Source organism: Aquarana catesbeiana, linkage group LG04 (assembly GCF_042186555.1).
Source record: "Aquarana catesbeiana isolate 2022-GZ linkage group LG04, ASM4218655v1, whole genome shotgun sequence".
Taxonomy (NCBI): Eukaryota; Metazoa; Chordata; class Amphibia; order Anura; family Ranidae; genus Aquarana; species Aquarana catesbeiana.
Genome location: NC_133327.1, coordinates 652,281,484 through 652,425,662, shown reverse-complemented (window position 1 = coordinate 652,425,662; position 144,179 = coordinate 652,281,484). Strand labels below are relative to the sequence as shown.

Genomic DNA, 144,179 nt, shown 5'->3' with positions numbered 1-144,179 from the left:
CTGGTTGGCTCCCCTGCTGGCCAGTGGGCGTGCGCGCGCCCACAAACTAGAGTTTCCGAGCCGAAGTACAATGATGGCGATTCGTGGGAACGAGCCAACCGGCCGCTGCACAATGACGGCAGCTGGTCGGCAAGTAGTTAATGGACACACAGTTGTGCCATTAATTGGTAATGACACCCCATGCATTTACTAATGCAGCACCATGTGTTTCGGTGCAGCTCCATTTTGCAAAAGGGTCAGGGACTCCCTTTGCGTGTTTCTTGCATATAGGGCAGTCCATTAAATTGAATGGGCTGCCCTACACACAGCATGTTGGAACGCTGCAGAAAGTGCGCAATTCAGTTGCAGGACCGGGGTACCACCAGTGCAGAGCTTGCTCAGGAATGGCAGCAGGCAGTGTGAGTACATCTGCATACACAGTGAGGAGAAGACTTTTGGAGGATGGCCTGGTGTCAAAAAGGGCAGCAAAGACGCAACTTCTCTCCAGGAAAAACATCAGGGACAGAGTGATATTCTGCAAAAGGTACAGGGATTGGACTGCTAAGGACTGGGGGAAAGTTATTTTCTCTGATGAATCCCCTTTCCAATTGTTTGGGGCATCTGGAAAAAACCTTGTCCAGAGAAGAAAAGCTGAGCGCTACCATCAGTCCTTTGTCATGCCAACAGTAAAGCATCCTGAGACCATTCATGTGTGGGGTTGCTTCTCAGCCAAGGAAGTGGGCTCACTCACAATTTTGCCTAAGAACACATCCATGAATAAAAAATGGTACAAAAACATCCTCCGAGAGCAACTACTCCCAACCATTCAAGAACAGTTTGGTGAGGAACAATGCCATGATGGAGCACCTTGCCATAAGGCAAAAGTGATAACTAAGTGGCTTCGGGAACAAAACATTGAAATGTTGGTTCTATGGCCAGGAAACCCCCCAAACCTTAATCACATTGAGAACTTGTGATCAATCCTCAAGAGGAGGGTGAACAAAAAACCTCACAAATTCTGACAAACTCCAAGCATTGATTATGCAAGAATGGGCTGCTATCAGTCAGGATGTGGCCCAGAAGTTGATTGACAGCATGCCAGGGCGAATTGCAGAGGTCTTGAAAAAGAAGGGTGAACACTGCAGATTTTAACTTGCATAGACTTAATGTAATTGTCAGTAAAAACTTTTGACACTTATGAAATGCTTGTAATTATACTTCAGTATATCATAGTAACATCTGACAAAAAGATCTAAAAACACTGAAGCAGCAGATTTTGTGAAAAATAATATTTGTGTCATTCTCAAAATTTTTGGCCTTGGCTGTAGTTTTAAAGGCTAAATTATCTTTCTTTTGGAAAAAAATAGCAAATGCATTCATATCAATTACAAAAAAAGTGCATTTTTTATTGCATAGGAGCCTGGAAAATAGCGAAACCACAATCATGAGAACAATGCTCTGGCTCCTGCAGAATCTTTCTGCAGCCACTGGTCTGTACCAAGGTTAAAAGGGCTGAAGGAAGCAATTAACAGACAAGTGTGGTAAAGCCACTGGGGTGGCAGACGGGACTCGTAGCTTTTTCATTCACGGATTCATGTGATTGAATGACATGACTGTGTGTGTGGCTCCCCCTTTTTTCAAATTTGACAGAAGGCGATGGGCAAAAGCACCCCTGGCTTCTGTAAACATGTAAAGCACTGCGTAAATGGATGACGCTATATAAATACCAAAAATAAATAAGGTGGTGTTAGCGTTTAAAGTATCCCTAAACCAAAAAGGAATCTCATTAATTAGGACTTTAAATGGTAATTTTAGGCTCTTGCTGCCCACATAACACATATGGATGGCGACAAAGAAGGTGGGCTTTAAAGCGCACATGCCACACATATGTGTCTTTGGATGGCTGAGGTTTCTGTGCTGACAGTGTGCTCACTGCATGTTCCCAGCACAGTGGCTGAGCTGTCATAGGCAGCTCTTGCTCTCTAGTCATGACCAGGAGTCAGCAGGATGGGCTCCTAGGAAGCTCTTGCTCTCTAGTCATGACCAGGAGTCTGCAGGATAGGCTTCTAGGAAGCTCTTGCTCTCTAGTCATGAGCAGGAGCCAGAAGTATGAGCTCCTGGGAAGCTCTTGCTCTCTAGTAATGAGCAGGAGCCAGAAGTATGGGCTCCTAGGCAGCTCTTGCTCTCTAGTCATGAGCAGAAGCTGGATGGGATCCTAGGAAGCTCTTGCTCTCTAGTCATGACCAGGAGTCTGCAGGATAGGCTTCTAGGAAGCTCTTGCTCTCTAGTCATGAGCAGGAGCCAGAAGTATGGGCTCCTAGGAAGCTCTTGCTCTCTAGTCATGAGCAGGAGCCAGAAGGATGAGATCCTAGGAAGCTCTTGCTCTCTAGTAATGAGCAGGAGCCGGAAGTATGGGCTCCTAGGAAGCTCTTGCTCTCTAGTCATGACCTGGAGTCAGCGGGATAGGCTCCTAGGAAGCTCTCGCTCTTTAGTCATGAGCAGGAGCCAGAAGTATGGGCTCCTAGGAAGCTCTTGCTCTCTAGTCATGAGCAGGAGCCAGAAGGATGAGCTCCTAGGAAGCTCTTGCTCTCTAGTCATAAGCAAGAGCCGGAAGTATGGGATCCTAGGCAGCTCTTGCTCTCTAGTCATGAGCAGGAGCTGGATGGGCTCCTAGGCAGCTTTTGCTCTCTGGTCATAAGCAGCAGCCGGAAGTATGGGCTCCTAGGAAGCTCTTGCTTTCTAGTCATGAGCAGGAGCTGGCAGGATGGGCTCCTGATCAGTTGACTTCTGTGATAGCCAATCCCACCCCCGGGCATAAGACCTATTTAAAGAGATGTCAGAGCTGAGTGGGAAGGGATTAAGGAAGACCCTGTCCTATTATAGGAAACCCTTAGCATAGATCAGAATTATATACTGGCGGCATCCAAAGAAAAGTGCACATTCCTTCAGTTGTCTTCAGAGCTCCCCGGGAGCCCCAAAACACTCAGTATATTGAAATACAGACTTCAAGGGGTCTATTTATAAAGCATTAGTTGCACTAATATCAAAAACATTTGTTCAAGCTGAACTACATTTCATCATATAGTTTCAAATAGATTAACTCATGTACCATCAGCTCTATCTAGTGGCCAAAATGTGGTATATTTTTCTGAAAAAAAACCTAAATGAGAAAATATATCTGCATTTTGGCCACAAGGTGGAGCTTATCATACAAGAGTTAATCTATTTGAAAACATACAGTGAAATTTACATCAGTTTTCACTAATGTTTCTGATTTTTGTGCAACAAAGGTTTTATAAACAGACCCCCAGGTGTATCTATAGAGAAAATGTTTTTTATGGTATTGGGTAGAGCGAAGAAGGTTTAGACCATCTGTCACGTTTTTATTGCAGTCTGTATCTCCATGGGGGAAATTCACCACTCTAATCCTCATGGTGACTATTATCACTCAGAAATAAAGTAAGAGGAAATCCAAAATTTGAGATTTGTTCTCAGGTGAGGCGAGGGTTTATCTCCTAATTTGGACCCCTGTTTCAGGGACAGCTGTCTGAACAGGGAATTCTCACTTCTGTTGAATCCTGGGCAAAGGAAATGAAGGGAAATCTCTAAAACAGTAGACACACAGCAAAAAAAAATAATAATCAGAGGTTCTAACCCTTCCCTACTCTATAAAAAAAAAAAAAAGTTTGGCTATATATATATATATATATATATATATATATATATATATATATATATATACACACACACTTCCCTCCTCCTGCTCCTCTCTATTGGTCTGTGATAAGCACTCTCATTTACCAAGTAAAGAAGATGTTGGCACCGATGAGGGACATTGGGCAATTGAAGGGAGGTAAGTATGGCAGAGTTTAGGGCCACTTTACCGTCCTCAAGTACATTCTCCCTGCATACATCTATAGAAACACACGGGGTGAAATTTACTAAAAATGCAGAGTGCAAAATCTGGTGCAGCTCTACAAAGAAACCAATCAGCTTCCAGGTTTTTTTGTCAAAGCTTAATTGAACAAGCTGAAGTTAGAAGCTGATTGGGTACCATGCAGAGGTGCACCAGATTCTGAATGCTCCTTTTTTAGTAAAGTGTCCCCCCCCCCCCCCCCCCCCCCATTGTATCTCAGGATAAGCGATTTAGAAATGGTGACATTTTTCTGAATCTCTCTATTTTGCTCATTTAGCTGCTTGGATGAAATTTGCAAAAAAAAAAAAAAAAAATATTAGAGGCTTCTTCATACCAGGTGTGGCAAAGTGTGCAAAATCGTGCATTTTCCTGCACCGCACAAAAACATGCTGCCTTTTGCAGATGCAAACTTTTGCAATTAATTCTTATTGGCATTCCCACGCATCTAGAAAATGCGAGCGCATTCATGCCAGCCAAGATGCAGGGTACTGCAGTAACACATATTTGGTGTGGCGTGATTTTAAAAATTGTGCTGGCACCTTTTTATTTTCTTGAAATTAATAGGATGCCCTAAAATGTGACCCGCAAAAAAAACACACGCGCTAGGACGCACCTCCTGATGTTAATGAGAACTTAATCTTTATTTATTTATTTTGAGGGTGTATTTAGGGTGGTCTATTTCATTTAGGACCCATTCACACTATGGTGCCATATGCATTGGGCTGGTTCAAAAAAATTGAGTATGCACCATTTTTTGGCAGCGCATCGCAACGCATGCTCGTGTGTTCCCGCGCACTACATGGCAACACACATCCACTGGAAGGTGCTTTGGGGTGACATTCAGAATGAGTGTTACTGCATTGTGACAAAACATTTAATGTGCATTGAAGTGAAGCTCTCGTTACTCCAACGTCACAATTTGAACAGAGCCCAAATGAAATAAATACACCCTCTAAATCAGAATCACTAAATGGCAGCCCAGTCTGGACCGTCAGCCCGCCATTCTGCTGCGCTACTAAGCTGCAGTCATTGGTTGCTAGGACCGCCGGTGTCACAGCAACCTATGATGTCACATGTGTGAACACCTGATGTAAGGGGGACTCTGATGAGGACACCTGATATAAGGGAGTACTGTCATGGGGGCAAATGACCTAAGGGAGTACTCCAGTGTGGATTTTTGATTTTTGGGGGCACTTTGATGGGGACACCTAAAACAATGGTGCTCTCTTATGGGGACACCTGATCTAAGGACATACTTTGATGGGGACACCTTATGTAAGGGGGTACTCTGATAGAGATACCTTATGGAGGAGGGTACTCTGATGGGATACCTGATGTAAGGGGGTACTCTGTTGGGAAATCTGATGTAAGGGGGTACTCTGATGGGGATACCTTATGTAAGGGGGTTCTCTGATGGGAACAACTGATCTATGGGAGTACTCTGGGGATACCTTATGTAAGGGGGTACTCTGATTGGAATACCTGATGTGAGATAATTCTATTTACTTGAAACGTGGTTAGGATTGGCCAACGTTTTTGTTTTATTGAAGAGAGATTCAGACCTCGGCTGGAAGAAAGTTTTAGCGATCAGACCACCTTGAATTTTAATTCATTACAAAAAAAAAAAAAAGGATATCATCGTTTCATTTTTTCAAAATGAATGGCAGAAGATCGCACCAACACATTTAACACGCACGTAACCGCAACACTTTAATGTGAATGGGGTTTTTTTCTTCCTTTTTTGTATATTTAAAAGCCATTTGTGTTCTGTTGCAAATCCACCTAGTGAATGACCAGCGAAAGCAGGTGAGTCTATGGACAGGAAGATAGATAGATAGATAGATAGATAGATAGATAGATAGATAGATAGATAGATAGATAGATAGATAGATAGATAGATAGATAGATAGATAGATAGATAGATAGATAGATAGATAGATAGATAGATAGATAGATAGATAGATAGATAGATAGATAGATAGATAGATAGATAGATAGATAGATAGATAGATAGATAGATAGATAGATAGATTAGATAGATAGATTCTAAAGTTGTGTGTCTTATAGAGATAAAAGAGGAACAAAAAGGTTCAGTACACACAATCCTCCAATCCTGTTTAATTCCATGTCTGATTTTCTACTGAGGGTTAGGAGATGCAATCAAATCTGGTTGGTTGTTTTCTGTTCCATTAGTATATGGCGCAGCACAATAAAATGTCCAGAAGTATATATATAGGAGCACAGTGACATCTTCTGGCTGAATCCAATAAATAAAACACGGAACAGATCATGGAACGTAAAGTAATGTACACTTTCTGATGGCGTATATCGTGTTTAAAAGAGAATGTACAGCACAGATAAAACATGTTACATAATATCAGATTATACTTATTTAAATTGTATGTGAAGTCAAATTTTTTTTTTTTCTTTATGTAGTTTTGAGAATGTGGAAGTGGTAGATCCTCTATGAGGTTTTTATTGCTGTCTGTGCCCCCGCTCGGGGAATTCTGCCCCTCTGGTATATAAAGTGACGGGAAAGACAACCTTGTTGAGTTGTCACAGCAAAAGGTGGTGAGCATAGGTGTGCGCAGCCCATTGTATTGGGGTGTGCACCTCAAAGCTCCAACACATATGCCTTTGTGACATATTAACCGGCCTCTTCCCCTCTCGTCATCCTAAAACAATGGGGGGGAGCAGGTGAGCACACAGGGGGACCTGGGCAGCAGAAAGAAAAGGAACTGGGACAAGAGGGGTGGCATACATTGGTACCAATCCCCTGTATTTTCCTCCCGTGGCAGCTGAATATCGGCGAGAGGAAGAGGAGGAGAAGCCTACTTTCAGCTGCTGCAGAAGAAAATACAGATCGGTCCCTTAATTTCCACTCCAGCCGCCTATCCTGTTCAGGTTCTGGGGGTCGGCAAGTAACCATCGCGGCTTACCTGTCACCCGCCCACAATTGATGGGTTGCCAACTCCAGGATTAGGGTGTGCCCAGGCACACCTGGCACACCCCTTGCACACGCCTATGGAGGTGAGGGTGAATCTTCTAATGGGAAACCTGTTCTGCTGGCAGCTATTTAAAGCTACATTCACACTTTTGCGTTGTGGGAACGTGTGCAAAATCGCAGGTTTTCCTGCAACACACAGAAAGGCGCAGCCCTTCTACAAGACACACAGGGGTGCCAATAATTCTTAGTGGCATCTCCACACATCCTGCCTGTATATGAGTGTCATCATGTACGATGCAGGGCTAGTAACCCTACAGTGTATATGGAGGAGGCAGGAGTGCGACCATGGTGGGAGAACTTTAGAGAGAAGTTTTCGTGGAACACTGCTGGAGAGACCCTGTTGGAGCAAGGAATAAGGTAAGTATGACACCCTTTTCCTCTAGGCCAGTGGTCTCCAAACTGCAGCCCAGGAGCCAGATGTGGCCCTTTGCATGCCTTTATCTAGCCCTTGAGGCATTATTCTTGTCACTGACACCAACGATGGGACACTATTCCTTCCACTGACACCAAGGATGGGGCCCTATTCCTTCCACTGACACACCAATGATGGGGCACCATTACTCAGATTGATACCAACGATGGGGCCCTATTCCTTCCACTGACACCAACTATGGGGCATTGTTTACTCCCAAAGGTCACAGTGCGCCCCCCTAAAGTCTGAAGGACAGTAAACTGTCCCCTCCTCTAGGCCTAGGCAAACATTAGCATTTAACCCTTGCATCTGGGGGGGTTGCACCCACTGCAGGGACAGTTTTTTTTCTTGTGTTTCAACCACTTGCCGACACGCCAATATGCCCCGGTCTCCCAGAGATCGTGTCACGGAGCCACAGAATGGAGAAGTGCCTATGTAAACAAGGCATTTCCCCATTCTGCCTTGTGACATGACAGAGATCACTGCTCCCTGTCATCGGGAGCAGTGATCGCTGTCATGTGAGTTGAAGCCCATCCCCCCCCACAGTTAGAATCACTCCCTAGGACACATTTAACCCCTTGATCGCCCCCTAGTGTTTAACCCCTTCACTGCCAATGTCATTTACACAGTAATCAGTGCATTTTTATAGCACTAATCGCTGTATAAACAATGGTCCCAAAAAAGTGTCAAAAGTGTCCGATGTGTCCACCATAATGTCGCAGTCATGATAAAAATTGCAGATCGCTGCCATTACTAATAAAAAAAAAATAATAATAAAAATGCCATAAAACTATCCCCTATTTTGTAGACACTATAACTTTTGCACAAACCAATCAATATACTCTTATTGCGATTTTTTTTTACCAAAAATATGTAGAAGAATACATATCGGCCTAAACTGAGGAAAAAATTTGTTTTTTTTATATATTTTTGGGGGATATTTATTATAGCAAAAAGCAAAAAATATTGCTTTTTTTTTCAAAATTGTCGCCCTTTTTTTTTGTTTATAGCGCAAAAAATAAAAAGCGCAGAGGTGATCAAATACCACCAAAAGAAAACTCTATTTGTGGGAAAAAAAGGACGTCAATTTTGTTTGGGTGCAACGTTGCACCACCACGCAACTGTCAGTTAAAATGACGCAGTGCCGAATCGCAAAAAGTGCTCTGGTCAGGAAGGGGGTAAAATCTTTTGGGGCTGAAGCGGTTAAAGTACAACTCTGGGTTTAATTATCCGCCCCACTGCAAGGGTTAGTAGCCTGTTTAGTCCAGGGGAGAAACAGTTTCACTAACCTGATCCTCCGCTCCCCTGGAGGATGGCGCTCTCCCATGCTCCCCCATGCTCCAGCAGTGGACTGTCCATGGCGTCAATATGTCCAATGTGGAACCCCTGACAGAGGTCAAGTATAACCCTTCACTGTTTTATCTAAAACAAGGGTCTCCTCTCCAAACTTTACAAAGAGCCAGTTGACTGTCCTTTAGAATTTAGGGGGGCCGGACTGTGGCCACTGGGAGTACAAAATGTTGCAGCATCCCCCATTATTAATGTCAGTGGGAGAAATTGTGGCCCATCATTGGTGTCATTGGGAGGAATTGGGCCCCAGCATTGGTGCAATTGGGTCCCATTGTTGGTGTCATTGGAAGGAACTGTGCCCCATTGTTGGTCTCATTGGGAGGCATTGTTCCCCATCAACTGTGTCATTGGGAGGAACTGTGCCCCATCGTTTGTGTTATTAGGAGAAATTGTGCCCTTCATTGGGCGTTAGTGAATAAAATATTCCCCCAAGAGCTAGATAAAAGCAAGCAAAGGGCCACAGTTTGGAGACCACTGATCTAAAGCAAAAAAAAAAGTTTTCACCCTTAGTTTAGACATTATATAGTCAAACATTCATCACCTATTGGCAACCAGTCCCACCACAGCCTTTTATGTTTAGCCTCATTCTTTTTATGCAACATAAAGGAAAACCAAGTCTGCCTTGATTCACCATCTCTGTAAAAACTGGCTCCCGAGAGGTCGGTTACCAACAAATAAGTGTGACATATGTTATTTTATTTATCTATTATATTGTCATATGAGGTGGGCTCTGAAGAGTGTTACAGCAAACAACTTTTGTATATAATTTTAATATTTTCAGTATTTTGTTTATATAATTTTGTATTAGTTTGATAGCGCTGATTAATTTATCACCGTTATCCATTTGTCTACAGAGAAAATACAGTGAAGTAGTTTGCAGAGATTTAGGATAAAATTAAGGTTACAAATGATAGGCTCTGCTGCCATCTAGTGTTGTGATGAGATACCACAGTTCTTCAATCTGTGTCACAATAATATTATTTAGGTTATTTTCTCATAGATTATATATATATTTTTAGAGATTTTAACATTATGGCATAGAAAGTGGAGATGGAGAATTTATCCATGCTAGACACATGTCAGCTTCAACAAATATATAAGGTTCAATTCATAATTTGTTATATTTTACCTTATGTGGTCTCTACTTTTGCCCCTCTAACATACTTATGAAATCTATAAAAAAAAACAAAAAACTTTCCATTTTCATAACATTAATGTGTATAAATATAATCAGCACAATCACTTTCTACTCAATACATGTAAAACCCTGTAAAAAACCTAAATCATATGCCTGGTGATCCAGACTAGGATCGCTGCTACCACATTGAATATGTCTATAGAATTCATAAGGATATAGTGATTAGTATAAGTGCAGTGCAATCTAATATTTTTATAACAATATTACAATGCAAAAAAGATATATAAATCAATAAAAAGTCCCATAGATAGTGCTATTGTAAAAAAGAAATTAAAATAGTAAATTAAAATCAGTATAAAGTTCTTAAGAACGAGACTCCACCGCAGTGAATATCATTTGGGACAGTTCATATAACGTCTTCTTGTGTGTCCAGTGCCCACCACCTCCAGAAGCAGTGCCTGCTCACCTCACGTATCTGACCCCACTACAGAGTCATAATGGCCTTGGTGAACTCCCACTCTGGAAGGTACAGCACCAATCCTCATATCACAAAGATACGCTCCTTCCCCTTTCTCTTTACTCCTCAAGCATCAATGAGACATATTATAGGATAAAACTGAAAGATCACAGTGCTCTCTGCTATCAATCATTTATAAAAAAAAAAAGCATAAAGGGATAAAAAACACTCACAGAAATATATGAGAAACATGCATATATTCAGCTCACCCTGCTGACATGACAACAATGGCTAATGTATGACATTACGGGCTTCCGCTTCTCCCAAAAGTTACCTACTGAGGAAGTCCATTGGGTGGGCATAACGCGTTTGGGAGGAGCCAAAGCCTGTGATGTCATACATTATCCATTGTTGTCATGTCAACAATGCAGGCAGATCATGACCAGTGGGAGAAGCTAGCAGGGTGATTTACATAGGTTTTTAAAAATGTTACAGCACATCAGTACTTCTCTCAGGAGCCCTCAACAAGCAAAAGGCTGGCTCTTCGGGTGAGTTAGGCAAATATCAAAAGGACTTGATGGGTGGATCACAGTTTGAAGCAGTGGGCATTCCTATGCAGGCTGCATTTGCATGATTGTAGGCAACCCTGGGTAATGCCCATGTGTGAGTCTGAACCTCTATGATTGAAAGATCTAAACATTAATAAATTAAATGGGCATACCATAGAAAGTATTTTATTATTATTATACAGGATTTATATAGCGCCAACAGTTAGCGCATCGCTTTACAACATGAGGGCAGACAGTACAGTTACAATACAATTTGATACATGAGGAATCAGAGGGCCCTGCTCGTTAGAGCTTACAATCTAGGAGGGAGGGTCAAGTGATAAGAAAGGTAATAACTGTGGGGATGAGCTGATGGAGGAAATAAAGGTACAGTTGTTGGGTGGGGGCTTAGGATAGGCTTCTCTGAAAAAGGAGGGTTTTCAGGGATTGTCTAAAAGAAAACAGAGTAGGAGATAATTGGACAGATTGGGGTAGAGAGTTCCATAGGATGGGAGAGGCTCGGAGAAGTTCTGGAGGTGAGCATGGAGGAGGTGATGAGGGAGCTAGAGAGCAGGAGGTCTTGGGAGGAACGAAGAGAACGATTAGGTTGGTATTTTGAGACAAGGTTAAAGGTGTAGTTGGGGGCTTTATAAGTTTTTGTTAGTATTATGAATTTAATTTGTTGGTCTGAGTGGCAGCCAATGGAGGGATTGGCAGAGAGGAGTAGCAGACATGGAGCAGTTGTTAAGATGGGTGAGTCTGACAGCAGCATTCATGATGACCTTGGGGATATGAAGTGGGGATAGCCTATGTAAAGATAAGCCAATGAAAAGGGAATTGCAGTGGTTGAGAGCATATCTTTGAACAATACTAGATAGCTAGCCATGTAACCATCTCACCCAGGTCTACGCCTGGTGGCCTGATGGACTTATAGGAAAAAATGAGAAATAAGACTGAAGAAAGAGAGAAGGAAGAGATAGGAACTAAGAATAGGGGAGGAGAGAGGGCTGAAAAGAAGGGAGGGTCCTCGTGATGGGGAACAGAAGCACATTAAATCGAGAGAAGAGTAGTATCAAATCTAGAAGGTTTAATGTAATCAACCCAGGGCTGCCGAACCTGAAGGAATTTATCATAGGTGTCTGAAAGGATAGCAGTCAATTTTTCATTAACCATTATATCGTCCATACGATTTTTAACCGCCTCATAATTAAGTACAGGTGTCTTTCATGCCCTTGTTATAGTTAACTTGGTTGCAGTAGGTGCTGGTACTGTATATTCAATCTTTCAATTTCAGCATCCAGTGAAATCATATCAAAAGCATATTGAGTGGTTAAGGTCTTCATTAGTTCAACTGCATTGGGTGAGTATCTTCTCCCAAGAAGTCTTGAACGTAGGTGAAGGTTCTTTGATGGTTGGAAACAACTGGATTCTCAGACCCAGTGGACATGTGTCCTCTCTGATATGTTGTTTGAAATATTCTGTATGCCAATATAAATGTGACTTCTTTTTAAGGAGATTAAACATTTGATCTAGGAAAGTCTTAATCTCTTCATCTGATTTAACATTCTTGGTCAGGCAAGTCGCCTGAATATTGGACATATAGCCCTCCAAGCTGTGCCAAGAACATCCATATTGGAGGGTCTATTATAGGAAAGTCAGAAGAAAAACAATTTGTTTAAATATAGTACATAATATATTGGTTAAGTAAAAAAGAGGGGCTCCTCAACAAGAGGAAAAGAGTTTGTGGAAAAATGGGGAAGCAAAGGAATGGAAAGAACCTAGGTTAATTCCAGGTGCGTCCTAAACCACTGCCATAAGGAGGGAGAAACGGGTGTGTTATCCACCCCAGTGATGAAGATTATATAACCCATAATGTAGAGAGTAAGGTATATATAGAGTAACAAAGTACCATCATCCAAATCAATTGAAATAGACAGATTAAGGGACAAGTCCCCAACTGGTCCCTCAAGATAAAAAGGGAGTATGGACTATTGCGGTACAGATATAATTGATATAAATTCACATGAGTAAAAGCGATATAGAATTTTATTAATACAAAATCAATATAAAATCAAGCAAAGCATACATTATTGGATACACAAAAAATGAATGATGAACAATCAGTAAGTATCACCAGTATAATGGTCCCCAAGGGGGGAAGATCACATTGGGATGACTGTTCACAGATGACATGTCTCAACTACTTTTGCGGTCTCAATGCCCCTTCTTCAGTAGAAAATATGCAATAGGTTTTGACAGGTAATTAATATTCAATACAAAATAGACAAATGGATCAAAAATAGCCAATCCTTTGTTAGTCACATTTCTAGTGTCGGAGGTGGTACTGGTGGGGTTTGGAAAAATGGGGTGGGGTCAACTCATTCAAGCCATTTCTCTAGTGCGCCAGTGCACTGGTATTATGCTATCCAATTGGGTGTCCATTTAGGTGCAATTGTTGCCCTAACATATCATTTTTGATGTTCCGTCCATGTCCTTTCATTGTCCTTTATCATCCAGTCCCTCTATTATGCATTATGTGCTAATTGCAATAATTACTATGGCCTACTCCAGACTGTAGTCATTTATGTTCTATGTAGGTCTATTGGGGTCCTTGCCAGGTTCATGTGGTTATCAACCACAAATATTTTCATTAATTGCTATGCTTTTTCTTGCTTTTCTTGCTATAACTGTGTAATGTCATATATTTTTTGTTGCTTTTGAGTTGTATTACATATATTAAAATCTGTACTGCACTGTTCAATTATCATTGTCATGTAGTGCTCTGCTGTTTTCTGGCCTGCAGTTCTCCGTGCCACCGCCAGGTGTCACCTGTGTCATGTGCATGTTCCTTTTGCGGCAGCTAGGTGATCTCCCTGGTGAAGGGACGGTTTCTATACCCTGGGACCGCCCTGTCTGCATTTTCCAGCTTGGGCTTCCTGCCCTTTGTCCGGGTGAATAGGGAGCATGCATGCGCACGCCGTGCAGGAGACCAGACCGGGTGATGTCACACGCTGGTGCCAGCTGCCGTGTAATGGCGCCGCCCGTTTGTGCACTATTTAAGCAGCTTATCTGCTTTCTGGTGCTTCTGGACGTGGGTTCTGGGGCCCTGGCTGTGCTTTCCATATCCAAGTAAGTACCTTCCATATTCAAGCCCTCATCCTGTGCCTCTGAGTGGACCTAGGTGGCCCCATTTTTGATCATCTTCTGGCCGCATCTTGTCATCCTTTATAGGTCACCTCAGTGGGGGATCCCCCTCCTCAGCAGCTGGTTTTGACTACCATCTCTGATCACCTTCCCCAGCTTGGCAGCCAGTCCTTTGCGGGACTGGACCCTCAAGATTGAGTTCATTGCTTTCCCTGGCCCGGACCCTAACTATGTTTTACTATCTTTAAGGTTAATTTATTCATACATTTTTCCCCTTTTTTTCCTCTCTAGTTTGCCATCCCCTATCTCCCCCTTCCCCCTTTCTTTTCCCTCCCTCCCCCCCTTTTCCAAACCTCCCCTTTAACCCCCACTCCCCTCCTCTCCTTTTTTCCCCTTTCCTAATTACCTGTCAAAACCTATTGGCGATTTTCTCCTGAAGAAGCTTTGAGACCGCAAAACCAGTTGATCTATGTCATCTGTGAACAGTCATCCCAATGTGATCTTCCCCCCTTGGGGACCATTATACTGGTGATACTGGTGATACTTCCTGATTGTTCATCATGCATTTTTTATGTATCCAATAATGTATGTTTTGCTTTATTTTATATTGATTTTGTATTAATAAAATTCTATATCGCTTACAGAAGCAATTCTGTAATCGGATTACAAAGAAGAGCCTCGTAGGGATCCCTTTTGAGGTTAGTATGTAATATATTGCAGAGAAGGGAGTAGACTCTGACATAATCTGCACACCTTCGGACAAGTCCACCAAATGTGTGCCATAGTGCCCTCCTGAGAGCGCCCTCGGAAACACAAAGGAGATTAGCCTGGGATGAAACGAGCCAACCTAGCCAGTGTGTAGTACCACCTGTAAAGTACCTTGTAAGCATTTTCCAGAATAAGAATATTTTTTGACCATTTAGATAACGTTATGGTCATGACCTGCCAATCTTCCGGATCCAGCTGCCTCCCCAACTCCATTTCCCACTGGAGGACCATAGCGGTGTTTTTTTAGAGGAAATGATAGAGGCGTAAATTAAGGATATCAAGCCCGAGGTTTGGGGTTGAGCTCTACAGAAGCTTTCTAAGGGGGTCAAGGTGTAAGGGGTTGGCCTAGATTTTTTGAGCTGTTGGAGAAAGTGCTGAAGCTGTACGTAGCTATAGTGTTCCCATAGGGGGATCTCATAAGAGGAATGTAGAGCCTTAAATGACATTATCCTAGTGGATGTAAACAGAGAGTGAACGTCTACAAAACCATTTGCCATCCACCAGGAGAACTGCTGAGGGTTATCACACCACGGTGGGAACAATGGGCAATTAAGTATATGGAGTAAGGCAAGATGAGGAGAAATCAGACCCGCAGAGTATTTAATCGAATCCCATAGATGAAGAGAGTGAGCCAAGCACAGCCCGATCGTGGTAGGACGATGTATAGGGGGGAGCCAGGGCAAGGAGGAAACTGGTATTGGATTTGAATCCACTAAATCAATGGTGGCCCATAATGGCATTTGACATTTTTGGTGGAGATGAGATAATGGGGCTATATTCGTAGCTGTATAATAGGTTTGCAAATTGGGGACCGAGAGCCCACCATTGATCCTAGGGGCATATAATATTTGCCACGCGTCAGCGTTCTAAATAAGGAAGGGAAGTTGGCCTAGTAGAGTCTTGCATATGTTGGGGTAAGTCGGATCACCAGATAAGGTAAAGAGGACATCCAAAACGTGGATTTTGTAAAGTCAGTAGGTCCGATCGTGGAAGGTTAATTGACATGGCTTTCGATTTGGTAGGATTGACATATAGACCAGAGAAGGACACAAAAGTATCCAATAGGTAAAACAAGTTGGTTAAGGCTATTCTAGGGTTAGTTAGGGTCGGCCGCAAACAATGATATCTTATTGGAAGAGCCCGCTACCTTGACACCTGTTATGTCTGGATGAGAGGGAACCGCCTCCGCCGAAGGCTCCAACGACAAGATGAATAGAAGCGGAGAGAGTGGACAACCTTGTCGAGTTCCCCTCCTAATGGGAAAAACTTTGGCCTGGGGGGAATCATATAAGAATGAGGCTCCGAGGGCAGCATGGGGCGCGGCTTAACGATGGCGGAGTAAAGACGTCTCTTTAGGAGCTCTGCACGGATCGGAGTCCGGAACCTCTCATCAGACAGCTCAGACAACCCGCTCTCATATGACAGGGCTCCACAAATACCCGCAGGCTACCGGGAAACCGAGGGGACCCGACATCTCGCACTATTTCCTCCGGCGCCATGCCACATCTGCTGCTCCCTCATCTCCTGCGGCCGCTGCTAAAATGGCGCCGCCACAAGTGAACGCAGCAGGCACTGCCCTTTCTAACAGCAAGAAGGCTCCACAAGCAGAGGCTTCCACTACAGGGGACTTTGCTGTACCTGCTGACCGCCCGCTCTCCCCTATTCTGTCTCCAGCTCTTCTGTGATCAGACACGCAGCTTGATCCTGGGCACTCTCTAGGGATGGACGGCCATGCAGAAGGAGCCCTGCGGGAGATAGTGGCTGTTGATACCATTGAGGAATGGGTAACAGACTTCGAATCTTCTTCTACCTCCACAGACACCTGCCTCACTACCCTGGAGGCTGAGCAACGGGTCTTTCGCTGCCATCTTATTGATGTCCATCTGCGGCTAAATGATGGGGAAAATCGCAGCAGGTGAAACAATCTGCGCCTTTGCGGTATCCCAGAAGCAACCATGGGTCCAGATAATGGCTATTCTAAACCAGATCCTGAGCAAGCCACCTTCAGCGGAGCTAGAGCTGGACAGAGTTCATCGGGTACTGGGCCCCAGGGCACCTCCCTCCTCTCAACGGCCTGCTGATCCCCCAGCTTTACCCCGAGACGTCCTTTGTCGGGTGCATTTCTACACCGTTAAAGAGGAGATTATATGCCAGGCTTGGTCAAACGGTCCTGTTGACTTTGATGGTGCGTCTATTCGGATTTACCCTGATGTATCTAGGCAAACCGGGTTCATGCGTCCCCTCTGTTTTGGAAATATTTATACTTCACTTAAACGAAGTGATCCGAGAGGCAGAGGCGACCTACCGGTGGGGCCATCCCTTCCATCTTATCGTGCGGAGGCGGGGGACTGAATTCCACCTCCGCTCCCCTGACCAGCTTCTGGATTTGTTCAGTTTCCTGGATAAACCAGCTGTCCGCATACCCAACTGGTATGATTACCTGCTCAGTCAGGAGGCCTCTGGCCCACCTATTCCAAGACGGCAATGGATTCGACGAACTAGATCCCATGCCTCTAGTCGTGAGGCCCCCAGACCCACGCCGAACACATCTGAGGCCTAACCAACTTCTTCTTCCTGTGGACTGCTAACGCATAAACTGCGGCTGTGGAATTTCTTTGAGGGAAACTTTAGCCGATGTCACTCCTGGGCGCCCTCTACCTGCAACCCACTCCCTCTAACATGTACCTGCAGTTCGAGCAACCTTTATCTCTCTGAGCCCCTGGGAGTTTGTATTCCTGTTCAGATTGTTGGTCGGGTCATCCTATTCTCTGTTGATGACTCTATGTAGGGTCCAGAGATTCCAGAGACATGCCTTTAAGGATTTATGCCATCTGGCACAGGGGGGCTTGAATTGCCAGGAGTTCTGTTCCCCTGTTGGCTGGCTCTTTTGGCCTTCCACGGGGGACCCCTGATATACTGGTGGTGGTTTGTGGACGGGCTCAATTCCTCATAACCATTAGCTCCCTTAAGCTGAACTCTGCTATTAGTCTCCCCCCCTCCCTGTAGTTCTGCCGAGTGGAGACCTCACACGGCGTTAGTCGCATTAATAGTTGCCCCCCTTTTGCATATGATATTAACAACCATTTGATTACAGAGGTTTGGGGCCTGTCTAACAGGACCACCCTCCACTGAGATGTTATGTGACTGAAGACTTTCCAGTTAATGTGAATGCTTCTGTTATTCCACTAGGCAACCACATATGTGCAATTTACTCCTCTGTCATGGTGCCCCAAGGCGCGGTGCGGCAACCTTTCTTATCTCCCTTCCCTTCTCCCTCCCTGTTTGTACATTGCCTGGAGCCTTATTGGTCGCTGCAGTTAGCCTGGTGCTCCATCACAGTACTGTGTCCTCTGTGATTTCTTTATTTTAGTGGCTATATTAAAGTTATAACTTGGTTCTCGACATTCCCACTCCGTGCATCTCCAAATTTGTTATTTTTATTGTTATACGCTATGTGTTTTTTAAAAAGGTGGGCTCTATGTTCCGTGCATTTGTTTGGTGACATCGAAAGCCGCGCCTTAAACTCCAACTTCTTAATCTTCTGAAACGCTAGGGAGGGGTTGGCCTGCCTGATGTGGGGGCCTATTATAGGGCAATACATCTCACCAGGATAGTGGACTGGCATTGCCATTCTGAAGCGAAACATTGGGTGGCTATGAAGATGGAGGACTCCAACGATACGGCAAAGAGTTGGCCTTGGATCACTTCTCCTCTGCCGAAAACCCTTAGGGACCATCCCACCCTTGGTAGCATGCTGTTGGTTGCAAGGGACGCTTTCCCACACTCTTTGGTGTCACCAACACCCTCCCCCATGGTGCCTATACTGGGCAATCAAGAATTCGAACCAGGCCTCCAGAACCCTCACTTCCAACGATTGGTCTCGAGTGGCCGCCTTCATTTCTGTGATTTTATGGGATATAATGGTCAGCTATACCCATCTGCCTGTGCGACTGCCACGAACCCTCCACTGGAATTTTGGAGCGGTCTCCAGAACCATAATTTTTTCCGCCGGTGCTCTCGCTCTCCGGGCAACCTCTGCAGGCTTACGGAACTGGAACTTATCTGTCACAGAAGGGAACTGATTCGTCATTGCCTCTCGACGATGTACGCATCCCTGATCCGCCCGGCGACAGGGTTTGTCCCTACATTCCTTTGTAGATAGGAATTGGATCTTGATACCCAATTTTCTAAATCGTAGAGGAAATCCTTCACTTCACCCAAAAGTCCTCCATTGTCACTAAGATCAAAGAGACCAGCTACAAGATTCGGACCCGTTGGTACAGGGTGCCCACTACTTTGCATTGCTTCTTTCCTCAGGTCCCTAGTTCATGTTGGCAATGTGGCACTGCAGAGGGGACAATGCTGCATGTCGTTCGGGATTGTCCCAAACGTAGACCTTTTTGGCAAGAGGTGATCTGTACTGTCAAACACCTGACTAACGTTGAGCTGGAGAGTAACCCTGCGGCGTGTATGTTACATTTCTCAGAATGACCTATCAAGAAATATAAGGCCTCCCCTACAATCCAGCTATTAAACGCGGTTAAGGCATGCATCCCCTGTGTTGGAGATCTGAGAATCCGCCGTCAAAGTCCCTGTGGTTCTCAAAAGTCAATAAGCTTAGGGATATGGAGGATCTTGCAGCCACCTTGAATAACTGGGAGGAGACCTTTCGTCACACCTGGAGGCCCTGGCAACATTTTGTATACACAGATGCCTATCTTTAGGGACTTTCACAACCTGACTGATCTCCTGACTTCCTGAATTCTGCTTAACCACCCTAGGCGAGAGGCTCTGTTTTCCTCCTCTGCATGTCTGCTCATCTTTTTGAATGGGATACCTAGCCCCCAATTTCTGTCCCTCTCTGACTTCCCCACCCCCTTTTTTTTTCTTCTCTCCCTCCACCCTCCTCTTTGTCCATTCACCCACCCCTTGTACCTGGCTTAGTCCTGGGTAATCTATCACACCTGATTATTAACATGCACTATTTTTGTTCTAGTATACCCCTCCTGGGTCATACTGGCCCCCGGGATGCAAGGCTTCCCAGTACATTGTTCTGTTATAAATACCATTTATAATTTACCATTTTTCTTTTTTTTTCCTGATTGTAAACTGGAACTCGTTGAAAATAAAATAAAAGAATTACAAAAAAACATTGGCAGCAATAAGGTATAAAAAACACTAAAAGGATAAAAGAATGAGGCTCCGAAACCGTAATGTCGTTGGGTAAGGCCAGGAAAAGGTGTCAAAGGCTTTATTCACATCAATAGACAAGAACATTGTTGCCAAAGATCAACTATGAGCTATATGCTGTAGTACTATTTGTCTAATAGCGTCTCCTGCCTGTCGTCGCGGAACGAACCCCATTTGGTCCTTTTTGATCAAGCGCGGTAAAAAGGAGTTTAAGACCTTTACTTCAAGTGCATACAGTATGTTTAGAAATTAATATCAGGTATGGACATTTTTTCATAGTTTCATTGGTCCAAATGTGACCAACGTAATTATGCATATTCCATCGTGGCATCCCTCTAGAGCAGGGGTTTTCAAACTTCAGCCTGGGGGCCAGATGTGGCCTATTGCTTGCTTTTTTTTTCAGCTGTTGGGGCACTATTTTATTCACTGACACCAATGAAGGGCACAATTCCTCCCAATGTACCGATGGGGCACAGTTCCTTCCAATGACACCATAAATGGGACCCAGTGACACCAATGATGAGGCACAATTCCTCCCAATGACATGAACAATGGGTCACAATTCCTCCCAATGACACAGTCCCCCCCCTCCCCAAAGTCTGAAGGACAGTAAACTGGCTCTTTTGTTTGTTTGGAGACCCATGAACTAGACTCTGGAAATCACTGTAGTAGACAACACTACTCCAGTGATCTCTACTTGCTTCTGGGTCCTGTGCCAAATGACTGCACTGATGCATTGTAAACAAATAAGGTTATCCACTGAGCACGGACACCATTGAGATTGCTTTGCATCTTCTTAATGAATGCAAAGCATTCTCTGATTGGATATGTAGAGAGTGTGAAGTTACTTTCCCACCTCTCCACATTTATTGGCAAAATGCAAAGCGATCTCTGAATGTATCAATGCAGCAGGACAGTCACTCTGCACAGAACCCAGCCACTCAGCACAGAACTCAGAAGATAGTGGCAATCACTTTAGTAGTGGTGTATACTACAGTGATTTAAAGCTTCTAAAGCAGCCATTTTCAACCAGTGTTCCTCCAAAGGTTGCTAAGGGTTCCTTGCACTGTGGCTAATTGACTTCCCATTTAATGTGCTTGCATAGTTCCAGGGCCAGTGGCCATTTCCATCCGGCAGCCTAGAAAGGATAGTGGGCTGTGTCTATTCCATGTCCATGGAGCAGACACGGACCTGTTATCTGCCTGCTCAGTGCAGAGATCCCCTGTTGAGCGGGTGGACCCGCTGGCAGATTCTGGCAGTGTGAAAGGGGCCAGGGCATGCAGGACAAATCAGCAGGTTCACATTAATGTTGGCTCAACCATATACGCAATATAAACAATATTGCCAAAAGTATTGGGGCGCCTGCCTTTACACGCACATGAACTTTAATGGCATCCCAGTCTTAGTTGAAACATTTTGACCATTCTTCCAGAAGCACAAAGGTGAGGTCAGGCACTAATGTTGGACCAGAAGGCCTGGCTCGCAGTCTCCGCTCTAATTTATCCCAAAGGTGTCCTATAGGGTTGAGGTCAGTACTCTGTGCAGGCCAGTCAAGTTCTTCCATCCCAAACTCGCTCATTGATGTTTTTATGGACCTTGCTTTGTGCACTGGTGTGCAGTCATGTTGTAACAGGAAGGGGCCATCCCCAAACTGTTCCCACAAAGTTGAGAGCATGAAATTGTCCAAAATGTCTTGGTATGCTGACGCCTTAAGAGTTCCCTTCAATGGAATGAAGCCCAACCAAGCCCAACCCCTGAAAAACAATTCCACGCCATAATCCCCCTCCACCAAACTTTACACTTGGCACAATGCAGTCAGGCAAGTACCGTTTTCCTGGCAACCGCCAAACCCAGACATCTCCTTTGGATTGCCAGACAGAGAAGTGTGATTCGTCGCTCCAGAGAACATGTCTCCACTGCTCTATAGTCCAGTGGCGGCGTGCTTTACACCACTGCATCCGACGCTTTGCATTGCACTTGGTGATGTAAGGCTTGGATGCAGCTGCTCAGCCATGGAAACCCATTCCAAGAAGCTCTCTACGCACTGTTGTGCTAATCTGAAGGCCACACGAAGTTTGGAGGTCTGTAGCTATTGACTCTGCAGACAGTTGACGACTTCTGTGCACTGTGCGCTTCAGCATGCGCTGATCCCGCTCTGTCATTTTACGTGGCCTACCACTTCGTGGCTGAGTTGCTGTTGTTCCCAGTTGCTTCCACTATGTTATAATACCATTAACAGTTGACCGCAGAATATTTAATAGCAAGGAAATTTCACGGATGGATTTATTGGACAGGTGGCATCACGGTACCATGCTTGAATTCACTGAGCTCTCGAAAACGACCCATCTGCCCGACGACGTCACCCGCTGGCCGGGTGATGTATAAAGCCGGCATTCCCGGCCATGATGTTGCTGGAGCCATGCGGGAGAAACCCTACCAGTCTAACAGAAGATAGTATGTTCTATGCCTATGGAGTGAAGGTGTTCCTCTAACCTGTTAAGTGTACTGTTATATCTTGAACATGGTGGTTATGTCTTGCAGGCAAGCTGAAGGAACTGATGTGTATACAGTATTTATACTGGTTATAGCAGAGTGTTTACACTGATGGGGATCATCGGTTTTTGATTGATTGCTGGTCACTGGGAAGAAAGCCCCTTGCATTGACGGTCAGTGGAAAGAATGCCCCTTGCATTGATGGTCAGTGGGGAGAATGCCCCTTACATTGGTGGTCAGTGGGAAGAATGCCCCTTACATTGGTGGTCAGTGGGAAGAATGCCCCTTACTTGATGGTTAGTGGGAAGAATGTCCTCTACATTGGAGGTCAATGGGAAGAATGGCCCTTGCATTTGTGGTCAGTGGATAAGAATGCTCTCTTCATTTATGGTCAGCGGATAGAATGCTCCTTACATTGGTGTTTATTGGGAAGAATGCCCCTTACATTGGTGGTCAGCTGAAATAATATTCCTTATATTGGTGGTCAGTGGAAGAATACAGCTTGTTGGTCAGAGAGGAATCCATGTTACTTTGGGGCTCCTTGAGAAGAATGTCCCCTTTTATAGTTGGCTAAAAAAAAATCAGTGGTTATTACCTAAGATAAGAGAAAGGTTCCACCCATCCCACGTCATTGGCTCTGTTGACTAAAGGTGGCGTACATTTTAACATAGGCAGGTGACAGGTCAGTCTCCATGGGGGCCTTACCTCTTGACAAAGAGAGAATACAATGGACTCGGTCAAACTGGACACTGCAATCCACAGGTGGCCTGGAGCAGACCAAGAAAAAAAGAACCTTTTTCTTTTCTTTTTTTGGTCTGCTCCAGGCCACCTGTGGATTGCAGTGTCCGGTTTTACCGAGTCCATTCCTTCACTCACCACCAGTCTCCAGAGAACCTTTCCATTGGGTGGTGGTTACATTCCTGCCTGGAGAGATAGCCAAACCCTGGGTCTTCTGCTGAATCCATATAGCCGACAAGTGGACCTATCTTGTTTGGAGTGACCATCTTCCAGGTTTCCACTACATCAGAGCCGCCACATTTCTAGATCCTGAGGCGTTCGGCCTATACGAGCCTGATTGACTCACTGCCACTGGCAGTGAGTCCAACTTGTCTGGTAAGAGTACCCATCTATATCTTCATCACAGAGGATTTCCTCTTCTCACAGCTATACTCACTTTGTTGCAACATCACCTTCTTTGATATTCATCATTTATTTCAGGGACACACCTTTTTTGAAACTCATTTATTTAATGGATTTTTGAATTTCAGTTTCACAGATTTGGTCTTTGTATATGTGAACATTGGTTTCACTTTTTGATGTTTGCACATATATATGTAGTATACACTAATATTTACAGTAATCACTGTTATATTTTTTCATGTTTAGCGCTAAACTTAGTTTTTCACATGCACTATTATAACAGCTGAAGAGTAGAGATTCCCTTTAATGGCCCAATATAACTAAAGGACACATCTTTGTATGCTAAGCATGCTTTCATGTTTTTGTAGTTTTGTTTTGTCATTTTCTGCTCGTATTTTTGTGTGACCCCCCCACCAGCACAGACACCTCTCTCTATACACCAGGACATCAAACCCACAACAAAACACCAATTCTTGCCATGTTTATGGAAAGAGAATTAGACAAATTGATTTGACTTCCGAACTCCGCAAAAGTTTTAACCTACTTTCTATTCAGGCTGACAATTTACCGTTTGAATGAATGCATGCATTACACTTCAATTAAATGATCAGAACAGCAAACGTACATATAGTTAAAAGCACATTCTTATTATAAGCCTCATAAAAATACTGTCTCAGTCATATGTTTTTAAAAGGGTCTATTAGATAGCTCGTCTTGCAAAATACATTCTCTTCCTTAGACGGCCCATTCAACTGGTAATTGCAAATGATGATAACAATTCGAAATCTGTAATATATTTCCGATAAAATTGTAATTTTCTGAATTACATCTATTGTTAATTTCACTGAGAGATGCAGCCAACAAACAAAGAGGAGCCTATAATTTCAGATCTAATTATAATACATTTGTATTGAGCTTTTATTTTAAGACTTTTTCCATTGACACGTATATTCCATGAATTACCTGGACTCCTGCTGGCCTGCCATTCTCCGATGGTAATGGTGAGATTTCATTCAATATAAGTCCAAAGAGAGTACAATCAGAACACTAGAGAGGGTTAAGCTGAGAAAATATGTGAAATGTGACATTAACCTGCTTTTCTGAAAGAAGAAAAAAGAAGGGTCGGCATCAAATTGAAGCAAAGAGATTTTTGTTTTTCAAAGAAATATGCGCAAAGGAAAAAAAAAATATTTGCTTCTCACTTTTCTTTTAAATTATTTCAGTGTGCCAATTTGCAAGAGATTAGACTCCTTCCCAGAAGTATATTTTTGAGCAATTAATTGACTTTGATTAAAACTGTTTTTTAGGGCCATGATCTTAAAGGATGCCTGGAGTATTATGAACAATTGCAAGTTTAAGGTTAGGGTTGGGCGGTCTGCAATAAGCAATTTCAGATTGTAAATATAAAGCAGATATTGTGTGCACTGCCTGGCCAGCAGGGCAAATAAAGTTGTAGAGGGGACTTGACTTGGGCCCTTTGGTGGTATTATTTACATTGGTAGTCAAGGGTTTGCAGCGTGGAGGAGTACTCATCAATCCTCCTGTCAATCATCACCTGCAATGTGCAGTGACATTCAGAAGTGAGATCCAGAACCAGAAGTGAATTGACATCTGAACAGCAGGACCCCTGTTGCTGTATCACTGGGACTGGTGAGAGGACACTGCTGCCATTAACCTGTTGCTGCTAGCAGACACTGAGTACATAGGGACTGGCCATCTAACTAGTAGCATTATTTACTGCATGCAAACTTTATTAGGACTGTACTCGTGTGCACCACCATAAAGATTGGGCCCCAACACTAGCTAGCTGAAGCATTAAAGCTAAAGACTGCTCACTCAGATAGCTGCTTCAAAAGATCTCTGCCTATTATCCATAGCAAGAGTTTAGGAAGTCTTACATTTCATTGCTGCGTTCATGTAAAATGCATTCTAAAGTGGATATAGCCTGCTGTTTACCAAGGAATTATCAGAGTATTGATTATCATTGCTATTACTGTTTTCTAATGCCACTACTTATTGCTGATTTTGTGGATTACCAGGTTTACTCTAGTTTAGCTGCATAGAATTCCATTTTATGCTGCTAATACCTAGTGAACATACACTATATTACCAAAAGTATTGGGACACCTATCTTTACACGCACATTAACTTTAACAGCATCCCAGTCTTAGTCCGTAGGGTTTAATATTAAATTGGCCCTCCCTTTGCAGCTATAATAGCTATAACTCTTCTGGGAAGGCCGTCCACAAGGTTTAGGGGTGTGTCTATGGGAATGTTTGACCATTTTTCCATAAGCACATTTGTGGGGTCAAGCACTGATCTTGGACGAGAAGGCCTGTTTTGCAGTCTCCACTCAAATTCATCCCAAAGGTGTTCTATCGGGTTGAGGTCAGGACTCTGTGGAGGCCAGTCAAGTTCCATCACCCCAAACTCTCTCTGTTGAAGGGGGTATTATGTTGTGGGGTTGTTTTTCACAGGTTGAGCTTGGCCCCTTATTTCCAGTGAAGGGAGCTCTTAAGGTGTCAGCATACCAAGACATTTTGGACAATTTCATGCTCTCAACTTTGTGGGAACGGTTTGGGGATGGCCCCTTCCTGTTCCAACATGACTGCGCACCAGTGCACAAAGCAAGGTCCATAAAAACATGGATGATCAAGTTTGGGGTGGAGGAACTTGACTGGCCTGCACAGAGTCCTGACCTAAACCCAATGGAACACCTTTGGGATGAATTAGAGCGGAGACTGTGAGTCAGGCCTTCTCTTACAACATCAGTGCCTGACCTCACAAATGCGCTTCTGGAATGGTCAAACATTCCCATAGACACACTCCTAAACCTTGTGGACAGAAGGGTTGAAGCTGTTATAGCTGCAAAGGGTGGGCCAACTCAATATTGAACCCTACGGACTAAGACTGGGATGCCATTAAAGTTCATGTAAAGGCAGGTTTCCCAATAATTTTGACAATACAGTGTATTGTTTAGTGAACTGTGATTGACCTAATTCTTTACCTACTCATTTATGTGCATATTGCTATTTACTGCAACCCGTGACTCATTTGCTTTTTGATGCTGAACCTTAGTTGTGTGCAGGGTATCTATATTTCTGTTCCCAGTAGCAGTGCAGTATCCATTTTCTAAACCTGGTGTGTCCGTGGGGCTGAAGTTGTTCTCAGAGTCGAGGCAGGAGCACAGAAAACCCAATCTACCAAGCAGCTGATGCGGGAGTAGCACTACACATGCATTATGGTAATGCAGGGCAAAACATGCACTTTACCGGTCGTTACCACAACACACAGTTTTCTGCGGGCAGAACTTGGAAAGTGAGAGGGAATCTGATTGGTTGCCAAATAACACAAGATTAGTCCTGGCTTTGGACAGGATCATTTAGGACCTGTAAATCTCAATCCAGAAACCTAATTGTTTTATTGTCCCAAGTATGTATTCATTCAATTCTGCTCCCCAATCAAGATAGACCTTTCTTCGGGGCCAAGTGCAGTCGATAATAATTGCTACAGAAAAAAACGCAACCTTATGAAAACAATCAAGATCAAGGTGAAGGCATTGATAACTATGCCAAGAGTGTCATCTCTTATTTACTCGCACTATCTCACTTGCCATTGCGACATGGTTTACATTGGCAGGACTGCATGACGGCTGACAGTTCACTCTGGGGTACACTGTAGACTGCGATCAACTTTTACACCTTGTATAACCAAGTTATGGTCTAACTGCTCTTCAATATCAAAACCATAGTAATAAAGTTTACAAATATCTTTTCATATCAGTAAGCAGTATAAAAGTAATAATTGATTAATAGTGCACTAGAACCTATAAAACCATTTCACAGTGATAAGTAATTAAAGAAATATCCACATCTGGTTATTCGTCCATATATGTCTAATTGACACAAAATACTGTAGTAAAAAATCCTTAGAACGTGATCATCAAAAACAAAAAATGGAAAGATAAAATAATGAAAAAAATATAATGAAAAAAGTGCAGACAGAAAGTCACCACCACCTCAGTGTGAACTGTCTGCTCACCTTCCAGAAGTTTTCAGACACACAGATCCTTATGCTAATTAGCTTGTGTGTGTTCCGATCCTGGGACACAGCGCAAACAGTTTTCCTTCATGTTTCCAAAAGCAATCCAGCCTCTCCAGGATAAGTTGACTCTCAAGACAATTTTACATTTTTATCATCATTGCGCAAGATTGCTAATACGCTGATTGCCTCTTTTTAATAAAAAATAAACACTCACATTTGCCTCAATGTATACCGCATATTGAACGATCGGCGTAAGAACGTAGCTTTCCTCCTCACTGCACATCCAGCGTGTTCAGCAAAAACAAACACTCGGACGTGACATCGCCGGCTCCTCCCGGTGCGTTGCGTCACAGGTCACGTGACTTTCTCAAGGGAAGTGTCATTTCCCTTGAGAAAGTCACGTGACCTGTGACGCAACGCAGTCTTGTCGGTTAACGGCTCTCCTTTCCTCACGCAGACACAGCGTGGGAGGGAAGGACTGCTGATAAACGGCAAGTCTGATCAGCTGATCACATGGTAAAGGGCCGCTGTGCTTGACCCTTTACCATGATCTGTGGTCGGTTGTGTCCGAAGGATACAGCAGTCACAAAGCACACTGGATGCATGCCCCAGGGGGCACGTGGGAGGCAGTGTTCTGTGAGGATGTCCATGGATGCCCTCCCAGAACTGGAAGCTCAGATGGAGGGGGGGTCCTTTATGGCTTCTTGCACCGGGGCCCTGAAGGTTCTAGTTAAGCCTCTGGCCTCCAGCATTTATGGCTGTGGCCATCTTGAGTAAAGGCAGATGATTCATGCAGCATTTCTTCCTGGAATCCATCTGCCCTTAGCTCATACATGCAGGCAGGAGGGTGTGCTTAGCTGAAAAAACTTCTCCTCCTCTACTGAAGACTCCTGTATGCCAGCACTAATGTAATGCCCTGTACACACGATCGGACATTGATCGGACATTCCGACAACAAAATCCATCGGATTTTTTCCAACGGATGTTGGCTCAAACTTGTCTTGCATACACACGGTCGCACAAAGTTGTCGGAAAATCAGATCGTTCTGATCGCGGTGACGTAAAATACGTATGTCGGGGCTATAAACGGAGCAGTAGCCAATAGCTTTCGTCTCTTAATTTATTCTGAGCATGCGTGGCACTTTGTGTGTCGGATTTGTGTATACATGATCGGAATTTAAACGATCGGATTTTGTTGTCGGAAAATTTTATATCCTGCTCTCAAACTTTGTGTGTCGGAAATTCCAACGGAAAAAGTCCGATGGAGCCCACACATGATCGGAATTTTCCGACAACACAATCCGATCGCACTTTTTCCATCGGAAAATCCGACCGTGTGTACAGGGCATAAGAGTAAAGAGTTTGCAGTAAATAAAGCGTCCGTTAGCGTCCAACAGTGAGTCAATTTCTTGAAATGCCAATGACAGATGAATTAGCACTCTCACTCCATGAGAGTAGGATGAGTGGGTTGAGTGATATACTTTGCCAGCCCAGGAGTATTGTAAGCAGCTCATAGCCTCCTCGGTAAGATGGGTCTCCTACAGGTCAACAAGCGCAGGATGGAACTTCCGGAGACAATTGGTGATCTTAGTGCGTTTCAGTGGATTATTCACTCTGTGGACATTCCACATCACTATTGGTGTGGCTGTCATGGATCGTGAGGCAAGTATACTGAAAATAATACCTAGGAAGCCTCTCCATCAGGTATAACCATCTAAGACCAATGGGCGACTGCACTCGTGGGAGACCCACAGGTTTAGAATGGAAGCTGTCACAGGGAAAGAGATCATAGTCTGCGTTGGTGAAGCAAAACCCCTAAAGCCTCCTCCATGAGAAGATCCAGGCTGCAGTCACACAAAACCATCAAGGACGTTGGAGTAAACCAAAAATTCCTCATATATAAACCTGTTCCGGGTTTCAAAGTATTGAAACCAAAGATCACAATGACAGCCAGGCAGCTAGCATTTCCCAAAGAAGATTTGAGCAATTGCCTAAATTTTTTTCATAAAATGTTTCTTTTTTAAATGGTAAATACAGTATTATACTGTGTTTTTTAATTTTTAGTTTGTAAATGGGTGATTAACATTATTTATTAGGTTTATATTGGTTTACAACCATACTGTGTTGTATACTAGACAAGCATCTTGTACCAAGGTCGGTAATAAAACATATTACAGCCTCAATATTTAAAAAAAAAAAAATTACCTGAATTTACACTTTGTGATGATAATAGGTAATTACTGAGAATGTAGGTGAAAAGTTTTGATAAAGAAGGTTAGTTAAGTTTGTGGTGATCATGTTTACACTTTCCTCTTAAAGGGCCTAAACACCTTAAACTTTAGTTACTTAACCACTTCAGCCCCGGAAGGATTTGCCCCCTTCCTGACAAGGCCATTTTTTGTGATACGGCACTGCGTCACTTTAACTGACAATTGCGCGGTTGTGCAATGTTATACCCAAACAAAATTTATGTCCTATCTTTTCCCCACAAATAGAGCTTTCTTTTGGTGGTATTTGGTCACCTCTGTGGTTTTTATTTTTTGCACTATAAACAAAAAAAGACCAACAATTTTGAAAAAAAAAACAATATTTTATACTTTCTGATATAATACGTATCCAAAGAAAAATATAAAAAAACAAATGTATTCATCAGTTTAGGCCAACATGTATTCTTCTACATATTTTTGGTAAACAAAATCGCAATAAACATATATTGATTGGTTTGCGCAAAAGTTATTGCGTCTACAAAATGGGGAAAAGATTTATGGACTTTTATTTTTTTTTATTGTTTTTACTGGTAATGGCGGCGACCTGCGATTTTTAGCAAGACTGCGACATTGCAGCGGACAAATCTGACCTCAAGTGACACTTTTTGGAGACCACTGACAGTATTACAGTGATCAGTGCTAAAAAAAATTAACTGATCAATGTATAAATGACACTGGCAGGGAAGGGGTTAACACTAGGGGGCAATAAAAAGGGTTAACTATGTTCCCTGGGTGTGTTCCAACTGTGTGGGGGGTGGGCTCACTGGGAAAAAACAGAGATCGCTGTTCCTGATCACTAGGAACAGTAGATCTCAGTGTTGTCTCCTGTCAGAACGGGAATCCGACTTGTTTACATAGGCAGATCCCAGTTCTGCCTCTCTGTGGCATGATCGTGGGTGGCCGGCAAGATAAGGAGTCTGCTGGACCAGTGCACACGCTCCCGCGATGTGCATGCACGCCCACAGTATCTATTGCATGATACGGTGTACAGGTACGTAGTTTCGCGCAATAAAGCCGCCCTGCCGCAGTATATGTGCGGTGGGCGGTCTTTAAGAGGTTAAAGTGTATTTAAATCTAAGAACAAAAATGTAATATGTTGCAGCTGACCAGTCCTTGGATGTGATGGCTGCATTCATTTTCTTTTTTTTTTGCGGGCTAAAATATTTTCTACAAGTACAGAAAAATACCTGTTGGACCTGGTAGAAATCAAGTGTCCTTGTAACTTATTGTGCTGAAATCTCAGACAAATCTTATTGCCAAGCTATCTTGTGTGAACTACACAACCGCTCCTCTTTATGGGTTCTCCAACAAAGCCTGTTCCGAGCCTACCCAGAAGGGTTCTCTTCCCAAGGCTACGCTCCTACATGGCTGTCTACTAGAGGTAGCCTCTTCCCATCCCCTCTGCCCCAGGCTCTTCTAGCTCTAGATTATAGGAGACTAAGCTAGTCCCACCCATCAGATTCACCCAAGGGTACTAACTAGTGGCTGCTGGTGCTCCAGCCTGCGTGTGTTACTCATGCTGTCAGGCTCTCAATCAGCACCGATGCAGAGCACTGAGAGATCGCTCTGGACGGCCATCTCCTGAGTCCCGGATCTTCCTGTACATCCACCCCCTGCCCGGCCAATACGATCGCTTCTCCTCTCGGCCAACCGCGCTCCTTCCTGATTGACCGGAAGGAGAAGCAGGAAGACAATATTGAATATTAATTTGCTATTGTCACACAACTAGGTGGGCTCAGGGGTGCAGTGCTCTGCGCCCCAAGCCTACCCTTTTTTTAAGCCAATTAGAGACTCAAGCTCTAATCATGTGCTTCAAAAAAAAAAAAAAACACATTTGGAACCATGCGTCCGGCGCCCTGCATGTAGATTAGGGGCCGGTTGCATGGATTAGGGGGGCGGCGCTCCTACGCCCCATATGGAGCAGCCGCCATTGGTACTAACCCTCGCTTACAAGCATGCTTTTACCGACACCCAACTGCAAGTGTAAACTAAGCCTAAGGCCCCTTTAACATGGGGCGGATCCATTGGATGTACTCTGTTTTGCTCAGTGGGGGATCGCTCCGTTGCTCCCCGCTGAGCAGGCGGATGACAGGCCTGCCTCCGCTCACTGTGCAGGGACGGACCTGTCAGAGCCCCGCTTTCCTCTATAGGGAGATCGGATGAAAATGGACCGCCTGTCCGTTTTCATCCAATCCCATCCGATCCGCTGGATGGATGGCGAACGTATTGCCATCCATCTGTTTTCAGCAGATCTTGTCGGATCGGATGGCAGGCGGGTGTCAGCAGACACATACCTGCTGACATCCGCCTGCCCATAGAAGTCAATGGGTGGCCCGCTCGGACCCGCCTGAAAAACGGACAGGCTGATCTGATCGGGCCAATCTTGTAAAAGGGGCCTAATGGGGCGTACACACGGTCGGACTTTTCAGCTACAAAAGTCCGACAGCCTGTCCGACAGACTTTCAACGGACTTTCAACGGACTTGCGGCGGACTTTCTAACGAACAGACTTGCCTACACACGATCACACAAAAGTCCGTTGAATTCTTACGTGATGACGTACACCGGACTAAAATAAGGAAGTTGATAGCCAGTAGCCAATAGCTGCCCTAGCGTGGGTTTTTGTCCGTCAGACTAGCATACAGACGAGCGGATTTTTCGACCGGACTCGAGTCCGTCGGAAAGATTTGAAGCATGTTTCAAATCTAAAGTCCGTCGGATTTGAGGCTGAAAAAGTCCGTTGAAAGTCCGGAGAAGCCCACACACGATCGGATTACCAGCCAGCTTTAGTCCGTCAGCGTCCGTTGGACTTTTGTAAACGAAAAGTCCGACCGTGTGTACGCGGCATTAGAGTCACAATCTTTGCACCAAAGTCCCTTTCAGAAACTCTCGTAGGGTACCCAAAATCCATATACACAATCCTATAGGTAGTTTTGAAACATATAACAAACTAGCTACTACAGTATGGAACAGTTTTATTAGGATACAACACCAATATAATGTGCTACTTGTATGTTCAAAGTACAGAAATGTTATTGTAAGCCACTGAGGTTACTCCAGTTACTTACTGTAAATTTAACTTTATGAAGGAGGTTACTGTAGGTCATATGGCAACAAATGTGGCTTACTCTACAGTACTTACTCTTGGCTTACTCTACAGTAAGTTGAAATTAAAATACGGGAACATCTTCTTGTGAAATACAGGGTCCTCATTGTTTTACCAAAAGGATTGTGATGTCATTCTTGCCTAGATGCTACAGGCAGAAACTGAGGGCAAAGTAAATATATTTATTCTAACATTGATTTCCCAGAGGTTTTTTTTTTTTTATAGTTTAATAGGGAGGAATTCAGCAAAGCTCTAACCACATTTTTCTGGTGGTATGGCACTAGAAAATGGCCTGTGCCAGATTCAGAACCTTTGCCGCCCATATTGGTAGCTTTACCGACAAGTGCCGCAGGTTCAGGTAGTTCAAAATAGTGCCACTTTAAATATAATTCCCTTCAATTCGTAGATAATGAAACTGGAGGTAATTAAGACCAAATGTAAGTTGGTGTACAGAGACAGGCAGAGTGCCTGTCTCTTTGTGCTGTGTAGCAGGCAGCATAATTGCCACCGCTACCCCCTCCCCACCTGTAACTGGTTGTTAAGGATGCTGTCAGCTTCACAGCCGAGAGCCTTCTAGCAACCAGTGATGCTGACAGTGGGAAGCTGAGACACTAGTTCCTGATGAGGTCCACTCTCCTTGCGATTGACAGCAGGCAGTGAATATGTTCTATAGCCAATAGTAGGATTCGCCCACTGCCTGCTGTCAACCACAAGGGGAGTGGACCTAATGGGGAACTAGTGCCTCAGATTCCCCATCAGGCACCGCTAACTGTCAGTGTTACTGGTTGCTAGGATGCTGTTGGCTGTGTAGCCGACAGAACCCTTAACAAACTGAGACAGATGAGGTGGGGGTAGCAGTGACAATTATTCTGTCTGGTACATAACATACAGAGACAAGCGACAAGTGTCTCCGTACGCAAGCTTACATTTGATCTTAATTACTTCCAGTTGCATTTTCAATTAACTTGAGGTGATTATTTTTCAATTTGTTGCCCCCCAGCCATTAAACTCCTCAAAGTTGCACTGTCTATGTGACAGCTGCAGTGACAGGAGGGAGCACAGCTGCACTGAAGACGGAGTGTCCGTCCCTGTGGAAGCTGAAAATCGCTGTGATAGGTACTGTTATGCCCTGTACACACGGTCGGACCTTGTTGTCGGAAATTCCGACCGTGTGTAGGCTCCATCACGCATTTTCCATCGGAATTTCATTCCGACAACAAAATCCGTTGTTGGAAATTCCGATCGTCTGTACACAAATCCGACGGACAAAGTGCCACGCATGCTCAGAATAAATAAAGAGATGAAAGCTATTGGCTACTGCCCTGTTTATAGTCCCGACGCACGTGTTTTACGTCACCGCGTTCAGAACGATTGGATTTTCCGACAACTTTGTGTGACTGTGTGTATGCAAGACAAGTTTGAGCCAACATCCGTCGGACAAAATCCATGGATTTTGTTGTCGGAATGTCTGACCGTGTGTACAGGGCATTACAGTGATTGCTGCTGGCTTCTGGGTCCCATGTCAAGTGGCTGCCCTGCAACTTAGTAAACACAGATTGCTCACATGGCACGGGTGCAATTCAGACAACACTTTGCATTTTCTCAATGAATGCAAAGCTTTCTCTGATTGAAAAAGGTGGAGACTGTGACGTCACAGCTCCGACTCTCCACCTTATCCAATCAGAGAACGCTTTACATTTCCTGAGAGGATACAACATATTTTTTAAATGTTGCCTGTGCCTAATGAGCATAGGTGTGCGCAGCCTATTGCATTACGATGTGCACCCTTAAGCTCAAACACACATGCGTGTGCGAGTGTCTACATATATATGACCCCGGCACATTGATCTCCCTGCCGGCACAGTGAAAGAGAAGAGCATAAACACTTCTCTTATGGCAGAGCCGGTAAAAGGGAGATCTTTCCCCTGTTTCTGCTGCTACACGGAGCGATAACACTAATGTGCACGGGGTGATTAGGGTGTGCCTGGGTATCTGACTGTTATACTGGGCTTTGCCTCTGGAGGGAGGCTTAGTTGGTTTGCAGGGCGGAAGTCACCAATCCACACCTCAGTCCCATAATGAGGCTTGGTTGTGATGGAAGTCATATAGCGATGCCTCGACTTCATAGCGAGGTTTGGCTAATAGACCTGATGCCGCAACACACGAAGTAAAGATATACAAAGAGGAAGTCACTTATCCAAGCCTCATTTTTCAAAACGAGGCCTGTTTAGTTTGAGATGGCAGCCAGGCAACCATGCCTCGATTTCACAACGTTCAAACCGAGCATCAGAATGGAGACGAAAGGGGATTTAAGTGACTGTGAACGTGGCATGGTTGTTGGTGCCAGACAGGCTGGTCTGAGTGTTTCAAAAACTGCTGATCTGCTGGGATTTTCACACAAAACCATCTCTCGGGTTTACAGAGAATGGTCCGAAAAAGAGAAAATATCCAGTGAGCGGCAGATCGGTTTGAGACGATAGAAAGGCAACAGTAACTCAAATTACCACTTGTTACAACCAAGGTATGTAGAATATCATCTCTGAACACACAACACATCAAACCATGAAGCAGATGGGCTACAGCTGCAGAAGACCACACCGGGTGCCCCTCCTGTCAGCTAAGAACAGGAAACTGAGGCTTCAATTCCCACAGGAATGTTTCCAATGCCTTGTTGCATCTATGCTATGAAGAATTAAGGCAGTTCTGAAGGCAAAAGGGGGTCCATCCCGGTACTAGCAAGGTGTACCTAATAAAGTAGTTGGTGAGTGTACAGTCAGGTCCATAAATATTGGGACATGGACACAATTCTAATCTTTTTGGCTCTATACACCACCACAATGGATTTGAAATTAAACTAACAAGATGTGCTTTAACTGCAGACTTTGAGCTTTAATTTGAGGGTATTTACATCCAAATCAGGTGAACGGTGTAGGAATTACAACAGTTTGTATATGTGCCTCCCACTTTTTAAGGGAAAAAAAGTAATGGGACAATTGGCTGCTCAGCTGTTCCATGGCCAGGTGTGTGTTATTGCCTCATTATCCCATTTACAAGGAGCAGCTAAAAGGTCCAGAGTTAATTTCAAGTGTGCTGTTTGCATTTGGAATCTGTTGCTGTCAACTCTCAATATGAGATCCAAAGAGCTGTCACTATCAGTGAAGCAAGCCATCATTAGGCTGAAAAAACAAGACAAACCCATCAGAGAGATAGCAAAAACATTAGGTGTGGCCAAATCAACTGTTTGGAACATCCTTAAAAAGAAAGAACGCACCGGTGAGCTCAGCAACACCAAAAGACCTGGAAGACCACGGAAAAAGAACTGTGGTGGATGACCAAAGAATTCTTTCCCTGGTGAAGAAAACACCCTTCACAACAGTTGGCCAGATCAAGAACACTCTCCAGGAGGTAGGTGTATGTGTGTCAAAGTCAACAATCAAGAGAACACTTCGCCAGAGTGAATACAGAGGGTTCACCACAAGATGTAAACCATTGGTGAGCCTCAAAAACAGGAAGGCCAGATTAGAGTTTGCCAAACAACATCTAAGAAAGCCTTCACAGTTCTGGAACAACATCCTATGGACAGATGAGACCAAGATCAACTTGTACCAGAGTGATGGGAAGAGAAGAGTATGGAGAAGGAAAGGAACTGCTCGTGATCCAAAGCATACCACCTCATCAGTGAAGCATGGTGGTGGTAGTGTCATGGTGTGGGCATGTATGGCTGCCAATGGAACTGGTTCTCTTGTATTTATTGATGATGTGACTGCTGACAAAAGCAGCAGGATGAATTCTGAAGTGTTTCGGGCAATATTATCTGCTCATATTCAGCAAAAATGCTTCAGAACTCATTGGACGGCGCTTCACAGTACAGATGGACAATGACCCGGAGCATACTGCGAAAGCAACAAAAGAGTTTTTTAAGGGAAAGAAGTGGAATGTTATGCAATGGCCAAGTCAATCACCTGACCTGAATCCAATTGAGCATGCATTTCACTTGCTGAAGACAAAACTGAAGGGAAAATGCCCCAAGAACAAGCAGGAACTGAAGACAGTTGCAGTAGAGGCCTGGCAGAGCATCACCAGGGATGAAACCCAGTGTCTGGTGATGTCTATGCGTTCCAGACTTCAGGCTGTAATTGACTGCAAAGGATTTGCAACCAAGTATTAAAAAGTGAAAGTTTGATGGATGATTGTTAACCTGTCCCATTACTTTTGGTCCCTTAAAAAGTGGGAGGCATATATACAAACTGCTGTAATTCCTACACCGTTCACCTGATTTGGATGTAAATACCCTCAAATTAAAGCTGAAAGTCTGCAGTTAAAGCGTTTGTAAAGGTGTTTTTTTTTTTTTTTTAAAATAACAAACATGTTATACTTACCTTCACTGTGCAGCTCGTTCTGCACAGAGTGGCCCCGAACCTGCTTTTCTGGGGTCCCTCGGCGGCTGTTTCAGCTCCTCCCCGCAAGCATTCACCACCTTAATGCGAGCTCCCTCGCACGGTGGTGAGTGCTTGCGGGCGCGCTCCCGTGATACAGCCGGCGGCTATAGCCGCTCACTGTATCACTCGGCCCCGCCCCCCGGCGCGCCGCGTCATCGGATGTGATTGACAGCAGCGCGAGCCAATGGCTGCGCTGCTTTCAATCCATCCACTGCAGCCAATCAGCGGCCAGGGTGAGCGGAGGAACAGATGTCGGGAACGCGAAGCTGACTTTCGAGGCGTCAGGTAAGTAAAACGGGGGGGCTGGGGGCGGCGGTTCTGTCAGAAGTTTTTTCACCTTAATGCATAGAATGCATTAAGGTGAAAAAATTTTTACCTTTACAACCCCTTTAAAGCACATCTTGTTTGTTTCATTTCAAATCCATTGTGGTGGTGTATAGAGCCAAAAAGATTAGAATTGTGTAGATGTCCCAATATTTATGGACCTAACTGTATATCCCACCCATGTGTTTTTTATTCTTCTCCTCTTGAATGTGTAGAAAAAAACTGTAAATAATAAAAATTATAAAATAAAGAAAAGTTAGCTAGATCAGTGCTTGATCTAGGTTAGTTCCAGGGTTAGTGTCAAAGGTCAGGGTATTTTAGGTACATTATTGTTAAATTAGTATTAGTGTCAATGTTAGCGAGTCTTAGGTAAAAAAAAAAAAAGCAAAATGCACACTGTTTCCTGTCCTGACCCCACTACGGTTACAAACAACAAATAACATACAGTGCATCCGGAAGCCGGAAAGTATTTACAGCTCTTCACTTTTTCAACATTTTGTTATGTTACAGCCTTTTTCCAGAATTGATTACATTATTTATTTTCCTCAACATTCTACAAACAATACCCCATAATGACAACGTGAAAGAAGTTTGAAATATTTGCAAATTTATTAAAAATAAAAAATGAAAAAAATCACATGTACATGTAGTATTCACAGACTGTGCCATGACACTTAAAATTGAGTTCAGGTGCATCCTTTTTCCACTAATCATCCTTGAGATTTTTCTACAACTTGATTGGAGTTGATTGGACATGATTTGGAAAGGCATACACCTGTCTATATAAGGTCCCACATTTAACAGTGCACGTCAGAGCACAAACCAAGCCATGAAGTCCAAGGGAATTGTAGACCTCCAAGACAGGATTGTATCAAGGCACAGTTCTAGGGAAGGGTACAGAAAAATGTCTGCTCCATTGAAGGTCCCAATGAGCACAGTGGCCTCCATCATCCATGAATGGAAGAAGTTTGGAACCCCCAGGACTCTTCCTAGAGCGGGCTGCCTGGCCAAACTGAGTGATAGGGGGAGGACAGCCTTAGTCAGGGAGGTGACCAAGAACCAGATGGTTACTCTGACAGAGCTCCAGTGTTCCTCTGTGGATAGAGAAGAACCTTCCAGAAGAACAACCATCTATGCAGCACTCCGCCAATCAGGCTTGTATGGTAGAGTGGCCAGACGGAGCCACACCTCAGTAAAAGGCACATGACAGCCTGCCTGGAGCTTGCCAAAAGGCACCTGAAGGACGCTCAGATCATGAGAAACAAAATTCTCTGGTCTGATGAAACAAAAATGGAACTCTTTGGCCTGAATGGCAAACGTCATGTCTGGAGTAAACCAGGCACCGCTCATCACCTGGCCAATAACATCCCTACAGTAAATCATGGTGGTGGCAGCATCATGCTGTGGGGATGTTTTTCAGCGGCAGAAACTGGGAGACTAGTCAGGATCATTGGAAAGATGAATGCAGCAATGTACAGGGACATCCTTGATTAAAACCTGCTCCAGAGTGCTCTAGACCAGTGTTTCTCAACTCCAGTCCTCAAGGCGCCCCAACGTTTTCAGGATTTCCCTCAGATGAAACGGCTGTGGTAATTACTAAGGCAGCGAAACTGATCAAATCAATTGTGCACAATAATGGAAAACTGAAAACATGACCTGTTGGGGCGCCTTGAGGACTGGAGTTGAGAAACACTGCTCTAGACCTCTGACTGGGGCAAAGGTTCGTCTTCCAACAGAAAAATGACCCTAAGCACACAGCCACGATAACAAAGGAGTGGCTACGGGACAACTCTGTGAATGTTCTTGAGTGGCCCAGCCAAAGCCCAGACTTAAACCCAATTGAGCATCTCTGGAGAGATCTGAAAGTGGCTGTGCACCAACACTCCCCATCCAACCTGATGGAGCTTGAGAGGTCCTGCAAATAGGAATGGGAAAACTGCCCAAAAACTGGTGTGCCAAGCTTGTAGCATCATACTTAAAAAGACTTGAGGCTGTAATTGGTGCCAAATGTGCTTCAACAAAGTATTGAGCAAAGGCTGTGAATACTTATGTACATGGGATTTTTTTTTTTGTTTTTTATTTTTAATAAATTTGCAAAGATTTCAAACAAACGTATTTTACGTTGTCATTATGGGGTCTTGTTTATAGAGTTTTGAGTAAACAAATGAATTTAGTCTATTTTGAGGCTGTAACATAACAAATGTGAAAAAAGTGAAGCGCTGTGAATACTTTCCGGATTCAGTGCACAAATATGTGGTATCGCTGTGATCATCAGGAGGAGTTTTCCTTCAATAATAAAAAAAAATCAAGAGATATCCATTACCATTTACCACCAATTAAAAGCCCACTTTGTCCTGAAAAAAGTGCAGTATAATCCACCTGGATGCACAAAGTAGTTGTGATGATATGTACAGTTTTACTAACACATTTAAAGTGGCAAAACTGTGTTCAGGCGTTAGGATTTGCTTTATCCTCCGTCACGAAGGGATTAAGCTAAAGGCTGGTTCACACTGGGAATCGCACAGGAACACACTTTGCATTCTTGTGCAACTCACATGCAGTTATGTGCGATTTTAGCCCATTCATTTTAAATGGGCTGAAATCGCACAGCACCTCACCATAAGTACTGCATGCACTACTTTTGGGAACTTACTGCGACCAGGTAACATGGCACTGTATCATGCGATCTGGTGCTGGTAAACCTGCAATTACTTAATATTGAACCCACTGCAGATCACAACTGCGATGCGGGAAACGCGCATGGAACTGAGCGTTTCCAGCACCGCCTTCTGGTGTGAACTGGCAATAAGTGACATTCTTTTTTTTTAGCAAATGGACACATCTGTGTCTTGCAACCTTAAAGTGACACTAAACAATATCCTTATTCTTCAAAATTCATTCATACACATCCACTCTAATCTATATTTCATGAAATGGTTTCTTGAGTTGCTTTAGTTGCAGTCATGTGCATTGCTCTTTGTACACTACAAATCCCATAGTCTATAGTCCATCTCGGGAGTGAGCAAGAGAGGGTGGCTACCTTCCTACATATAGTAGGACCATGGAAAACGCAAGTAGCCACCCTCTAACAGGAAGTTGGAAGAAGGCTAGAACCCCTGTCAGCTTTTTATTGTTGCCTGTTTCTATGTTGCAGATTTTCCCTCACTTCCTATGTGGTAAGACATACAAATACACAATAATGCAAAAAAAAAAAAGTATTTATTTATTTTTTGTAATTGTTGGCCTGCAACAAATATAGGATCATACTGCCCTCCAGTGGCAATTGGCTAAAATACATATGCAATGCTTTCTGCAATACATCTATATATATATAGTATATATATATATACATACATACACGTAATACAGATCTGACATCTTTAAATTAAAATATTTCAAATACAGTGGTGCATTTTAAAAATACATCTTTGCTAATAAATGTCCAACAAGTTGCAATATATTTGTTTACTGTATTTAGTAATGAGAACGTAAGGATGAGAAAGCATGAATGTAGATGGTGGTGATACAGGTTTAGAGAAGAGACATTGCAGTAAATCATAATAAGTGAGTTATTATTAAAAGATTCAAATACACTTATCCCACTAAGGACAACCTAATTGCAGGTAAAAAAAAAAAAATGAAAAACATGTTCTTAAAAAATCAGCACAAGGGACAGTACTTACATATATTGAGAAGTGTCCCTTGTGCTGGGGCTGGCTGTCCTAGATTACATTTTCCATAGTCTTCCTCTCATCCCAACATCCCTGCAGTGGTAATTTTTCAGTGCTGTGGGGGTTAATAAAGCCTCTGGACTTGTCATCAAGAATGGCAATTTTTGGCCACCCTTTCTGCCTCCTCCTCCATTCATAAAAGCTGTACTATAGCTTCCATCAGTGATAGGAGCTCTATGAATGGAGGACAAGCAAATAAATGAAAGGTCCCCTTCCATTCAAAGAGTGCTTTTTATTGATGGAAGCTTAGTAATACAGTTCCTTTGAATGGAGGAAGTGGGCGGAAAGGGCGGGTATAGTTGGCAATATTTATGAGTGCATATGACAGGTCCAGCAGCTCCTTTTTACTCCTATAGCACCAGAAGATTACCACTGTGGGGTATGGGGGGGGGGGGGGCAGAGGATGGAATATTTTAACTAGAACAGCCGCCACCAGTACAAGGGACATGCAGTGCCGGGTCAAGGCCATCTAGAGCCCAGGGCAAACATGCCAAACTGATGTATGAGCAATATGTGTCAGAAAAAATATCCCCCCCCCCCCACCCACAAAACAGAATTGAGCACTAATCTGCATGCTTGCCCCCTAAGAATAAATACCCCTTCCCTCCACAAATCCACCCATCTGCTGAAATTGCCCCTCCCAGCACAAATCTTTGCCCCCCTATACCCCCCTCCCAGCTCAAATCCTGTATCTTCTCAAATCCCCTCCTAGCACAAACCCTCTCCCCCTCAAATTTCCCCTCCAAGTACACATCCTGTCCCCCCAACTCCAAATGCCCCCTCCCAGCACAAATGCCCCCACCCCCCTTCCTAGCACAAATCTCCCTACCCCCCCAAAGAAAATTTCCCCTCCTAGCACAAATACCCTCCAATCATCCCTACTAGCACAACCCCCCCCCCCACCCACCCACATACAAATTTCCCATCCTAGCACAAATACCCTCCAATCTTCCCTACTAGCACAAATCCCCCCCCCCCCCATACAAATTTCCCATCCTAGCACAAATACCCTCCAATCATCCCTACTAGCACAATCCCCCATCCACCCCCACCCACATACAAATTTCCCATCCTAGCACAAATACCCTCCAATCTTCATTACTAGCACAAATCTCCCCCCATACAAATTTCCCCTTCTAGCACAAATTCCCTCTACTATATCACCTCCCTCTTCTAGCACAAATCCTCTTCCCCCATCCCCCCGCCCAACACAAATCCTCCCAAATCACTTTCCCTAGCACCCTCCAAATTTACCATCCTAGAACAATTCTTACTCTCTGCTGCCCCCCAAATTCCCCCACCCAACACAAATCCCTCTCCTTGTGGTGCCCTACATGATGCCACAGTGCCCGTGCCCGGAGGCAGCCGCCTCTCCTGCCTACACCTTGTTCTGGGCCTGGGGACACGTCTTATTCATGTCTCATTTACATGTCCCTTATGCTATTTTTTTTTTAAAGATTTTAACCAAACTTAGGCTTTAAAAAGTCATTCCACCCAATCGTGATAATGTAGACCTGTTGGGTGTAGTCATCCTCTTATATCTTATATATCTTTGGGACTCCAAGGGTGAGATCCTCTTATCATAGTCCTGGTTGTGTTGTGCCTATCTGAAAGTTTTGGGGTTCCAGCTCCCTCCTGTTGCATCCTCTACTAAAAAAAAGGTAAAAAAGCAAAAAACAAAACAAAACCTCAACAGGAAGAACAGGGACCCATTTTAAAATAATTGCTTATCATTCATCTCAAGAACAGCCCTGCCCTGGTAAACAACCACAAATCAAATTCAAACTTTCATTGTTCCTCTCAGGGGCAGGATTGAAGCTGATTGGCGGTTGTCATGGAACATAAAACACTTTTTTGAAAAGTCATAAATAAGGTCCGGCTTGCTAATAGGAAGACTTCACTCTATCCTGCAGATATCCTCATAGAACTATTGTCAGAGATTGTCTCTTACATCATTGCTTCCCTGGCACACAATTCAGCATTCATTTTTCATGTATTCATGTCCATAGAGGAAACTGATTACCAATCTTGGCTGGACTTTTGCTTAATGAACCTAAGACTCAAGTAATACAGAAGAAGGAAACCAGCAATGATGCCAGTGAGTGTAAGATAGCAGGCGTAGAGTGGGTAAGTGTCCATCGTCAAACTTTTCACAATCTAGGAGGAAAAATAAAAACAATCCTTAGCATTACAACTCATCCAATATGACCATGTGGTTGTTCACCTATTTCAGTCTCATTTTTCATTTTTGAATCTCAAATTTACACAACATATTTACCGACTCTGTTATGCTTGTTTCAAAGTTAATGCACATCAAGGTTCAGGCTGCATTCATACTTTTGAATGGGCTGCCCTATGCGCGTTTGTTGCCGGAAAATAAGCTCCTGGACCTTTTCGGGCGACAAGCCTCACGTAAATTTTAATGGTGCGGTTTGCCATGATTGCCGCACAATCTTGTTATGCAACAGAGGCAACAGAATCACATCACTTTTCGGGTGCCATTAAGGGATAATGGCACACAATAAGTCTATTATGCAATGATCACCGTGCGTTTTGGAATCACGGGCAGAATCCATAAGTGTGAACAAAGCCATAAGGTTTCAAGTTTATATAAAGCAAAACCTTTATTTTCTAAGTTCTTAATAGTGTGAGAATGTTTACAACTCTGGTCATGCTTGTATTGCTTAGTGTATCCCTGCTGGGGAGACTCACTCTCTCTATTTATCCTGGTGATCATTGTATTGGGCCCAGAAAGTGAAGGAAAATCCAAAATTATCGCAGGAACAAAAATTGAGGGGAAATCTTCCAATGGGAACACTTATTATGGTGACAACTGTCGAAGACAGGGTTCCCCTTTGCTTTAGAGAGATTTTCTCTCACCCGCTGATGTGTCTCTAGTTTAGGAAGTGAAGGGAAATCATTATGAAGGCATACATGCAGCAACAAAACACATAACAAGGGGCTTCACCAATACCTACTCTATCCAAAATATGAAAAACTCTTTTGGCTTTTCCTTGCTCTTTCTTAGCATGTGGAATCCAGAGGGCTCTCAGCAATAGAAAGATCATTGATTACCTTCCTGTCCAGGGGAAAAGAGGCGACATTAAGACAGATAGTGTGAAAATGGCCTTCACCCAATGTGCACCCAGAGGCTGCAGGGCCAAAGATGGCACCTTACAAGATCTGTGGTTCACTCTCCTCATGCAAGGGCTTTCTTGTCTCCAAGCCCCAAAATGGCTACCCTAGGGGTGATATTGAGCACTTTCAATCACCACCAGTACTCATAACACAGAGATTTTTAATTTACTTGATGTTCTCTGTATGATATGGTTGATTATTCATAAGAAGAAGAGAAAGGAAACACTTCACCAAAGATGCACCATTGCTGTCTAAAAGCTGGATTGTAATATAAGTACAGTGGGTACTGGTGGATTTTAGGACAGGCAGCTGTTAGACTACTTGTTATTCTTGGAGAGACATCTACATTATGTTGGCCATGTAAAAAATGCAATCCACAAACAAAATGGCTGACTTTTTCCCTTGCCCTTTATCTTTCCATAGCCTAATCCCAAAGATTGTATCAGGGGCCTAGTCTACAGTGTACAAGCTCTGAGAATAGGTTAGGCAGGTCCAGGAGGTAGATAACTCTCTTGTAGTATTAAAGAAAAGGATACCCTAGAGCAGGGGGTCTCCAAACTTTTGCAAATAAATTAATTAAATCTTAGGAATAAATATGTTTTATTTGGATCAGAGTTTGTAGCAGAGTCCCCCCTTACACCAGTGTCCCCATCATAGACCCCCTTACATAAGAGTTATTTCTTACATCAGTGTTCCCATCAGAGTCCCCATCACATCAGTGTTTCCATTAGAATCTCCCCTTGTCCAATGACCTCATTGGAGTTCCCCCTTACATCAGGGCCCCCTTACATCAGTGTCTCTATCAGAATCACCCGTTATATAAGAATCCTCATTAGAGCCCCCATTGCATTAGGGTCCCCAACAAAGTCCCCCCTTACACCAGTGTCCTCATCAGAAGCTCCCCTTACATCAGTGTCCCATTCATAATTTCATCCTTACATCAGTGTCCCCCTCAGAATCACCCCTTACATCACCCCTTACATCAGTGTCCCCCTCAGAATCACCCCTTACATCACCCCTTACATCAGAATCTCCTCCTACATTGATATCCCCAACAGAGTCCCCTTAATTGCCATAATTCAGCTGAAAATGTAAAGCAGCAGGGCAGGAATATGAGCAGAGTATGGAAGCAGAGCAGGTCTGGACATAGGAAGTTCCGACTTCCTATAAATACTTGGGCAAGTGCGTCATTCGTTGCTAGGGAAGGAAACAGTGCAGTGTGGGGATGGGGGCTACCTGCAGGTGGGGGTGGGTGACGGCAGGAATGAAGTAGTGACCCATTTATTTGAATTCTGTGCACTGGCCCTGTTGTGGACAGAATAAAATATCCTAGCATCCCGAAAGTGGTTTTGTTTCATATAATATGCAGACCCCTGTCCTAGAGGGAAGGAAATCAACATAGATGTCCTGCCGAAAAAGGTGGCAGCTTACTACTTCTGCCTTATATATGTGCTTTATTTTCATTTACTGTATACAGTGTATTTTGTTTTAAGACTATATGATCAAGTGAAGGTGAACTTCAAATATTTTAGCTAAGAAGATATCTTACTGATTCTCCAGGAATGGTGAGGGTGAAATTTTGGGCCTGGACCTTGTATGTTGTACCCATGAATTGAACCTGCACGAGCCCAGCAAAGCTCCAATGCATGAAGGACACAAAGGAGATCCAGTAAGGGACTGCAAATAACAAAAATAAACAATTACCAGACTGTGAGTCAAAAAACATTTTATATAAAAAAAAATACAGATAATAACATTTGTTGGACAAAATAATTCCTTTACAAATACTCATTACCAGGGCTTTTTTTCCTCAGAGAGAAGGTGCAGGAAACCCTCCCATTCAGAGTCACCCCTTGATTCCACCCCCTACCCACCCCCGAGCACCGTTCCTTGGGTCCAACCCTTACCCACCTCCCAGTACTGCCCCTTTAAGAGAATACAGGACCAAGTATTTTATATGGATATAAAATAGTATTTGTTAATGATAACAAGAAAGGCAATACAATAGATCTAGCAACAATAGACAGCCCAGCGACAATAGATCCCCTCCAGCAACAATGCATACCCAACAGCCAGCATCAATTGATCCTTCAGCAGCCAGCAACATTAGACCCCTCCCTCAACAGTAGATCCCACTCAGCAACGATTGACCCCCTGCAACATAAGACCCACTCCCAGCAACAATAGATCCCCCATCAGCAACAATAGAACCCCCTGCAAAAAAAGATTCCATCCAGCAACAATAGATTCCCCAGCAGCCAGCTAGATAAGACCCCTCCCTCAACGGTAGATTCCTCCCAGCGAATATTGACCCCTCCTGCAACATAAGGCCCACACCCAGCAACAATAGAATCCCCACGAGTAACAGAAGTCCCCCCCAGCAACAGTAGACCGCCTTCCTTCCCAAAAATAGATCCCCTCCAGCAACAATAGATTCCTCAACAACCAGCATCAATAGACTCTCCAGTACACCCCAGCACCCCTTGCCATTCAGTTTTGGAGGTGCCGGGACTTGCGTTCACCCAAGATCCTGCTGAAAAAAAGCCCTGCTCATTACTGAATTGGCTTGAGCGAAATAGAGAGTTTTTTGCTTCACCAAGCTTTTGATTAAATGCATTGGAGTCAATCAGAAGGCAGAAATTAGGGCAGATTTGGTGAAAATGATCTTCATCAATGCTCCTTTCTGCTTTTGGAGAGAGCTTTTGATTAAAGTAGAAAAAGCAAACTGCAGAAAATTTGAGTGCAATCTAACAGAAATGACACCTTAAAAAAACAACTGTGTTAGATTTATAAAATTAAGACATTAAACCTAGATCTGCCCAAACAAAACATTTATTGGGACAAACAACACCCCTATTAGGGTCAACTCCACCTATGTTCCCTATTATTAGACAACCCGCCTTCTTTCTGATGATAATTAGATGGGGTACTAGGAAAGGTAGGGGTTAACTTTTTGTCAGATGAACCCTCTCATAGGACATATGTAAAGTCATCCTGTTATGAGTATAGGGAAAACATAGGATCAGGCTGCATGCATAGATGTGGACTACCCTAAGGTTGTTGTTATTGTTTAGTTGTTTAGTCGTATCCAACTCTTCATGACCTCATGGACCATAGCGCACCAGGCTTTTCTGTTCTCCACTGCCTCCTGGAGCTTGCTTAACTTCATGTTCATTGTTTCGATAATGCTATCTATCCATCTTGTTTTCTATCGTCCTCTTATCCTTTTTCCTTCTGTTTTTCCCAGCATCAGGATCGTTTCCAATGAGTCCCCTCTTCACATTAGGTGACCAAAGTATTCAAGTTTCAGCGTCAGGTTCTATCCTTTCAGTAAATATTCAAGGTTGATTTCCTTCAAGATTGACTGGTTTAATCTTCTTGCCGTCCAAGGGATTTTCAAGAGTCTTCTTCAACACCATAGTTTAAAAGCATCAATTGTTTGGCATTCAGCCTTTTTTATGGTCCAACTTTTACAGCCATAGGTTACCAGGTTACCAGCCCCAAGGTTACCAGGCATTAAATGATACCATCAGGAGTTGCTGTCTTGTCAATGGCAATGGCCCCTGGGTCCATTTCCAAAATAAAAAAAGGCATCCCGAGGCACTGCCTATTTGTGGCCCAGGTGGCCATCTCCTGCCACTGCAAGAGTACATTCCTGCCCCCCTTCTTGATTGGGTTCAGATCCTTAATGACATCATGGCAATGGAGACCCTAGTTGCAGAAGATAGTATAAATCCCAAAAAGGTCTAAACTACCTGGACATGCTGGCTGGCCTTTAGTGCTCTTTGACTTTTTATTATGCCCTATGACCCTTATCCTGCAATAAATTGTCCAACCTCTCTTTTCTCTTTTTATTTATGTTATAGTTCTTTGTTGTTCCATATTTAATGTCATGGCCTTCCATCAGTTAATTAGGATGTACCACTTGCATTTACAATGTCTCAGGATTTCTTTCTATGGCTTTGGCACGGAGTCATTTGAATGCCGCATGACAATTTCATACTAACATTTTTTGTTGTACATCTCAAAATTCTCTTAAATTCTCTTGAATAAAGAGTTATTTGATAAAATTATACCATCAGGAATACAGTCATAAGTAGTTTACCCACTCTCATGTGTTCCCAGACCTCTATTTGTAGTTTAAACTGTCATTACCACCCTCAATTAGACCCCTTTCACACTGGGGCAGTTTTCAGGCGCTTTAGCGCTAGAAATAGCCTCTGCAAAGCGTCTGAAAACCGCCTCACATTCATTCCAGTGTGTCTTTCACACTGGGGCGGTGTGCTTGCGGGATGTTCCAAAAAATCCTGCAAGCAGCATCTTTGGGGTGGGTTGGGAGCACTGTATTTTGCACACCAAAAATGCCCTGCCTATTGGAATGAATGGGCAGCACTTTCAAAGCGCCTTAAAAGCGATTTGAAAGCGCCGCAAAACAGGAGTTTTTAACCCTTTTTTGGGTTAAAAGTGTCCCGCTAGCGGATGAAAAGCTTTAGTGTGAACAGACGGGCGGCTCAGTGTGAAAGGGGTCTAAAATAAGAATAAGAATAACTGTCCTCTAATTGTAGAAACTTACCTGTCCAGAGATTCTCCAGCCTGATAATGAATCCTCCAGTCAGATAACAAGCTGTGAAGATGGCATTACTGAGGAAGGAGGACATCTGTAGGGTGGGGAGCGTTGCAGACATCCACAGGGCCATGGTACGGCTGCAGTAAACCACCAGCCACATGAGCAAGAAGTTCATCAGGAAGTTTTCTGGTAAGGGGTTCAGGTTTGCCAACCAGTATATGGGCACGCTATAGAAAATAACAAAGGCCATGTGTTCTGGGAGCTCACCAATGACCTGAAAGACAAAGTGGAGAACAACTATTATAAAATCTAGCATTCCATCATTTCACTTTCCTGAAGAAGCTAGGAACGAGTCTTATAGGCAATGTGATGTGGGGAAGCCTGGGATCACCAGCAAGCCATGTGGTAAAAGCAAATAGTCGTTATTCCTTCAAAAACAGGCAAAGCAAAATAGTTCCTTCAGCGAAAAACAAATAGTCCATACACTTGTGGCTCAATCACAAAGATATGGCCCACTGCCAGAATAAATTGTGTCCCATGCAGAGTCCCTTAAAGCCCCTGCCTGCTTTAGGGTTCACAAAGAAGAGGTATCTATAGTTCAGCAACACTCTTACAGACAGCACACAATCCTCACACAGCTGTGTCCTGCTCCACAGAACACCTCCTGACACCTGCTGACTGCTTCATTGGGCCTTTCCAGCTCTCTCTTGCAGGCGGAATAATACCTGTAATCCCAGTTGGAGGCTCTTTGCCACCCAAAATCTCTGAGCCTCTGAATTCCGGATCCCCTACCGGGACTTAACAGTCCTGGGAAAACAAAGTCATTTTTCCCCTTTCTTCTAAATCACCCCGGGTGAGAATCTCTGAGTACTCCCAACTGTTTCTTTTCACCACCCTAAGGGGTCCACAACCTGAATAATGGGGAGACATATCTCCCATCCAGGACCCATCCGTGGCATCCTGTACAGCAGACAAAAGACAACATACACTGGGGATGTTTATCTCAATTGTAACAGGCTGAAGTGCAGTGGGTCCTCAATTACCCCCCACCCCCACCCCCTTGACATTTCTTTGACATTAAAGGGATTAGGGGAGCCAGCAATACAGACTTATGTGGTAGTGCTATGGTCATGTTGCCGTTGACCAACATATGTCTAAATCCGAAAAAAACAATCTCCTTGTTTTTACAACATTTTTGGGAAATGAAAACTCTCAACTTCACTTATTACTAATCCTGGGGTAATGTTACATTACTTCCTTGGATACTAGCCCCATTTAAATCCCATTCTATGCTACAACCCATAAACAGCTGGAGAAATAAAATATTTTCACCAAAATTGGCGTTGCATTTAATTTTTTACTTTAAGTATATGCAAAACCAAAATTATTTTTTGGCTAGAATAAAGAAGGGTTAGAACTCCTATTAGGTTGTTGTCATCTGTTTTTACACTGGGAAGATTCACCGCCTCTGTTTGTTCTTATGACCGGGATAGGACTGATGGCACAGGAGTTTACCTTGAAGACCTCTGAGAATCTTACTTCTCTTTTAGATATTGCCAGTATAAAAAAAAAAAACCACAAGAACTATGAAGTTGAATTTACCTTAGCAAAAAAATAAGGAGTAGTAGAAAATAATCCATCTTCCAGCTCATGGTAAAGCATTGCTCTTTCTGAATGACCTGAAACAAAGATATTTAAAATAATGGTTATTCTAGATTTTATATGTACCAAGCAGAGTTTACCATTTAATCTTTTTTTGGTGCAGAATGTGTTGGGTGCTGCAAAACAATCCTTCACACTAGAGCTGTGTAGGGAATTTACAAGGTCACCATGAAGCTTAGTGATATTTCCCTATAAATCCTCTGCACCTGATCATGGGATATCCAAGATCACATATCCAAGTGCAAATGATGTATTGGATAAACGTTTCCCTAATCTGCTCCTTTGTGGAAAACTGTGTGTCTGACTAGCAGAACTCTGCACTAAATGGAAGTTTAATTGTGGGGAAATAAAGGGGCATACAAAGAAGGCCATGTATGGGGGGGACAGGACCCAGAATAAGGAAGCTCGTTCATCTGTATGTTCTGTTATCAGTTGTATGTACAGTATATATTGTTCCCCATCAGCGTGTCTCTCATACAGCCCAGAGCCTGCACTGACAGTTCCCCCCTCCCTCCTCCCTCCTCCCTTGCACGGATGGGAGAGGAGAGAACTGATCTGCTCCTTGTCCTCCCGCCCCTCTCCTCCCACGTGGGAAGTGTGAAGTCCAGCAGCTGAATGTGATCATGTGTGCCTATAGAGTGTATAAGTGATTACCGTGAGGTGCTTTTACTAAGGGATGTCATAGTTTTTATTCCCTGCTTTGCATGTTAAAATGTTAAATTTTTATTGTTGCGCTTAAAGCGGAGTTCAACTCAAAAGTCGAACTTCCGCTATTCCAACCCCCCCCCCCCCTCCGGTGCCACATTTGGTACCTTTGGGGGGGAGGAACGGGCACCTGTTTTTGACAGGTACCTGTCCCCACTTCCGGGAGATGGGAGCCGCGGCCAGTTATTTGCATATAAGCCTTCAAAATGGGCACTTTACATTTTTCTTCTTCGGCTCCAATAGACTTCAATGGGGTTCGTCATTCGGGGTGAAACATTTCTCCTGTTAGGGAGTTCTGCTGCGAACCGAACAGGGGGTTGTTCGGCCCATGTCTAGTTGTGACCAGTCACGTGCTTGTTTTCAAATTAAAGCAGCACTTTCTATAACAGAGGGAGCATGGCTGCTTGTGATTCTCAACATCCCCAACCCCCAATCAAGTTAAAATATACATTGGCTTCTTCATTTTTTTTGTAAGAAAAAAATGAACTTGCTGGCATGAAAGTACCAACTGCTTACTCAAACTACTCACATTTTGCAACTACATCCAGGACAACAGCAAAGGGCGTGAGGGAGCCTTTCATGAACAGCAGCGCAACTGTATCTTGTATGGAGAGTGGATTTCCACCTTGTCCGTAATACAGAAATCCAATTAATAGCGCCATCAAAACAGCCTCAATGCCATGGATAAGCAATGTTGTCAGATCCCGCAAATCATTTGAAAGATGGCGACTAAAGAGGAGAAGAATACAAAAAGAAAAACTCTTACAAATCTTTACTAGACATAAAACTACAAGATGAAAACTGATATTCATAGGATGATTTCTTTTTTTGGGGAAAAAAGGCTTACACAACGAATAGAAGATTGGTATTGGTGTGCGCAGCCTATTGCATTAGCGTGTGCACCCAGAGCACAAACACACATGCGTGCAGGGCCGGATTTGCCACAAGGCCACCGAGGCCAGGCCTCGGGGCGGCAGTGGTGCAGGGGCGGCGCCGCTCCTGCGGCGACTTCGTGGCCGCCCCCCTATTCGGGCTGCCCATTAAACTCTATTAGGGGCACCGGTGCCTGTAGAAAAGATGGCCGCGCGCCAACCACGCAACAGCGCATGCGCCGTTCCGAAGCCAGCCGGGCTCGGGAAAGCTCGTACGCGCTCGGCCAGGAGGCGCATGCGCAGTAGCGTGATTGCGCAGCCCGGCGCCATTTTTGAAAAAATCAATGTAATGTCAGCAGTGCGGCAGCGGGGGAGAGAGATGACATCTCTCATTGCCTGCACCGCTGTTCCGCCCTCCTCCATCTGATAGAAGGCAGCATGGCAAGTGACATCCCCATCTGGTGGCAGGCATGGTGGCAAGTGACATCCCCATCTGGTGGCAGGCATGGTGGCAAGTGACACCCCCATCTGGTGGCAGGCATGGTGGCAAGTGACACCCCCATCTGGTGGCAGGCATGGTGGCAAGTGACACCCCCATCTGGTGGCAGGCATGGTGGCAAGTGACACCCCCATCTGGTGGCAGGCAGCGTGGCAAGTGACATCCCCATCTGGTGGGAGGCATAGAGGCAAGTGACATCCCCATCTGGTGGCAGGCATAGTGGCAAGTGACATCCCCATCTGGTGGCAGGCAGCGTGGCAAGTGACACCCCCATCTGGTGGCAGGCAGCGTGGCAAGTGACATCCCCATCTGGTGGGAGGCATAGAGGCAAGTGACATCCCCATCTGGTGGCAGGCATAGTGGCAAGTGACATCCCCATCTGGTGGCAGGCAGCGTGGCAAGTGACATCCCCATCTGGTGGCAGGCAGCGTGGCAAGTGACATCCCCATCTGGTGGCAGGCATGGTGGCAAGTGACAAGCGATGGTGGCAGGTGACACGCTCAGGGCTTCCAATGATTCTGCATTATGGTGAGTTGAACTATTTCATTTTATATTACAATGTAATGATAGAAATAATGCATTTCAATCATCCTGACACCATAACAACAATGGTGCCGGGGATGATTGAAGCCCTATCACCAGCCATTGCTCGCGAAAAATCCTTACCCCTCGCGCGCTTACCCTGAAGTATTTTCAGTCTGTACAATTAAAGCCAGTTATTTTCAGTGTTCTCGTGTGTGGAGATATGTTTTTAATTGATCCATTGTAGCAGTCATCGATAAAGGACGAGAATGGTGGTGTGTGTGTATGTGTTTGTGTGTGTGTGTGGGGGGGGGGCGGCATTGAAGGACCCGGCCTTGGGGCGGCAAAGGGAGTAAATCCGGGCCGTATATCAGCAGAGCAGTGGACGGTGTCCGTAGAGCAGAGATTGGTATCAGTAGGGAAGAGGATGGTGTCAGTAGTTTTTATTTATTTATTTATTTATTTTATAAATTCTTGAGGAAAGGCTCCTAAAGAAATTGTAAAAACAATTAACAAAGAGACTAAGGACAGAGCTTCCCCAGTCCCTTTCTCTGCAGCCTCAGCTGCACTGGACAGTGAAGAAATGGGAAGTGCTCTTTTCTATGTTTCAGTTAAGAATGAACACAGGGGTGATTGGTACAGATCACTCACTGTCTTCATTCATTCATCCATCCTGAAACATCCCCCGCATCTTGTGGGAGAGGAGAGAAGGGAAGCTGGCAGCGCTGCAGGGAGGAGACAGGGGATGCCAGGAAGCAGGGGAATTGGCACTGCACAGGGTGATTAGGGTGTGGCCAGGCACACCCTGTGCGCACGCCTAGGAAGATTGGGTATCACTTAAACTAAAAAAATCCTACATGAAAAACTGTTAATGGTGAGGAAATAAAAGATCAGATTGGGAACACACAATACTTGCTTTAAAAAAAATTACAAAAACACTATTTTTTTTTAAGGCAAGCATTGTGTGTTCTGTTGGTGCCTGAAAAATCCCAATCCGATCTCTTTATTTGACTAAGTATAAATAGGGTTGTGGTACCCTGGCAATGATCAGACCATTTTTAATGGTGGATTACCCCAATCCTTTACAATTATTATATACCATATCAATGCTGACATATTGTAAACATATACTAGGTCTCCCCAGGAGACGGTAATCACGGTAATCACTTATATGTTTATACTAGGTCTCCTGGGGAAATAGGTGCAGGAACTCCCTCTTTCAAGTCAGTCCCCTACCAACCTCCGAGCACCAACCCTTGATTCCACCCCCTATCCACCTTCCAGTATCACCCCTTTTAGAGAATACAGAACCAAGTATCATTTTGTGGTGCTGTGTAATTTGTATGGAATTTGTTAACCCCTTCCCGCCGGGCCCCTCCCAGCACTTTAAGGGTTTTAAACGCCGGGAGGCAAAGGCGGGCATTTGGGTCATGTTTAATCTGTGACAACCTTGGTTGGTTGTCACAGCGGTCACATGATCGAAAAGCTCCCGGTGGCTAATATGCAGCAGGAGCTTTCTGGAAACCGTTGGCTACCGCGCTCTCAGCACGCTAAGTGTGTTAAACAGGGGGCGCTTGACATCAAGGCCTACATGCAGAAAGGCCGCATATGTGCGTTTGGCCGGCGTGAAGAGGTTAATGATAAGCTGTAAAATATATCCCCTGATGCCAACAACAATACACTCCCCTTTCAACAATAGTTCCCCCCCAGCAACAAAAGACCGCCACAATAAAGTACCTCCCAAACAACAATAGATACACCCTAGCATTATTAGACCCCTGCCAGCAACTCTGCCTGTTGTATCTACATAAAAGAAAGTTAGGGGAAATTAAATATATTTTAGGAAGTTTTGTTAGTGGAATTAGTGGATATTAAACCTCATATCATTAATGAAATATTTTAGCCACATTTTAGGGAACTCGAAATATTAATATATTGTTTATAATCCAAATGCACATACCTTATCAGTACTGAGAATTGGTGAATTCCTTTAGGTAACTCATCCTTTTCATGTTTATAGATAGTAATTACTTTATCCTTTGGAGGGGTTGGAATGCTAATAATAGAAGAATAGAGGAAACAGAAAACAAGTTTGCTCAGAAAACAGAGGCAGAGTTAATGCGAATTATGAATACCACCCATAATACCCTATTAACACTGTAATGCCTCAATATTACAAGCTTGTCGGCATGAAAAATTCGTCCAATTAACAATTATCATTTTTATTATTCTTATTTCATATTGCAATCTGGTGAGAAGAGGCCAACGCTCTAGAGTCGGGTCTAGGTCTTGATTTTGTGGAAAGACCACATGTCATAGCCTAGGCTGTCAAAGTTTAGGGCAGCGGCAGACAGACCTTAGTTGATTATTCCGTCTTGTTAGTTAAGGGCCACACACAATTGCATAGAAATACATCTGTAGCACCCTCTAGTGGGTGCTACTAGTAGTAAGAGTAGGAAAAACATAGCTGGCTCTGGGTTAGACCTGAGTCATTAAATCTTGGTCAGGGTTACTAGAGGTCAGGGCTGGATGACTCATTCTGGCAGCTCTTTGGTGCCTTCCCCTGTTTCTAGAATATTGGAGAATGTTCTGTAACTACAGGGCAGAGGTTAGGAGGGGCTGCCTTAAATATTTATGGGCGCTCAGCCAATCCACAGGAGTGGGCCTGGCAGGGGACTGGGAAACCCATAAATAGACATGGGCCATGCCAGCAGGGAAGTCGGGTGGAAGATGAAGAAGCAGTGCTGAGGAGAGGCTATCGTGGCCCTTGAGGGCCCCTGCCAGGGAGGGGTTTTACCTCGGGCTGGAGCACTGGAAAGCTGACCTGGAAGGATCCCACCACGGGTGGCAGTTGGAGGCATTCATGCTGGAGAGGCAGTGGGAGAGAGCGAGGAGAGACAGTGAGTAGATCAGCACGGTCCAGGGACAAGACAAGGGGAGAGACTGTCAGCTGTAGCAGTGCTCTTTTGAAGATTGTAGTGTGCCAAGTCTTCATTCACTTTTCCCTGGGGAATCTCCTTGTGTGCGTGCCAGTCAGGTGGGCTGGTATTTTCTGCAGCGGCAGAACTGGGCTCAGTCTACAGGGAAGCAGAAGGACTGCTGTTCACTCCACATGTGCTACTTTATCCAAAAAGGGACAGGAAGTTCCTAGCCTGTTATAGGCTGTTGCTGAATAAACAGAGAGACTGTTAATTACCCCGGAGTGATCAGCAGGTGCCGTACATAGAGGCACAAAGTGTGTGCAGGAGGAAGGAAGAGGAGGCTTCTTTGTAAATAGGGAGGAAGTTGTCCCTTGTTCCTTGTTCTAGATACTTTCCAGTTGGGCATCCCATACTTCTCTACCCCATCAAAGTTATAATCCCTTAAACAACAAAAACAAGCCAAGGACTGATTTTCTGTGTTTGAGAGAATCAAGGAAAAGCTATGTGACTAGCTGTGCAGCAATGGGGACCTGGATATCAGTGACCCCTACAGGGGTAGTGCTACACATTTTAAAGGGTAGGTATATTTTCAAACAAAGCTGCATACTTGCTGTTTCGTGCAGCCATGGCCCACTTGTCTTCATCTTCCTCCCGCTGTCCACATGTGCACAATGACTCCCAATACAATTTTAATGGGCCCTCTGTTGAGTGTCTCTTGGCTTGGAAGACAGCTCCATTGGGGTCTACAGGATTCTATTGTGTATGCATGGACAGTGAGACAAAGATCCAAGCTGGCAGAATAGCAAGTGGTAAACCCTGCAGCAGGTAGCAGCTGTAAGAATGCAGGTAAATCTACAGTTGGGTGGGGGGGTGGGGGGGTGTTTGTTAAGCATTATCAGTAGCTGAAAGTCGAAAGTTTAATTTTAGGCAGGAGGGGATGATACATAGAAACATACCGAGTCTCACTGGAGGTTCGTTCTTTATTTTCATCCTGGGCCTTCCACAGAAAATCATCAAAATCTTTGACTTTTTGTTGGAAAATATCAGCTAGAGATCTGGTTCTCTCCAAGCATTCCATCTCCTGATCTCTGGATCGCTGGTCAATGCTGGTAAGATCAACTAATAAAGAGTAAGAGGGAGATCACTGTACACAAGTTGTCGGGGCACACTTATATACTCAAAAGGGGTTGATTTTCTAAAGGCAAGAAGGCTTCACTTTGCAAGGGAATTTTCCCCAAAGCTTAGCGAAGGAGATGAAGCTCTGCTGACTTTCATCATCCAATCATTTGCAAGCAAAAAATGCAGTTTTTTTTATTTGCCTTGTATGTGATTGGGTATTCTTTGCAAAGTGAAATTTCATCACATTCACTCATTTCTGGGTAAACTTCCTTTGCAAAGAGAACAGCCTATTTGCCTTCAATCAATCAAAATTCAAACAGTTTTCAAAATACTGTTTGGAGTCAAAAAAATCCGAGACATTTGTTGTATAAAGTTAGTGTTATGTTGCAACAGTCATATAACTATGTTCATGTTCAGTTAAGATCGACTCTCAGTTGGAAACAGAAATTCTCACTTGCGCTTATTGAGCTACGTTGGCCAAATGTGCTTAAAAATAAAATCTACTGTTTTTTTTACTTTGCTTAGAGTGTGTGGGTTTTTGTGTGAATTTAGGGTAGATTACTTTATTTGATATAGTATTTTTTTGTATTTGTATATTTTTCCCTCTTTTGTTCCTTTTTTACTTTACTTTTTTATGGTTGTCTATTTTTATTGTTTAAAAACAAAAAAATTATGAGGTTAATCGGGGACCATTTGTGACACAAAAACAGGTGTAGGATAGTTGAAAGGATTTCCTCTAGCTCTAAGGAGCCATTTAAAGCCAATTACACCAATTTCACCTCCCCTAGTTGACTACAGCATTTTTCCAACTTCTGGGGTAATAAAATCTCTTCATAAACTTTGATTACCTTTAATTAACTCTAGCAGATTGGAGAAGGGTTAAAATCAGTTTTAGGTGCACTGTATATTGCTATTGATGTCTCTGTCCAAATATGTGTCCTTCTTCCTGTCCTACTGACACTTTGTCCCACCCTGATATACACTATATTACCAAAAGTATTGGGATGCCTGCATTTACATGCACATGAACTTTAATGGCATCCCAGTCTTAGCCTTTAGGGTTCAATATTGAGTTGGCCCACCCTTTGCAGCTATAACAGCTTCAACTCTTTTGAGAAGACTGTCCACAAGGTTTAGGAGTGTGTCTATTGGAATGTTTGACCATTCTTCCAAAAGTGCATTTGTGAGGTCAGGCACTGACGTTAGATGAAAAGGCCTGGCTCGCAGTCTTTGCTTTAATTCATCCCAAAGGTGTTCTATCGGATTGAGGTCAGGACTGTGCAGGCTAATCAAGTTCCTCCACCCAAAACTCGCTCATCCATGTCTTTATAGGCCTTGCTTTGTGCACTGGTTCAAATCATTTGGTGGAGGGGGGATTAGGGTATGGGGTTGTTTTTCAGGGGTTTGGTAATATAGTGTATGTGGTATCATCTAGATAAGAAGTGAGGGAGACCTCCTCCAGACACAGCTACAGAAAGCAGAAAGAATTAAATTGATTCTAGCCTTTTTCACTCACGTAAGTATGATTTTGGCTGTTTTTTGTCTCCATAGGTGAGACTTCTCTTTATAAAAAGAATAGGCTGCACACCACGATTGTGATCCAGAATTCTTTATTGGGACATCCCAAAGTTACACCACAAGACCAAAGTGCCCAGTACCAGGCACTCTGGTCTTGTTTTGTCACTTTGGGATGTCCCAATAAAGGATTTTGGATCACAATTGTGGTGTGCAGCCTATTTTTCTTTTTATAAATTGATTGCGGAGGCAAGCCGAGGCGGGCACTCACTAGTTCCGTCAGGCTTCCTTATCTCAACTGGAGCGGCAAGCCTTCTCTGTCTAAGGTGAGACTTCTCTCCCCCCTCCACCAGTGGCAGGAAGTGGTAAACTGTTTAAGATTCAAAACTCTTGTGGATTGACTTACCATAAAAATCGGCAGGGTTGCTGTATCTTGGGCATGGATAGCCTATAGAAGTGAAATACTGCACCATGTCTTTTGCTGTTCCTGAATAGATTGTGGCTCCTGATGACAGTAGGAGAACCAAGTCAAAAAGTTGGAATATGTCAGAGCGGGGCTGATGAATTGATAATAAAACCAAACGGTTTCCTCTGGCGAGCCTGGACAAGGTTATCACAAGATTATGAGCTGTAAAACTGTCCAAGCCAGAGGTAGGTTCATCAAGAATCAAGATGCCTGCAAGACAAAAGAGGAATGAACTGAAAGTGGTTGGGGTTTTTAGGTTTTTGGGATGGTATAAGAATACTGATGATCCATAGTATACAAAATTTAAAAACGGAGTTTGACCCAAAAGGGGAAGCTCCGCTTATTTACCTCCACCCCCCCCCCCTCCACTGCCACATTTGGCACCTTTCGGGGGAGCGGGTACCTGGTTTTGCAGGTACCAGCTCCCATTACTGGCTGACTTCACCAAGGCAAACTCATCCGGAAGTTCGGCCCCTCCCTCCTTCCCCCAATGCCGAGCCATTCATGAAGTGCTGTGTGCTTTGCTCATGCGCAGTAGGGAACTGGCTGTGAAGCCGCAAGGCTTCATTGCCATTTTCCCTTACCCGAGATGCCAGTGACAGCACCCGAAAGCCGATTAAAAAATTGGTTTGGGTGAAGACACGGCTGAATTTGTGGACAGGTAAGTGTCCTAATATTAAAAATCAGTAGCTACAGTATTTGTAGCTGCTGACTTTTATTTTTTTTTTCTGGAGGAGCCTGGAATTGGGTTGATTTACCAAAGGTAAATATGCAGTTGACTGCAAGGGAATTTTCACTTTGCAAGGGACTTTTCACTTTCCAAGGGAATTTCCCCTTAGGTTATTGATGGAGGTAAGGCTCTGCTGACTTCCATCATCCAGCCATTTACAAGAAAAATACAGTTTTTTCTATTTCCCTTGCATGTGATTGGGTATTCTCTGCAAAGAGAATTTTCACCACATTCACTAAGGGAAAAGTTCCTTGCAAATGAAAATTCAGGGGAACAGCCTAGTTGCCTTTTTGTAAATCAACCACAATGACTTCAATGCTTCTGCTGTGAATTTTGAAGCTGGGTTTCTCTACAGTGTTTGCAGCTACAAAAGCCAGTGAAGGCTTGTTTTAAGGCTCATTTGCTGTTGTCACTGTCTGTGGGGCAATTTCCCATTGCAAAGGAATTTGATTGTAAAGTGAATTTTCCCATCTTCACTAAGCTAAGGAAAATATCCCTTGCAAAAAAAAAAACACCCTTATTGTCTTTAGTAAATGAACCATAATGGCTTTGATGCTTTTGCTGTGAATTTTAAAAATGAATTCCTCTACGGTGCCTGCAGCTTTAAGCTAATCAACCATAATGGCTTCAATGCATTTGCTGTGAATTTTAAAGACAAATTGCTCTACAGTGCCTGCAGCTACAAAGGTCAGTAATGACTTGTTTTAAAGCTTATTTTCCATTGGTTAGAAATATGTAAATACTTAAATGTACATACCTTGGCAACAGATTCACTATAAAGCAGTATCTGGTTCATAATTGATAACATAATTGCTAACTTCAGGCTTCTTACCGGGGTTCCATAGAAGTTGGACGGCAATACTGACTCTTCTCCTCTCTCCTCCAGACACTCCTCGTGTGTACTCATTCCCCACTTTAGTGTTTGCACATTGCCGTAACCTGAGCTCTGCTATAACATCTTCCACCTTGAAAGAAATAAAAATATCATGTTCACAAACCCCACTTAAGGATTTAAGTTAAAGTGTACCTAAAACCAAAACGTTTTTACTTTTAGATAAAGTGTGGAAATGCTAAAACCCCTGTCAGGTTTTTATTACTCTTTGTGTCCCCACTGGGGTGATTCTGTCTCTCTGGTGGCCCTGGTGCCCAGTGTCAGTGGGACAGAATTTGTGAATTACAAAATGTTATGGTTATATTTAAAATGAAGTGCACATTACTGCCCTGGTATAAACAAGCCCTTTGCGTCATAAAGGGGCAGATTTATTTTCTAAAGCTGAAAATTCGTTAATTTTTGGGTTTTTTTGCTATGTAGCACCAGAGACATAATTTGCCTTTAGTGAAATGTGTCCCATATCCAGCTGGCTGCTGCATAGCATAGAAATCTTCTCCCACTGCAAGCAGGTCCTCCCCAAAGCGTGGATCATCTGGTACTGCTGGGTTTAACATCAGCCACTCTACAGCCGGTTCCCAAAAGTTTTGAGAATGACACAAATATTAACTTTCAGAAAGTCTGCTGCCTCAGTTTTTATGATGGCAATTCGCACATACTCCAGAATGTTATGAAGAGTGATCAAATGAATTGTAATTAATTGCAAAATTCCTCTTTGCCATGAAAATTAACTTAATCCCATAAAAAACATTTCCACTGCATTTGTGAAGAAGGATTCAGAAAGGTGCCCAAAAAAGTCCAGCAAGCACCAGGACGTCTACTATAGTTCATTCAGCTGCGGGATCGGGGCACTACCAGTGCAGAGCTTGCTAAAGAATGGCAGCAGGCAGATGTGAGTGCATCTGCACGCACAGTGAGAAGACTTTTGGAGGATGGCCTGGTGTCAAGAAGGGCAGCAAAGAAGCCACTTCGCTCCAGGAAAAAACATCAGGGACAGACTGATATTCTGCAAAAGGTACAGGGATTGGACTGCCAAGCACTGGAGTAAAGCTATTTTCTTTGATGAATCCCCTTTCCGATTGTTTGGGGCATCCGGAAAACACCTTGTCCGGAGAAGAAAAAGGTGAGCGCTACCATCAGTCCTGTGTCATGCCAACAGTAAATCATCCTGAGACCATTCATGTGTGGGGTTACTTCTCAGCCAAGGGAATGGGCTTACTCACAATTTTGCCTAAGATCACGCCATGAATAAAGAATGGTACAAAAACATCCTCCGAGGGAAACTTCTCCCAACCATCTAAGAACAGTTTGGTGATGAACTATGTCTTTTCCAGCATGATGGAGCACCTTGCCATACGGCAAAATTGATAACTAAGTGGCTTGGAGAACAAAACATTGACATCTTGGGTCCAAGCCAGGAAAATCCCCAGACAGTAATCCCATTGAGATTGTGTGGTCAATCCTCAAGAAGCAGGTGAACAAAAAAACCTCACAAATTCTGACAAATTCCAAGCATTGATTATACCAGAATGGGCTGCCGTCAGCCAGGATATGGCCCAGAAGTTGATTCACAACTTGCCAGGGCGAATTGCAGACGTCTTGAAAAAGAAGGGTCAACACTGCAAATATTGACTTTTTGCATAAACTTAATGTCATTGTCAATAAAAGTCTTTTGACATGCTTGTAATTATACTTCAGTATACCAGAGTAACATCTGACAAAAATATCTAAAAACACTGAAGCAGCAAACTTTGTGAAAATTAATATTTGTGTCATTCTCAAAACTTTTGGCCATGGCTGTAAAGTGTAAAATAGCTGTACCATTCATCTACCCCTTCCATTCAGTTCCTTCATTCATAGAACTCATAGTATTCTTTCCAAGAAGAGCCAGAACCATGACATTCATCTGTATGTCCTCTATTCACAGAACGCTATCTGTGTTCTGAGAAAAAAAATAGTACGAGTCCTATGAATGGAGAAGGTGGGCAGAAGGATGGATGAGATGTACACCGGCTGATGTTAACTCAGCAGCGCCGGAAGTTCAGTGCTGAGGGAAGGACGAAGCGGCAGTAGGGGAGAAGATTTCTATACTATGCAGCAGCCAGTTGGACATTCTCTTCATTAGAGATAATTTATGTCCCTGATGCTACATATCAAAAAAAATAAATAAATAACAAAGCTTTAGTTTTAAACCCAAAGCAATCCTAATGCCGTGTACACACGACCGGACTTTCCGGCAGAAAAGGTCAGATGGAATCATGCCATCGGACATTCTGATCGTGTGTGGGCTTCATCGGACTTTTTCTTTCAAAAATTCTCACGGACCTAGAAATAGAACATGTTTTAAATCTGTACTTGTGTTTGTGGTGAATACACCAATGGTCCCTGTGGATCTGTAGGCAGCTCTCTTGTCCCAAAGAGACTTACTCCTTATACAGGCCCGGATTTACTCCCTTTGCCGCCCCAAGGCCGGGTCCTTCAATGCCGCCCCCCCCCCACACACACACACACACACACACACACACACACCACGTCCTTTATCGATGACTTCTACAATAGATCAATTAAAAACATATCTCCACACACGAGAACACTGAAAATAACTGGCTTTAATTGTACAGACTAAAAATACTTCAGGGTAAGCGCGCGAGGGGTAAGGATTTTTCGCAGGCAAATTTTCAAGGCAATGGCTGGTGTTAGTGCTTCAATCATCCCCGGCACCATGGTTGTTATGGTGTCAGGATGATTGAAACACATTATTTCTATCATTACATTGTAATATAAACTGAAATAGTTCAACTCACCATAATGCAGAATCATTGGGAGACCTGAGCGTGTCACTTGCCACCATCTCTTGTCACTTGCCACTATGCCTGCCACCAGATGGGGATATCACTTGCCACGCTGCCTGCCACCAGATGGGGATGTCCCTTGCCACGCTGCCTGCCACCAGATGGGGATGTCACTTGCCACCATGCCTGCCACCAGATGGGGATGTCACTTGCCACCAGATTGGGATGTCACTTGCCACCAGATGGGGATGTCACTTGCCACCAGATTGGGATGTCTCTTGCCATGCTGCCTGCCACCAGAAGGAGGAGGGCGGAACAGCGGTGCGGGCAATGAGAGATGTCATCTTTCTCCCCCGCCGCCGCACCGCTGACATTACTTGCTACTCTCAATTTTTTCAAAAATGGCGTCGGGCGGCGCAATCACGCTACTGCGCATGCGCCGCCCGGCCGAGCGCTTACGAGCTTTCCCGAGCCCGGCCGGCTTCGGAACGGCGCATGCGCTGTTTCGTGGTCGGCTCGCGGCCATCTTTTCTATGGGCACTGGTGCCCATAATAGACTGTAATCGGCAGCACGAAAGGGGGTGCGGCCGCGAAGTCGCTGCAGGAGCGGCGCCACCCCTACACCACTGCTGCCCCGAGGCCTGGCCTCGGTGGCCTTGTGGCTAATCCGGCCCTGTCCTTATAGAATCGTGAGGCATGAAAGCACCAGTTCATTCATATGTCTCCAGAATAAATTTTATTTGTTTTCATTAAAAACACCCATTGTGTTTCAGGGCTATTAGCCCTTCATCAGGGCTGCAGAATAATTAGCTAAGGGGCTGAACTAAGAAAATATGTCTGTGTTACAAACATTAGAGATAGGCCTGTATAGTTTCAGTTTCAGTTTATATTTAGCATTGAAGTTGTATTTTATACATTGCACATATTATAGGCTTGCCCACAGTTCATGCAGGGCGCTGTATTGCATTGGTGGATAGCATCACTCATAAGGAAAAAAGCAACCTTCATCAGCACATCTAAGTATAGGTACAGTCTTGTCTTCTATTCACATAAAGCAATAGGCATAACAAGCTGTGGGGACCCCTTGATAAAGAGATCCTACAAGTTCTTTAAACATCACTATTACTTTATGCAAAAAAAAACAAAAAAACTTTAAAGTGGTTCTAAAGGCTAAGGGTTTTTTACCTTCATGCATTCTATGTATGAAGGTAAAAAAACCTGTGTGCAGCAGCAACCTCAGCCCCCCTAATACTTACCTGAGCCCCATCGCAATCCAGCGATGTACATGATAGCCTCAGCTCTCCAGCGACTCTCCCTCCTCATTGGCTGAGGCAGCAGCAAAAGCCATTGGCTCCTGCTGCTGTCAATCACAGCCAGTGAGCCAATAAGAAGAGAGATGGGGAGAGCCAAGCCGCAGCTCTGTCTGCATGGACATAAAAAGCAGCGGCTCGGGTGCCCCCCACAGCAACCTGCTCGCTCTGGGGGCACTTGGCAGGAGGGAGGGGCCAGGAGTGCTGGTGGGGGGCCTGAGAAGAAGATGATCAGTGGCTGCACTGTGAAAAACCATTGCACATAGCATTTAAGTATGACATATTTGTTATTTATATTTTTTATAAAAAACTTGCCTTTAATATCACTTTAACTAAACCTAAAGTGCCTTGAAAAAGAATTCATATTGCTTGAAATTTTCCACATTTTGTCATGTGACAACCAAAAACATAAATGTATTTTATTGGGATTTTATGTGATAGACCAACACACAGTGGCAAATAATTGTGAAGTGGAAAGAAAACAATAAATGGTTTTCAATTTTTTTTACAAATAAATTTGTGAAAAGTGTGGCGTGCATTTGTATTCAGCCCCCCTTAGTCAGTACTTTGTAGAACCAACTTTCACTGCAATTATAGTTACATGTCTTTTTTGGGATGCCTCTACCAGCTTTGCACATCTAGAGAGTGAAATTTGTGCCCATTCGTCTTTGCAAAATAGCTCAAGCTCTGTCAGATTGGATGGAGAACATCTGTAGACAGCAATTTTCAAGTCTTGACACAGATTCTCAATTGGATTTAGGTCTGGACTTTGACTGGGCAATTCTAACACATGAATATGCTTTGATCTAAACCATTCCTTTGTAGCTCTGGCTGTATGTTTAGGGTCGTTGTCCTGCTGGAAGGTGAACCTCTGCCTCAGTCTCAAGTCTTTTGCAGACTCCAACAGGTTTTCTTCTAAGATTGCCCTATATTTAGCTCCATCCATCTTCCCATCAACTCTGACCAGCTTCTCTGTCCCTGCTGAAGAAAAGCATCCCCACAACATGATGCTACCACCACCATGTTTCACAGTGGGCATGATGTGTTCAGGGTGATGTGAAGTGTTAGTTTTCCATCATACATAGCATTTGTTTTTAGGCCAAAAAGTTAAATTCTGGTCTCATCTGACTACCTTCTTCCACATGTTTGCTGTGTCCCCCACATGGCTTCTCGCAATCTGACAAACTGGACATCTTCTTTCAACAATGGCTTTCTTCTTGCCACTCTTCAATAAAGGCCAGATTTGTGGAGTTCACGACTAATAGTTGTCCTGTGGACAGATTCTCCTACCTGAGCTGTGGATCTCTGCAGCTCCTCCAGAGTTACCATAGGCCTCTTGGCTGCTTCTCTGATCAATGCTCTCCTTGCCTGGCCTGTCAGTTTAGGTGGACGGCCATGTCTTGGTAGGTATGCAGTTGTGCCATACTCTTTCTATTTTCAGATGATGGATTGAACAGTGCTCCATGAGATGTTCAAAGCTTGGGATATTTTTTTATATTGCCCTATGTTTGGCACCATCCATCTTCCCATCAACTCTGACCAGCTTCCCTGTCCCTGCTGAAGAAAAGCATCCCCACAACATGATGCTAACACCACCATGTTTCACGGTGGGGATGGTGTGTTCAGGGTGATATGCAGTGTTAGTTTTCCCTCATACATAGCGTTTGTTTTTAGGCCAAAAAGTAAAATTTTAGCCTCATCTGACCAGAGCACCTTCTTCCACATGTTTGCTGTGTCCACCGCATGGCTTCTCGCAAACTGCAAACGGGACTTCTTATGGCTTTCTTTCAACAATGTCTTTCTTCTTACCACTCTTCCATAAAGGCCAGATTTGTAGAGTGCACAACTAATAGTTGTCCTGTGGACAGATTCTCCCACCTGAGCTGTGGATCTCTGCATCTCCTCCAGAGTTACCATGAGTCTCTTGGCTGCTTCTCTGATTAATGCTCTCCTTGCCTGACCTGTCAGTTTAGGTGGATAACCATATCTTGGTAGATTTGCAGTTGTGCCATACTCTTTCTATTTTCAGATGATGGATTGAACAGTGCTCCATGAGATGTTCAAAGCTTCAGATTATTTTTTTATAACCTAACCCTGCTATAAACTTCTCCACAAATGTATCCCTGACCTGTCTGATGTGTTCCTTGGTTGGTTCTTTGTGATGCTGTTTTTTCACTAAAGTTCTCTAACAAACTCCGAGGGTTTCACAGAACAGCTGTATATATACTGAGATTAAATTATACACAGGTGGACTCTATTTACTAATTAGGTGACTTCTGAAGGCAATTGGTTCCACTAGATTTTAGTTAGGGATATCATAAAGGGGGCTGAATACAAATGTATGCCACACTTTTCACATATTTCTTTGTAAAAAAATTAGAAAAAACCTTTATCATTTTCCTTCAACTTGACAATTATGTACCACTTTGTGTTGGTCTATCACATAAAATCCCAATAAAATACATTTGCGTCTTTGGTTGTAACATGACAAAATGTGGAAAATTTCAAGGGGTATGAATATTTTTTTAAGGCACTGTAGGTGTGCTGTTAAATATTCTTATTACTAATTTTACTGAACACAAATAAAGTTATTGGCAGAAATCATATGCCAGGAATCATTTTTACAGCCACGTCGCCATGACCACAATTGTTAAAGGATATCTAAACCCAAGAACAAAATTCTATTATATTGTTTATATATATTTATTAGATTTATTATATATTATCAGTTTTTTGTTGTGGTGGCTACATTTGAAAGAACATTTTAAGCAAGTACAGAAGATACCTGTTGATCTTGCCAGAAATGCTGTGTCCTTGTCATGTGTCCTCTGAAATTAACCGAAAGCACAAACATGCATCTAAGCTGTCTTCTGTAAACTACTAATTCCCCTCTCCCCATGTAGTGGAGATGAATAGAGAAGGACATATCTGTAGTCCAGATCAGGGGAGCAGCCTGGGTGACAACCATGGTTCCTCCATAGATACAGTGCATAAGTATAGCCACCCAATGACAGAAAATGTGTTATTTGGAGGATCGCCAGGTGAAAAAGAAAAGAACGAATACAGCCACCACATCAATGGACTGGTGGGCTGCAACATATTACATTTTGTACATCTAATGTGTAACAGGTAAAAAAACAAAAAAAATTTAGTCTGTAAATGCAGCTAAAATTAAAGAATGTAAGAGGCTGAATACACTTAAATGATTGTATTCATGTAAATTTGCTGCTCACCCGCTTTTGCCGTTGTTCGTCTGAGTAGGATTTAGGGAGGCGGAGTTTGGCGACAAATGACAGCGTTTCTCGGACAGTGAGGTGAGGCAACAATTGATCATTCTGACGGACATGAGCGACGCACTTCTTCACCAAATTCCTTGTGCTGAGTTTCCCATTAATGAGAATTTCCCCTGATTTAATCTTCCCACCTTCATCCTTACATGTAATGATGTCTAAAAGAGTTGTCCTTCCACACCCTAAACCAAAGAAATGTGTTTTTTTAAATATTTCCATAAAAAAATCTCTTTGCCTTACCTGCAGCCAAAACAAACTATAGCAAATGCCTGGAAGAATGACTCTTTATCTTTCTCTGGCATGAAAGTTAGAGTAAAAGAAACATTAAATAAAAAACCTTTAAAAGTAATAAAAACTGACAAAACAATAAACAATAAACTTCAGGTCCAAAGTCATGAGGTTCAGAGTATGCTGGCATGCAACCAACAAACACTTGAATAGCAGTCTCTATGAATCCTGTACCCTATAAACGAATCAACTCAAACATCCAGAAGCCATCCTTATCAATGCACTCAATATTTTATTGTACATCATACACAGTGAAAATATATATAGGATGTGTAAAAAAAACTATAGTATATAATTTTATTACCATAGAGCGTACCATAGATCATATACTACACACAACACATCTCATAGTCCATAGTCCATCTCGGGTGTGAGCAACAGAAGGTGGCTACGTTCATATATACAGTGAGACCATGGAGAACAAACATAGCCATCCTCTACCAGGAAGCCAGATCACAGCAGCAGAAAAAGGAATTTGGAGATTGGGGGGAGACTGAGAGCTGTACACTGAACTTTTTTGAGTCAAGAATAGATCAATGAGAAATCATCTAGTTTCCCACAGACAATCATGAAAAATGTCCTTCTATATACAATAAATTATATATATATATATATATATATATATATATATATATATATATACAGTATATATAGACATACAGGTATATACACTATGGGGGTTATTTACGAAAGGCAAATCCACTTTGCACTACAAAAGTGCACTTTGAAGTGCAGTCGCTGTAAATCTGAGGGAGTTTATCTGAAATGAGAGGAAGCTCTGCTGATTTTATTATCCAATCACGTGCAAGCTAAAATGCTGTTTTTTATTTTCCTTGCATGTCCCCCTTGGATCCACAGCGACTGCACTTCCAAGTGCACTTTCAGTGCAATTTTAAGTGCACTTTGCACTTATAGTTTGCACTTGTAGTACAAAGTGGATTTGCCTTTTGTAAGTAATCCCCTATATTCTATATTACCAAAAGTATTGGGATGCTTGCCTTTACACGCACATGAACTTTAATGGCATCCCAGTATTAGTCTGTAGGGTTCAATGTTGAGTTGGCCCACCCTTTGCAGCTATATCAGCTTCTTTCTTCTGGGAAGGCTGTCCAGAAGGTTTAAGAGTGTGTTTATGGAATGTTTGACCATTCTTCTAGAAGCGCATTTCTGAGGTCAGGCACTGATATTGGACAGAAGGCCTTCTGCGTTCTAATTCATCCCAAAGGTTTTCTATCAGGTTGAGGTCAGGCCAGTCAAGTTCCTCCACCCCAAACTCGCTCATGCATGTCTTTGGGGACCTTGCTTTGTGCACTGGTGCACAGTCATGTTGGAACAGGAAGGGCCAACCCCAAACTGTTCCCACAAACTTGGGAGCATGAAATTGTCCAAAATGTCTTGGTATGTTGATGCCTTAAAAGTTCCCTTCAGTGGAACTAAGGGGCCAAGCCCAACTCCTGAAAAACAACCCCACACCATAATTCCCCCTCCACCAAATGATTTGGACCAGTGAACAAAGCAAGGTTCATAAAGACATGGATAGGCGAGTTTGGGGTAGAGGAATTTGACTGGCCTGCACAGAGTCCTGACCTCAACCCGATAGAACACCTTTGGGATGAATTAGAGTGGAGAATGCAAGTCAGGCCTTCTCTCCAACATCAGTGTCTGACCTCAAAAATGGAAGAATGGTCAAACATTCCCATAAACACACTCCTAAACCTTGTGGACAGCCCCCCCGAAGAGTTGAAGCTGTTATAGCTGCAATGGGTGGGCCAACTCAACATTAAACCCTATGGACTAAGCCTAAGATGCCATTAAAGTTTATGTGTGCAGAACGGCAAATGTCACAATACTTTTGGTGATATAGTGTGTATACATATATATAAGATTTTACATAAGGTGTTCTCTAGCGCGAAGTCTTTTATAGCTCAGTAGAAGATTGTGCTATTATAGACTGGTTGTGAGGGTCCCACATCCTATAGGATGAAGAAGAAAGACAGCTGAAAGGTTGGGCACTCCTTAGGTCATGCAATAAGGGTCAACTTAAAAGGATAGTAGTGAGAAACATTTTAGAGTGATGTGTTAGAAAAGGACTACCAGTAGTTATGTGTGGTGGATTCCAGAAATAGACAACCTAGTAAAAAATCTCACAAGGTACCATCAGCCCAATGCTCAAGTTGTGCGTTCATAGTGGATCCCCAATGCAGTCCTCTTTAGTGCAAATGGTGGTTCCTTCCCAATCAGACAGCTGGGGAATTGCCAGACTAAGTATGAGATTTATGTCATCACTTGTACCTCTTGTAACTTACAATATGTAGGGAGGACCACCGGGCTACTGTGTGATCAAACGAGGGGCCGCTTGTCAAATATTAACACTCTAAAAAATACAAATGTGGCAAGACATTTCTGCATTGCCATGATTCCAATTTGCTGTCTCTCAGGGTACAGATCATAGAAAGGGTGTATCCCTCTAAAAGGGGAGGTCAAAGTCTCTCAGATCTTAGAAGATTTTTTGGATTTTTAAGTTGGATACTCAAATCCCTAAGGTATTAAATTATAAATGGTACATCATGCACTATTATGAATGATGGGCATGTGCTCTTTCCCTTCAAATGAGAACCAAGGTTACAATACACACAATTATTATATTATCTATTTTGATGTTGAAGTAACTTGCAGTAGTTCTTCTAGATCCCTATTAACATAGTTATTGTTAACCACCTGTATGAAGTTTCTTCCTGTGTCAAAGTAGGGATTCTTTTGTCTGTCTGCTGTCCAATATTCTACATGTATGTATAATTGTTTGAATTATTAAAAAAAAAAAAAGATAAAAATAAATTTAGCAAAACATTACATTTTTCACAGAAATAAAAATTCAAGTAAAAATGTAATATCTTACTGAGACAATAAATATGGTACATAAATACAAATCATTTAATAATAAAAGATTTCTGCGTATTTTCCTAGACCACTGGGGAACACTTTCAGGCCCAATCTGTCATTGTATCTTTTGCATTTACCACATGGCAATAAGTTACAATTAAATGAAATGGTATCCTTTTTTAAAACCAATTTGACTTGCCTGCCTTACATTATGAAACTTGTCTGAATTGTGACAAATGCTGGAATTAAAAATTCTGGACAGTGGGGAAGGATAGACAAAAGGAAGGTAGGCAGCAAGGATGTAATGAAGGAATGAAAGAAGGCAGACAGGAAGGATGTAAGAATATCATACATTAAAAACAAAATACAAAGAACCTCTTTACCTGAATTCCCGATGACTGCTAACATTTGTCCACTACTGACTCTCACATTTAGGTTCGTCATTGCCGCAGTTTCTGATCCTTTATTCCACTCCCAGGGCATTTTAAACTCAGCAAGCTTTTCATACCATGGAATCTGAGCACTTAAATTAACCTTGAAAAACAAATTTTATACATTTTAGAGAATTGTACAGTTAACTGAACATGTTCATTATTAAAAAATACAGATATTTAAAATGTAAAGCAGTGCTCCTATGCTTTATATAACGGGTTCACAGATATGGTAAAGTATTTTGCTCTTTTCCCCACATCCTTACCTGATAGCTCAAATCTTTAACTTCCAGGACATTTGCTGGTCCAGAGTATGTAAAATACAAGCTATTGTCCTCTTCAGGCACAAATAAGTCCGGGACTATGTCTGACTGCAAAGGAAAACAGGCACAAGTTGGTCTAATAGCTTTCTTAAATAAAGGGCACTAGAACAAATTAAATACAATTAAAAATGTAAACGCAACAACAAACTTGGAGTATATTGTAAAGTACCACTCCTTTGACATAGTTGCTGAATTAGGTTTCTTTTTTTCAAGTTTTGCTATGTTTATTTTCACCTGTTGATCCTGCCATTCACACTCCATGTCCTAGAGCAACAACGCCCACTCACTGTACTGTATCTACGGAGTAGCAGCGTTGTCACTGTAGGCTGCTCTCTGAGTTGGACTACAAAAACCTCCCACTCTGCTCACCATAAAATAGAGTAAAGCAGGCCATAGATCAGTGGCGGCTGGGAAGGGGGGGGCGGCAAACAGACCGAACAACCCCTCCCCCCAGTGGGTGGTACTTACACAGTCGGGCTCTTGGCGGCAATGCAGAGCAAAGAGATCGCTCTGATGCTCTGATAACGGTGGCCAGCTCCTGGATCTCCCCGTACATCCTCCCTGCCCCGGTACTGGCCAATGCAATCGCTTCTCCTCTCGGCCAATCGGGTCTTAAGACCCGTTTCCTGATTGGCCGGGAGGAGGAGCAGGAAGACAATAGCGAATATTAATTCGCTTCTGTCACACAACTGGGTGGGCTCAGGCGCAGTGTGGCTCATGCCCAAAGTTAAAATAGCTATAAATAATAAGAAAATAAAAAGCATTTGAAAATAAAAAATTAAGGAACACCTATCATCATTTAAGAGTTACAAAGAATATAACAAAATATGTAAAAAGGAAATCAAAGCCGCAAAAACTGGAAACAAATGACAGGTTGCAAAAGAGAGTAAGAAAAACCCTCCCAAAATTCTTCAAATATATTAATAGTAAAAAGGTCAGGTCTTAGAATGTAGGCCCTTTATAAGATAATTTTGAGTGGGTGACTGAGGACAAAGAAGGCACATTTATTAAATACCTTCTTCAACTCTATGTATACAAACTGAGTAACAACAATAGGGAAAAGAAGGAAGGGAAAAATTGGGACTTTGAGGCCATGGCCTGGTAAGGTCATGCGCCTCCATCTCTATCACTATGAGAAGTAGGAGCAAAAGGGTGGGACTTTAAATGAAGCACGTGGTTGCAATGAAAATGGTAGATATTAAAATATTTGATAATCTCTAGACACATGATTACGTACATTAATTCCATATACATAGAAATACACACTAACCGTAGTGTCAATTTCTAAAACAGTGGTAACTGATAATAACATGGTTATAAATTAATAGCGTAATGAGATTACAGAGTCCACCAAATTCCATGATTGGGTATACATATATAGCAAGATAACATCTGCATGGCCTATGACCTTTCTGATCCCTGTCACAATGATGTGATGGTATGAATATATTGACATAATGATCTATTAGAACTGTAGTACTATGATACACGGCATCTGGTAGCTCGACGTGTTTCGCGGCTTAGTGCCGCTCATCAGGAGCAAGCACGTGATGTATCTGCAATGGAAGTTAATTTTCTGAATAAATAGGCTTTTATCGATAAAGGGGAGGGTGGATTAAGAAACCCCCTATAAATCACTTACAAGTGTATGTGCAATCGACGGCACAATGTCAGGGACCGTGGGGCACCCGAAGGCATCAAAGTCGGGAGCTGAGGATGCGTGTTATTATCAGTTACCACTGTTTTAGAAATAGACACTAGTCCCACCCCTTTGCCCCTACTTCTCTATCTATACAAAGGAAAATTGGGGGGCTTGGGTCTTTATTGGGGACAGTACTGACATAGTATACATCCCCAATGATAAACAATGGCTCAAAATTGATATGGTCCAGAAACACTTAGATAGAATAAAGGTGAATAAAGTACCTGGACCTTACATACACAGGTCTTCAAATAGTTGATTTCTGTAATTTCTAAGCCTTTTTTTTCCCTAATTTTTAGAGACTCTTTAATGACTGGCATAGAACCACTGGATTGTCGTAAGGCCAACTTGGTGCCTATATTTATTAAGGGATCAAAGTCTATACCAAGTAAACACAGACTAGTTAGTGTAACTTCAGTCAGGAAAAAATACTTGAGATTTTACTACAGGACCACATAGCACAGTTTTTGCTAGAAATAAATATTTTACGGAATAGTTAGCATGGATTTACAACCTTTGAGGCCGGGTACACACTGATGCGACACGACAGCCGTCCTACTTTGGATCTGACTTTGCCCTGCGACTTGAAGCCAACACATACGTCTGACTTTCAATGAACAGGCAACCGACTTGGATCCCCACCAATACCAGGCACTGTGTTTGGTATGAATCTTGAGGGGCCCTTGGGTCTGGTATGGATTTCAAGGGGAACCCCCTACGCCGAAAAAAACAGCGTGTAGGTCCCCCCAAAATCCATACCAGACCCTATATAAGTTGTTGCGCACGCGGCATTACAGCGGGAGAGAGCGTCATGTCAACATTGGAAGGAGTCCGGAGGGAAGAAGGCGATAAAGAAGACCGGGCCAACGCTAGCAAAAGAGCTGGCAAAAGAGCAGAAGATTGTGGAGGAGCCCGGCAGAAGACACCGGATAGCGGGAGAAGAACCGGAGACCGGGAGAAGAGACCGGAGAGAGCGGAGAAGTCAGAAGGGGCCCCCCAAGTTGGAAGAGACCCCTGGAGCTGCCTAATAAAATACTTTAAAAACCGGTCTAGTGTGTTTTTTTATTGACACTTTTTTTCCCCAGGTGAACGGGTAGAGGTTCACATAGGGCGGGGGGCCGGGATCTGGGTGCCCCCTTATTAAAGGGGGCTCTTGGATTCCGATAAGCCCCCCGCCCGCAGACCCCGACAACCAACGACCAGGGTTGTCGAGAAGAGGCCCTTGTCCTCATCAACATGGGGACAAGGTGCTTTGGGGTGGGGGGGCCGCAGTGTGCCCCCCTGTCCCAAAGCACCCACCCCCCCATTTTGAGGGCATGCAGCCTGGTACTGTTCAGGAGGGGGGGTTGCTCACTCGTCCCCATCCCCTTTCCTGACCGGCCGGGCTGCGTGCTCGGATATGGGTCTGGTATGGATTTCGGGGGGACCCCCACACTGTTTTTTCGGCGTAGGGGGTTCCCCTTAAAATACATACCAGACCGAAGGGCCCGATATACTCTTGGAGGGGTAACCAATGCCGTTTTTTTATTTAAAATTTGGCGTGGAGCTCCCCCTCAAGATCTTCAGAGCACAAGTCGCATGCCAAAGTCGGATCATGCAAGACGGCGATCTTCAATGATAGTCAATGGGATGAAGTAGGATCAAAGTTGGACCAAAGTAGTACAGGGAACATTTTCAAAGTCGGACCGACTTGTGTCGGACCTGTTAAGACGGCTACCATAGGGAAACATAGATTTTCACACGTCATGCGACATGAGCTCCCAATGTCGGAGCGTTTGTCGTACCAGTGTGAACCCGGCCTGAGGGCTTCGCAGAACAGCTGTATTTATACTGAGATTAAATTACACACAGGTGGACTTTATTTACTAATTAGGTGACTTCTGAAGGCAATTGGTTCCATTAGATTTTAGTTAGGGGAATCAGAGTAAAGGGGGCGGAATACAAATGCACGCCACACTTTTCAGATATTTATTTGTAAAAAATTTTGAAAACCTTTTAGTTTAGGTGGACAACCATATCTTGGTAGGTTTGCAGTTGTGCCATATTCTTTCCATTTTCGGATGATGGATTGAATAGTGCTCCGTGAGATGTTCAAAGCTTGGGATATTTTTTTATAACCTAACCCTGCTATAATCTTCTCCACAAATTTATCCCCAACCTGTCTGGTGCATTCTTTGGTTGATTTTTCATGATGCTGTTTGTTCACTAAGGTTCTCTAACAAACCTCTGAAGGCTTCACAGAACAGCTATAAATATACTGAGATTAAATTACACACAGGTGGACTCTCTTTACTAATTAGGTGACTTCTGAAGGCAATTGGTTCCATTAGATTTTAGTTAGGGGTATCAGAGTAAAGGGGGCAGAATACAAATGCATGCCACACTTTTCAGATATTCATATGTTAAAAAAAATTGAAAACCATTTATCATTTTCCTTCCCCTTCACAATTATGTGCCACTTTGTGTTGGTCTATCACATAAAATCCCAATAAAATACATTTACGTTTTTGGTTGTAACATGACAAAATGTGGAAAATTTCAAGGATATGATCACCATGTACAGTGCCTTGAAAAAGTATTCATACCCCTTGAAATTTTCCACATTTTGTCATGTTACAACCAAAGACGCAAATGTTTTTTATTGGGATTTTATGTGATAGACCAAAACAATGTGGCACATAATTGTGAAGTGGAAGAAAAATGATAAATGGTTTTCAATTTTTTTTACAAAAAAATATCTGAAAAGTGTGGCGTGCATTTGTATTCAGCCCCCTTTACTATGATACCCCATAACTAAAATCTAGTGGAACCAATTGCCTTCAGAAGTCACCTAATTAGTAAATTGAGTCCACCTGTGTGTAATTTAATCTCAGTATATATACAGCTGTTCTGTGAAGTCTATTCCACATTAACTGTGGGTATAGGATTGTGTATATTTAGGTTTTCTATCTTTTTTTTCTAATGGTTGAACTAGATGAACTAGTGTCTTTTTTCTAATAGGATCAATAGGACATATTGTGTACATTTGCAGCAGGTTGGATGCGGGTCACAAGGAGATCACCTGCAGGTGAAATGTACCTGGCAATGAATTCTGAATGATCTCAGAAGCATATCAAATTGACATCAAACTGATGCTGTACAAACAAGCCCAAATCCCATTGAAACAGGTTCCTTTATTGGAAAGCCCGAAATCCACTTTTTTGTAATAAAGATCCAAATAAAATTTGTTATATACATATACTGTATATAGGCTACTGGAGTTTTATGGCAGTTTAATATTTTTCTGCTTGGCTTCACATTTTTATGTTGCAGTAACACACAGCAATTTGTACATTGTTGCACCATTCATTTAAAATGGTGCTCAATGAACAATTGCACAAGGACATGGCAGTGCTCCATGACATAAATGCCATACATTTTGGGGCACTGCATTAAGAAAAAATATATTAGTTGCTCAACATTGGCAGCATATTTTAAATGAATGGGCTTTCCTAATGCAACACAAAATACCGCACATTAACAAAATGCAACAGATTACTATTGTGTGAATGGGCTCTCATGCAACGTACACACGAGCGGACTTTTTAAACCGGACTGGTCCGACGGACCGAGTTCGGCGGACAATCTGATCATGTGTGGGCTTCAACGGACCTTCAGCTGACTTTTCCAGTCAAAAATCTGATGGACTTTAGATTTGAAACATGCTTCAAATCTTTCCGACGGACTCGAGTCCGGTCGAAAAATCTGCTCGTCTGTATGCCCACACTAGGGCAGCTATTGGCTACTGGCTATGAACTTCCTTATTTTAGTTCGGTCGTACGTTATCACGTACGAATCTGTTGGACTTTGGTGTGATCGTGTGTAGGCAAGTCAGTTCGTTCAAAAGTCCGTCGGAAGTCCGTCAGAAGTCTAACGAAAGTCCGCCAGAATGGCCGTCGGACTTTTGTTGCCTAAAAGTCCGCTCGTGTGTACGCAGCCTTAGAGTAAAGTTGGAGGTCAATCAGCAACAACTCAAGGAATCCCAAGCAACCTCTGGGGGGAACAATAGGGTTCCACTTACCCTGGTTTAGAGATGGCACAAGCCTTCAAAGCAATATAGACTGGTACTGTGCATGTGATACAAAATGTCATATGCATCAGTTTAATCAAAGAGATATGTTCATTATTGAATCAACAAGAACGGTCTCATGTCATACTAAGTAGCATATACAGTGATAATTCACGTGTTCTACCATCTGTATGACTCATTGAAAAGGGTTAATGCAGCCATTAATGCCTTGTTAATGTTGCCACCTTATCGCAAAGTTTCTCATCATTTGCCCTTTCCGTGATAAGCTTTTTTCATTACCCAGCAGCAAATTTACAAAGTTTTTTTGCATCTAGCATAACATTACTGCACTGTACTTATTGCTTAGGAAAAAGCAAAGTAGTGACTGACACTGATGAGTCATATTGCCCACTCACTTTGCAAATCTCTTTCAGGCTCCAGCAGTGATGGGACCTACAATTTAGAGTTTCAGGCTCTACTTCATTCCAACACACAGAGATTCATTTTTCCTGAGGCAGCATTCTCCATAAGGAAATATTAAAAGTTCTACAGGGAGAGCAAGACCCTTTTGTAATAAGTGGTGGGGTGGGTGAGGATTAGATCTCAGGTGAAGAGAAAAAGACTGAGTCCAGCAACTTTAGGTTTACGCAAATTTTGTCTGTAGTTTTTTTATACTAAAAATCCTTTGTCGACAGGTCAGTTCACCCAAAACAAATTTTTATTTTTGCTGGAGGCTAGAGAGTTAACCCATCTGACCATTTCTTGGTAAGATGTCTGTGCTGAGTTCAGCGATGGCCATTATGAAGGATTCTCATTATTTTATCCAAATAAGCTGGAATACAATAAGATAGGTGGAAACACCAAGAACTTCCAGGTGAGCTGGAAAAGATTTGCCAGAGAACTATGGCAGATAAATCTTAGAAGTTAGAAGAACCAAGACATTATAAGATTTTAGGGATTGTGGACATTTACTTGGACCTCAAACTGCAATCTTTCATTTTGTTTGTACTTACTATATTTCATTTATATTATTACATTACATTTTAATTTCCTTTCTGTTACTACTAATTACACTAAGAGTAATAAAGTCCCTGCTTTGTAATAATGATGTTATATTGATATGCACTACTTGGTTGTTCTAACCCACACTGTAAACTTGCAAAATTCAGTGATGATATATCATATTATTGAATGCATTAACATCCACATAATTGTAATGTTTCTTTTTCTCTATTGCAATAATAAAAAATTAAAGTTAAGATGCTAGGGACTGACTCGGCTCACTCAAATATCACTTTTGGGTGGACTTTCCCTTTAACTACAATATAACAAAGGTGTACATACCTTTACAGAAGGAAACCGAGTTTGCCTTTTTACCAGCTCAATACCACTAGACCCTTCCATTTTGTCTTCTGGTCTAGTGGCACAAATCTTAGTCCCTTTGCCAGTGCCTGTGTTGAGTTCAGCTCTCTCTGAGGGGTCACTAAACTCTGACAGTTGCTTGCACTGCTTAGACACTAGTAGGTCATCCCAGCCCTGCTGTATTAAACACTCCCTTTCTAAGGCAAATGTCAATTTATAAATTGCTTTGTCTATTTAGATACAATGTATGAGTCTAAAGTATTATCAGATAAGACAATTACACTTCCCAGCCAATTCCATGTTCACAAAAGATAAATGCTACTGCAGAGGAATAGAGCGAGTACAAGCTTTAGGAGCCTTCCCTGGGTGATTTCATGAAGACGGCAAAGGATTCCCTGCTTGACCACCTTTACAGGTGAGCCAGGGTGGTCATATCCCACAAGTTCAATGTGTTGAGTCAGTCGGGGGGGGGGGGGGGGTATGGGTGTTGGCTGGAGTTTTTTTCAGCTGTAGTACACAGAACTCACACATTTGTTTGTGTTTGAGTAAAAAAAAAAAAAAAAAAAAACAATTTGCCCAATTGTAAGAATTTTCAGCTCATAACCATAAGGGCTAACGTACCACCAGGCCTTCTAAAGGTTGCAAAGCAGTGCTATACAGGCAGGCACAACATGTGTGACATCACATGAACTATAGTGCATGCTGCAATTTTGTGCATTAAAATTAGACGTAACTGATTGCACATGCTGCAGCTTTCTTCAATAAATTTTGCAAAGCTGGGTATAGCTTTTTATGTGGATTACCCCTCATCATTCATCATGCTCTCTAAACATGGGACATTTTCTTTTAAACTGTCTTCCAAGACTTGGGTGATAGGGAAAAAGCCATTCACATGAAGCGTTGACATCGACTCGAATAACACAGCCTAGAGTAGACCGTGCATAATATGTTTTCCATTAAAGAAACCAATCACAAACATATATATGTTTCAATTTAATTCTTTAAAAACTCAATCATTTTAATATCCTAATATTCTTAAATTTTCGGATCTTTTCAACCTTTCTATTAGAGTTGTAAAAACTCCAATCGTAGTGGACTTCTATTTTTTTTTTAAAGATTTAATTAAAAAAGGAGGCAATTAAATTAAAAAAAAATGTGTTATCTCCATTTGGGTGTTGTAGACTCCATCATCTATAAGTGTGTTTTTTTTATCCATTCCATCTTTTGAAACAAATTTTACTGAATTTGTTTTTTTAATTACTGCAATTTCAGTGATTACATTCTGATGAAAAGAAAATGCTACAAAATATAATTAAATATTGTGTGTATGTAAAATAAAATAAAAAAAATGTCATGCATGCCTGACGTTATGTCAAAAGGTCTCAGTATATTAAAGTTGGAGATGAGTGTCATTCAAAGCTTAACTGAAAACCAAAAAGGGCATAGCAAACATTGTAAGGTATGTGATACCATTTTGGTTGCAGTATGCTCAATCAGGGATAACAGAGAAATCTCTCTCCTTTTCTCTCTCATTTCTTTCTCCTCTTTCCTTCTATATGCCTTTGGTCTGACCAATTGAGCCTTGGTGGGTCCCTCTACACCTTCATATTTTAAATCTTTTTTTTTTTCCCTATTCCCTATAAGTCTGCTTTCCTGGTGTTTATATTATTCCTTCTGTTTCTTCCATAAAATAAATTAACTTATTAAATTTTAATTTAATGTAGGATTATTTATTTAACCTGTCCTATAGGTTGAGTATAAAAACAACCAGGTTTATATTGTATATACAGTGCACCTGGAAAGTATTCACAACACTTCGCTTTTTCCACATTTTGTTTTGTTACAGCCTTATTCGAAAATGGATTAAATTCATTATTTTCCTCAAAATTCTACAAACAATACCCCATAATGACAATGTGAAAAAAGTTTGTTTGAAATCTTTGCAAATTTGTTAAAAATGAAAAACAAAAAAATAACATGTACATAGGTATTCACAGCCTTTGCTTAATACTTCGTTGAAGCACCTTTGGCACTAATTACAGCCTCAAGTCTTTTTGAGTATGATGCTACAAGCTTGGCACACCTATTTTTGGGAAGTTTCTCCCATTCTTCTTTGCAGGGCCACTCAAGGACATTCACAGAGTTGTCCTGTAGCCACTCCTTTGTTATCTTGGCTGTGTGCTTAGGGTCATTGTCCTGTTGGAAGATGAACCTTTCCCCAGTCTGTTGTCCAGAGCGCTCTGTATTTTCATCAAGGATGTCTCTGTACATTGCTGCATTCATCTTTCCCTCAATCCTGACTAGACTACCAATTCCTGCTGCTGAAAAACAACTCCACAGCATGATGCTGCCCTAACCATGCTTCACTGTAGGGATGGTAATGGCCAGGTGATGAGCAGTGCTTGGATTGCTTCAGACATGACGCTTGCCATTCAGGCCAAAGAGTTCAATCTTTGTTTCATCAGACCAGATCATTTTGTTTCTCATGGCCTGAGAGTCCTTCAGGTGCCTTTTGGCAGACACCAGGCAGGCCGCCATGTGCCTTTTACTGAGGAGTGGCTTCCGTCTGGCCACTCTACCATACAGGCCTGATTGGCGGAGGGCTGCAGAGATGGTTGTTCTTCTGGAAGGTTCTCCTCTCTCCACAGAGAAACGCTGGAGCTCTGTCAGAGTGACCATCGGGTTCTTGGTCTCCTCCCCGACTAAGGCCCTTCTCCCCCGATCACTCAGTTTTGGCCGAGCGACCCGCTCTAGGAAGAATCTTGGTGGTTCCAAACTTCTTCCATTTATGGATGATGGAGGCCACTGTGCTCATTGGGACCTTTAATGCTGCAGACATTTTTCTGTACCCTTCCCCAAATTTGTGCCTCGATACAATCTTGTCTCTGAGGTCTACAGACAATTCCTTGGACTTCATAGCTTGGTTTGTGCTCTGAAATGCACTGTTGGACCTTATATAGACAGGTGTGTGCCTTTCCAAATCATGTCCAATCAACTGAATTTACCACAGGGGGACTCCAATCAAGTAGAAACATTTCAAGGATGATCAGTGGAAACATGATGCACCTGAGCTCAATTTTGAGTGTCACGAGAAAGGCTGTGAATACTTATATAGATGTGATTTTTTTCAGTTTTTTATTTTTAATAAAGTTGCAAAGATTTCAGACAAACTTCTTTCACATTGTCATTATGGAGTATTGTTTATAGAATTTTGAGGAAAATAATGAATTTAATCCATTTTGCAATAAGGCTGTAACATAACAAAATTTGGAAAAAGTGAAGCGCTGTGAATACTTTCTGCATGCACTGTAACATTATTATTATTAGTATGGGGAAATGCACTGTTAATATTTCACACTGAGTTGTACTTTTTAATTGTATGTTTTCATTCTTTTTTAAAATTTCTAATACAATTCTTCAGCTACAGTATATTGTAAACCTAGCCAAAGTACAGTAATAATGTTTTCTTTACAGGTGATTTGGGGTAGATTCCTGCAGAAACGTTCTTCTGAACAGTGTTAGAGGATTAATGGAGGGTACTGAAGATCCGCACACTGTTACAACAATTTCAGAAAAAGAAGCTAGCTGCAATATAAGTGTACAAAACATCTGCTACACGGTTAGGTGAGTAGTTAGAAAAATAATATGATAATATATTATATTATATCATATCAACTGCAAAACAGCTCCAGTAACTTCAGAGATTGTCTTGCAAAGGGGACACAGCACAAAAACCCCTCCAAAAAAATTTCTCTTACCCCTGCCGCTATTAAATAAATTGGTTGACTTGCTACATTTTAAATATGCCATGATAAAGACTGGGTATCATCGTTTGTGCTGTCCGTGGTTTTATGTTTGGAATAAAGGTTCAATTGCTATCATCCCAAGTGCCCATTCTGTGGTTCCATCTGACGCAGCAGTAGGCGGATTGTACACTTGGCATAAAGGATGCCGTACCCTGCCGAGTGAGCTATCAGATTTTTTTTCTTTACCGCACTATCCTAATTCAAAACAGAAAACAATGTTTTGGCTTCAAGCTGGGCTTTAACACAATCAGCTGCTTTTCTGTTAGACTGAAAGCATATCTAAACTGAAGAACATAAATGGAAAATATTGCAGCTTATTGGTTCCTAGATGTTGTGGCTGCATTCGTTTTCTTTTTCAGGCTAAGAACATTTTCAGCAAGTACAGAAAATACATAGAAAAGTGACGGCAGAAAAAAACTGAGTAGTCCATCGAGTCTGTCCATTTTTTTTTTGTTTTGTTTTTTTTTTTTTCCGTTAACTTTATTGTCTGACTATAGATCTATGTTTGTCCCAAGCATGTTTTACTATTGACTGGCTCATTACCACTTCTGGTAGTTTATTCCAAGCATATTTCAGTAAAATAACACTTTCTAAGATTATTTTTGAACTTTCCTCCAGTTAGTTTGAGGTCATGTCCCTACGTTCTTGATTTTGGTTTCATATTAAAAAAAAACTGCCCTCCTGAACCTTATTCACGCCCTTGATGTATTTAAAGGTTTCAATCATGTCTACCCTTCCCCTTCTTTCCTCCAGACTGTACATATTAAGTTCCTAAAGTTGCTCTTGATATGTTTCTTTCCCCAAACCTTTCACCATTTTTGTTACCCATCTCTGGACTTGTTTTATTTTATCAATATCTTTCTGTAAGTGAGGTCTCCAGAACTGGACAAAGTGTTATAAATGAGTTGCAGTCTCCACTGCTTTGACCAATCTTCCAGCAATGCCAAATCATGTTCCATGTTACAGACACCTCCAGGGATGTCAACCCTATTACACACCTTTGTGTCATCAGCAAAAACACATACCTTGCCCAACAAACCTTTAGTTATATGACTTACATATAGATTAAATAGAACAGGACCCAGTACAGAGCTTTGTGGTACATCACTAGTGACTGGTCTCTGTTCTGAGTGAACCCCATTTACAACTACACTCTGGTATCTATCCTTTAGCCATCTGCATATCCACTGAACCACCCAAGGGTTAAAGCGTTTGTTAACCCCCCCAAAAAATGGACCCTGTTCCTTTAAAGCATGTTATATGACACAGTGCTTATGCTGTGTCATTTGGCCCCCTATAACACCTCAAATACCTGACTGAGCCTGTCAGTTTCTGCCCCCCTATGTAAACTGACCACGGTGTATCATGGCTGCTGAGACCAGACACCGTGGTCAGTTTACATGCCTCCATCATCTGCAGCCTGCTATCTGCTCTCCTCTCTGCTCTCCTTTCTGCTCCTGTGTCCTACTCCCCCCCTCCCCTCTCTGCTCATGACAGTGTCACCCCTCCCCCCTCCTGCTGCTTGCATAGCACTAACCTGTATACACAATCAGCACTGCCTCCTATTGTAGTATCCCCCTCTGTGAATGATTTATAAATATAAATGCTGCAAATACCTAATTTTTTTTTTTTAATAAAGAACATGTTTATTGTCAATAACATCATACAGGTACATTACATATCGTACAGCCACATAAAGAAGTAATATACAATGTCTGTAAATGAACATGACTGGCATATAATATAACAAAGTATAGAGTCAAGTATAACTTCAAATACTGCAAAATTACCATTTCCTCTCTATATTGTCTTCCTCCATTATCAGGGTTGTCAACACTAGGTACATCCATTAGTTTGGTACATTAGGGTTATGCAACGTGAGATGACTCTATCTCTCCCGCTATTTATGCGGATTACCACAGCCAATCAATCCGTACAGGTATTAGTGTTATCTAGCCATCTGTCCCATATCTTGTGGTATTTGGCTGGGCAACCCCTGTGTCTGTACAACACCTTCTTGTATGGCAATGACGCATTTACTTCCCCAACCCAGTCTTGGATAATAGGGGAGGTGGTCCTCATCCAGTGTTTGGCAACTAACTTTCTGGCGCAGAATAAAGTCTCGCTAAGGAATATAGCTAGGAATCTGTCCATGGGGTCTAGTTGTACTGGTGAGCCCATGTGGTCGTGTAAAAATTTTATAATTTGTGCCCAGTAATCTTGTATCGCTGGATATGACCATAATGGTTGGAAGAATGAGCACGGGTTGCTTGAACATCTTGGGCAATTTGGATTCTGGTTTGGAGAGAATTTGGCTATTCTGGGAGGCGTGAGATAAGATTTGTGTATTACATACAGCTGAGTCAGGCGTTCAGACATTTTAGGTGAGGTTTTTTTTAACGTTTTCTAATATTTCTTCCCAGTCAGAATCATCTATTGGGCCTACATCTTCCTCCCATCTAGCTTTCGCTGCGTCTACGATTCTTGCTACCGATTTAGTACGTAATGTGATGTAGAGAGTGGATATAAGTTTTTCTGGGTTTGGTCCTGTAATCACATCTACCAATGGTAGCATTTGCGGGTTGGGGAATCCATTCGTAAATTGAGTTTGGAGCGCGTGTCTCAACTGCATATAGCTAAATTGCATATGGGAGGGAAGGTCAAACTCCTCACAAAGTGTTTGAAAGTTTCGCAAATACCTAATTTTACAGCCGAGATTGCGATCACACGACCAGCCAGCTCTCTCCTCCTCTGCTCCTCCTTTCCTCCTCCCCTCCAGACTGATGTCAGCAGGGTAATCTCAGCTCCTTTGATTAAGAAGATCTGGATGCCGCACACTGGATGAAGTTGAAAACTTGTCTTTATACTTGTCTTTACTTATAGCTATGAACTATGAGTAAGCACTCAGCTTCGAGTGCGAAACGCGTCAGCTGATCCTGTACGTTCTGCATGATGGTCTTGTATTTCTGATGATCCCATCTTTATAATAAAGACAAGTTTTCAACTTCATCCAGTGTGCGGCATCCAGATCTTCTTAATCAAAGCTTCGTTCTATTTAGCATTTAGCCAGCACCTGGGACTCTTAATCTCTGAAAGCTTCACATCAACCTCACACCTGGGTCCGTGTCCACCTGAGTGGTGAAACACCCTCTTTGCCTTGGCGTAATCTCAGCTCCTCCCAGAGGAAGAAAGGAGAAAGCTGGCCAGTCATGTGATCGCAATCTCAGCTGTGAAATGATTTATATCAGCATTTATATTTATAAATCACATACAGAGGGGGGCACTGCAATAGGAGGCAGTGCTGATGGTGTATACGGGTTAGAGTGGCTTAAACACTTTAAGTCCTAGCTTGTACAACTTTTGTATTCGATCATTATGTGGAACTGTCAAATGCCTTGCTGAAATCAGGATACAGTATGCTATGTCCACAGCACCACCCTGGTCCAAAACATTGGTAATATACTCAAAAAATGCAATCAAATTAGTCTGACATGATCTGCCCTCAGTAAAGCCATGCTGTTTTGGATCCAGCAACTTGTGTATTTTTACAATGATCAATGATCCTTCTTATTAATTATCCTTTAATCGTGTCAGTAATGCAGCATCCTTGTAGCTGTCTGTGAGCTGAACTGAAAGCACAAATCGTGATCTCTTCTTTCTACTTATCCCCACACCCTTCATGTAATGGAGATGAAGTAAGGCAGACATGTTTGAAGTCTGTATATATTATAAAAGTGCAATGCTAAGAAAACAAGTGAGGTGAAAAAAACTTAATGCATCTCACAAATGTATATATCAGTATAAACCATAAAGCACAATGTGCAAAAAAATAATAATTTTATTTTGAAAATACAGTTCATATAGTTCAAAGGAATCCGAAAAAAGAAGAATCCTGGTACAATCACAATGATTATGGATGAAAGCAATAACAATCCATGTATCGATCACCCATACGTGAATAACCACCACTAGAAAGATAATGCGCTTACCAGAACGAATAGACTCAGATACCGTAGCACTAAGTCAACACAGCTTATGTAGATCAGGAGTATGGTAGTTAGAAGGCAGCTCTGAGGGTCTCACGTCTCAACCTCACGACGGGATCACCACTCACCATTTTTTATGTTGATTCCTTTGTTTTTTCCAAAGCCGAGCCACAGCTTGCACATCTGTCTGGGACAAACAGTTTCAGAATTTCTGGACCAACCCCTGCATCAGGCAGATGTTTCTCAACTTCCAAGCACTCCTGATTTGCAAAGCTGTGAAAGGCATTTTGTTTGAAGTCCGACCCATGTGACAACCATAGCTCCCTCAGGAACAGAACGTGTGTTATTTGCAGGATAACCAGGTGAAAATAAGGGGAAAAAAATAAAACAAATGCAGCCACCACATCTACCAACTGGTAAGCTGCAATATGTAACATTTTTGAGGGTTTTAGATATGCTCGAAGATCTACCAAGGTACATTTATAAACATGCTGTTATTCAAAGAGTTAAAACGACTACTGCATCTGTGAGCTTAGTACTGTTTTCTGCAGCCGGCGATCAGCTGTCATGTAGAAATGATCTTGGGGTCTTTAGAACCGCCACTGCTCAACATGGCACCCGGGCTCTCCTGTTCAACCACTTGAGCATGTTGTGCAGGAGGATCTCAATGAACATCCATTCCCCAATCACCTCTGCAATGAATGAACACAGAAGTGATGAAATGCTTTTTGCTTCCGGGTTCCAGAGCTTTCATTTCCTGACTGCTACCTGGACCATAGATAGTATAACGAACCTATGAACAGAAGAGTCAAAGTGAACTATGTACAAAAAAACAAACATAACACTAGCAAAACCCCCTATGGTCCAAGGTAGGCATATACCCCCGACACCGAGGGGACCGTAGGAGGAAAGGGAGGGCTTGTCCTTACATGTAAAATCTCCAGTGGAGGAGCATGTTGTCTGAACCGAAAACAAAGGTGGGAAAGTAGGTTGGGAGGGGATGATTCAAGAGTTCCTTCTGTGCTGTTTTTATTGATTTTATTATAAACCTGATGGCGGTTCCCTTTCCATACTTTGCAAATTCAAAAGAAAAATGTGTGGCTGGTATACCTTATTTGTAAATTGTATTTTAAATTATGCATAAAGACTTAGTACTGTATCTAGTTACATAGTAGGTGAGGTTGAAAAAAGACACACGTCCATCAAGTCCAACCCATCTTTCCTTGAATTATCAATCTCTCTCTGTCTACTATTGTATCTTTAAAAATGGTACTTTAGTTAACCTGGACTTTCATCCCTGATTGGTTATGAACCAAGTTAACCTGTACGTTCAAATGCCAGACACTTATCTTTGTCCGTATGTAACCCATAGTCGACAATGTTTTTAAATAGGACATTCTATTTCAAAGTGGTCCTGACATGTCACCCCGCCTGTTCTATTGGAATTTCCATGTTTGGAATACTATTGGACTTTACTTGTTACTTTTGCTTTATATTTCAAGGTTTGAATGTTGACTTATCAGAAAATAGGATAAAGTACATAGGTCATATGGATACCATCCATATTTACATTAACAGTTAGATGCACTTAAAGGGAAGGTATAGTGTATATTTTTTAGTGAACAAATATTTTACATTTTTTTGGTGTTAACCTTATTTTTTTTAAAAAGTAAAGGATTTCTGTATTGTCATACATGGCATACACAACAAATTTACCAAACAATAAGTGTTTAACGGTAAATATATAAATAGATTTTTTCATGAATGCTTTATAAGATTTGTAGAGTAGCCATTAGAAGGAGCTCTCAGTTTTTTTGTTGAATAATATATAAAAAAACCCAAAATAGAGTCAAAGCTGCGCTCAGATCTAAAACCACAAACAGACAATTGTGGAAGAAAAAAGCTGCCAGCACCTACAAAAGTCCAGTATCCGACTCCTAAAATATGGTAAACAGCAAAGTGCAGCGCTATATATGTAAATGTGACATATAAAGAAATATACATAAGAACCCACCAAGTGACATCATATCAGTCAGTAGATACATAAGCAAAATCAATCAATCAAAAGCAAACTTTGTTCACAAATACGTGTGAAAAAGTATATATAAAAAACAATATGTGTAATAGTCCAAAACATAATAGTAGAGTCCACAAAAAGAAAAAAACCCTCGTCCAGGAGAGGTGTGATAAGAAATAGATGATCCACCAAGGAGTGTGTGAGTAAGGTCTGCTTACCGGACGGCGATGACTGCTATTACAGCAGTCTCGCCCAGCATAGGGATTATGGTCTCCCAAAACCACAGATACAGAGCGGGACCAGTAGCTTTAACACTCGATCATGACCGGAAATAGAAAGCAAAACACATCCATAGCGCAATAACGTATGATAAAAGGTTTTTAATAGAATAAAAGAATTGCACTTACAATTTGGCAGAAAATAATGTGGCATGAGAGGTATCATACACAGCAGCAGTGTCTCCGTGTGCCGCGATTCACTTCCTGTACTGCAAAGCCCGTCGGAGAACGTGATGACATCACCGTCGTAGGCTCCTCCCTACACGTTTCGTCACGAATGGACGTCGTCTGGGGATTGGCCGGGTGACAGGTCATCACGCTTGGGCTTATAAATACATAGGAGACGCCATTTTAACTATTGGCAAATGTAATGTGTATAATGGAGATGAATCCAAAGGGGCCATATTAGCTTCTGGCCATTAATGGTAAACCCATGTATAGACAGGAAGTGACAGGAGGCAACATCGCCATCTTGTGGGAATAAAGGAGATTTGCGGGTAAGGCTTTGCATAGGAAAAGAATAGGGGCACAACAGATACACTCGCCCTAAATACATGAACATAGACAAACTCATGTCTGATCCCCATAAAAAACTCAACATGGGTCAAAACAAATCAGATGGGGAGATAGGAAAAAATTAAAATATATGTTGATAACATAATCTTAATACTGAATAAAAGCTTAAAGACCCAAATTAAAATAAAATGAAATAATAGGGTAAATGTAGAAGGTAACAAACCGCCTATCATGCATTGTTAATGAAGCAGTTTATATCCCACTCCACATTTAACCCTTGTGGTCTGGAAGATAGCATGTTGAAGATCCATCTGGTTTCAAGTCTGGAGATGGATCTAACCATGTTAGTTCCTCTCCAGTGGGGACGTACTCTGTCAATGGCCAAAAACAAGGTACCTTTTAATTTTTTGTTGTGGTATTTAGCATAGTGCCTAGAGAGGTTATGTTTTGTAAATCCTCGCTTGATATTAGCAACGTGTTCTGAAAGACGCACGTGTAACTCGCGTTTAGTGCGTCCAATATACTGCTTTGAGCAAGGACATTGGATTAAGTAGACAACATACTGGGTAGAGCATGTTATAAAAGACTCTATGTTCTATACCTTGTTTGTAACTGTTGAACTGAAGGTTTCACATTTTCTACCCCTGAAGGAATTAATCTGGCAGATTTTACATCTGCGGCAGGGAAAAAAACCTTTCATATTTTGAAAAAAAGAAATTGTTCGTGGGGGATCTACAACATTTGAGGCCACACTATGTCTTAGGGAGGGAGCCCCTCTATAAATCAAAACAGGTTTATCTGGAATAACTGTACGGAGTATTGGATCATTCTGAAGGATGCTCCAATGCTTCCGAAATTTTTTTTTAATAGAGTAATGCTGATTGGAATAGCCTGTAATCATGGACCATTCAAATTTGTTAGTAAGCCCAGGATTACGCTCTCTATTTCCATTCAGCATCAGAGACCGGTCCATAGTGGCAACTTTATTAATAGTGATGTCAATACCATTCTCCAGATACCCTTTGTCCAAAAACCGTTGTTTTAGTACCAAAGCTTGTGAGTGGTAATCTGAAAGATTGGTGCAATTACGTCTTATACGTTGAAATTGTCTTTGAGGGACAGAGTTCAGCCATGATGGGTGATGGCAGCTGGAGAGTGGTATATATGCATTTCTGTCCGTCTCTTTGAAATGTGTACTGGTAATTAGACAACCATCAGCAACCATGATGTTTAGGTCGAGGAAATGTATTCTCGATTGACTGGCCTCAAACTGCAGAGAGATGCCCCTGTTGTTAGAGTTGAGTTGGGAGAAGAAGTTGTGTAGAGATGGTATATCTCCGTCCCACACAAGGAGGACATCATTGATATATCTTCTCCATAGGCGCAGTTCCTTGGGGGGATTAGTATCAATGACTTCTTTCTCCCACCTGGCCATAAATAAATTGGCCAGGCTGGGCGCAAATTTAGCGCCCATAGCCACTCCACATATTTGCAAGAAGAAGTCGCCCCCAAACCAGAAATAGTTATGGCTTGTAGCGAAATTAAGAAGTGCCATAATAAATTGTTTCTGTATTCCTGATAGAGTAGAGTCCAGGTCAAGATAGTAGTTGACTGCCTCAAACCCTTGTTGATGGGAAATAATAGTATAGAGAGAGGCTACATCCGCCGTAGCTAAGATGTAGCCATCTCTCCATTCAAACCCTTCAAGTAAATTGATAACTTGGGTAGTGTCTTTCAGATATGAGGGGGTCAGAACTACTAAGGGTTGAAGAAAATTGTCCACATACTTCCCGATTCTTGCCGTGACAGACTCAATGCCACTAATAATCGGGCGGCATGGTGGATGGGTCAGATTTTTGTGTATTTTTGGTAAATAGTACATAACTGGTACCCTCGGAGCTGAGGGGACCAGGTATGTCTTTTCTTTTTTATTTAAGATTCCCTGCTGATATCCTTTATCAATGAGGTTCTGCAATTCTCTCTTAAATTTGGTTGTAGGATTGGATGCTAGTGGAGAGTATGTGGTACGATCCGACAAAAGTCTATGCATTTCCTCCAGGTACCTAGATTTGTCTAGAATGACTACCCCCCCACCTTTATCCGCAGGGCGTATTACTATCTCATTTCGCTCACAGATTTGTTTGAGATGGTGTTGGAGGTCATTGTTGGTATTATTTCTTGGGATGTTAAGTGCTGTGAGGTCTCTGATGACCATTTCCTTAAAGACCTGTATGGAAGGGGCGGTAAAGCCTGGGGGATTGAATAATGAGGCATTAGAAAAATTGGTGTGTCTAATGGAGCTGTCAATAGTGTTTGTCAAAGGATTAGAATTAGAATTGGTAGGGTTAGCTACAGAAGAAAGTGTATTAGTAGAAAGAATCTGACTTCGATTACCAATAGGGTTAAGGATAAAGTGTCTTTTGATGTTAATCTTCCTTATAAATTTGTGTATATCGATAAAAGTTTCGAATTTATTCAACCTGTGTGGGGGTGCAAACTTAAGACCTAGACTGAGAACCTTCTGTTCTCCTTCGGAAAGTTGAGCTTGACTTAAGTTAAAGACACCGCTAATATCTACTGTTTTCTTTTTTTTGGACCTGAGCCTCCTCCCCCCTCTGATGCCTCTCTTTCGTCGTAGCCCCTTTTGGTTTTGTGATTGCCCTGGGGAAAAAAACGACGAGTCTGATGGGCCTCTGTATAGTTGTGAGGGGAGTCCTGAGGAGTGTCCTGATAATCATCTCTAGGAGGACCTCTAAATTGATTAGGATGCCGAGAGATAACTGGGTTATCCTCAAAATGGGGATCTGAGTAGTGTGAAAGAGGTGCGAACCTGTTTTGCAGAGGGATTTGTCTCTCTTGGGGGTAATAACCTTGTGAGGTAGATGGAGAGTTGACATAAGTTACCCTATCGTCATAAGGGCTTTGGTAATAGTCCCTAGGGTCACCTCGGAGATCCCGTGATCCCTGTCGGGGGTAGTCAACGCTGGGATTTCTCTTATGAGGGAAATTCCCTTGATTGTTACCCCTGAAAGGTGGTTTCTTATATTGGGATCTTTGGGGAGTGCCCTGAGGGGGATTCCTATAAACCATAGATCTCTCATTGTTTTTAAAAGTTTTGGGCCTGGTTATAGGTTGTCCCCGTTGGTTAGCCCGGGGAGAGGAAATAGGGGGGACCCTCCCTCTATTATTGCCAAACAGAGGTGGGGCCTTACATCACCACCAAAGGAGGGTGGTGGAGGTTGTAATGGAAAAGGTTGATGGTTGGCTGTCTCTGCATCACCTGTATAGTTCTCTATAAGGATCTGCCATTTGAAAACTGTTTTGTTGGAATAATCAGCAAGATCACGATTGTATTTTTTCTTTTTTTTCTTTTTTTGATCACTGTCCTCTTTTTCAAGCATTTGTCTTAAGTGATCCGATTTTTGTTTGTATGCTTCATGATCTTTATAGGCCATGAGTTTATCCTTAACTAAAGAAACCTCATCATTTAAGCTTTTCAGTTTAATCCGTTTCTTATCCAACAAAAAACCTAAAAATTTGATACCAGTGTCATTAAAATAAACAAACCAGCCTTCCAGATCAGTTTCCCCTTTTTGGGGATTGACCTCCCATCTGAGACTGCGGGGTACCATCTTTAATGCAACATATTGCTCGAGGTAAGCCACATCCCAGCTAGTGTGTAATTCTGATATGAGCAGGTTTTTAAGTCTGAGGAACAGACCACTCAGTTCATCCGTCTGCTCCACCTGACCATTAAAAACTCCCTCAGTATTTATACTGTATTGGGATCTATAGTCAAAAATGTCCATGACACCTATCTAGCAGCAGCTTTTTGATACAAAGAGTGTAAAATATATAAAAAAAACCCAAAATAGAGTCAAAGCTGCGCTCAGATCTAAAACCACAAACAGACAATTGTGGAAGAAAAAAGCTGCCAGCACCTACAAAAGTCCAGTATCCGACTCCTAAAATATGGTAAACAGCAAAGTGCAGCGCTATATATGTAAATGTGACATATAAAGAAATATACATAAGAACCCACCAAGTGACATCATATCAGTCAGTAGATACATAAGCAAAATCAATCAATCAAAAGCAAACTTTGTTCACAAATACGTGTGAAAAAGTATATATAAAAAACAATATGTGTAATAGTCCAAAACATAATAGTAGAGTCCACAAAAAGAAAAAAACCCTCGTCCAGGAGAGGTGTGATAAGAAATAGATGATCCACCAAGGAGTGTGTGAGTAAGGTCTGCTTACCGGACGGCGATGACTGCTATTACAGCAGTCTCGCCCAGCATAGGGATTATGGTCTCCCAAAACCACAGATACAGAGCGGGACCAGTAGCTTTAACACTCGATCATGACCAGAAATAGAAAGCAAAACACATCCATAGCGCAATAACGTATGATAAAAGGTTTTTAATAGAATAAAAGAATTGCACTTACAATTTGGCAGAAAATAATGTGGCATGAGAGGTATCATACACAGCAGCGGTGTCTCCGTGTGCCGCGATTCACTTCCTGTACTGCAAAGCCCGTCCGAGAACGTGATGACGTCACCGTCGTAGGCTCCCCCCTACGCGTTTCGTCACGAATGGACGTCGTCTGGGGATTGGCCGGGTGACAGGTCATCACGCTTGGGCTTATAAATACATAGGAGACGCCATTTTAACTATTGGCAAATGTAATGTGTATAATGGAGATGAATCCAAAGGGGCCATATTAGCTTCTGGCCATTAATGGTAAACCCATGTATAGACAGGAAGTGACAGGAGGCAACATCGCCATCTTGTGGGAATAAAGGAGATTTGCGGGTAAGGCTTTGCATAGGAAGAGAATAGGGGCACAACAGATACACTCGCCATAAATACATGAACATAGACAAACTCATGTCTGATCCCCATAAAAAACTCAACATGGGTCAAAACAAATCAGATGGGGAGATAGGAAAAAATTAAAATATATGTTGATAACATAATCTTAATACTGAATAAAAGCTTAAAGACCCAAATTAAAATAAAATGAAATAATAGGGTAAATGTAGAAGGTAACAAACCGCCTATCATGCCTATCACCCATCATGGCTGAACTCTGTCCCTCAAAGCCAATTTCAACGTATAAGACGTAATTGCACCAATCTTTCAGATTACCACTCACAAGCTTTGGTACTAAAACAACGGTTTTTGGACAAAGGGTATCTGGAGAATGGTATTGACATCACTATTAATAAAGTTGCCACTATGGACCAGTCTCTGATGCTGAATGGAAATAGAGAGCGTAATCCTGGGCTTACTAACAAATTTGAATGGTCCATGATTACAGGCTATTCCAATCAGCATTACTCTATTAAAAAAAAATTTCGGAAGCATTGGAGCATCCTTCAGAATGATCCAATACTCCGTACAGTTATTCCAGATAAACCTGTTTTGATTTATAGAGGGGCTCCCTCCCTAAGACATAGTGTGGCCTCAAATGTTGTAGATCCCCCGCGAACAATTTCTTTTTTTCAAAATATGAAAGGTTTTTTTCCCTGCCGCAGATGTAAAATCTGCCAGATTAATTCCTTCAGGGGTAGAAAATGTGAAACCTTCAGTTCAACAGTTACAAACAAGGTATACAACATAGAGTCCTTTATAACATGCTCTACCCAGTATGTTGTCTACTTAATCCAATGTCCTTGCTCAAAGCAGTATATTGGACGCACTGAACGCGAGTTACACGTGCGTCTTTCAGAACACGTTGCTAATATCAAGCGAGGATTTACAAAACATAACCTCTCTAGGCATTATGCTAAATACCACAACAAAAAATTAAAAGGTACCTTGTTTTTGGCCATTGACAGAGTACGTCCCCACTGGAGAGGAACTAACATGGTTAGATCCATCTCCAGACTTGAAACCAGATGGATCTTCAACATGCTATCTTCCAGACCACAAGGGTTAAATGTGGAGTGGGATATAAACTGCTTCATTAACAATGCATGATAGGCGGTTTGTTACCTTCTACATTTACCCTATTATTTCATTTTATTTTAATTTGGGTCTTTAAGCTTTTATTCAGTATTAAGATTATGTTATCAACATATATTTTAATTTTTTCCTATCTCCCCATCTGATTTGTTTTGACCCATGTTGAGTTTTTTATGGGGATCAGACATGAGTTTGTCTATGTTCATGTATTTATGGCGAGTGTATCTGTTGTGCCCCTATTCTCTTCCTATGCAAAGCCTTACCCGCAAATCTCCTTTATTCCCACAAGATGGCGATGTTGCCTCCTGTCACTTCCTGTCTATGCATGGGTTTACCATTAATGGCCAGAAGCTAATATGGCCCCTTTGGATTCATCTCCATTATACACATTACATTTGCCAATAGTTAAAATGGCGTCTCCTATGTATTTATAAGCCCAAGCGTGATGACCTGTCACCCGGCCAATCCCCAGACGACGTCCATTCGTGACGAAACGCGTAGGGAGGAGCCTACGACGGTGACGTCATCACGTTCTCGGACGGGCTTTGCAGTACAGGAAGTGAATCGCGGCACACGGAGACACCGCTGCTGTGTATGATACCTCTCATGCCACATTATTTTCTGCCAAATTGTAAGTGCAATTCTTTTATTCTATTAAAAACCTTTTATCATACGTTATTGCGCTATGGATGTGTTTTGCTTTCTATTTCCAGTCATGATCGAGTGTTAAAGCTACTGGTCCCGCTCTGTATCTGTGGTTTTGGGAGACCATAATCCCTATGCTGGGCGAGACTGCTGTAATAGCAGTCATCGCCGTCCGGTAAGCAGACCTTACTCACACACTCCTTGGTGGATCATCTATTTCTTATCACACCTCTCCTGGACGAGGGTTTTTTCTTTTTGTGGACTCTACTATTATGTTTTGGACTATTACACATATTGTTTTTTATATATACTTTTTCACACGTATTTGTGAACAAAGTTTGCTTTTGATTTATTGATTTTGCTTATGTATCTACTGACTGATATGATGTCACTTGGTGGGTTCTTATGTATATTTTGTTGAATAACTCTACCTCTCTTAAAACTCTTTTTCATCTAATAGTGCATGAACACGCATACCCCTCTATATCTTTGAATTTGAAGTATAGGTGTAATAAACAAGAAGTGTTGTGCATAATAATATCTAGAATGACTTATATATCATAATGCGGTTGTTTTTAATGAATTATCAACACACTGTGTGTGATGTTTACTACATTGTACAATAAAGTTTTGATAATTTTATAAATAAGTGACTCTGTCTCATGTGGGTGCCAGTAAAGTCCAATCACAAGCAAGGGCAGACATCTCAAGTCTCCCGCGAGCCGCGGGAGTCTCCCGCATTTGGCTGCGGGCTCCCGGACACCCGCGAGTGCAGGGAGATCTCCCGGCTGTGCCTGTTACTCAGCCACCCGACAGACAGAGCAGCCCAAACAGGCGAATGGAGTACAGCCGCTCTGTCTGTGGCTGAGTGACAGGTGGATGTAAGGCTGCGAGCTGAGGCAGAGGGGGGACAGCCTATACTGCTGTCCTCAGTTTGCTTAGGCTGTCGCACGGGTACTTTTTTTTTCAGCCTTTTTGTACAGGTCAGTTCTGTAATGTAACTATCTCTAACCCCCGCTGCTTGCTCCTTGCTAATGTACAGCCTCTTCTCCAGCCGTCCAGACATTCTTTTCCTGACACTTTACAAACAATAGTCCCCCACTCCCCTCCCCCCTCCCAGTCTTCTTCTCTGCAGACATTTCACCTTCACACAGGTGTGTGCCCCCCCACCTTCACACAGGTGCCACCCCACCTTCACACAGGTGTGTGCCCCCCCACCTTCACACAGGTGCCCCCCCACCTTCACACAGGTGTGTGCCCCCCACCTTCACACAGGTGCCCCCCCACCTTCACACAGGTGTGTACCCCCCCACCTTTACACAGGTGCCCCCCACCTTCACACAGGAGTGTGCCCCCCACCTTCACACAGGTGCCCCCCCACCTTCACACAGGTGTGTGCCCCCCCACCTTCACACAGGGCCCCCCCCCACCTTCACACAGGTGTGTGCCCCCCCACCTTCACACAGGGCCCCCCCACCTTCACGCAGGTGTGTGCCCCCCTCATACACAAACCCTATAACTGGATGGAATCCCCCAACCTGCACACCCCCAACACTGAATCTTTACTAGTTAAAGCGGAGTTCCGCCAAATTTTTTTTCTCTTTAAAAGTCAGCAGCTACAAATACTGCAGCTGCTGACTTTTAATATATGGACACTTACCTGTCCAGGGAGCCCGCGATGTCAGCACCCAAAGCCGATCTGTCCCTCGGCTCCGGGTGGAGGTGCCGCCATCTTTGGTAAGGGAATCAGGAAGTGAAGCCTTGCGGCTTCGCTTCCTGGTTCCCTACTGTGCATGCACGAGTAGCGCTGCACGATCCCACTGCTCCCTGCTGTCTTCTGGGACCTGTGTGTCTCCTAGAAGACAGCGGAGGGGGGGTGGAGGAGGGGCCGGACATGGCGTAGGTCGCCGCAGATACTGCGGCTATCTGTGCCTGGAAGTGAGAGCAAATACCTGGATTAGACAGGTATCTGCTCCCTCCTCCCCCCTAAAAGGTGACACCAGAGGGGGGAGGGTTTCCGAAAAGCGGAATTTCCATTTTTGGGTGGTACTCCGCTTTAATGGAATCTCACCCTCTGCCCCTCCCTGACAGACAGACTATTTGCTTTAATTATACTGTGTCTATTCCTCACCAGCCAACAGTATTCCCAATGCCCATCCCTCACAAATCCTCCTCCTTTTTTTTATCCCTATACAGACCACAATTCCCCCAGTCTCACTCCAGTTCTTCTCTACCCATCCCCCATCTCCTACCCACCTCCGCCCCCCCTCCGCCCCCCCTCCTCCTTCTCCCTTACCCCATGGTTCCCATCTCCACCCCCCTCCCCATTTTTTTCAGGGGGGGGGGTGATCTATGATCATATGATCACTCTATCAGCAAAAACATAGTGATCCCATTCACACTGAAAGGATTAATTAAAAACAAATAATTGAAGACTTTGACCTGCAGGTGAACACTGCCATTGTATTTGCAGTGCCATCAATTTGAATTGTAAGTGTAATTGTTCATCATAAAAAAAATCTAAAACAATAGGAGAAAGCAACAAAACATTCTTGCACATTTGTCAGCTTATAAAAAGAGTATTAGATAAAAGTCTAAATTTCCTTAAAAATATTCAGTATATACAGTATTTAGGTACAGTATACTAATTGTTAATAGAATTATTCTCAAGTTAAAGTATAATTAAAGGCTAAACTTTTTTAGTTTTGGACAGAGTGGAAAGGGGTTTAATTACCTGTCAGGTTTTTATCGCTGGCTGTCTTTTTAGCTTAACGCGGAACTTCAGTCATTTTTTTCATCTTTTCATCTATTAAATCTTCTGCCCTTGTTGTTTTAACTTTGGATAGTAAACCATTTTTTTCTGCCAGTAAATACCTTATACAACCCACTTCCTGTTTCTTGTCCGGTAAAAAGCCTAGGCTTATGACATCATGCACAGCTCTCTCTTTCTCTCTGGTGAGAGTTTGCCAGGAAGGGAGGGGGGGGTAAGTCATGAGAGGGCCAATTAGAGCTGCAGAGCTGGAGGTGTGCCTCTGTGTGTCTGTGTAAATCCAGGAAGTGAATAGACAGCAGCTTCAGCTGCCCACAGTTAAAATGTTTGCGGCCAGACTCAGTGGAGGGAGATTTCTGCAGCATTATTTGGCAAGTACAGAATCACAGTATATATAAAATAATTTGCAAAGTGGTTGGAGGGAAGCTTCAGAATGATGTTTTTATTACAGATTATATGAGCCTCTTTAAAGGGGTTGTTAAGGCAGTGCACATAAACAGTATATATGTAGTATATACTGTATGCCTTTTTAAAATTCATCTTATCAATACCTTATTTATTCTCCCCAATCAGCGGTCACGTGACCGCCCACTGCTCTCTCCCTTAGATGTATACACTACAGAGGGAGGGCCTCCCTCCCTGAGATCTCCCTCTGACGTCTGCCAAGCAGTCATGTGACCTCCCTCTGTAGTATATACATCGGAGGGAGAGAGCGACGGGGCGGTCACGTGACCGCTGATCGGGGAGAATAAATAAGGTATTTAGACGATGAATTTAAAAAAACGGCATACAGTATATACTACAGGTTATACTAGCAGTGGGGCTGGCAGTGCTTGTGAGCAGTAATCTTTGCACTGCTCGGAATGTTGCTACAAGGGGGAGGGGCGGCTCACACACAGAGCTGACAGGCAGGGAGGGGAGGGGGGAGAGAAGAGGAAAGAGGAGAGACAGGAGAGCTGCGGATGACGGAGGCACGTAAACTGACCATGGTGTCAGGGCTCAGCAGCCATGAGTAACCATAGTCAGTTTACAGAGGGGAGGGCAGAAACTGGCAGGATCAGCCAGGTTTTTTAAATGATACAGGGGGCCAAATTACACAGCACAAGCACTGTGTTGTTATTCATGCTTTAAGGGAACAGGATCATTTTTTTTTTTTTAGGGTAACAAACGCTTTAAGAATTTAAACCCCCGTGTGTTTTTCATCTTTATCCCTTTCATGACTAAGCCTATTTTTGAAATGTTGTGTTTACAAGTTAAAATCTGTATTTTTTGCTAGAAAATTACTTAGAGTTTCCAAACATTATATATATTTTTTTTAGCAGAGAATCTAGAGAATAAAATGGCGATTGTTGCAATATTTTATATCACGCGGTATTTGTGCAGCGGTGTTTTAAATGCAAATTTTTGTAAAAGGGAGATTTTCATGAATTTTAAAAAATCCAAACAGTAAAGTTACCCCAATTTTTTTGTATGATCTGAAAGATGATGTTACGCCGAGTAAATAGATACCAAACATGTCACCCTTTATAATTGCACGCACTCGTGGAATAGCGACAAACTACGGTACCTATGAATTTCCATAGGTGACGTTTTAAATTTTTTTTTACGGTTACCAGGTTTGAGTTACAGAGGAGGTCTAGGGCTAGAATTATTGCTCTCGCTCTGACGATCGCGGTGATATCTCACATGTGTGATTTGAACACCGTTTACATATGCGGGCGCGACTTCCGTATGTGTTTTCTTCGCTGCGCGAGCTCGCGGGGATGGGGGCGCTTTAAAAAAATTTATTTATTTTTTTTATTTTTTAAAATTTTTTTTTATACTTGCAAATTGTGTTTAAAAAAAACATTTTTTTTTTTTTAATTTTATTGCTGTCACAAGGAATGTAAACATCCCTTGTGACAGTAATAGGTGGTGACAGGTACTCTTTATGGAGAGATTGGGGGTCTAAAAGACCCCTGATCCCTCCTTTGCACTTCACAGTATTCATATCGCCGAAAACGGCGATTCTGAACACTGTATATTTTTTTAAAACAGACACCATTGGCAGCCGAGTAAATGGGAAATGACGTCATGACGTCGCTTCCGTGTTTACATTGAGAAGGCTGGAACAAAGCCGCCCACAGTTTCGTTCCAGCCCACCCCCAGCCGCTGAAGGCGGCCGATTGGACACCGGGCTTCCCGATCGCACGGGAGGCCCGGTAAGAGCGGCGGGAGGCGGCGGGAGGGGGGGATGTCCCCTCCCGCTCCTCCGGTATAACAGCCGAGCGGCTTTTAGCCGCATCGGTTGTTATATACGGTTAGCCGATCGCTGGCTCGAAACAACGGTACCGGGATGATGCCTGCAGCTGCAGGCATCATCCCGGTATAACCCCGGAAAGCCGAGTACGCAGATGTGCGTACGGTCGGCGGGAAGGGGTTAAAATACATTTTAATATAATTTTAAGAATTTACTTCTAATTATGCGGGGAACATGACTAACACCTTTATACATCTTGCTGCATTCATAGTTAGCACTAAGTCCGCATTAAAACTATTATATATGACCACTGGGAACAATGGGCATTTAGCCTCCCTACTCTGATCATACCACCCAACTCCAAACAGTTACTCCTCAAAATTGTTAAACTCCTTTTCAATTTGCACAACTATGGCCATATCTCAGTAAATTACCCATTTGCGGTAAACCCAGGAGACTGACATGTTTGGGGTTAATTTAATAGAATATCCATGATGGATTAATGGTTTATTTTTGTTATTATATTAGCATATATTTGTTAGGTTCACTTGATTGATATAAATTCCTGACCCCTTGTACCTTAAGGCCACATGATAGATGTGTTTAGATTTATTGGAGATTATTCCATGCTCAGTTATTGCTCCTTCATTCTGTTCTTAGAGAGCGAGCTGGGCCATGGTGGGATATACAATCATATTACAACAAATGGACAAGGCAGATTTTAAGGAATGTCTCCTTTCACATGGAAAGCGGTCAGATTATGGCAATATTAGGAAATTCTGGTAAGTGGAAGATTACCCTTTTTCTATTTGATGCTTAATAAACTTATACTGCCCTATAGTGCAATACATAGAGTTTAACGTGACCACACATTTTCGTAGGTTTGAATAAATTGGGTAGTATTGAAAGCTTTTGTTCATTAATGTTTTTTTTTTCATTGCTGCTGTCTGTGTTCACTTAGGGGGGGATTCACCCTCCCCATTTCTTTCTGTAGCCATTGTTACAGCGATAGAATGCAGTGGAAAATCCAAAATGTTATGCCTGTCACTGGAACAGGAGGTGAGGAGAAATGCTTTTAAATGGGGACATCTGTTCCGGTGACAACTGTTGATCATTTCAGCTCACTTTGGAGAAATTTACCCTTGTTGTGTCTTGTGTTCCTGGACAAGAATTGAAGGGAAATCTCCCCTGCAGGGTCACAGACAGCACAAGAAAATTTCTGACAAAGGTTGTAATCATTGCCTTTTTATAAAAAATTAAAAATAAAGGTTTTGGGTTTACTTTTACAGTACAGTAAAACCTCAGATTGCAAGTATTGCGGTTTATGAGCGTTTCACAATACGAGCTGTTTTTTTTTTAAATCCTGACTCGATTTGCGAGTGCTGTCTCGCAAGAGGAGCAGGATTCCAGCCTCTGGGGTGAGCAGTACCACATGTGGCCAGAGGTGGGGGGGGCGCCGGTGACACTCAGACGCTCGGAGACCACTCGGAAACACCCTGCGACACTCGGAGAAACTCGGTTCCCAAGTGTCTCCGAGTGTCTCTGAGCATCTCCGAGTGTTTCCGAGTATCTGCGGCGTCCCCCTCACCTCTGGCCACATGCGGTACTGCTTACACTAGCAGTGACACTGGAACTAATTATCTGAGTTTCCATTGATTTCTATGGGGAAACTCGCTTTGATATATGAGTGCTTTGGATTACAAGCATTCTTCTGGAACGAATTATGCTTGTAATCCAAGGTACTACTGTACTTTAAATATGGCTTGTTAGAGGGTTTAAAGGGTTCAATTCTTCAACTTAAAATAATTCAACTCATTTTGACTTATGTGTTTAGAAACAATAAGGAATATCATACGGCCACTGTTTTAAATTAAAAAAAAATGTATTGAGACGAAAAATGTATGTATATAAAGAAGAAATGTGAACGTTGTTAGTTGGATGTCCCATTTAAAAATAAAAAGTAATCACCAATTATTTTAAGGCTCTGGAAAGACAACGCTTTTGGATGCTATCTCTGGGAGGATAGGAAGAAAAGGTACATTGCTCGGTGAGGTTTATGTGAATGGGTCCCAGATAAGGAAGGAACAATTTCAAGATTGTTTTTCTTATGTCTTACAGGTACAGTACCATATTCTGAAAATTAGAAAAAGAAACATGCAAACACTTGTCAATTTATAATTAATACATTCTTGAGTACACAACACATGGAAATGCAATTATTTTATGAAATATGAACTGCTAAATACCTTTTCTCATCAGCAGTATATAGCAGTCTTGTGACTTCTATCAGTGTCTGGTTAAAGCTTATAGGAGGAGTTTTCATTCTACTCTGGCTGTCCTATGAGGCTGCAGGACCCCTGACACTCTGTATGGACAGTGCTGATTGGCCCTGTGCTGATCACATGCACCCTAAAAGGAAAAAAAAAGTAAAAATACACACCAAACTGAGCATGTGCAGAGTGCCTCCAATGTTCTGTTCTATCAGCAGATAGATTGGGGACAGTGGAATAAGGGGAGGATCAGAGAAGACAGGATCAAACAGCCTTTTTGCACAATGCACAGAATTAACCCCTTAGGTTCCGCAGTGAGGGTAACAAGCATGCTTTACTGCATATACAGACTGATTTTACTGCTGTGGGTTTAGTAACACTTTAATGCATTTAAAGTGGATGTAAACCCAATGTCATCCTTTCTAAATTACTGCCATAGGGGTTATCTATAAGGATATACATGCCTCCTGCATGTATCCTTACCTGTCAAATGTCTCCCCTCTGTCTGTTATAAGAGCCAAAAAACTGCAGATTCTGTGGGCGGGTCTGTTGTCTGGAGCTCGGTGGGTGGAGTCGTGATGTCAGTAGACTCCCCGCCCACCTCTACACTCCCCTTGTCAATATGCATTTTCTCCTGTGTATTTCTTACACTGAACTTCTGCTATGATCTCTAACATCCAGTGAAAAGACAGGAAAGTAACCACATGACTTCAGCATGCCAAATCATGCTGAGGTGTGGAACAGCCAATCCTTGCAGAGCTTCTGAAGAAAGGAGTGGGGGAGGGAATTAAAAAATAATGCATGTCTTAGGCTAGTGCACGAGATGTAAATCACCTGTCACTCACAGCAAGGGGGAGGATTTGACAAAGTTTTTCTCTGTTTGTCAAGATTTATCTCACTGAACAATAAAAGAGGATTGCTCAGAGCTGGATTAACTATTTGTGACAAGACTGGGCTCAAATTATAGCAAATCTTATGCTCTACATTATGACATAAAAAAAAAAAAAAAATAAAACATTTTCGGGTTTACATCCACTTTAACCTTAATTTCATTCTCTTTCCAAAGGTTATCAAGGCTCTAAATGGTCATTTTGAATAATATTATTTAACTGCAGATGACCTGACTTTGCTACGGTGGCGGGGGGATCTTTTTTTAGGCTTTTTATATGGGGGGGCAAACTGTTCACATGTGTGTATGCTGAGGATGTTATGTTTACATATGTGTGGAGTTTTTATAGAATTTCGTTGTAATTTGCTTTGCAATGACAATAAAGTATTTAGCTATCCATTTATCTATCTTAATGGTTGAAATTTCACCATAATCTCCAAATTTTCACAATATTTTCATTGAAATCCAAACTGTTAACTTTGCCTATTTTTAATAGGCGTGTATACTCATATAGATGCCAATCCCCTTTTGGTTCAAAAATCTACAATTGTTTTCCTACCAAAAAAAAAAAAAAGAAAGAAACAATTTCAGGTTTTAGCATTAGAAGTGATTCTTCTCCATTTTTACAAAACAATGCTTATTTATTTTTTTGCACTATTGTATATGTTTTTTGCTTTTATTGCTCTTCAGTTAACTCTTTAGAGTGGTTATTTTCAGTTCAGAAGTTTAACAGACTAAAGAAAGAATAGAATCATACTGAAATAAATTCTGTATATTACTGCTGTTTTGTTAAAAGAAAAACATGTAGAAATGTTGAAATGTCATTACTCTCATACACAAACAAAAATTAGTAAATGCAACCATATTCAATAAACCATACCATATACAATAGTGTATCATATTTAATATACAATGTTTAAATTTTTATTCATGGATTTGCATTTTTTTTTTTACATTTTGCAGCATGACAGTCTGCTTGCTTATCTGACGGTTCGGGAAACCTTGACCTACACAGCTTTGCTGGCACTTCAAAAACACTCTAAAGATGCCATAAAGAAGAAGGTTGGTTTCTGACAATTACCCTAGTGCAGTGGTTCTCAACTCCTGTCCTCAGGACCCACCAACAGGCCAGGTTTGAAAGATAACTGAAATACATCACAGGTGATATAATTTGCTGCTCAGTGATTGCAGTATTCTAGTCTGCATCTCCCCAAAGTAATACTTAAAGTGGAGTTCCACCCATTTAAAAGTCAGCAGCTACAAAAAGTGTAGCTGCTGACTTTTAATAATCAGACACTTAGCTGTCCCACAGTCCAGCGATGCGGGCGTACGATGCGGGCATACAAAGCCTCGCTTCTTCCCCCCTCCTCTCCACGGCGCCGGCATTCTAACTGTGGGCGCCTGGCTGTGACTTCACAGCTGGGCGCGTACTGCGCAAGCCGCGCTGCATGCTATGAATGGCTGGGCATTCTTCTGGGACCTGTTTGCAGGGAGGGAGGGGGGAGAGGTGATCTTCCTTCCGGGGCCACGGCACCAGGGGAGGAAGTGGGAGCTGGGTGCCTGTAAAAACAGGGTACCCCCCCAAAAAAAATGACATGCTAAATGTGGCATGTCAGGGGGTCACCAACACTTAAAGCGGAAGTTCCATTTTTGGGTGGAACTCTGGTTTAAAAATCTGGCCTGTTAGTGGGTCCTGAGGACAGGAATTGAGAACCACTGCCATAAACAGTGGTAAAGTATACTGCATGTCTGCTTACACAGAGGCCAAGGGGGGTTATTAAAAATGTTTGACTCAAAGCTGCAACTCTTCTTTCAGAATAATTGTTATTTTATAGTTTGAAAGATTTTTTTTTTAATGCCTTGCACCCCCTAAGTCAGTGATGGCGAACCTTGGCACCCCAGATGTTTTGGAACTACATTTCCTATGATGCTGCACTCTGCAGTGTAGTGATGCATCATGGGAAATGTAGTTCCAAAACATCTGGGGTGCCAAGGTTCGCCATCGCTGCCCTAAGTGATACCAGCTTGATATACAGGGTAGTAGTGTATGTTTTAAAGCTTTAAAATCTTTAAAAGAAGATGCCAAATTCTGTCTATAGGAGAACATTGTGTGAATTGCCTTCATCTATTTGCTTTTATCAGCAATCAGTAGAACATAAGATGTACAAAACCACAGAATCAGCACTGGGACAGTAACTTCCACTTCCTATTGTCTTGAAACATATCCTCATTTGGTGGGATTTTTAAGGCAATCAAACATATTACTTATAAAAAAATCATTTATTGAAAAATGGTATCATTTAAAATTGTAATGACAAGAAAATTGAGATTGTAAAATCTTAACATGAACTCGAGTCAACATGTCATTTATCAAAGATAGTATCCAAGATTGGTATCCCCCATCTAGAGGCTAATATTCCACCCTGTTGATACATGGATGGATGAGTCCAGTAAGGTGGGAGTATTTAACGCGTTTCAAAGTATAGGTACAATTAACTTCTTCCTCAGGGATATTACCACATCTGCAATGCAAAACAATAATGCTTACAGCATTGGTATATACCAAGTGAGTGCTTCTCCACCAATCAGGACAATGCTCTGTATTTTTTTCAATCAATATAAGACTTCCTTCGATAGGCCGAAGTGCAGAGGTAGGCAAATGATTTCCACATCAGCCAATCGGAGAAAGCCTTGTATTCATTAATAAAAATACAAGGCTTCTGAATGGTGTAGAAGCAACTCAACTCTCTTAAATTCTGGTAGCAAACAGATTGTCGCCCTTACTGCGGCTAACAAACACAGCTAATGTTACTAGTGTACGTAACGTATTCTACTACAGTCCATTACCACATAAACAGCGGCCACATTATGGCCCAAATTAACATTTTTTAAAAAAATCTTTATTTATAAGCATATTGAAAACCCAATGATACATCCTGAGAAGCAATAGGCTCTAGTACAATCCAATGACCGAAGTGAGGAACTAGTCTCCAGGTGTCCAGGCAAGAGTAAATAGCATATAAAACCCAGACATAGTATATAGTATCTAGTACAATGACATTTAAAACCAAATGGTACAGAAGGTTGTGCGAAAAAGAAAGGAATAAATGATAATAAAGGCCCAAGCAAGGTGTCTACTGCCTGAGCCTCCTGGTTCCATAACAGACTGAGAAGTACAGAGCCTGAGCAGGAAGAAAAGCAAGAGAAATAGGAGAAAGAGGCTGGAAATAAGAAGAGGAAAGAACATAAAACATAGTAGATCTGCAACCCCTTAGGGTGGGGGAAAAACAGCAGGTTCAACATTGAAAACCTTAATCCAGATGAAGTATCATAAAATATGTGTTAAAAGAAATGATAAAGTGTGCATATTACAATTCACATCCAAGAAAAAAAAGGGCTTCACACCATGTTTATATTTGTCAGAGGTAGTGAAATGAATCCACAACTCCCAAGTCTCATAAAACTAATAATATTTATCATCACATTGATACCACCATTCCTCTGCTGATTTGATTTCTTGTATCCTAAGGAGCCACTCTCTCACTGTGGGGGCTCCTGAGGATTTCCAACGCAAGGGTATCAGGCTTTTGCCAGCTTTTAGGAGGTGGGGTATCACTGACCGTTTCCAAATTAACTATTCAAAAGGATATTAAAGCTGGAGTTCGACTTTCAGACTTCTGGTCTTGTTAGTGTGGATTACTAAAGATTTGTGAAGGAAATGGTCAACACAAGAGACAAGAGAGGCAGGACGCAAACATCCAGTTTTGATTATGAGTTTTCCTCCGAGTTATTTTATTGGGTGCCTGAAATTGCTTTTTTTAAAGTGATTGTAAAGTCTTGTTTTTTTTTGTTTTGTTTTTTTTAAATAACAAACATGTTATACCTACCTCCTCTGTGCAGTTGGATTTGCACAGAGCAGCCTGGATCCTCCTCTTCTCAGGTCCCTCTTTGCTGTTCCTGGCCCCTCCCTCCTATCGAGGGCCCCCTCAGCCAGTAGCTTTCTATGGGGGAACCCAAGCCGAGTCACTGCTCCGTATGTCCATTCAGACACCACGCCCTGGCCTGGCCCGCCCCCTTTCTCCCCTGTTTGGCTGACTGACTTTGATTGACAGCCGCAGGAGCCAATTAGGAGGAGTGTCCTGGACAGCTTAGACTTTCGTGGACATCGCTGGAGAGAGAAGGGACTTAGGTAAGTAATTAGGGGGTGCTGGGGAAGCTGCTACACACAAAAGTTTTTTTTTTTTATCTTAATGCATATAAAGCATTAAGATAAAAAAACCTTCTGCCTTTACAACTCCTTTAAGTCATTAAACTTTCGTTCATTTATAAAACCTTCTGCTTACAGTACCTACTGGTATCAGCTGACTCTATAAACATCTCAGTAGATATATTGCTCTGATAAATCTGAATATGAAACGTTTTCATTAGGAGGGGATCTACTTATGTCCTTATCGCTATGAAATTACTCAGCCATAGGTCAATATGGGGAATGACAGATGGCGGAGTAGCACATCCTATAGTCAGGAAGGGAGTGTAACAATCAGGTGATGATGTAAGTTACAATGTAAATGACTAATAAACAATACTTTGAATTCATAGTCATAAATCATAGGATTAAAGGAAACCTGTCAAGAGAGAAACATGGAGTTATATTTTCTGTCTTGTGCTGAGGGATACACCACATGTATCATTGCTGGCTGTCTTTAAAAATGCTAGTTGCCTGACCATCTCTGTCTTCAATACTCTTGCGTATCAATGACTTGAGATGTACATACAGTAAGCAAAGATGGAAATCTAAACTCCTGCCCTGAATACCTTCTCCAGGCCAATGAATTTTGAAGCCACTGGATCAATATAACAGCCAGGCAAATATTATTTCCATTTATAAAAAAAATGTGTTGCGCTTTATGATAAAATAAATCAGTCCGAGTGTCATGGGTATAACACTAGTGTATTGCCTTCATGGTCAAAAATATATAAGTGCAAAAGTTCTTGTATGCCAGCACCATTACTCAGCTCCTCCACCTTGTGAATAAACCACCACCAAAGGTTTGGATGTACTCTTACCAGATGGTGTTGACCATCTGTTATGGAAGGTCAAAACAGGCTAGTATGACTTATATGCTCCATCCACATTCACTACTCAGCGTTAAGAAGATTAAGAAGATGAGGGAGACCATCCAGACTTTACATGGAAAAACGATACTCCTCTTGTCTCAAACCATAGGGCCGGATGTCATGTACCTAGGAGGACGCTACACGAAGATACGCATCAGGCGGAGCTAGTACTGTGCTGTCATCATGCAGAGGCTCGCTGGACGAAACTGCGGCCGAGCTCTCCATCCGGGATAGTACCAATTACATGATCCCTTGGAGGCTGACCTTTGAGGATATCCAGATGGCGCTCAGAGAGTAGAGAGAAAAAGCAAAGGAGAAAAAGAACATTAGGCCTCGATAGGAGGGCAAGGACCTGTCAGTGTCCTTTTATACTGCACTCAGGATCTGTTACTGTCCTGACTATACAGCAAACTTCTCTGGGAATTTGTGTTCTGTTCTGCCCCGGTCACCTGCACAAAAGCTCAGTCACTGGCAGTGGCGGCCGGTGGTATTTTTTTTGAGAGGGCGCCAAACATTACCACCCCCCTGGTCGGTCGGTCAGCAATTCCCCCGAGCTTCACCGTCGGCTTCGCTTGTTCGTCGGCGGTGGTGACGGCTTTCCCTTCCCCTGCTTTCTACGGGCATCGCGGCGGCTTACGTTTCCTCCCTCCTCCTCAGCGGCCAATTGGGACTCTTCTCTTTTCAGCCAATCGGAAAATGGGTCTCAGACCTGCTTCTGATTGGCCGGATTGAGGATCAGTGTTTCAATAGCGAATATTCATTTCCTGCTGTAACACCTGGGTGGGTTCCTAGCGCAATGCTCTGCCCACCCTATTTTGAAGCCTATTAAAGCCTCTGGCTCTAATCAGGTGCTTAAAAAAAATGCCCGACGTCCTGAAAGGGACCGGATGCATGAATAGGGGGTGGCGGCTGTGGATAGAGGGGGCGGTGCTCGGGCGCTCCTAATGGATGGGCCGCCTAGGGTTATGACTGTTGGTATAAATCTGCTTTGTGTGCACCAAATGCCTTTTGCAATCTAGATATTACCTCAAGCCGTAAAGTATCTGCATAAATGGTTCATTAGGAAAAATAAAAACAAGATCCCAGAAAAAATGGATGAAAAAAAGGAATTACACCTGTCTGATATTTGTGGAAGTACCTATCAAATGTAATGTACACTGCACCTGCTCTTATGCCTCACCTGACCCCCCTGTTAAACTGGATGATGCAGTGTGTTCTTCCCCTATGTGTTTCAGGTTGATTCAGTCATGGCAGAGCTGAGTCTCACTCATTCTGCAGACACAGTAATAGGAGGACGTGTTTTCAATGGCATTTCCAGCGGAGAAAGACGTCGGGTGTCCATAGCAGCCCAATTGATTCAGGACCCCAGTGAGTATACCATTATATAATGCATCATTTCCTATATAAACATGGGACTTGCTATTTCTGATTGAGGAGCAAACATAGGGCTGTCATCCCCATCCTTCTTTTACTATGTAGTCTCTACAACTGGGGTAATCACCGCTGACCTCCAGCTGCCCTTCTGTTGATTGAACACAGCTTGCTTGGCAGGGGTGCCATTAACAGAATGCCTTCCATTTTTCTCAATGAATGCCAGGCATGCTCTGATTGGATTAGATGGAGATTGTCACGTCACTGTCCCACCTTCCATTTTGTCCAATCAGAGAAAGCCTTGCATTCATTGAGAAAAATGCAGGGATAATTTACTGGTTATAAGTGTATACTCGTGCTGTAACCCCTTTGTAATATAAATCTATCTATCTATCTATCTATCTATCTATCTATCTATCTATCTATCTATCTATCTATCTATCTATCTATCTATCTATAGATATATATTCTGCAGACTAATACATTTGGTATTGATGCTGTGCTCTAGATAGCCAGCAAAAGATAACCGACACTCATTGTCTGCCATAGTATTTTTTAAATTATGCTAATTGTGGCGGAAATTAATGTAATCACACAGCATAATATGGGGTATAATGAGTATCGTTGATTTCCATGCTTCACATTCCCTTTATTTCACTCACTGACTCCCCTGTCTCTCATAGAAATAATTTTACTCGATGAGCCAACTACCGGTTTGGATGCAATGACTGCAAATCATATCGCGTTACTGCTTTCTGAGCTGGCTCGAAAGGATAGGATAGTGATTATTTCCATTCACCAGCCACGATCCGAACTGTTCAGAGTGAGTAAATAACAATTGTACATTTCCTGCCTTGATTCTTCTCTACACCCTGATATTACTATGGGAAGTGTTATCCGGGAAAAGCAAAATCACATGGCAGCTAAACAACCGTTCTTTGCTATGTTTGCTTAATCATAATAATATAGTTTGCTTTACCACCATTATTATTTGTATTTTGGTGAATATTTAGAGAATGTTTCTCCTTGGCAACAAACATGAAACGGCAGTTAAAATTTTTTATTTATGTTATTTCTTTAGTTGAAATCCAGGCTAAAAATATTGTTTAAATACAGGTCGTATGTATTCTTTCTTTATTTTTTATGTCCTTGTACATTTTACAGATCTGTGAAATAATCCAGCAACTTCTTTTCCTCTGTGTAGGAGTTTCCTAGAGGTTGGGTTCACACTGGAGAACACAGCGGCTCACAGCAGGGGTCCGGTACGTCTCCATTCACCGTTTCAGGTCCGATTTCAGCCTGAATTTTGGGCTGAATTCGAACCTGAAACAGACCGAAAGATGCACAGGACTCCTCTGCAATTTGCACCGGAGCCACTGTGGAGATGTGTGAACTGGCTCCATAGAGAGCCGGTCACAATTTCCTGCTATTCGAATTGAATGTGGAGAAAACCACATCCAATTTGCAATAGTGTGAACCCAGCCTTAATAAAGACTGGTCACTGCTGCTCTCTCTCCTCTCCTGGTCTTGTTCCCCCCCCCTCCTGTAGTTTTCTGTTGGTTGCCTGAAGTGGATGGACCTCCTGGGTACTGCCCACAGCTCTGTTCTCTGTATAGGCCAGTGGTGCTCAACTTTCTTGATATGGGATGCCTCAAGTGCAGCCCCTGACATCACCAAAGGGCCACACTGTCAGGGCTGGGCTCAGCCCTTCCTTCTCTGAGCTGGCCGCTCAGCTGTCAGCTAATTGCCAGCTCCTATCTCTCCACAGTGACTCACCTGTTGATGATATCCTGCTCGTCAGTCCTGCCTACTTAAGCCGTCCAGCCCAGATGATCTCTGCCTTCGCCTTGGTCACATCTCTAGAGACGCTCTCCTGTGTTCCTGTTAAAGACTTGCTTGGCTGACATTTCTTCTGGCTCCATATCCTGCTTGCTGTTCTACTACGCTCATCTCTGGCTCCCTGACGTTTTGGCTTGTCTGACTATCCATTCCGGTGCCTGAACTCTGGCTATGTTTTGACTACATTTACTCTGTTTACCTTTTTTCATTATTATTATTAAACAAGTGAGATTTAACTGTACTTCTGTCTCAGTCTGATTCATGGTTTCTGACAGTAGGCGAAGGCCATGAATTCAGAAGATGCAGTCAATCCACTTGTTGGTAATATTTTTTCCAGATTGGATGAGCAGGATCACCGCATGGATCAGTTTGCCATGACGTTACAAACGTTCCTGAGTCACACGGCTCACCTGGAACCTCCCACTGTGGCTGCTCTGGTACAACCTGTGTTGCAGGCCGTCCCTGCTGCTGCTCCACTCCTCAAGTTTTACCTCTATAAGAGGTATGTCTGGTTCTGCTCTGCTTCCCCAGCGATTTGGGGGTGATCCAGTCCAATGCAGAGGGTTTCTCAACCAGGTTGAGATATACTTTGAGATGCTGCCCCAGGCGTTTCCCACGGACAGAAGCAAAGTCAGTTTGTGATATCTTTGCTTTCTGAGAGAGTCTTGGCCTGGGCAAACCCTCTATGGGAGATGCAAAAAGCTGTTGTCTTGAGTTACCCTGAGTTTGTGGCTTCCTTTTAAAGGGTATTTGATGTTCCCGCACGCTTCGCTTCTGCTGCCAAGTGCCTCATGTCCATCAAACAGAGTACGAGAACTGTTGACGATTATGCCATTGAATTCCATACTCTGGCAGCAGAGGTTGCTTGAAACAATGAGGCCCTCCTGGCTGCTTTTTCTCATGGTGTCTCGGATACCATCAAGGATGAGATAGCAGCCCAAGATAGACCCACTAAGCTGGAGAAGTTGATCACATTTGCCATCCTCATTGACTCCAGACTCAGAGAAACACTCTCTTTTAAGGAGCACTTGCAGAAGCCTCCTGTATATTTGTCTCCGAGCTTTGCAGTCCCACCCTTGCCTCCCTCACCTCCCTCACCTCCCATGCCTCCTGGTACCAAGTCGGTCAGTGAAGATGAACCCATGCACTTGGGCTTCATGCGTCTCTGTGGATGAGAGAACCTTTAGGAGGAGGGAGTGGCCAGGCAGGTTACTTTTTGAAGTCTTGTCCTACCCGTCCAGGGAACGCCCGAACCTTGAGGTCCTGTCATGGACAGACCTTAGGTGGCGTTGTTTCGTCCCCAGTTATCCAGAAGGATAAGCCCCTGGTTTCGGTTACCCTTTCTTGGGCTGAGTCGTCCATTGAGATACAGGCTCTAATCGACCCTGGGGCTGCAGGCCTGTTCATTGATGCTGCCTTTGTATCGAAGCACTCGATTCCGCTGCAGCTGCGTGACACTCCACTTGCCATTGAGACTCTTGACAAGAGACCTCTACAGCCGGCCCATGTGACTCATGAGACTGTTCCGTTGTCCATGGCCGTAGGGGCTCTTCACCATGAGATAATCAAATTCCAAGTTATTTCTTCAACTAAGTTTCCGCTGGTTATTGGTTATCCTTGGTTACAGAGGCACAACCCTTCTTTTGATTGGCTCCGTGCTGAGGTTCTCTCCTGGTCGCCACAATGCAGTAAGACATGCTTCCAGAAGGTTGCCAAGTTCCTGTGCACTTCTTCCCTCTCCTCCCTGCCGGAGGAGTACCTCAAATTTTAGTGATGTCTTTGACAAAGGTCAAGCTGATAGTTTGCCTCCACACCGGTCGTATGATTGCGCAATTGACCTTCAACCAGGTGCCATACCCCCTCATGGCCGGGTTTACCCTTTGTCAGTCTTGGAGGATAAGGCCATGAAGGAATATGTTGCAGACTTTCTCGAGGTTTCATCTGCAAATCCTCATCTCCTGCTCTTGCTGGTTTCTTATGTGTGAAGAAGAAGAGTGGTGAACTGAGACCTTGTATTGATTATAGGGGTCTCAGTCATTTCACGGTTAAGAATATCTATCCGATTCCATTGTTTATGGAGTTATTTGACTGCCTCAAGGGAGCAACGTTTTTCACAAAGCTTGATTTGAGAGGGGCATACAATCTTGTGAGGATTAAAGGGGTTGTAAACCATTGTGTTTTTTTTACCTTAATGCATCCTATGCATTAAGGTGAAAAAACACCTGGCAGTGACCGGCCCCTCAGCCCCCCCCCCCCCGTTTATTTACCTGAGCCCTGGAACTTGACCCGACAGGGACTCGCTGTCTCTCTGCAGGGGGATCTCGGCTCTTGATTGGATAGATTGATAGCAGTGCAGCCATTGGCCCCCACTGCTGCCAAATAAATCCAATGACGCGTGTGCCGGGGGGCAGGGCCGACAGTACTTCCGTCTTAGTCTGATTCATGGTTTCTGACACACACATAAAATTCAGTGAATATTCAGTATCAGAGACAGCACAACAGGATATAGTCAAAAACTATGGGCATGATACAGGAGGTAAGAAACTGCGGACATATGACAAGAGATGATCAGAGACTGTGGACATGATACAAGAGATGGTCAGAGACTGTGGACATCATACAAGAGATGATCAGAGACTGTGAACATCATACAAGAGATGCTTCAGGAGACTTTCAAAGACCTGGATTTACTGAGGGCAGATCACGGCAGATTAATCTGTTTGAATTATTTGACTATTTTACCAATGAATTGGACCAGAGAGGTACTGTGGACATAGCATATCTTGATTTCCACAAGGAATTTGATATAGTTCCACATAATGATCTAATACAAAAGTTATACAAGCTAGGACCTAACCCTTGGTTGATTCAGTGGATATGCAGTTGGCTAAAGGATAGATACCAGAGTGTGGTTGTGAATGAGGTTCATTCAGAAGGGGAGACATGATTGAAAGCTTTAAATACATGAATATACAGTGTTATGAAGTATTTATATCAAGTTGATCCTTTTTAAATGCATTTTTAAAATTAGCAGAAGCTACAACTTCACTCATCAAATTTCCTCTTGTTAATGAACATTTCTGATTTGTAATTGAACAGATTTTTGATAAAATTGCTATCATGAGTTGCGGAGAGCTTGTTTTCTGTGGTAACCCCCAAGAAATGATTACGTTTTTTGACGACTGTGGATACGAGTGTCCAGAACACTCCAACCCATTTGATTTTTTCGGTAAGGGAAAGTTTTACATATTTATATACTTGAACATGTACAGTGCAAGATTTTAACATAGAACATTTACCTATTTACATAACTGCTAGACTTGGGTCCAAATTTCTGCGCGGCCAACATAAGCTATGGCTTAGGGTGACAAAACCTCCAGCCATCTGGGCATCATTCTGATGACATTCAGAGACATCTTTTCATGTACAATAAACTTAAATAGGAGATTCCTTTTATGGGATTTTTGCCTAGGAAGGTTAGTGTTTGGTGCGGTGGACTCTATCACAGGAGAGCTGAGAATGCAAACAAAGGTTTAAAAGGCACCTAGATCCAAGCATCCTTTAACCACTTGACCACTGGGCACTTAAACCCATTCCTAACCAGACCAATTTTCAGCTTTCGGTGCTCTCACAATTTGAATGACAATTACTCAGTCATGCAACACTGTATATGACATTTTTGTCCTTTTTCCCACAAATAGAGCTTTCTTTTGGTGGTATTTAATCACCTCTGTTTTTTTTTATTTTTTGCGCTATAAAAGCAAAAAGACTGAAAATTCTGTAAAAAAATGCATTTTTCTTTGTTATGTTAAAAAATTTGGCAAATTAGTAATTTTTCTTCAAAAATTTTGGCCAAAATTTATACTGCTACATATCTTTGGTAAAAATAACCCAAATCGGTGTATATTATTTGGTCTTTTTGAAAGTTATAGAGTCCACAAGCTATGGTGCCAATCTATGAAAATTTATCACACCTGAAGTACTGACGGCCTATCTTACTTCTTTTTATTAAGGTATTTAGTAAGAGGCATGATGAGTTTTTTGAAGTTGTAATTTTTTCCCACAATTCTTTGCAAAATCAATCCCCCCCCCCCCAAAATTGTCATATTAGCAGGTTATTTCTCACACACAGCATATACATACCACAAATTAAACCCCAAAATACATTCTGCTATTACTCCCGTGTATGGCGATACCACATGTGTAAGACTTTTACACAGCATGGCCATAAACAGAGGCCCAACATGCAGGGAGCACCTTCAGGCGTTCTGGAGCATAAATTACACATCCAATTTCCTGACAACCTATTACACTTTTGAAGGCCCTGTAATACCAGGACAATGGAAACGCCCCAAAAATGACCCCATTTTGGAAAGAAAACACCCCAACATATAATCTATGAGGCATGATGAGTCTTTTGAAAATGTCATTTTTTTCTAAAAGTTTTTGAAAAATGTGGAAAGAAAATGAAAACACATTATTTTTTTTTACACAAAGTTGTCCATTCATACAATATATCTAACACATAGCATGTACATAGCAAAAATGACACCCCAAAATAGATTTGCCTACTTCTCCTGAGTTTGGTGATACCACATGTGGGAGACTTTCACAGCCTGGCCACATACAGAGGCCTGGTACGGCTGGGTACTGCCGAGTATGGCTGGGTACTGCTGAGTACTGCTGAGTACGGCTGGGTACTGCTGAGTACGGTTGGGTATGGCTGGGTACGGCTGGGTATTGCCGAGTATGGCTGAGTATGGTTGGATATGGCTGGGTATCACCGAGTATGGCTGAGTATCACCGAGTATGGCTGGGTATCACCGAGTATGGCTGGGTATCACCGAGTATGGCTGGGTATCGCCAAGTATGCCTGGGTATGGTTGAGTATGGCTGGGGGTGAATGGAATGGATGGTGGAGGGATGGCAGAGTATGGTGGAGGGATGGTAGGATGGCAGAGTATGGTGGAGAGATGGCAGGATGGCAGAGTATGGTGGAAGGATGGCAGAGGGATGGCAGGATGCAGAGGATGGTGGAGGGATGGCAGAGTATGGTGGAGGGATGGCAGGATGGCAGAGTATGTTGGAGGGATGGAAGGATGGCAGAGGGATGGCAGGATATGGAAGTATGGTGGAGGGATGGCAGGATGCAGAGTATGGTGGAGGGATGGCAGGATGGCAGAGGGATGGCAGGATGCAGAGTATGGTGGAGGGATGGCAGAGGCTGCAGTTGTCAGTGTCACTGAGCAGCGCTGTGGGCACTACACATCCAGCCCACAGCGCTGCTGCATCTGATCTCTCCTCTCTCCGCTCACACTGGACGGAGAGGGGAGAGAGGAACTGGATATCACGCCAGTTTGTTTACATGTGATCGCTCCGTCATTTGACGGCCAGCGGCCATTTACCGTGATCAGTGATCAGTGATGCGCCGAGTCCTCCAGGGGGCAGGCGGGAGCGTGATTCAGGGAGGACGTCAATGTACGTCCTCCCAAAGTTATCGAACCGCCCTGTAGACGTCATTCGGCTATGGGCCGGTTGTTAAGTGATTAAAGCAGTGTGACAGTTCTGGATGACATAGCTCTTGCAGTAGGCATTCTTCAGCTTCTTTTTTCCCAGGTCTACCTTTCATCCATTGAGCAGCACTGTGCAGTTACCATGGTAGGGAAGGAATGAGATATCACCATGTCAATCCTTCTATACCTAGACCTCACCCCCTATTAACACCGCAAGACCTCATTCACACTTCCGATTGGTAAAAACACACACCTGGGGCGCATTTTACCACCGCCCAACCTCTCCCTATTAAGCTGTAAGAGTGGTGGATGAGGGTGTATCTAAGCCACAAAATATATCCCCACTGCTGTGCTCATTGGCAGTAATGCCCACTGAACACGGCTCAGTATGCAGTCAATAGATTACCCAGTAGCTGGCCTTGAAGGAACTAAGTACTGAGGAAACACAGATATTGCCACCGCAGTCTTCTTGAAAATACAAGTTCCTTAGCTGTCATGCTGTACTTCGAAACACCAGAATGTAAGAAGCATACACATTATTTCTATTCTGCATTTCTTGATCTTCAAGCTTTTTCTAGGTCAGTATAGCTGTCAGCAAGTATAGCTGCCTAAGACATCTAGGCAACTAAAAATTTCATAAAGAGGTCCAAAATTCCAGCCGGAGACAACTGTTGGTCTAGGGGAGCAGAGAGTATAAAACCAGCCCTACCTAGTGCTAGTGGCATTATCCAGGCTTGTGCACTCAAAATTTTTATTCAATGCTTTTGATTGTATTAGGGCAGGTGCCAGGTCCTCTTGGAAAAAGCCCATCCCCTCAAAACAACCAAATGTGACTACAGGATTAAAGTATACCTTAAGGCAAAACTTTTTTTTTTGTATTGGATGGAGTGGAGAGGGATTAGAACACCTGTCAGTTTGTATTGCTGTCTGTGCCCCTGTTAGGGAGATTCACCCCCTCTATTTGTCTTGCTTACCATTATCATTGAAAGTGAAACTAAAAGAAAATACCACATTTTGGGTTGTCCCCAGAAGAGTAATAGAGGGGAAATCTTCCAATGGGGATACTAGTTCTGGTGACCAGAGATTTCCTCTCACTTACTGTTTGGTTATGGGACAGAAAGTGGAGGAAAATCTCCACAATGGGACATAGATGCGAAAATAAATCTGACAGGGGTTATAACCCTCCCTTGCTCTATCCAACATGAAAAAATAAGTGTTTGCCTATAGATCTACTTTAAGTCTGGGTTTAAGAAGCAGATTCACAATAACTTACTGGAAGTTCAAAGCAGAAAGCTTCTGTGTGTTTTTCAGGTGTTGCCTGCCGTTGGTCTACATATAATTGTTTGTATTCTATCCCCAGTGGACCTTACATCTGTTGACACCAGAAACAAAGAGCGTGAAATGGAGACATATGGCAGAGTGCACACCATAGCTGAAGCCTACAGAGACTCCAATCAGTTCCAGAACACCTTGGAACTTATCGAAGCATCAAAGATGTCTAAAGTGAAACAGAGCATCCCATTCAAAAAAAAAGAAGCCCCAAGCGAGTTGTCAAAACTTTTTGTCTTGCTCAGGTGAGAATGACTTGGCAACTTGTAGGGTGTCCAGAGATGAGCTCTACTGCTTAGTAAGCCACAGGTTACAGGCCCCTCGAATATGGCTTCTTTAGGTCTGTATGATGTGATCAGAGGATGTTTTCTTACACAGCAAACCAGTCATTGGAAGCTTTTTTCATTAAATCTAAAACTGTGATGATTATCTTCCAGTGGGTAATTAGTGGACATTAAAATACAACTAAAGGTTAAACTTTTTTTAGATAGCTTGAAGAAGGTTTAGCACACTTGTCAGGTTTTTATTGTTGTCTATGCCCCCAATAGGGAGATTCACCCTCTCTATTTGTCATGTTTATTGTTATCATAAAAAGTGAAAGTAAAAGAAAATCCCAAATTTTGGGTTGTCCCCAAGGACAGAAACAGAGGGCAAACCCTCTATATGTCCTGGTGATCATTGACAGAAAATGAAGGGAAAGCCAATGTTTTACAGTTTTCACCAGAACATGAATAGAGGGAAAATCTCCCAATGGTGACACCTATTTCAATGTCAAATGAAGGGATTCCCTTACTTTGGAGATATTTTCATTTCTTCCTACTGTGTCTCCAAGACATGAAGAAGAGAAAGCTTCCCATTGGGACACAGAAAGAATTAAAAAATGTCATCGATTTGAACCACTACTCTATCCAAAACTAAATCCAATCTAAAAACATTTTAGCTTTTAGACATACGTACTGTACGTCAATACAATAAATTAATGTCCTATTATTGGTGATCATATGTATTACTTTCATATGTGATTGGGACTTATTGTTATAGCAGAGTTCAACGTTGGGTGTGACATGGGGTGATAACTGAAGGAAAGTATTAGCCTCTGTATGATTGTATGATTTTATGGCAAATGCAAGATAATGGCCCCCTTCTCACCTTCTATTCTGGTGGGCTAGTAGGTAGGTACGTACAGGTTTGCCTCCAGCCTCAAGGTAGCACTGTGCCATTGTTACAGGTGGAGAGGAGTCTGATAATGGAAATTGTCCCCTTATGGATTCTGTCAGTATCTTAGAGAAGCTAGCTGTCTGATTGGGTGCTGAAGTCTCTTGAGATCTCAGGCAGCCTTCTTAACAGGGAAACCCTATAGATAGGGTCTCTCGTGTCATTCAGGCACACCCGGAGTAAGTGGTAGGTCAGGGACAGATACCCGCTGGCTATGAAAAGAGATTAGCACAGGGCTAGTAGGGTCAGAATGGGGACAAAGTCTGCAGCAAAGAAACTACCCAGTACCCAGAATCGTCATGTGGGGCACTTCCTAGCAGCATTAGAGTGCCGTCCCGGTACATCACAAACCTCCACCCTTCCAGTAGGAGCCACCCTCCGCTAAAACAGGCTGGCACCTGGTAACACTGTGTAAACACAAACACTTGCATTGCCTTATAACAGGGTCCTTAGGAATTGTCATCAGCTATTACCACTAACCTGTATATTATATGTAGCACCCTGAAGTTTAGGCAGGGTTGCTAGTAAATTTACCTGCCAGGTATAGTTGCCTCGGTCAATTGATAGGAGATCAATTAATTCCACCCTAATTCTGGAATTGCTGCACTTCTCTCTTCTGTCACTAGATGGCTGGGCATCTGGTGGCATTAGATAAGACAAGGGCATTGCAAGGACAGATTAGGAATAGATGGGGTATCACAGCCAATGGGCAGGGATCTTCTTGGGTCCCTTGGCCTGCTGGGAGAGCTTATTTATTTGGGTGAGGTCAGGTGATCGGGGTTCTGTGCCACCTGGACGGCTGTCTGGGTGGACTGTGTTATATTGCCCCGGGCTGCTAGGTCAGAGCCTGAAGCCTATCCCGGGGACATCTGGCTGCTAGGCTGTCTGAGAGCCTATCCAGAAGCAAGAGAGCAGCGCAGGGTTGGGACTGTGGCCTGCAGTCCAACCAGAAGTGACGGTTTTGCCGGCCGGAGAAGCTGTCGGGGTCGGAGGTGAAGGGGAAGCTGCCGCCACTAAAGGACGGTCCACCTTGTTACCAGGGACCACCGTGAGTAGCTGAAGCAAGTACCAGAGCAGTATTCTCCCCAACTGGGGACGGTGAAGAATTGGGAAACTTTAGCAGGTGTCAAGCCAGGGACCCAGCCAGCAGAGGTGATGCTTGCAAAGCAGTCTTGTGTGCCAAGCCAGGGACTGAGAAAGCCAGTGGGGTGATGCTGGAGGAGTATCTGTGAGTGCCAAGCTAGGGACCCAGCAGGGACGCGGGGTAACGCTTGAGGAAGATACTCAGTGAGAAGATTGGAAGAGCTCAGGAGATCCAGTGTCAGTGGATCAGCGGGTCTAAGTGATAGACTAGGAGCTCAGTTGAGTGAAGATCTACAAAGGAGATTGTGGAGGAAGCGAAAGATTTCCTTGCAACCTTTGTTAGAAACTGTTCAAGATTGTTGCCATAGGAGACAGCGTGTCTACACATGCAGATGTGGTGCCCGGCTGGGTGCCTTTCCCTGCATGGCTGTCTACCTATAGAAGTCTCAGAGTCTACTAATTAACATTGCTACTACTAAAGGCTGTCCTGGCCCTAACCCTCTCTCCCACAGTTCTGTTCAAGAGAAAATGAATCTCTTTTGCATTCAAAAGTGTCTGGCGCCCATGAATCTACCATGCCTCGTAACCCACTCTACATAGGGTGTCAGCTGTCCCTAACTCTGGAGGTCACCATTAGGCCTGGAGAGGCCCGGGACTTGGCTACATACAATATTGGGCAATTCATAACAATCAAGGACAGTGTGTGATCTCTCCCTGACTGGGTACCTTGGGCCCAGGGCCTGCCTACAGGTTGCATAATGTTGCACGTTAGTATGCATTGTGTTGGGTCAGACCTTTCATTTGAATGTGCTGCCAATACATAACAATGAACAAAAACACTGCACCTACACCTTATTTCCAATGCATTATACCCCACTGAATGTGCGTTGCAGTGTCCTGCAATATAGATGCATTCATTTGTGCATTCAGGGGGGCATTGAAAAAAGATGGCACAAGAACGCACTTACACGTGTAATATGTGCTGCCATGTTATATGTGTTACAATAATAGAAGTTTAAAGAATTTCCCTGTTTTCAACTTATATTTATTTGATCCTTTTTGTAGGAGAACACTAAGAAATCTATCTAGGAACAAGTCTGGGATCATTATGAGGCTCTCTCAGAATTTGATATTTGGCCTCTTCATTGCTTTTTTCCTCATTCGATTGAAGAATGATGTGTTGGATGGAGCCATACAGGACAGAATTGGGATCTTTTACCAGTGTCTGGGTGGGACAGCATACACTGGGCTGCTTAATGCTGTTGCTTTATGTAAGTAGTAAATACTTCTACATTCCCTGGACATGCCTAATTTAATCTCAGCAAACAATTGAAAAATGTTCACTGATGTTTTGTTAGGCTTGGTTCACTATACAGGTGCGACCGAGCGCGGGCATGTTTCCACATGTTGTGTGTAAGGCAACCCATTCATTTTAATGGGCTGCCCTATGCAGGAAAAATGTGGAAAAGAAGCCCCTGACTTTCCGAAGAGCATGTCACATCAAACCAAATGATCCTGTGGCACCATGAAGTTTGGCACTTGTGAAAACACACGCGTTTGCAGATGCATGGGGGTGCCATCAACAATTAATGACACTGCCGTGCTTCTGCTTAAGGGCAGTGCATTTCTTTACGTGCCAGGAAAGTGCTTGATTTTGCGTGTTACCGACATGAATAGATATGAACCTGGTGATGATCAGATTTCTGCTACATCATCTCTCAGAGATGATGTTGCAGAAATCCGATCATGGTATTAAAATTACTGTACCTGGTCAGCCTCCCTGCAACAAGTATAATTCCATGCTTCCATACCCATCCCCAACTTATACTGTACTTTAAAAGTGGATCTAAACTCAAAAAGTAAAAAGATTTGCTATGTGGTAGGGGACATTTAAAAGTTTACTTGTACCCAGGGCTTTTTTTCTCAGAGAATAGGTGCAGGTACTCCCCCCTTTCAAGTCACTCCTTGTCTCAACCCCATACTCACCCAGACCACAGTCCCTTGGTTCCACCACCTACCCACCTCCCAGCGTTGCCCCTTTTAGAGAATCCATAACCAAGCATCAATTATTTTTGGTGTTAAGTCGTTTTTAAGGAATTTGCTAATGAAAGGCAAAAAAATAGGTCCCCTGCAGCCAGCAACAATAGATCTCCTCAGCAACAATAGATCTCTCTGAGCAACTATAGGTCCCCCTGTCAGAACACAATAGCTCAGCGAGGGAGATCTTTGTACTAATATTGGATAGTTAGTACAGTGGCTCCTCCTAAGCTCCTAAGTTTTTTTTTTTCATTCAGCCCGCTGGGTTTAACAAAAAAACACTGCTAGTGTGTACCAGGCTTTAGTAATCATCAGCCAGTAACACACCTGGACTGGTCTTGTGTTAAGTCACTTGTGATGAAGGGTGGTGCTGTTACTCAGCTCTGCCAGCACAGAGCACAAGAGTGGAAGTGCAGGAAGCAGCATATTCACTAAGGTTATTTTAAAGAAGTATGGCCATAGCTTTTGTGCCCCTACATCGCCTGTGGGTCGTAGGAGTGCACTTAGTTCTGCACTCCAGTGACCCAGATTCAGCTGACAGCAGGCTAAAGTTGGCTGACGTCACAGAGCCAGTCCAGGTTCTGCAGGGATCCTGACAATAATGTCAGGATCCAACCAGATTCCTGAATGGCAGCTGGCTCAGCCTGTCAGTGCTCCACCTGATAGTCACTACTCTGTGCTCAGGGTGGACCCGTGAACTGAGCGATCAAGATCTTTGATTGCTCTCAGTTCTTGGTGTAGAGCTGGCTTTGGCTTTGCTTAGAAGCTGCAGCCACCTAGGTGAGTATGTATGTTTGTGTTTTTTACATTCCCACGCTTCTCTTTTAGGGAATTTCTAATAAAAGCTCAGTCACAAATCATAAAATATAGGAGTACAGGACTATAACAATATTAAATGGCGTGAGACTTCAATTGGTCTGTAGCTAGATAGCAATGACTATTCTCTCTTTTTTGCTTTAGTCCCAGCCCTACGTGCCATCGGTGACCAGGAAAGCAAGGATGGTTTATACCAGAAGTGGCAAATGCTTATAGCTTACATCCTCCATATTGTGCCATTCAGTATTCTTGGCGTTGTGATATTTGCAGCTTTTTTATATTGGTATGTTTATGATTCACAATTACATGTATAAATTAGCAAGATCATTCACATGCAGAGCTCACTTGAATGTGCCTATTTTTATTACAGGGTTGTGGGACTAAACCCAGAACTGACAAGGTTTGGATGTTTCATTGCAATCACCCTGCCTCCACACCTCATGGGGGAACTACTTACCCTTGCAGTCCTTGGTTTGGTGAATAATCCCAACATCGTCAATGCTGGAGTGGCTTTGCTCAACATAGCTGGGATTCTTGTGGGGTCAGGACTACTAAGGTGAGATCCTTGCTGTAGATTGGTGTGGTTTTCACAGTATAAATTCTGCTTTCTATTACATCTCATGTATTTCATGGCCTTTTTTGGTCAATACTCTTGCCTGCACACAGGATCTAGGTCAATGGTCTCTAAACTGTGGCCCGGGGGCCAGATGCGGCCCTTTGCCTGCTTTTACCAGCCCTTGGGGCACTATTTAATCCACTGATACCAACAATGGGGCTTAATTCCTTCCATTGATAGCAACGATGGGGCATAATTCCTCCCAATGACACCAACAATGGGGCCCAATGACATCAATGTCAGAAACCATGAAATCAGACCGAGACAGAAGTACAGTTAAATCACACTTGTTTAATAATAAAAGTAAATAGAACAAACATAGTCAAAACATATCCAGAGTTCAGGTACCGGAACGTATAGTCAGACAAGCCAAACGCCAGGGAGCCGGAGATGAGCATAGTAAAACAGCAAGCAGGATCTGGAGCCAGAAGGGATGTCAGCCAAGCAAGTCTTTTAACAGGAATGAAGGAGAACGTCTCTGTGATGTTGACTAAGGCGAAGGCAGAGATCCTCTGGGCTGGACGGCTTAAGTAGGCAGGACTGACAAGCAGCATATCATCAACAGCCGAGTAACTGTGGAGAGATAGGAGCTGGCAATTAGCCGACAGCTGAGCGGCCAGCTCAGAGAAGGAAGGGCTGAGCTCAGCCCTGACAGTCAATGATGAGGAACAATTTCTCCCAATGACATCAATAATGGGGTGCGGGGCGTGGCCTGACGAGGCATGTGAGCAGACGTGCTGCACGGAGTTTCCGCTGGTGATCCTTCCTAATATCCTCTCCTCACCGCTGATTTCATCCATAGTTTGGACACAAAGCTGCCCACTGCTTCTCTGCTCCACCTGGACCCCCTGGACAGAGGATCCGAGCTGATGCTGACCGAGGGAACCGAGGGGACGCCGCGGCGACCCAGGGCATCCAAGATGGCGCCTGGCAGTCACAGCCTCCGAAAACACCATGAGGCGATGACAAGAAGACTGAACAGGAGGGTAAGTCTACCAAACCCCCGAAGCCCAAAGAGCAGCCTAGACACATGATCTACTATGCCCAGAAACTGGCTGGTACCTCTGCTCCCCCCTGGCTACAGCACAGCGTGACAAGCACTCTCCTAACTTTGCAGACAGGGAAGAGACAGACATGCTAGATGACACAGTGCCTATCAAGTCTGTGCCTGATCCTATACCTGATTTGTTTAATCTGCCTGCAGAGGAAACTTCTCAACCCACGCTTAGTGAGATCCTGCATGCTGTACACAAATGCACTGCCTCAGTGGATGATTTGAAAGAGAAGTTTGGGGGGCTGAAGGAGACAGTGTCACTCCTCTGTCAAGACCTTCAGAAGATTAGGGAGAGAACCACTGCTGTAGAGGGCCGTTTGAGTGATATGGAGGATCAGATGCCCCCTTTCACCAGGGATGGCTACTCAGCATGCCTTCCAGGCTCTTAACAAAACAGATGACATCGAGAACCACCTGAGACGCAATAACGTCCGTATAGTGGGGCTCCCAGAGAAGGTGGAGGGCACGGACCCCACAGCATTTGTCGAAGGGTGGCTACAAGAGGTGTTTGGCAAAGAGGCATTTTCGCCCATGTACACGGTGGGTGCCCCCGCGGCCTCTTCCATCTGGCAACCCACCCAGATCAATTCTTGCCCACCTCCTGAACTACAAGGACTGGGAGGTTGTTCTGTGCTTGGCCAGAGAAAAGGGGGCTATACACTTTAATGGCACAAAAATATTGTTCTTCCCGGATTTCTCCGCAAGGTGCAACGCAGGCGATCAAAATTCGCTGAGGTCAAAAAACAGCTACAAAGGCTACAATTACCTTACGCCATGCTATTCCTGGCTAAGCTGAGAGTGACTGCTGGGGGGGTCAGAACCAGTTCTTCAAAAACGTACAAGATGCAGCTGCCTAGTTGGATCAAAATGAACAAGATCTTTGCCGCCGAGGCCGAGAGGAGGGCGCAGGGTGACATCCTGAATGAAATTACAAAAAATGGAAATGATAATTACCTATACAGTTTAACCCCCCCCCTTTTTTTCAGAGGAACTGTACCTGTTGCTCACCCCCAACGAGTGATTATGCACTTTTTACTTTTCCTGAATACGCCACCCATACAGGCCCACACGTGAGATGCTGACGTGTTTAGCGCTTGTATACTATTTGTGGTCATGGGCTTCACGGCCTTCGTTTTGGTGCCCGGTTGGCACGAGAAAATTGTATTGTAAATTATTCACTGTAACCCTGCTCATAGCTTTTGTTTACATCCCACCACCATTCTCAAGGGAAGTACTGCAGCTGCTGTTGTCATACCTGGCAAATAAGCCTGATGTTCCGGCGCTGATTATGGGGAACTTTAACTGCTACCTAGACTCAAGACTAGATAGACACCCCCCCCCCACTCACCCCCGAAGAGGCGGGGGTACCGCTCTCAGCCGCCTGCTTCCTGAAGTGGGATGGACTGACATGGTGCATCTGCAATGCCAAAATAAAGAAATGTTCATGTTTTTCCAAAACCCATGGCTCCCTGTTCCGCATTGATCTGTGTGCGGGCACCCCAAACATGTTTAACTATACCTCCAAAGTGGAATACTTCCCGAGAGGAGTGTCAGATCATTCCCCCTTAGCTCTATGGTTGATCACCCAGCCTCCCACCTCTCTGCCTAGGTCCCCGTGGAAGCTCAATGCATTTTGGCTTAAACTGTTCCCCTCACAGGACCATATAGCCACCCGAATTGATGAGTTCTTCCGGTCCCACTGTCATTATACGGATCACATACAGAAATGGGAGACGTTTAAGGCATACATTATGTGGGTATTTATTACAGAAATTGCAATTGTCAAGCGGAACTCCTCCGCACTGATTAAACAAGTAGGGGATCAGGTACGGCAGCTGGAATTGTCTTATGTCACCGATCCATTGGACTCCGCAAGGGAGGCATGGATGTCGGCTTAGGATTCCTTGGACCAACTAAGATCCTCTGCTGCAGACCGTAAGAAGTTTTTTACCAAACTTGCATTCTATGAGGAAGGGGAAAAGAAGGGACGCCTGCTTGCCAAGATTGCTAGATCTCAACAGCAATCCCCGGCTATTGGGGTTATTCACTCATCTGGTGGTCAAGTGGTCAACAGCCCAGCACAGATAATATCTGAGCTGGCATCCTTCGATACAGACACTTACTCAGATGCAGATCTTGACATCTACCTCTCAGCTATAAACCTGCCCTCCTTGTCCAATATGGCAATGCAACAGTTAGAAGTGCACCCTAACGTTGGAGGAACTCCAGGTGGCTACCTGTTCCTTTTCCACATGCAAGGCCCCCGGGGAAGATTGCCTCCCAATGGAGGTCTATACTCAATACAGTGAGCAGTTATTGCCGAGGCCTTCCATCTTCAATGACCAGGGCAAATGTCATACTATTACTCAAACCAGGGAAAAATCCAGTTGACCCCGGCTCCTACAGACCCATCTCTCTCCTCCAAAGTGATGTTAAGATCCTGGCTAAGGTCTTAGTGCTTCGGGTCAATTGGATCATATCCATTATCCACCCTGACCAGGCAGGATTTATGCCTCAAAAATCCACAGCCACCAATCTTAGCAGACTCTTTCTCAATATGCAGCTGCAGGCTAACAGGGGTAATAGGGCTCTATTATCCCTTGATGCCAACAAGGCATTCGACAGTGTCGGATGGCGGTAATTATGGGCAGTGCTGTCCAGATTTGGTTTTGGTGAACGATTCATCGCATGGGTCAGACTGTTATATGTTTCCCCACAGGCGACTATAAGAATGTCTCATGCGTTTGCTCTGGGCAGGGGAATGAGGCAGGAGTGTCCGCTGTCTCCCCTGCTCTTTGCTATCGCTATCGAGCCCCTGGCGGTCCTGGTCAGGGACAAATTAATGGATTCATGTACAGTGATTTACACAAAGAGATCATGTATGCAGAAGACATGACACCAATGCCTCTTTAAATGCTGTGACGGACATAATTACCAGTCTTGGACATTACGCTGGTCTGACCATAAACTGGTCTAAATCAGCTTTAATGCTGCTGGATGAAGATCGGGAGGTGGACCCACCAGGGACCTCCCCTATCCCAATAGTAACCTCATTTAAGTACTTAGGGATACAAATATTGCCTAGGATTGCAGATTACTGCCCAATGAATGTATATCCTCTATTATCACGTTTCCGGGACAAAATTAACACTTGGCATACCCTTAAACTTTTATTGGCGGGCAAGGCAAACATGACAAAAATTACCTTAATGCCACAGCTGCTATACTTTCTGCACAACTCTCCTGTAGTGATCCATCTAAAAGTATTTAGAGTGGTTATTACCCTTTTTAGATGCTTACTGTGGGGTACAGGTCCCCCCAGGATTAAGTTGGAGCAGCTACAATACCCAAAGGACAGCGGAGGGCTGGCACTTGTCAACCCTTGGCTATACTATCTGGCAGCCCAGCTGCAGCATCTGACTGGCTCCATGGCCCATGATCCAGTGGCCTCGTCGGCACAGTTAATGCTGCTGGGCACTGGAGCAGAATCTGTTCCGATGGGCCTGGAGGCGCAGGTGTTCCACAAATCCAACAGACGCCTACTCTTTCCCTAATTCAAAAGATATGGAACAAGGTGTTGTGTGGCAGGTGTAGACAGCACATCTTATCCATCTCCTCTGGCGATGCCCAAAGCTGCACCGTTACTGGAGTTGGGTACTTGGGACACTCAATCGGGTGTTCCAAACTGTTGTACCTCTAAGCCCCATTCACTGTATACTGGGAGCTCTAGAAGAGGTGGTCCCAGAGGAGATGGTGAGGACCACATTCTCCAGGGCGCGATGTTTTAGGCCCAAAAGCTTATTCTGATGGGTTGGAAATCGACCCCACTGCCACCTCATGGATAGCACACATGGGGAACACCCTTGTTATGGAAAAATATATCTATCAACACAGGGGGAGCCCGGGTAGATTTGGTCACTATGGTTGGATACACCAGGATTAAGCCCCAGGGAATTAGTGATGTTGAGGTTTCTACAATGTCCTACAGGATAAATATGCCACATATGTGAATGCAACGGTTGTATTAATTTTATGAACAAGATGTGATGTCATGAGACCTTGGTTAGTGTGTATAATACTTTTGATGGAAATTTGACAACAATGGTATGTAAATGTAAACTTTTGCAATTGTAATGTATGTACATGAGAAGTTGCTTACGTTTAATAAAAACGTTTTTGATTAAAAAAATAAAATAAAATAATGGGGCACAATTACTTTTCTACTCCCACTGGCCACAGTCCGGCCCTCCTAAAGTCTGAAGAACAGTAAACTGGCCCTTTGTTTAGAAAGTTTTGAGCCCCTTGATCTAGGTTAGTGCCTCACTAGGTAGTAAGGCCAGGAGCAGGATAACAATCCCAGAAATTACACCTTAAAAAGAAGTCAGCATTGGGAGTGCTCATATTTTCTTCAGAGGTTCCCTTTAAAACTCAGTTGCCTGTAGTCTGTGTATTAATGTAATTAGGCATTGATACTTGTGCCCCAAGCATGTTAACATACATTATTTTTCAGAACTAGGAGCATGCAGCTGTGCATGCTTCTATTTCTAGGACCATGCTGTCATTGAAAGCTGCTTTTCTACAATAACAATCAGGAACCAATCAGTGTGGTTTCCGATCATGTGGTCATCGTGACAGCCACTCGTAATCACAAGAGTGTGTCACAGAGAGAGAGAGGCACAGTGTCAGCTTAGTCATCAGTGTATAAGTCATTTTTTTCAGTCCCTGCTCCAGAATTATTCAATGAGCTGGGAGCTGCCATGGGAGTGGGACACAAAGTTTACACTGTAATAGGGGTGGCTCTAAGTTCTTCAAAGATGCAGACCAGGAAGAAAGCTCTACCACAGTAATCCTCCTGTGCTTTGGTCTTAGATATGCTAATCTGGTTGGGTGGATCAATCCATGTAAAAGCGGTACACACTTTTACATGGAATATTTGTGTGCATAATGAGAAGATTTCCTCACACTTCCAGCAGGGAGACAGACAGAACATCATAGAGCGAGCAAGTGTTTTTATTGCTGTCTCTGACTTTTTGATGATGTGTGAATGCTCACCCTTTTCTTCTAAAGCCATCACAGAAAAAGGAATAGAAGAAAAAACTCCCCAATTGAGGTCACAGACAGAAAAAAAACAAAAAACTGACAGATACTGTCTGTAAACTCTTCCTCAAATATATTCATAACTAGAAAAGCTTATACTTTAACTTAGGACAATGTCAGCACTTATCTTACACCAACCATCTGCCCTATTTGCATCTCCTAAACATTCAGAGATAATCATTAGATTTTGCCTATACACCTGCTTTAAGCTAATTAACCTTTATTTTCTTTTGCCACTGTAAAAACAATGGATTTTTTTTGTTTAGGAGCTTACAAGAAATGCCTCGGGTTTTTCAACTATTAAGCTACGTTACATATCAGAGATATTGCTGTGAATTATTGATAGTCAACGAGTTCTATGACCTTAATTTTACTTGTGGTAAGTTATGATAACTTCTATTAAAATTATGTTTTTATAAATTACATTAACATACTGGCTTAAGAACAGGGATAACAACTAATTGAAGTGTCAGTGTAGTGAAGTGTAATATTTTGTTCTTGGGAAAAGGGTATTTTTCTATAAGGTTTAACTGAACATATTTGTGGCGGCAATACAACAGTCTAGGCCTATGGCTTTATTTGATAAAACTTCTTGAGCTGGCCACATGTTGAGAAACCTTCTAAACTCAAAAACTGTACAATTCATACATGATCACATGGGTTCCCCTTTATCTATAGACCCAAAACCATGTCTACAAGATCTTTTCCCAGACCCCGATGCAGACAAGTTTCTGACTATATTTTTAAATGAAACGCTTTTTACGGCCTGTAAATTGATAGCATGAAACTGTATGCAGGCAACCCCTCCAACATTCCAGTCCTGGGTGAATATTACCCTCCCTACAAAAGGCTCATTTACAGTACATACATACATAGAGGATGCCCTATCAAATATAATAAGGTGTGGGACAGGTGGTTGGCACAACTCTTTGTCACAGAAGACTGCCTTCATACACCAATGGGTTTCCATTTTCGGGCATTAGATCTGGCACTGCACTTGCTAGGTAAATATTCATGTAATGGTACAAGGGAAATGCATTTATCCTCCTGTACTCTGCTTTGTTGGTCTCTTGATGCGAAAATATAAGGATACCAAGAACTATAGAGATTTGTTTTACCAAAATTTTATTACATTTTCCAAAATGTTTAGACAGGAGACGTACATTCAATTGAATTTTATATAGGGTGAAAGTTAGCATGTATGTTACAGAGTAAGGCACCTTGGGTATTAACCGATAGACATATACAAAAAGAAGTCAAATAGAATGCTACCTACGGGACCATTTTTAAAAATAGCCATTAAAAGTGGAGGGTAGCAACATTTGTCACGGTGAGATTTTTAGTGCCATCATGGGGGGATAGGAGGGACAGGAAAAGGTATAGGGAAGCAAAAAGAAATTAACGCCAATTTGATGAAAATCCCAAAGTTAGGGAAACAGTAGCAGAAAATGGAGGGATATGTGGAAAAGGAGCTAGAATAGAGTAAAAGGTTAGAAAGTCGAGGTAAAGAAAATGTAGTATAGAGAAAAGGGTGAAGGAAGGGGGACTTGGCCGAGTGTATCCATTTCGCAGGTTACCTTACACATTAAAGAGAAATAAAAATCTGTCAAGATTGAGAACTAAAAGAGATTTGATGAGCAAACAGGAGAAATGTTAAAAGATAAATGCTAAGATAAAAATTAGGTCCATTCAGCTCCAGTTCCATCTTCTAAATTAGACTGGAGTAAATCTGTAAAGACTGCATCAATCTAAAACAAATATTTTCCTCTTGGTTGGGTGGTATTCTGTATAATCATCCACAAAATCCATGTTATGGTGCTTGATAATTCCATGCCAGAGAGAATTTCAAGCTCTACCCTACCAATAAAGCTATTAGAGAATCACAGCAGTCTCTCCAACGCAAGGCAACCTAATAACTACAGAATCTACTACAGAAATAGGTAAAACTATGCTGGAGGAGGTCTCTCAATGTTGAAGACCCCAAGAGGAAAAAGAAGCCAATGGATAATTCAACCAACCTTCATTGAGCCAAAACAGAAATGTTAGTTTTAGACATTTTTAAAACACAATGAAATAAATACTCATCACCATCTACAAGTTTCATAGAACAGTGCTTCAAATACGTGAAGATCATTATTATTATTTTATTCACAGGTGGTTCAAGCAATTTAACGGGACCTACATCACAATGTCCATTTACTAAAGGGAATGACTTCATTGAAGGTACTTACCCAGGATCCACAACCAGGATCACATTTGACTTTCTGATGCTTTATGCCTTTATCCCTGCAATGATCATTGGCTGCGTCATAAGTTTTAAATTGAGAGACATTATGATGCGCAGATAGGAACTCAATCCAGAAATCTAGTGACTATGACGGCTTGGTTCAGAGGTTATTCTGTCAAGATAAACTTTATTTTTGTATTGTCCAAGACCATGCCATTAATGTGTTAATCCTAAATGATATTTTCTGTAAGTGTGTGGATCTCTGAAGATTTCAGAATTTTGAAAACCTTTCACAATTTTTCATAAATTAGCAAGTCTTGATCTTAGTGTTCACCTGTAGTAACAGTTTGTGGTGAGCCCCAGGAACGGAGCTCTAAAAGAGACATTATTCCTGTTTTAGACTGACTCCCTTCTGTCAAGTAGTGTGAACAATAATGGACCAATGTTTCTGCTACTAGTTGAAAGGGAATTGTGGGTAGGTACTTTTAGGGTTACTAAGTGGACATTTCCAATGCATCTGGGGTTGAGGGTTGGGGTCCATCCTAAAACAATGACCTGTATGCTTCATTTTATTAACATGCAGAAATACACAACCAGAGAATCCATTTGACATTACAGTGAGCCCACCTTGAACTCCAAACTGTAATGCTACTAATAGATAGTATAAACAGACATTTGGAAACCAAAGCATACATAAAGCTTAAGTAATATATGCTGCAATATTAAGTTCATATCACATGCAATTCTTGGTGAAATCATAAATCGTATCATAAATTACTTGATTGCTATGGGATTTATCTGCTAAACTGGGCAGAAGTCCCCATGATGCAATCTCTATGTGATCATTCACATCCAATGTAATGAAAGATGCCAACCTGATGGTACTCCTGTTCGTATCTGATATGGTCCTGAACACACAAATATTTATGTCCAGAAGATGGAAAGCTTTAGTCCAGGGGTCCTCAAACTACGGCCCGCGGGCCACATGCGGCCCGCCGAGGACATTTATCCGGCCCACCCCACCCAGGGCCGGATTCCCGACAGGCCAGGCTCGGGCCGGGGCCAGGTCGGCTCGGCTTCGGCAGGGAGCATAACCGCTCCGCTCAAGCCGCCTCCCCCACCCCAGTAATGGAGGGCTCCATGTGCCGCGCTGCATGCTGGGAAGTGTAGTTTCCAGCACAGTCCTGCGCGGAGACAGGAGGTGCGAAGAGTGGCAGCGAGAGCGGAGGCTTCAGGCAACAGCCTACTAACAAGTGAGGACCCCTGTCCATCCCACTGTCCCCCTGTCCACCCCACTGTCCCCCTGTCCACCCCACTGTCCCCCCCTCTGTCCACTCCACTGTCCCCCTGTCCACCCCACTGTCCCCCTGTCCCCCCCTCTGTCCCCCTGTCCACCCCTCTGTCCATCCCACTGTCCCCCTGTCCACCCCTCTGTCCCCCCCTGTCCCTCTGTCCGTCCCCCTGTCCGTCCCACTGTCCCCCCCACTGTCCCCCTGTCCACCCCACTGTCCCCCTGTCCCCCCACTGTCCACCCCTCTGTCCCCCTGTCCCCCCCTCTGTCCCCCCACTGTCCACCCCTCTGTCCCCCTGTCCCCCCCTCTGTCCCCCTGTCCATCCCTCTGTCCCCCTGTCCACCCCTCTGTCCCCCTGTCCACCCCACTGTCCCCCTGTCCACCCCACTGTCCCCCTGTCCATCCCACTGTCCCCCCACTGTCCACCCCTCTGTCCCCCTGTCCCCCTCTCTGTCCCCCTGTCCATCCCTCTGTCCCCCTGTCCACCCCACTGTCCCCCTGTCCACCCCACTGTCCCCCTGTCCATCCCACTTTCCCCCTGTCCATCCCACTTTCCCCCTGTCCACCCCTCTGTCCCCCTGTCCACCCCTCTGTCCATCCCACTGTCCACCCCTCTGTCCATCCCACTGTCCACCCCTCTGTCCATCCCACTGTCCCCCTGTCCACCCCACTGCCCCCCCCCCTGTCCACCCCTCTGTCCATCCCTCTGTCCCCCTGTCCATCCCCTATATATATTATTATTTATTATTCATTCTTTTATTCTTTTGCACTACAAAAAAGATGTGTGCATAGGAATTTAGGAATTAGTTCATATTTTTTTTAAACTATAGTGTGGCCCCCCAACAGTCTGAGGGACCGTGAACTGGCCCCCTGTCTAAAAAGTTTGAGGACCCCTGCTTTAGTCAGTTCAGCTTTCACACCTGTAAACCCTTATGGATCAGAGCAGTTTTTAGATTTCTGCTATCACTCTGTTTATTCACCAATAACTTTGTCATTACCTAAACTAACAAAGTAATACATATGATGGTTGTTCAGGACAAGCAAGGCTTTCATTTGGTGTTATTGGTTAGCAAAAAACAATTTGTGTTCTACTCAAATGTAAAATAAACATTAAAAAAAAACTTTTTTTTAGTTAAATGTTTTTTTTTTTACTGTAGATAAATAGTACAATTTTTATTCTAGAATTCATCCTGTTTATAATGAAGCTAAAATTATGGATCTAGCACAAAATCGCTGCAAAGATGTTTGTTAATGAAATAAAGGCATTTTTTTTCAGTCATTTTGCATATTTTTAAATGCGACTCTTAAACTTTAACAAAATTAATAAAAAATGAAAAAATGTGAAAACATAATTGTTTTAAAAAAAATAGAAAATTAAATATTAGCAGAAAAATAATAGCTAAAGCAACAAGAAGGAGGTTATGTTAAATAAGAATACATTTTATTTAAAAAAAAAAAAAACATTTCTTCTACTTGTAAATTAGCTTTTTATACATTATTTATTTAGATCGAAATGAGACAGGGTCAACCACTATGTAGTAGAGACAATAGCAAATCTCAAAAAAAAAAAATATATATAATAATAATAATAATAAATATATATATATATATATATATATATATATATATATATATATATATATATATATACATACACACACACACACACACACAGTAGCTCACAAAAGTGAGTACACCCCCTCACATTTTTGTAAATATTTTATTATATCTTTTCATGTGACAACACTGAAGAAATGACACTTTACTACAATGCCAAGTAGTGAGTGTACAGCTTGTATAACAGTGTAAATTTGCTGTCCCCTCAAAATAACTCAACACACAGCCCACACAGCCATTAATATCTAAACCGCTGGCAACAAAAGTGAGTACACCCCTTAAGTAAAAATGTCCAAATTGGGCTCAATTAGCCATATTCCCTACCCGGTGTCATGTGACTTGTTACTTTACACTTTTGTGGGGCGTCTGCTCCCCCTCTCAGGTTTCCTTAGCTAAGTCTAAGAGTCCCCGAGGGTGTCTCCCATAAAGCAACTCAAATTGAGTGTACCCCGTAGAGGACTGGGGTACCTCCCTGATTGCAAACATCAAGTATGGAATCAGGAAGTCCTAGTTTTTCCCATGCTTGTCAACAACCATTTTTAACATACTTTTTAATGTTTTATTAAAGAGTTCCACCAAGCCATCAGTTTGAGGGTGGTACACAGAGGTTCGCAACTGTGTCACCTTAAATAACTTGCACAACTCCCTAGTTACTCGTGACATAAATGGGGTGCCCTAGTCTGTGAGGACTTCCTTAGGGATCCCAACATGACTGAACACCATGAACAGCTCTTTGGTAATGTTCTTAGCAGATACAGTGCGTAAGGGAACTGCCTCGGGGTAATGGGTAGTGTAATCCATGATTACAATAATATGCTGATGACCCCAGGCAGACTTGGGGAGTGGGCCCACAAGGTCCATGGCGATCCTCTCAAAGGGTACTTCAATAATGGGCAAGGGCACTAAAGGACTTCAGAAGTGGGGCTGATATTTTACACACAGGACAGGATTGACAATAATTCTCAATATCTTTCTGTATCCCGGGCCAATAAAACCTGCCCTTTCCGTGGTTTTCTCAGCCCCTAAATGACCTCCTAGCAAGTGCCCATAAGCAAGTTCCAACACCACCCATCTGTATGGCTTAGGGACCACCAACTGTTCAACAATTTCATCATTCTTTTTACATACACGATACAGTAAACCCTCATTGCTGATGAAATAAGGAAAACGGGGCCTGTCCCCTGGTTCAACAGGTACATCATTAATCACTACTACATTTTTCCAGGCCCTGGCAAGGGTAGGGTCTTTTCTCTGCTTGGTACCAAAGTTTTCCTTGCACATTAAGGTCAGCAAACTCTAATGTAGCCTCAGAGTCAGCAGATGGCTGTCCACCTTCACTGGTTGTGGGGACTTCCTCAGACTCCTCCAGTTCTCCTGCCATAACTGAGAAAGAAAGACCAGGGTAACCCTGAGAGAAGTCTCCTGAACCCACATTGTCAGTGCTGACCAGGAGTTCTGGCTCTGCTACTGAGTCAGTTACTGTGACTGAGTCGGGCCGATTCCAGAGTTCGCAAATCTTAGGGAAGTCCCTACCAATGATGGCTTCATGCAACAAGTGGGGCACAAGTCCGACCGGATGGGTCACTGTACCTAAGTCTGTTTTACAGTTAACAGTGGCTGTTGGATACTCCTGGGTATCCCCATGTACCAGTGGCGGTTGGTGCTCCAAATTTTTGGGGGGGGGCGCAAACAAACTGAAAAAAAACAAAACATCAATTGCAGCCTCACTGTACCATCAAATGCAGCCACTGTGCCATCAAATGCCACCACTGTGCCCATCAAATGCTGCCACTGTGCCCATCAAATGCCACCACTGTGCCCAAACACAGCCACTGTGCCCATCAAACGCAGCCACTGTGCCCATCAAATGCTGCCACTGTGCCCACCCCGCCCACCATCTGCCCGGCACTTACCCTGTCTCGGTGGGGCAGTGGGTGACAGCGGTGACCGGTTTCCTCCATGTCCTCGATGTCTTCTCACGTCCTCTCTTTTGATTGGATGCCTGATAGGCGTCCAATCACAGCTCCTGTTGTTTCAGCCAATCAGGTGATGGGTAACTGGTTGCCTGGGGAGACCATGGCTTTGGGTGGAAAGTCTGTTCGGCTGTAGGGGTGATGACCAGGCTCTCTGCAGCAAAGTATTTCTCCATGAGCTCCAGCAGGTTGTTTGCTGACTTGGGGTCTCCTTGACTCACCGGCTTCTGCAGGGGAACTGGTAGTGACCTCAGGAATCGGTCCATGACCACATGCTCCACTATTTGACCCAGACAGGGACTCCGGCTGTAGCCATTTCTGCACCAGGTGGATTAGGTCGAACATCTGTGATCTTGGGGGCCTCCCGTCTTGGAAGAACCAGCTGTGGACCTGCTGTGCTCGAACTGCCAAGGTGACAGAGTCATGCCAAGATTTCCTGCTTGACCCTATCATAGTCTTCTGCTTCTGCCGACTCCAGATCAAAGTAGGCCTTCTGTAAATCTCCAGAAAGCAAGGGGGTGACCAGTCCTGCCCACTGGGTTTTAGGCCAACCTTCCCTCTCAGCAGTGCATTCAAACGTTAGCAGAAAGGCCTCTAGATTAGGGAACCTCAAACTACGGCCCTCCAGCTGTTGCAGAACTACACATCCCACGAGGCATTGTAAAACTCTGACTTTCACAGACATGACTAGGCATGATGAGAATTGTAGTTCCTGAACAACTGGAGGGCCATAGTTTGAAGACCCCTGCTCTAGATCATCATTTGCAGTCATCTTGGAAAGAAATCGACCCACATGTATGACTAAGGGCTTGTTTCCAACATCATCAATTTTAGCAGGTGACCACTGTTCTAGCGTCAGCACTACCTTAGTCAGGGTTCGCTTCAGTGGCTAGCTATTCAAACAGCCTCTGTGATTGCTCCGGTAAAATAGTGTTAGTTTGCTGCAGCATTGGATAACACCATTTGTTTGAGGATTTCCTCAATGTTTAGTCACTTTAGGTACTGACCCTTTAAGTAGTAACTTACTACTACTGGTCGCAGCCTCCACCATATGTAACCTGGGGGACAGGTAGTAGGTACAAGTCACCCAGGGATGAGCAGTCTTTCAGGCACAGATACCAAATCCAGTGAGGTAGTGACAAACAGTGCAGTGTTTATTTGTGATATATACAAGTCTATATACAGGTGCTGTACAGGGTTCCAGAAAAACAAATAGGAACAAAAACCTAGCCATGTCTCGGCACTAACTATACAATATTTACAGGTCCTAACTACCAGGCCGAGCAAGCCTACAGCTTGTCAGCTTCCACATAAACAGCTTAATAACTTTTACCAACCTTTTGCTCTCCTAGACAGACATTGTCTGAGGTTCCCAGGCCAAGAGCACTGGCTGGCTGTCCCAGGTGAGATTTAATTGGCCTGGGGGAGAGGACCAAGATCCGAACTGGACCATGGATCAGAGATCCCTGATAGTGTATGAGAGGAGCCTGGGAGACGTATAAACCCCAAACAGGACTTTTCCCGGCTCTCTCTGGGACGCTCTGCTACAATATATATATATATATATACACACACACACACACAGTTGTGCTCATAAGTTTACATACCTTGGCAGAATTTATGATTTCTTGGCCATTTTTCAGAGTATGAATGAGAACACAAAAACTTTTCTTTCACTCATAGTTAGCATTTGGCTGAAGCCATTTATTATCAATCAACTGTGTTTACTCTTTTTAAATCATAATGACATAACTACCCAAATGACCTGATCAAAAGTTTACATACCCTGGTGATTTTGGCCTGATAAAATATGTACAAGTTAACACAAAGGGGTTTGAATAGCTATTAAAGGTAACCATTATCACCTGTGATCTGTTTGCTTGCAATTAGTGTGTGTGTGTGTGTATTAAAGGTCAATGAGTTTCTGGACTCCTGACAGACCCTTGCATCTTTCATCCAGTGCTGCACTGACGTTTCTGGATTCTGAGTCATGGGGAAAGCAAAAGAATTGTCAAAGGATCTGCGGGAAAAGGTAGTGGAACTGTATAAAACAGGAAAGGAATATAAAAAGATATCCAAGGAATTGAGAATGCCAATCAGTAGTGTTCAAACTCTAATCAAGAAGTGGAAAATTAGGGGTTCTGTTGAAACCAAACCACGGTCAGGTGGACCTACTAAAGCTTCAGACACAACTGCCAGGAAAAATTTTCGGGATGCAAAGAGAAACCCACAAATAACTTCAGGTGAAATACAGGACTCTGAAAACATGTAGTGTGTCTGTTTCAAGATGCACAATAAGGAGGCACTTGAAGAAAGATGGGAGGCATGGTCGAGTCACCAGAAGAAAGCCATTATTACGCAAATGCCACAAAGTATTCCGCTTACAATATGCCAAACAGCACAGAGACAAGGCTCATACCTTCTGGCACAAAGTCAAATGGAGCGATGAGACCAAAATTGAGCTTTTTGGCCACAACCATAAATACTACATTTGGAGAGGAGTCAACAAGGCCTATGATGAAAGGTACACCATTCCTACTGTGAAACACGGAGGTGGATTGCTGATGTTTTGGGGATGTGTAAGCTACAAAGGCACAGGGAATTTGGTCAAAATTGATGGCAAGATGAATGCAGTATGTTATTAAAAAAAAAACGGAGGAACATTTGCATTCATCAGCCAGGAAGCTGTGCATGGGACGTGCATGGACATTCAACGTGACAATGATCCAAAACACAAGGCCAAGTTGACCTGTCACTGGCTACAGCAGAATAAAGTGAAGGTTCTGACCTCAATATCATTGAGCCACTCTGGGAAATCTCAAACGGGCAGTTCATGCAAGACAGCCCAATAATTTACAGGAACTGGAGGCTTTTTGCCAAGAGGAATGGGCAGTTTTACCATCTGAGAAGATAAAGAGCCTCATCCACAAATACTACAAAAGACTTCATTGATGTTAAAGGGGGCAATACACGGTATTAAGAACTGGGGTATGTAAACTTTTGATCAGGGTCATTTGGATAGTTTGTGTTGTCATTATGATTTAAAAAGAGTAAACACAGTTTATTGATAATAAATGGGTTCAGCCAAACACTAACCATGAGTGAAAGACATTTTTTTGTGTTATCATTCATATTCTCTGAAAAATGGCCAAGAAATCATACATTCTGCCAGGGTATGTAAACTTATGAGCACAACTGTATATATAAACAATTGTTTACTTAATTATACAGAATAAACTTGCAGTATGCAGAGGATTCCATATAACATGAATAAAGAAAAAGAAAAGGAAAATTTGTATAGATGTTCTTCCGGTCTCGGGTTCGTAAGGTTGCATTACCTGACAATATATGCAGATTGAAGCTCACCCCCTTTGGCCTGCAGAGGATTGAAACATAATAAAAACAAAGTAACATGAATGTTAGATTGTATCTAAGATTTCTAAATCTGATCAGCCCTATGGAATAGATGGCTAGGTGACATACCGGATCTGGATGGAGATGGTCAGATATCTGGGACTTCCCCTTTAGGCCAGGTTGATACTGCTCCAACACGGAAGTCGGAAGACTTCCATTCTGACTAGCTTGTCAGGCTACAATATACTACAGAAAAATGGCAGCTAATCGCACACAGTATGCCGACTTACTGTAACCAAAACTAAAACCAGGTAATGTAAGATGGCTTCCACTCATTCTATGCTAGAAAATCTATCATTCTTAAATGGAAGGCCACTGCGGCTGTTTGGGACATTTTGCTGGACCACTGCCACTGCTTGAACCACTCATTTTTTGGATTAGTCTAATTCGATTAGGTAGAGGTGGGTGCACCGACAACACATGTTATATATGTATTCCTTACATATGACTTGCAGGTTTATACTTTTGCCATTTTTGTTACTCCTTTTTTTTACCTGCCCTGATATTACCCGTGTCTCCCTAGGGCATTTTCTGTGTTCCATGCTTCATTCTACCATTGTAATTTTTTTGGAGGGGTTTATTAGTTCTGATTGTATAAGTTGAGCTGAGGTATGCCCCTGAGGCTCTGTGTTGTACTATAAACATAAAACTGAATAAAGAGAACTTCCAAAAAAAAAGAAAAAAAAAAAAAAGGATGACTTCTGCTGTGCTCTCCTGCAGGAGAGGTCCCTCAGATGCGTTTTGCCACCTAGTGTGCTTAATTGTTAAGGCCATGCTCAGGCCCACTGGTTGAACAAAAAAAAAAAAAACTGACTCATCTTTTCATTTTCGCAAGGATACCAGCCTTGTTTGTCCTTAAATTTTTTTATATACCGTTATATATATATTGCATCTCTACCTATAAGGTTTATTCACGGACAAATCAGCTCTTATGCCTTGCTCTTTGGGCTGTATGCTTGGATGCCTTTGTTCTAATTCAATATATACTGTAGTAGGAAGTTCTATGTTGTCACGGCTAGTAGCTTTTGGAACTTTACTGCCATGGGCGCCGAACCTTGAACATGTATACCTTCCTGATTAGGTCTTGATCACCATACAATAACCATCTAACTGTTGACTGTATGTGTTGGACTGAATAATATTAAAATCCTTTGTAAAAGAAAAAAAATGATATACCATATGTATTACTTCCATAGGTCTATAGCAGAAATGTAAAAATTGTCCTCATCTATAAGGGGTGTACAGGTGTGAGAGCTGAAGTGGTCAATTGCTATGTTTTTATTTTGTTTTCAATCATGCAATACAGGATCAATAAAAGTATCTCAAATCACAACAATCTTGCTGTACATTGTTGTTTGTTCTTACAAAATCATATAGCGGGCATCACTAAATGGCGGACCGCAGTTCTAGGAAGGGTTCTGGTCGTCCTAAATGTCTTCCATTTAAGGATTATGGAGGCCACTGTGCTCTTAGGAACCTTAAGTGCAGCAGAAATTTTTTTGTAACCTTGGCCAGATCTGTGCCTTGCCACAGTTCTGTCTCTGAGCTCTTCAGGCAGTTCCTGTGACCTCATGATTCTCATTTGCTCTGACATGCATTGTGAGCTGTAAGGTCTTATATAGACAGGTGTGTGGCTTTCCTAATCAAGTCCAATCAGTATAATCAAACACAGCTGGACTCAAACGAAGTTGTAG

General features: G+C 43.0%; 2 protein-coding genes across 2 annotated transcripts; one reads left to right on the top strand and one right to left on the bottom strand.

Annotated features, from left to right (window-relative positions):
• Positions 1-42,695: 42,695 nt before the first annotated feature.
• ABCG8 (ATP binding cassette subfamily G member 8) lies at positions 42,696-79,597 on the bottom strand. The gene is made up of 13 exons (XM_073628467.1): positions 79,466-79,597; positions 72,315-72,419; positions 72,001-72,151; positions 68,393-68,631; positions 61,001-61,133; positions 59,379-59,648; positions 57,295-57,457; positions 55,378-55,473; positions 52,054-52,253; positions 50,760-50,836; positions 49,164-49,431; positions 46,140-46,267; positions 42,696-43,609 (listed from the first exon to the last, which is right to left on the bottom strand). The coding sequence occupies exons 1-13, from the start codon at positions 79,523-79,525 to the stop codon at positions 43,472-43,474; spliced, it is 2,028 nt and encodes a 675-aa protein (XP_073484568.1). The 5' UTR covers positions 79,526-79,597; the 3' UTR covers positions 42,696-43,471.
• Positions 79,598-79,663: 66 nt separating this feature from the next.
• Positions 79,664-135,560, top strand: ABCG5 (ATP binding cassette subfamily G member 5). Its single transcript, XM_073628466.1, has 14 exons — positions 79,664-79,898; positions 82,958-83,107; positions 102,376-102,497; positions 103,697-103,833; positions 105,838-105,936; positions 111,228-111,360; positions 112,047-112,186; positions 116,302-116,431; positions 120,076-120,289; positions 123,408-123,613; positions 125,340-125,478; positions 125,566-125,751; positions 132,229-132,341; positions 134,117-135,560. The coding sequence occupies exons 2-14, from the start codon at positions 83,013-83,015 to the stop codon at positions 134,308-134,310; spliced, it is 1,908 nt and encodes a 635-aa protein (XP_073484567.1). The 5' UTR covers positions 79,664-79,898; positions 82,958-83,012; the 3' UTR covers positions 134,311-135,560.
• The last annotated feature ends 8,619 nt before the right edge of the window (positions 135,561-144,179 follow it).

Bases quoted from the DNA above. Each gene is read 5' to 3' on its own strand.
- ABCG5 (XM_073628466.1), top strand. From the start codon at position 83,013: ATGGAGGGTACTGAAGATCCGCACACTGTTACAACAATTTCAGAAAAA. The intron at 83,108-102,375 runs GTGAGTAGTTAG...TTCTGTTCTTAG, and splicing joins AACATCTGCTACACGGTTAG to AGAGCGAGCTGGGCCATGGT. The intron at 120,290-123,407 runs GTGAGAATGACT...TCCTTTTTGTAG, and splicing joins AAACTTTTTGTCTTGCTCAG to GAGAACACTAAGAAATCTAT.
- ABCG8 (XM_073628467.1), bottom strand. From the start codon at position 79,525: ATGGAAGGGTCTAGTGGTATTGAGCTGGTAAAAAGGCAAACTCGGTTT. The intron at 59,649-61,000 runs GTAAGAAGCCTG...TTTGTCTTGCAG, and splicing joins CCAACTTCTATGGAACCCCG to GCATCTTGATTCTTGATGAA. The intron at 57,458-59,378 runs GTAAGTCAATCC...ACTCTTTATTAG, and splicing joins CAACCCTGCCGATTTTTATG to TTGATCTTACCAGCATTGAC.